This window comes from Biomphalaria glabrata, chromosome 9, assembly GCF_947242115.1.
Source record: "Biomphalaria glabrata chromosome 9, xgBioGlab47.1, whole genome shotgun sequence".
NCBI lineage: Eukaryota > Metazoa > Mollusca > Gastropoda > Planorbidae > Biomphalaria > Biomphalaria glabrata.
This window is the reverse complement of record NC_074719.1, coordinates 34,789,889-34,934,067: the sequence shown is the minus strand read 5'-3', so window position 1 is coordinate 34,934,067 and position 144,179 is coordinate 34,789,889. Positions and strand designations below refer to the sequence as shown.

The 144,179-nt window shown below is 36.5% G+C and overlaps 1 protein-coding gene and 2 long non-coding RNA genes across 3 annotated transcripts; 2 read left to right on the top strand and 1 right to left on the bottom strand.

Moving 5' to 3' along the window:
* Positions 1 to 23,441: 23,441 nt before the first annotated feature.
* LOC106057751 (uncharacterized) lies at positions 23,442 to 31,144 on the top strand. The gene is made up of 2 exons (XR_001215877.2): positions 23,442 to 23,520; positions 31,053 to 31,144. It is a non-coding gene; the product is annotated as an uncharacterized LOC106057751 (long non-coding RNA).
* Positions 31,145 to 34,045: 2,901 nt separating this feature from the next.
* On the top strand, positions 34,046 to 48,346 carry LOC129928279 (uncharacterized). The gene is made up of 3 exons (XR_008779862.1): positions 34,046 to 34,134; positions 41,306 to 41,334; positions 48,215 to 48,346. It is a non-coding gene; the product is annotated as an uncharacterized LOC129928279 (long non-coding RNA).
* A 4,611-nt stretch (positions 48,347 to 52,957) lies between these two features.
* Positions 52,958 to 101,860, bottom strand: LOC106076219 (adipokinetic hormone/corazonin-related peptide receptor variant I-like). The gene is made up of 8 exons (XM_056042935.1): positions 101,088 to 101,860; positions 91,697 to 91,871; positions 87,707 to 87,883; positions 77,649 to 77,715; positions 72,044 to 72,172; positions 64,389 to 64,452; positions 58,413 to 58,501; positions 52,958 to 55,792 (listed from the first exon to the last, which is right to left on the bottom strand). The coding sequence occupies exons 1-8, from the start codon at positions 101,540 to 101,542 to the stop codon at positions 55,698 to 55,700; spliced, it is 1,251 nt and encodes a 416-aa protein (XP_055898910.1). The 5' UTR covers positions 101,543 to 101,860; the 3' UTR covers positions 52,958 to 55,697.
* Between the last annotated feature and the right edge of the window lie 42,319 nt (positions 101,861 to 144,179).

Below are 144,179 nucleotides of genomic sequence, written 5' to 3'. Positions count from 1 at the left end.
TTTAGACAATATTTAGAACTGAATCATCTAGTCAAATCTAGTGGCATTCTAGCTGATATTTCATTTATTTATTTTTAAATTCAAGATTTCAAATAGGTCTATGTTTGAGAAGTTCAAAAACTTCTAAAGAAATTGCGACAAACTGTTTACACTTCTTTAACTTCAGATGAAAATTGTTTTTGTCAATTTTGCTATGAGCACCATCGACATTAATTTAAATCTGAGGATTTTAATAGTTGGGATAGCAACAAATTTCATATTCACCTACCACATCATGATCATATTGGGTGATTATTTCTTGAACTATCACGTCCAAGGAAGAATAAATCTCAATCCGTAGCTCGTTCTTATGTGTTTATCCAGAATGTTCACATTTTTGGCTTGACTTCTTTTTAGTGTGGCCAATACGTCTTTGATATTCTGCACTAATCCTCAGATCAGAGCACATACTTTCGCTGAAGGTAATAATGGCTTCAATGTTGGCCTTCCGACTAGTAATTAATGATGTTTTTAATGTTTTCCATTAAAGTGCGCAGTCTCGAATTGACGATCATAGTTTTTGAAGGTAGACTTACCCGTCGTTTATTTCAGTTAATTCAGGGATCAAGAATCTAAAATAGGGGAGAAAATTAAGACTGCATGGCAACTAACAATCCGCCTACTTAAGAGATTTTGTCTTTACAATTCTTCTTCAACTCGTTCGATTCTGCTTTTAGAGAAAAGGAGTGATATCCAAGATTCATTTCATTAGCAGATTTTACCTTTAGGACTCTTTGGTCACTGCCGTCAACCATTTTAACCATAGAAGAAAATTTCTCCATCTAAGCTAGCACTATCAATCTTGAGCATCGCCCATACTATTAACAGAGTGGAAAAGTAATTTTTTAAAAAATCAAATACATTAGTTTATGTTTGTTCATGTATGTACAATGTGTGAGGTTTTTACTGAGAAATTTTGTGCTCAGTTTGATGCCCCTCATCACTTGATGCCCCGTGCGGCTCGCACCACCCGCACATGGCTAGCTACGCCATATATATATATATATATATATATATATATATATATATATATATATATATAGATAGATAGATAGATAGATAGATAGATAACGGTAACATAGTTATAGACTAAGCCTAGCAGCCACTGTAAGAATGAAACGATACGATTGGTTAGATCTAGTTTCCCTTTTAGTATTTTTGAGGGAAATGACGTATGCCTAACTTTAAAACAAAATCTCAAAGAATCATTTTTTGTTAGATTCAAGATTTTACTGTTTAAATTATTAAAAGTAAATTTTTCTAAGTATTTAAGTAAAAAAAATGGTAAATTGTTTACTATTACAGCTTTTAAGCAGAATTTAAATATATCAATAACTCAAATTTGAAAAGCCATCGGAGTTTCCCTTAAAGAATAATGTGCAAGCCTTTAATGGTGGCAGGGATAATATTCATGACATACTGAACCGGTTTAGATCAAGATTCTTTGATAAAATTAAACTTGCATGAGTGTATTCTGGGTAGGACACTATGAAACACACAGGTAGTCAGCCCAAAGCAGGACACCTTCATTTACAATAGTAGTAAGGTTCTAAACAAATGAGTTTCTCACTACTGAAGAAATTACTGGAAAACATGTCTAAAATACTCCTTCCACATAAATACATACTAGCTGAACACAGAACCAGATCTACCTTAGTCAACACTAAACTTAAAAAAGAAACAACAGTCATAATCAATCATCACACTTTAGATCAAAGCAACTTAAAAAATAACCTAACATACACATCCATAACACTAAAGAAGATTACCCATCACAAATGGAAGTTCTCAATCAGACACAGCAGAAATAAATACCTATCACTGTTAATATTAATAGCAGGAGATGTAGAGTCAAATCCAGGGCCTAGATCTAAAGATAGATGCAACATCTGCAAAAAAGTATGCACCATGAAACAGAAAGCCATTCAATGTGACACCTGCGATGAATGGTACCATGCATCATGTCTCCATATGAATACACCTGTGTATTATGCCTTAGGCAACAAAGATGCATCATGGCACTGTGTACCGTGTGGGTTACCTCAGTTTACATCAGGACTGTTTGATTCCTTTGATGCAGACACTTCTAACCCATACAACATCCTAAACACCATCCCAAATCAAACTCACCAACCACTAGCCAGATCCACTCCTGTTAAACCTAAATCTACTAAAATTAATACAACAGCCTCACTAAACAAACCTACTAAAGAAGTAACACCAAAATACCTTAAAACCTTAGTAATAAATTTTCAAAGCATTAGGAACAAAACAGCAGACTTAGAAATTTTATTAGAATGTGAGAAACTAGACATAATTGCAGGCACAGAAACTTGGCTACATCCTGAAATTTATAATGCAGAAATTTTCAATAGTAATTATGAAATTTTTAGAAAAGATAGGGCTGATAATCATGGAGGAGTTCTTTTAGCAATAAAAAACACTCTTATAGCAGAAGAAATTACCTTACCTAACTCAAAAAATATAGAATCAACATTTTGTAAAATTAATACCACCTCAACATCCCTAATAATAGGCAGCATTTACAGACCACCAAATTCTAGTTTAGAATACATGCAGGAACTATGTAATCAGATTACGACACTTAAAGAGACAAATAAAAATGCAGTTTTTTGGATTATGGGTGATTTCAACCTACCTGATATAAATTGGAAAACACTAACCATAGATAAACACCAAAACCTTAAGGACATAAATGAGCTTTTCATAGAAACTTTACACAACCTAAGTTTAGATCAAATCATTAAAAAGCCAACTAGATTAAACAACACATTAGATCTCTTCTTAACCAACAGACCTGGATTAGTAGTTGATTATGATATTATCCCTGGTCTATCAGACCATGAGATCATAAAAATACACAGTCAGATAAAAGCAGTAGCCAATATAAAACCCAAAAGAAAAATCTTACTCTGGAATAAATGTAACCTAACACAACTACACCAAGCTGCATTAAACTTTCAACAAACATTCTTATTAGAAAAAGACATTAACCAACCAGTCGATGACCTCTGGAATTTCATTAAAAACCATCTTAAAAGCATTATAGAAAATCAAATACCAACTAAATACACATCAAACAAAATAAATAAATGCTGGTTTAATAATAGACTAAAGAAGCTTTGTAAACAGAAGGAAAACCTATATAGAAAATTTAAAGAAACTAATGCAGAAAGAGTTTACAAAAAGTATATAAAAATTAAACACTTAACCCAAAAAGTAAGCAGACAGCTGCAGAGTGAATACATAAACAATGTAATATCTAAAGACAACAACAAAAACCTATGGTCATACATTAAGTCTAAGAAAATGGAAACAACAGGCGTAGCGCCATTAAAAGATGAACATAACATAATACATAATGATAATGAAACTAAAGCAAACATTCTAAACAAATACTTTGCATCAGCATTCTCAGCCCCAGGAGACAAAGACATATTACTGAATTTGAACCAAGTAGACAACATAGAAGATATAGTAGTACAAGAAAATGGAATTCAAAAACTATTAGCCAACACCAAACCAAATAAAGCTTCTGGACCTGATGGTATTCCAGCTAGATTACTCAAAGAACTAAGTAATGAGCTAGCCCCAGTGTTCAAAATACTCTTTCAGGCTTCACTTAACCAGGGCAGAGTACCAAAGGACTGGAAAGAAGCTAATGTCACCCCCCTATTTAAAAAAGGAGAAAAATCTGACCCAGGAAACTACAGACCAGTATCACTTACCAGCATCACATGTAAAATCCTAGAACACATAATATGTAGCAACATCATAAACCACTTAGACAAACATAATGTCTTCACACCATACCAACATGGCTTTAGGAAATATAGATCATGTGAAACACAACTAATAGGACTAATTGATGATTTTTCAAAAGGTTTAGATAATAGCGAACAAATAGATGCTATCTTACTAGATTTTTCTAAGGCTTTTGACAAAGTTCACCACCATAGTTTGCTTAAAAAATTAAAATATTTCGGCATTAATGGTCCACTGCATCAGTGGATTAAAGACTTTCTGATAGGGAGAGAACAAACTGTAATAATAAATGGCTCTAAATCAACACCGATAACAGTAAACTCAGGTGTACCTCAAGGAACAGTCTTGGGTCCACTACTATTTTTAATTTACATAAATGATTTACCAAATTGCATTACTTCAGGAACAAAAGTCAGATTATTTGCAGACGATTGCATAATATATAGAACAATAAAAACAACACAAGACACAGATATTTTACAAAGAGAATTAGATGAATTACAGAAATGGGAATCAAATTGGAGCATGTCTTTCCACCCAGAAAAATGTCAGTTGTTAAGAGTAACAAAAAAACTAAAACAAATTAATTCCACTTATCTTATCCATGGCAAACCAGTAACACAGACTAAAAACGCAAAATACCTAGGTGTTTTAATAAATGAAAAACTGTCATGGAATCCACATATTGATGAAACTACAAAAAAATCAAACAAAGCATTAGGATTTATTAAAAGAAATTTCTATAAATCAAATAAGAACATAAAACTAAAATGTTATTTAACCTTGGTTAGGCCAATAATAGAATATGCATCCTCTGTTTGGGACCCTTCAACTCAAGAAAACATTAAGAAACTAGAACAGACACAAAATAGAGCAGTGCGATTCATAACAAACGAATATTCACATTTGACTAGAGTAACACCTTTAGTAAAATCACTAAATTTAGAAAGCCTTCAGGACAGAAGGATCAAAAGTAAAGTAGCAATAATACATAAAACACTGAACCATAATCTTCAAATACAAAAACAAAATTTAATAAAATACTCTGAAAGACACAAAGATAAAGGCACATTCCTCGTCCCATATGCTAGGACAAATTTGTACAAATACTCCTTCTTCCCTAGTGCTATTAGAGCATGGAATGGGTTGCCTGAGCTAGCCAGGAAAACCAGTGACTTGGCAGAATTTAAGTCATTGGTTAATATGCATGACTAAATGCATGACGCGTAGGACGTAATCATCTTCTTTTTTGAAGTAACGTCTGTATTATATAAGATAAGATAAATAAAAACAAATAAATATTTTAACTAGCCTTTAGGGTGAGATGGGTACTTTATACTTCGGGTTAGAAGATAATTTCATTAACAAATGAGACCGACATAGCAGCCATATATTAAAGATGGAAACTTAAAGGTTCTAGATGACATAACATACCTCTTTGTGTTTGTAGGGCACCTATGTTAATTTTTTACAGAAAGATATTAAAGTCTTGAATTTGTAGGTTTCTTTCGAGTAAATGATGACATGCATAAATACGTTTCATATTAGAATTGTAAAGAAACATAAGTTAATACTGATTCCAGGGTTTGTAAACGGTACTAAAGATTACAGGATGCTATACAGGAAGATGTTACACGTTACTGAGACATCTTATCTTATCTTATATAATACAGACGTTACTTCAAAAAAGAAGATGATTACGTCCTACGCGTCATGCATTTAGTTATGCATATTAACCAATGACTTAAATTCTGCCAAGTCACTGGTTTTCCTGGCTAGCTCAGGCAACCTATTCCATGCTCTAATAGCACTAGGGAAGAAGAAGTATTTGTACAAATTTGTCCTAGCATATGGGACGAGGAATGTGACACAAATTTTAATAGTTCGTTGAGAGATAATGAAAGAGAGAAAGAGAGAGAGCAAAACAGAGAGAGAAAGAGATATACAGAGACAGAAAGAGAGAGAGAGACGGAGGGAGAGAGTGAGAGAGACAAACTTACTGAATGTCATAATGATAACAATGTTAACAAATGTTACATATTTTACCCCAGGACCCTCCGCATTTTTCAATAGGTGATTTTTATTTTCTCTAAATTGACATTTAGCTGTAATCCTTTATAAGCAGTCTTTTGTTTTCTGGATTTTTTTTCGTGTATAGAAACAACACACGCCTCATTTTTTATTGAGTAAAGTATCAGTCTTAAAATTCTATATATATATATATTCCTTTTGCTGCATGTTAGCACTTTCATTAGTTTGACACACTCTTTGACAAGTCTTCAGAGCTAGTGTTCTCTTTCGTGGCCTTAAGCCTTTAATTCTCTCTATTTGTAATGAGTCCTCAATGTGGTTACAAAATGTGAGTTTTATCTAGTGTACTTAAGCATATATATGTTAAGCATGTATATGTTCCCCGTAGATTTCTTGTGTTTTCCGGTCTCTTATGTTGAAAACATTTCTTTTGTACATTTCAATCTTCTGTTTAATGAACCTCTAACCAACTGCAGATGTTTTGTTTTTGAAATGTTTATCAGTTTGAGGTGTATGGTATGGAACACCACCAACACTTCTCTGTCAATAGTTTGAGCTTGTCTACTCGTCTTCGTCACTCCTTGGGTCTATTCGCAGCACAGTACAATAGTTTAGTTCCCATTTGTTTGAAGACGGCCCATTCCTGACACTATTTCTTCGACTTTATTTAAGGTAGAGGGATGATTCTTGATTTATCACAATTGCGATCTATGCAGTATCCCTTTCCATTAGAGAACTTTCAAAAAGCAGCCACAAAGTTATCTTATCATTATTGTTTTAAATCACAAACATAGAGTCAGAAGACATTTAATTTTTTATTGAAACAAGATGAATACAATAAGACTGACACAATTAGCGCAGATGTATATATTTATTTGAGCAAAAATTGTGTGCATGTAAATACATAATTAAATTTAAAAAAAATTGGACATTGATTCATCTCATCTCTGCTTGTGGTTCATTAAGAAGCATCAGCTACCAACAAAGTTTCCCCTTAGGTTTTGGGCAACTTTTCAACAGTTCCCACGTTGTGCTCACTTGCTTGGCACTTAACTCTTTCTCTCCTAATCAACGATACCATCGTTGATTTTGACATCATTAAATTAAATTAATGTTCAAGTTTTTAAACTTGACTTTGAATTATATAAAAAGAGCATGCATTTCCCTTTAATTCTAGACCAAATACAACATTTTCTGATAACAAACAACAAAGCTATTGAAGCCTAATCATAACAGGGGTAGTGAAATAGTAATGAGTAAAATGAAGAATTCCTTCGAGACGTGGAAAAATAAATACGGAGAGAAAGAGTTAATTACCTCTTCTTGTGAACTCCTATAGAGGCATAAGGAGGCAAATACACTTCTCTGCTAAACTCAGTTTTGAGCAGTTTCATTCAGTTACTCTCATGTCGTTCCAGTAGCTTAAATTCGAAATTCGCTTCGAAATTTCGTCTCCAAGTAATCCTGTCTGTCCAGCGGGTTAAAAATATTGTGCTCTGGCAGATATTAATTAATACCAGGATAATTTTCATAAGTAATGTACATTCTAGTGCATATCTTTGGGGCCTAACCAAAGGCACTGACACTTTAACATATTGGCCATTGACCAGCCCCATTGGAATAATTTTAATACAGTGGACGATTTGTTGTCAAAGTTATCTTTGGCAATACCAAACAATCCGGGTCCACAATATGACGAATATCAGTTTTTAATGTTCTCATATCTTGTTAGAACTTAAATTTATTGATGCGTTAGAATCTGAAAGCATGCATCTATAGTTTACTCTCTTTCGCTTATTATTTTAAGCATATCGTTTTATTAAAAAGATAGATACCTATTTGTTTTAGTCTAACTGTATTCAGGTTTTGAGAAAGTTACCATGATACATATGAGCGTTGTTGATATGATGAATGATATCTCGGGCAGAGGACAGGTGTGATGATTGGCTTGAACATGTAATAATAATTATTAATAATAATTTATTGCTTTTATATAGCGCAACTTTTTTGCTTATAGCATGCTTAGAGCGCTAAGGTCCAATCTCATTTGTAGACCAGTTGGTATATGGGAGGTTTTCCGTGCTGCCTTAAGGCACTCAGGCGGGGGCAGTTGCTGAGCTCGCGCATCACTGATCAGCTACCGCCCGCCTCAACCTGGGCAGCCCCCAGTCAGTTACGTGCTGATCCGCCACAGCCTGCCTGCTCTAATGGGTGCTTAGTGCTTAGTTTAAAACGACAAGTAGGCTGGAAACTTGCACCAAGCAACAAAAGAAGAAAAATTAAACTGAAAAAGAAAATCCCTGTCATGCGACTGGCCACTTGGAATGTCAGGACAATGTGTCCTGGTCTCACTGATGATCTAAGGCAGATCGACGATGCAAGGAAGACGGCAGTTATAAACAACGAGCTAAAAAGGATACATATTGACATTGCAGCACTGCAAGAAACCCGACTGGCCGAAAACGGCATGGTCCGCGAGACTGACTACACTTTCTTTTGGAAAGTGAAAGCACAGGATGAGACTCGAATACATGGTGTGGGCTTTGCTGTCAAGAACAGTCTTCTTCCCATGATAGTCCCTCCAGTTGGTGGCTCGGAACGGCTACTAAGCATAAGTATGATGACAGCATCTGGAAAAGTCACTCTAATTAGTGCCTATGCGCCCACACTAAGCTCGCTTCAGGAGGACAAAGACAAGTTCTATGAAGACCTCAAAGAAGCCATTGCAAACATTCCTCAAAAAGAACATATGATCCTTCTAGGTGACTTCAATGCCAGAGTAGGATCAGATCACACTACCTGGCCAGACTGTCTTGGGCTTTTTGGAATCGGAAAGATGAATGAGAACGGACAAAGACTGCTTGAATTCTGCACATACCATAAGCTCTGCATTACCAACACATACTTCAGAAAAAAAACACAGCACTGTGTCTCATGGAGGCACCCTAGGTCTGGGCACTGGCACCAGCTGGATATGATACTGACACGAAAAAAGGACATTGGAAATATACTGCTGACACGTAGCTACCAAAGCGCGGATTGTGATACTGATCATACTTTAGTGTCCTGCCGGACAAGACTGCTGCCAACTAAGATCCACACATCACAGGGAAAAAGAAAATCACGCCTGAATACTACTAGCACAAAAAATCCAGATCTTTGCACCGAATTTGAGAACAAATTAGAGGAAGCTTTTAAAAACTTCTCTGTGACTGAGGTAGAAAAAAGCTGGACGTTTATGCATGATACAATCTACCAAACATCATCACTGGTCTTTGGAAACAAAACCAAGAAAAGCGTAGACTGGTTTGAAGCTAGTCTACCAGAAATGGAAACTGCCACTACGAACAAGAGAGCAGCCATGCTAATCTACAAGAAGGATCCCACCCCAAGCAACTTAAAAAGGCTCAGAGCTGCACGTAACAATGCCCAAAGAGTAGCGAGACAATGTGCTAACAAATACTGGCAGGAGCTATGCGAAGATATTCAATCTTGTGCCGACTGTGGTAACATTAGAGGACTATATGAGGGCATGAGAAAAGCCTTTGGACCTCACACCAGCAAGTGTGCTCCGCTCAGGTCAAAAGATGGCTCAATTATCAGCGATCGTGCGCTGCAAATGGAACGATGGGTAGAACACTATGCAGAACTCTACCAGATTGAAACGTCATCTCACAAAATGCTGTTTCCAACTTCCTATCACTTCCAGTTTTGACGGAATTAGACGAAACGCCCTCAGTAAAGGAGCTGAGCATTGTCATTGACATGCTTGCACATGGGAAAACAACCAGAGGAGATGACATTCCTTCTTAAGTCATTCAGGCTGGAAAACATGCCCTTATTAAACCACTCCATGAACTGCTAAGCTTGTGCTGGGAACAAGGAGTGGTCCCCCAGGAATTGAAATACTCCAAAATAGTTACAATTTATAAAAATAAAAGCGACCGCTCTGATTGTAACAATTACAGAGGAATCTCACTGCTTAGCATAGTCGGAAAGGCTTTTGCTAGAGTATTACTAAAGCGATTACAGATCCTGGCAGATCGTGTTTATCCAGAGTCGCAGTGTGGCTTTAGGGCAGGTAGATCTACAACAGATATGATTTTCTCTCTGCGGCAGCTACAGGAGAAGAGCAGAGAACAAAAGCAGCCCCTCTTCATAGCATTTATTGATTTGACCAAGGCCTTTGACCTTGTTAGCAGAAGAGGTCTGTTTGCTGTACTAGAGAGAAACGGCTGCCCAAATAAGTTAAGAAAACTAGTGTCAGCTTTTCACGAAAATATGCAGGGCACTGTTCAGTTTGAAAGTTCTTCCTCCAGGCCATTCTCCATTAAGAGCGGCGTAAACAAGGATGTGTACTGGCCCCTACAATATTTGGCATCTTCTTATCAGTCGTACTAACCAGTGCTTTTAAATCCATGGAAGACGGAATATATATCCATAGCAGATCCGATGGAAGGCTCTTTAACCTGGCACGTCTTAAAGCCAAAACGAAAAGGCGTCGTATCTTCATAAGGGAGCTGCTGTTTACGATGACGCGGCACTCGTATCTCACTCACAAGGAGGTCTACAGAAGCTAGTGAACGCCTTAGCAGCTGGTTGTCAAGAGTTTAGCCTTACTATAAGTCTCTCCAAGACCGAAATCCTGGCACAAGACGTCGCAGAAATACCTATAATACAAATTGGCAACCACACCCTTTCAGTGGTGCAGGAATTTACCTACTTGGGTTCAACAATTGTCAGTAACCTCGACTTAGACATCGAGCTGACAAAAAGGATAGGAAAAGCTACCACAGCATTTACAAAACTCTCCAAGCGCGTCTGGGAAAATGGTAAATTGACCACAGCGACCAAAATCCTAGTCTACAACGCCTGTGTTGTGAGCACTCTCCTTTATGGCAGTGAAAGCTGGTCAACATACATGTACCAAGAGCACAGATTGAATAGTTTCCACTTGCGCTGCCTGAGACGCATAATGGGCATCTCTTGGAGGGACCATGTCTCCAATCAGGAAGTTTTAAGATTGGCCTGGGAAAACCCTAGCTGAGAACAAAAGAATTGAAGCGGCTTTAATCAAGAGGGATAAAAGGAAAGCTGCCCTGTCTGCTAGCCCTGAATCAGAGGCATACACATGTACGAATTGTGGCAAAGTCTGCCGTTCTAGAATTGGCTTGATTAGCCACACCAGATTCTGCCCCGTCTCAAGATTAAGCCAAAACCAGTGACTCATTTGGGCGCATCCATTGCCTTTCGAGACAAAAGGAGCCATATATATATATCGTTTTATTAAAAAGATAGATACCTATTTGTTTTAGTCTAATTGTATTCAGGTTTTGAGAAAGTTACCATGATACATATGAGCGTTGTTGATATGATGAATGATATCTCGGGCAGAGGATAGGTGTGATGATTGGCTTGAACATGTAAAAATAATTATTAATAATAATTTATTGCTTTTATATTGCGCAACTTTTTTGCTTATAGCATGCTTAGAGCGCCATGGTCCAATCTCATTTGTAGACCAGTTGGTATATGGGAGGTTTTCCGTGCTGCCTTAAGGCACTCAGTCGGGGGGCGGTTGCTGAGTGGTCAAGCGCTTGGCTTCCGAACCAGGGGTCCAGGGTTCGAATCTTGGTGAAGACTGGGATTTTGAATTTCTAGGGCACCCCTTATTCAACCCTGCTCTAAAAGGTACCTGAATTTATTAAGGAAAATCTGAGGCGGTAGGTCGTTGTGCTAGACATATGTCACCTTGCTCGTTAACCGTTGGCCACAGAAACATATGACCATAACATCATCTGTCCTAAAGATGGCAAGGTCTAAAAGGGGAACTTAAGGCGCTCAGTAAGCACAACTCTGCTCGAGTCGGGTGTCAAACCTTGAGCCCCCTTGATAGGTAGCCAAGCAAAGTTCAAGCGTACTTTGCCTTTAGACAACACGTCCAATGTATAGAGAGGTGGAGTTAAAACTTTTTTTTTAAATGAGAGGGTTTAGTTTTCTTACTGCTGTCTGTCATCAATGAAACTTTAGACCCGCCAGCAGTATGAAAGCAGCTGATACAGAGGCGGACTATATGAAAACATTTTGTTTACACATAAAGTGAGTGTAAGCTAATAGTAGGAAATCGGACATTTAAATAGACAACTATTTATAAATGACACGTTTAGTTTCAAATTCAGTAACATCAATGTGATGATGGTATATGTGTCATAAAAACATTACGTGTGTTAAATCTGTGTGTCATCTAAGTCAGTGTTTCCCAAACATTTGACTAAAGTTTACCCTTCTATAATTGTTGTAACACTGAGTACGCCTCGCCTGGCACTTATAAGAAAAATGAACATGATAAATGAATATTTAAAGAATATCAGCGTGGTTAATAAGGCGCAGCGCATACAAAATCTTACCGTATCCCTGCGTTACGCGTACCTCACTTTGAGAATCACTGATCTAAGTCAAATGCGTAAGGTTGAACTCAAATCAGAGTGTCCTGTTGGAGACGCTGTTTCTTTTTTCGCTTTGGGGGGGGGGGGGGGGGTCACGTCTGCAGCCTAATATTTGTCTTGATTTAGCGACGTGGCGATTTGTTATCAGAGGCAAATAAAAAGATTTCTATTGAAACTTTTAAAAATGTATTTGCATGTTATAAATCTCTTTTCTTTTTGCGTCTTCTGTCGACTTATGGTAAATCATGAATGAAATAGAGTAGAATCTAATTGTTCTAATTAATTTCACCTCCCTCTACGATTTTTTTTCCCAGAGCTCTGAATTATAGTTCTGTAACAAAACGAAGTTACTCAAAGGTTTATTGAACAAAATATGCCATGTATACATGAACTTCTTCTTTTTCTAATATATTGTTACGAATCTCCCTATCCAGGCTCTCTGCAAACTGCACCAAACGACACCACCAACTTAAAGAACTTGACAACTCTGGGCTTCATAATAACGTTATAGTTTAATGTCAATAAATAACAGCCAAAACTGTACAATTGGCAGCACGTAACACAAGACTGTACAAATATCTCTCCGCCGTATCAACTCTTGCACTGGTCTCTCTGTCTCGTCTCGGACTTGTACTGAGACGTTGTAACGAAGTGTAGATCGGGAAGTTGTGACTCACTCGTCTCTGATACCTTTGCTCTTTATATAGGGTCCCTGATGGCCTTCTCGAACCGGACAGAACGTCGCTCGACCATTCTGGGTGGTCAGATGACTACATCCCTAGTGACACTTCTGAGCTCTGTTCACGACGTCGATTCTTTCCGAACCATCATGTTCACGCACGTCTCGGCCGATCGTCGTAACTCTTCACGGTTGGCCGCTCGTCTAGCGCTGGCCTGGGGCGATTAGCGTCGGCTGACTACACTCACACACCACTACCCCCATCTGTGCCACCACCAGGTTTATAACAATATTATCAAAGAATGAAAAAGACAAACGCTTGGTGAACTCCCCCCCCCCCAAAAAAAAAACCACCTTGAGGTCAAAAGAGAAGGACGCTAACGCAACTCTTTTTTTGTTTTACCGAAAATTGAGAAATACTACTCTAGTTGTGAGTTTGAGTTTGAGTTTTGAGTTTTTGGCACATCGGCACAATTTAGGCCATGTCGTGCCAGTAATCTTTCAAGGATTACTCTACTTTACAAGAGCTAAACTCCATATAGTTAAATTATTAAAAACAAAGTCTATCTAAAGTTAAAATAGCAAAGGTAGTAAAAATTTAATAATTATCAAAAATCTTATGTAAATATTATAGGGTCACAATTTCACAAATCATATTTTCGTAGACAACCTCACCTCCCGGACAAAGCCCAGTATCTTTCCTGGGTTGACATTGTAGAATAGTGTTTTTAAGTTGTGCGCTCTAAAAAAAAATGTTCCCTAATATCCTGGTATCTGGGGCAATCAATGAGGACATGATACACCGTGAGGTGAGACCCACAGTACTCACAAATTGGGGGCTCTTCTTTCTTCAGCACAAAGGAGTGCGTGATGTAGGTGTGTCTAATCCTAAGTCTGGACATGGTCGTACTACCACGCCTTGTCAGACACTTAAATGTGGGCCGCCATATATATATATATTCTCGACTTATCTTTGCAATGTAGCCTGCAACTGCGACGTTGGCGGCTTTTCCCTATGATGATACTTCAATTAATGAAGTACTTTTGTTCAATAATCGATGTCAATAGCTATTCTTTGAATGAGATTTTGAGATTACAAAAGTAATTTATGTTGATTATACTACACTTTTTGTTTCTCTTGTCATACTAGTCATACTTTTGATTTTCTAATAATATATACTAAATGATTAATACAAAAAAATACAAAAACAAAAAAAAAATATTAGCTAGTTGACATTGCGAGGATTAAGTATGAGATACTAATATTTTATTCCTTTCTTTCCAAGAAAATATTTATTTTTTTTCATAAGGAAATCTTTTTTTTTAATCTTCTTTAGTTGACTACTGAAAAAAAAAGTACTCAAAATTAATTTATTGAAGCTTACTGCAAAAGGTTTCTTTTGTATTTCATAATTTCAGAATATAGATGTAGGAAATGATATTCAATATGTGACAGCAGAAACATTCGGAAGAAAGACTTATAGACTTACAAGTAGAAAATCTTATAGAGATGAATAGAAATAATGACCATGAAAATGGTGATGAATCATTAAAAAAAATTACAATTTAAAATTATATGAAAACGTGACCTTATTTATAAAATGTGTCAATATAGTTTATAAACGAATGTACTTATAAAAACAAAGTGGTTTAATATCGCAGTCTTGTCCTTGAATCTATTGTAGGCTAGAAGAAAAAGAGGTTAGCCAATAGAAAAAAACTTGTGTAGACACATCTCTGCAAACGTCACCGATACTTGTAGAGGTCAGAACTACCTACATATTGAGTTTACTCGGCTATTGAAAGCAAATATTAAACTTCATAACTTTCTTGAGTTCATAAGAATTGCGATTTCTTCCAACTTTTGCCTCGACTGAGGCGTTCGTCTTATTTAGGTCACGATGCTTGAAGTTCCCCAGTTCAAACATAAAACATTAGGATGGAGAAACTAAATTTGTGATCAACTGGAGGGGAAAAAAACTAGACTGACAAAATATAAAAATATCCTTACTTCATCTTTGTGAAACTTAATTAGACCAAGAGTCAGGTCACGACCATCTTAGACTACGTGCTGAAAACTTCTGAATTTTGTCTGACTGAACTTAATCAGCTAACACCTTTTGTTTGATAAGTGTTTTGTTTTGCTTCCATTCAGTTCAAAACCTCAGCATTATTATTTCAAACTCAGGACACGGTCACCGTGAACACCTTGTTGAATATGTCACTTTGATCTTGGTAGGTCAACTGCTAATTGTCTCCACAAAAGAACGCAAGGGCTTCACACCATTGTTCAACAAGATTAGACTTGCTCTACAAAAGGCGATTTTTTTTTGTTTCTCTACAAAGCTGTGTTTAAAGACTTAACAGAAACTAATCTCTAAGATACTAATTAGAACCAAACATAGATCAATAGTTCTAATTGACGTAAGTTAACCTTAGGTTCTGTGTATCATTTGACATAGACCACTGGTGACGGCCTAAGCTTTTGGTAAATTTTTATTCCAGAAGTAAAGCAAAATGAAAATCAGTCCAAAAGCTTTGTTGTTTTTTTTTTGTTCCGCTTAATAATGTTCATATTACTTAATAAGCTATATTCTACCTAATTTATGAGACTTCCGAAATTCAGACGCGATTCTAGATCAATATTCGTGATTGTACCTTAGAAAATGAATTAAAGACACCTGTCTGAACCAATGACATTAAATGACTCTTGGGCATTGAAGCGAAACGATGGCGATAACGCAATGTTATGTGGTGACTGGAACGGAACATAGTAGAAACCAATTATTTTGTTATCCACTCCACTCTTTGTCAACTAAACCAAATAAACTATATATATATATATATATATATATATATATATATATATATATATATATATATATATATATATATATATATATTTATAGCTTCTATATAGCGCTACTTTCATGCTTATAGCATGCTCAGAGCGCTTTGGTCCAATCTCATTTGCGGACCATTGGGGAGAGGGTATCTAGGAGTTGTTTTTCCGTGCTGCCTTTAGGCGCTAAGTAAACACAACTCGAACCTCGAGCCCCCTTCATAGGTACCCAAGCCAAGCCAAGTTCAAGCGCACTTATCCTCTCGACCACGCTTCCCACTGTCCTTACGTACACTAAAACACTATTGAAAACCTCCAAAAAACTGTAATAATTGTGAAATGTAATAAAGCATAATTTAAATGTTGCGGGCATTGCGCGTAAATCAATTTCAACTGTTTGTTTCGGGAGGCAAATGCGAAGCCTTCAAAAAAAGTGTGCCATGCCTCTTAGACTCGATTAATACCGTAAATAACAAACATAAAGGATTCACTTTCAAAAACTAAAACTTATCACTGCATCTCGTTGTCTTATCAAGCACGCTAAAAGCCTAATGGGCTATGTTGCTGCAAGTAAAAATTTCTGTGTCAGTAGTAAGTAGCCCGATTTTTTTGATTAATAAAGCAGTCTTAGTCTTAGTATTAAAACACATACCTATATATTTACTATAATATATTTAGGTATTTGATTTTTATAGAAAATGTGTTTGTGTTGGTGCTATTTTTATAATTAAACACCAGTATCAAAACCTAGGAAAAAAAAACAGTTTCAAGTCTATGATCTAAATTCTGGTCTAAATTGAAATGACAAACTGTGCAAGAAAGGCAACATTGAAAAAATACATAAAATTAGATCTACTCTACGCTAACACAATAAAAATAACTTTGAAATGTATATTTATACAATACTACAGATATAGGTCTAGCCTTTGTGAAATGCATTCGTGTTTCTTGTTTCTATAACGCGCGAAATGTATATACTATATAGCTACAAATCTATGACAGACAACTCAATGACAATGAGAAATCAATGATACAGATTTAGTATACGGTTAAACACACAAACCAATTCGACACTCCAGTTTTGTAATATACAGCTTATTTTCATACTAGCATAAGTAAAGTAAAGTCACGTGGGTGAAGGAAGTACATGATAGAGCATTATGGCGTCGCACTGTAAAAACTGGCGCAACAGAGGACAAGAAAACAGCGCTGGCAGAAGAAAAGGCCCTGAGTAAAAAAAAAGTTCAAGGCAAACGATACGAGTTTAAGCTAGAATAACCTTCCCAACGTGCAACAGTCACTCTGGGTCTCACAAAGGTCTCACAAAGGTCTCACCAGCCAAAATCCCCTAACCGTTTGGGTGGCAAAAGTCGTATGAAACTGGCATATTTCAACACCGTTGGTCACATGACACCCTCATTAATGTTCACAAAAGTAAAATGATGACTTTAATATCATCTGCTCTATAGATTGTTAGGTAGAAAGGGGGTACTTCATTATTATTATTTTTTTTACATATTTCGCTTTTAAAGCATTTATGGGATATAAGAGATTCTATTGTTAAATTGTTTTCATCTTCGTTGACAAACATTGTAATAAATTACAATGATTGAACTGATAGTGGGTTTATTGTGCAGCAGAGAAATAGCGAATCTGTGATGAATACTAAGGATGGCAGAAACAAGTATAATATAATAGTATGACATCATTTATTTCTAACTGTAGTAAACTAAGATTCAGGTCACGCCTACCTTGGTCTACGTGCTGAAATAGGCAGTATATGTCAGGGTGAACTTAGTCGGTCATCTCTTTTGTTTGGTAATTAGTATTTTGTTTTCAGCCCTGAAAGCCTCAACTCATTGTTTAAGATAAATAGACTAACAAAGCAGGGTTGGAAGATTCATTTGACTCCAATTATAACCTAACCAAAAGGGCACTAATTAAATCATTATACAAAAATCAATAATTCTAACTTTGGTTGGTTGAGGTCTTTCTGCACGGTATCACGTAATGGTATACAATTGATCTCCAAAGAGATAGGTCTCCAATGGCATTAGACTTCGCTTCAACAGCTTTTCATGCACTCGGGTAGAATTTGTGCCTTTTAAAAGCAAAGTTGAAAATTCGCATTGCAAACTGCATCAATGTTTTAAAAAATAATTATATTAGTTTGTATGAAATAGGAATATATTTTTAAATAGTTCAAATATTGTTATAACTGAAGGGAGGCAACTCGACGTGACATAGATGTTTATTTACATGGAGACATGACAAACACATAGGACATATGCCTTGAGCACAGCATCTTCATCTCGGTTCTAGACTTGGGCTAAATCTTTCTCTTCTCCCTAATGTCAACATCCTTCCTAGTCTAGTCCCTAATAGTGTGCACCCTCTGCACTAGCCTGGATAGTGGTGTGCATATATATATTTATTGGCTCCTTTTGTCTCAAAAGGCAATGGATGCGCCCAAATGAGTCACTGGTTTTGGATTAATCTTGAGACGGGGCAGAATCTGGTGTGGCTAATCAAGTCAATTCTAGAACGGCAGACTTTGTCACAATTCGCACATGTGTATGGCTCTGATTCAGGGCTAGCGGACAGGGCAGCTTTCTTTTTTTCCCTCTTGATTAAGGCTGCTTCAATTCTTTTGTTCTCAGCTAGGGTTTTCCCAGCACGCACAGTCTGTCTCCATGCACTCTGGTCTTTGGCTATGTTTTCCCACATACTTTCGCTGATGACTGTTGCTCTCATGTCTCGCTTGCAGACATCTCTATATGTTAGTCTTGGGCGGCCCTTGGGTCTGACTCCTTCCACAAGCTCAACATATAAGATATCTTTCGGGATTCTACCATCTGGCATGCTGGTGACATGTCCGAGCCAGCATAATCTTCTTTGTGTTAGGAGAGCATACATGCTGTTCATATTGGCCAATCTCAAAACTTCCTGATTGGAGACATGGTCCCTCCAAGAGATGCCCATTATGCGTCTCAGGCAGCACAACACAGGCGTTGTAGACTAGGATTTTGGTCGCTGTGGTCAATTTACCATTTTCCCAGACGCGCTTGGAGAGTTTTGTAAATGCTGTGGTAGCTTTTCCTATCCTTTTTGTCAGCTCGATGTCTAAGTCGAGGTTACTGACAATTGTTGAACCCAAGTAGGTAAATTCCTGCACCACTGAAAGGGTGTGGTTGCCAATTTGTATTATAGGTATTTCTGCGACGTCTTGTGCCAGGATTTCGGTCTTGGAGAGACTTATAGTAAGGCTAAACTCTTGACAACCAGCTGCTAAGGCGTTCACTAGCTTCTGTAGACCTCCTTGTGAGTGAGATACGAGTGCCGCGTCATCGTAAACAGCAGCTCCCTTATGAAGATACGACGCCTTTTCGTTTTGGCTTTAAGACGTGCCAGGTTAAAGAGCCTTCCATCGGATCTGCTATGGATATATATTCCGTCTTCCATGGATTTAAAAGCACTGGTTAGTACGACTGATAAGAAGATGCCAAATATTGTAGGGGCCAGTACACATCCTTGTTTACGCCGCTCTTAATGGAGAATGGCCTGGAGGAAGAACTTTCAAACTGAACAGTGCCCTGCATATTTTCGTGAAAAGCTGACACTAGTTTTCTTAACTTATTTGGGCAGCCGTTTCTCTCTAGTACAGCAAACAGACCTCTTCTGCTAACAAGGTCAAAGGCCTTGGTCAAATCAATAAATGCTATGAAGAGGGGCTGCTTTTGTTCTCTGCTCTTCTCCTGTAGCTGCCGCAGAGAGAAAATCATATCTGTTGTAGATCTACCTGCCCTAAAGCCACACTGCGACTCTGGATAAACACGATCTGCCAGGATCTGTAATCGCTTTAGTAATACTCTAGCAAAAGCCTTTCCGACTATGCTAAGCAGTGAGATTCCTCTGTAATTGTTACAATCAGAGCGGTCGCTTTTATTTTTATAAATTGTAACTATTTTGGAGTATTTCAATTCCTGGGGGACCACTCCTTGTTCCCAGCACAAGCTTAGCAGTTCATGGAGTGGTTTAATAAGGGCATGTTTTCCAGCCTGAATGACTTAAGAAGGAATGTCATCTCCTCTGGTTGTTTTCCCATGTGCAAGCATGTCAATGACAATGCTCAGCTCCTTTACTGAGGGCGTTTCGTCTAATTCCGTCAAAACTGGAAGTGATAGGAAGTTGGAAACAGCATTTTGTGAGATGACGTTTCAATCTGGTAGAGTTCTGCATAGTGTTCTACCCATCGTTCCATTTGCAGCGCACGATCGCTGATGATTGAGCCATCTTTTGACTTGAGCGGAGCACACTTGCTGGTGTGAGGTCCAAAGGCTTTTCTCATGCCCTCATATAGTCCTCTTATGTTACCACAGTTTGCACAAGATTGAATATCTTCGCATAGCTCCTGACAGTATTTGTTAGCACATTGTCTCGCTACTCTTTGGGCATTGTTACGTGCAGCTCTGAGCCTTTTTAAGTTGCTTGGGGTGGGATCCTTCTTGTAGATTAGCATGGCTGCTCTCTTGTTCATAGTGGCAGTTTCCATTTTTGTTAGACTAGCTTCAAACCAGTCTACGCTTTTCTTGGTTTTGTTTCCAAAGACCAGTGATGATGTTTGGTAGATTGTATCACGCATAAACGTCCAGCTTTTTTCTACCTCAGTCACAGAGAAGTTTTTAAAAGCTTCCTCTAATTCGTTCTCAAATTTGGTGCAAAGATCAGAATTTTTTGTGCTTGATTTTTTTTTTCATTGTGATGTGTGGATCTTATTTGGCAGCAGTCTTGTCCGGCAGGACACTAAAGTATGATCAGTATCACAATCCGCTCTTTTGTAGCACGTGTCAGCAGTATATTTTCAATGTCCTTTTTTCGTGTCAGTATCATATCCAGCTGGTGCCAGTGCCCAGACCTAGGGTGCCTCTATGAGACACAGTGCTGTGGTTTAGTTCTGAAGTATATGTTGGTAATGCAGAGCTTATGGTATGTGCAGAATTCAAGCAGTAATTGTCCGTTCTCATTCATCTTTCCGATTCCAAAAAGCCCAAGGCAGTCTGGCCAAGTAGTGTGATCTGATCCTACTCTGACATTGAAGTCCCCTAGAAGGATCATATGTTCTTTTTGAGGAATGTTTGCAATGGCGTCTTTGAGGTCTCCATAGGACTTGTCTTTGTCCTCCTGATGCGAGCATAGTGTGGGGACATAGGCACTAATTAGTGTGACTTTTCCAGATGCTGTCATCATACTTATGCTTAGTAGCCGTTCCGAGCCACCAACTGGAGGGACTATCATGGGAAGAAGACTGTTTTTGACAGCAAAGCCCACACCATGTATTCGAGTCTCATCCTGTGCTTTCCCTTTCCAAAAGAAAGTGTAGTCAGGCTCGCGGAGCATGCCGTTTTCGGCCAGTCGGGTTTCTTGCAGGGCTGCAATGTCAATATGTATCCTTTTTAGCTCGTTGTTTATAACTGCCGTCTTCCTTGCATCGTCGATCTGCCTAAGATCATCAGTGAGACCAGGACCTTGGATAAAGGCATCATGGGTGGCCCATGCGTCATGATCCCTCTCTCGACCTTGCTGATGTGATCCAAAGAAACGCATCGCATTACATTTGGCACCAACTCAGTTGCAGAAGCTGCCGGATTGAATTTTATAGCTGATACTCCCAACGCCTAAGGGGCTTCACTCCTGATTTCTCCTCGAGGTTGTCTCATGAAGTCTCAGTACCGCAAGGCAGCGGTTGTTTGAAGTCAGAGTACCCCTCTCCTAGATGAACTGCCTTACTAGGCTGACGAGCTCCATCTCCCGAAGCTCCCGGTTTTGTGGCGCCAGGTATCCGCCTTCACCCCTTCACTTGTTAGTAAGAGCAGTTTCGCCGGGCTTAATATCTAAGCTACACGAGCAGACCAGGTGCTGGACTTAGTTGTCAGAGGCTATTTGAGACGCATGTCATTAGGAGTATTTTATAGACAATGGGAGCTTAACCCCATTGAGACCCCTGGCCATGACAACATTTGAAACAATACTATTAAATCATTTAATAAAGCTTTCACTAAAGCTTGTATTACTGAGCCACTACACTAAAGATTTAGGATTTCCTGATGTAAAGAAAAAAGACGAAGAGGCAGACAGAGAAAGCGATGGAAGGACAACATAAAAGAATAGACGGGCCTGCCATTGATAGAGGTTTTAAACAAGGCAAAAGACAGGGAGGAATGGAGAAAGACGGTCGAATTATCTTGCTTGGTGCCCCAACGGTCCAACGGACTAAGGGATAGGTAAAGGTAAAAGGATGTAATGAGAACGTGCTGAAACAATAAATAAACCTAGAACAACATCAAGTGGAACAGTCGTAGCTCCACAAAAGTTTCTAATTAACATACATAACGTCACTAGCTGTATAAGCGGAAGATCAAATTTAGATTATATTTTATACAACAATAAAAAATGACACAGTATATTTTAGGTGTACAAAAAGATTTTGATGAATTCATGGACTAACCCAAAAAAATGTATTTATTCACGAAAAATACAGGTACAAAACTTTACAATCTTTCTATGTTTTAAACACAGATGTAAAAAACAAAACAAAACAACAACAACAACAAAAAAAAAAAAAAAAACAGCCGTCGAGGGTTGGGGCAGTCAAGTGTCCAACCAGTTAAATCAGGCCAGCATATTTCCAACAATCAACCTATGAAAGAACGAATGGTGACTTTACAGGAACATATTGTATGATACATCCACGTGTAAATCCCTCGTGGTGCAATCACGTGATCTTCTAGAAAGAGCTGAAAACTCATCGGTGGCGTTTCAACTACTTTTAGACTACAGTATATACATTTATGGAGGTGCGGTGGTAAGCGCTTGGCTTCTGAACCAGGGTCCCGGGTTCGATTCCTGGTAAAGACTAGGATTTTTAATTTCGGGATCTTTGGGCGCCTCTGAGTCCATTCAGTTCTAATGGGTACCTGACATTAGTTGGGGAAGAGTAAAGGCGGTTGGTTCTTGTCCTAGCCACATGACACCCTCGTTAACCGTAGGCCACAGAAAAGGATGATCTTTACATCATCTGTCTTATAGATCACAAGGTCTGAAAGGGGAACTTTACTTATAGATATACAACAAAAAGACAAACAAAATACTGAAGCTTTTCCAAGAATGAATTGGATAAATTTTAAGAATAGAATCAAATTGACCTCAGTCTTTCAATCCAGAAAAATACTATGGAGAAAAACAAAAATACTTTTATTCATAGAAAAAAAAAAATAAAAAAAACTAGTTGTTGTAATAAAAGTTCAATTATCATAGAACTTCCGTATCGAAGAAATGATTAGAAATTCAAAGCTGTAATAATTATTAATGTTCTTTTTTTTTAAATGACACATGAAAATCAAGTGTTATTAATCTTTGATTAGACCAATATAAAAATAAACGTCGTCTGGAACTCTTAACTTTAAAAAAACTTATAGAAACAAGAACAGACGCAAACATCATTAAAAAATAGTTTTGATAGGCATCGCCTTGTTTAGTTATGGATACGCCTCTGATAACAAATCGCCACGTCAGTTAATCCTCGGATCTCATTAATCAAGTAAATTAAATGCAGGGCCAAAACAAATATAAGACTGCATGGTGACACTCAAAGTGCAAAGGAACCACAGCATCTCCAACAAGACAGTCTAATTTAGTGGGTGAGTTGAAACTTATACTTTGACTTAGTTAAAACACATTAAATTATCATTCCTTAAATTATCATCACTTTTCTGTTTCTAAATGTTTTAAAAAATCGGCTAATTTATAATAGTCCGTGTTCCTGATTTAAATTCTTTATTTCCTACTCTCTTTATGTGTAAGAAAAAAATGTGGAAGTTTGTCGGAAAACAAACTAATCATGAAATTTAAAGATAGAATTTCGCACATGTCACAAAACCCCTGAACATGTTTAATTTAGACACCGCATTCTGAAAACTAAAACCTCTCTCTTTCATACCCCACCTCAATTTCTGTTCAAAAAATAAATTTCTGCTCAAACCATTTATAACCACTGTTCTCAAACTAAAAACGTCTGGAACAAGATATCACAACCAGAGACGCTGATTATGCTGATTAGTGCAGATAACCCTACAAGGTCCATAGACAGAGATGAGATGATGTTGATGAATCAATGACCATATTTTTGTTTTTATTATCAATATATATTAAATAACATGTACACAATATGCACACTTGCATTTTCTGAAATAAAAATACATTTTTACTGTGAATTTTGTCAGTTTTTGATTGTTCGTCTCATTGTGCTAATAAAGTTGAGTCGTATTTAAAACTTATGTGTTTGTGATTTAAAACATTAGTGGAAAACGATACCTTGCGTAGAGAAATGTTCTATTTTTTCTAAACTAGACTCCACCTTCTTTAAATGTGAAGAAAGAATGTAAGGAACGCGAGCTCTTCAAAAAAATGTGACCTAACAATCTAGGAAATGCAAAGGGCGATGAAAAAGAGTATACCAAACCATTCTTGTTACAAACTATGTGCATTTCAAGAGCAGTTTATTGAACTGAAAGAATAAAGCATATACAAGATTTATTTTTTGACTCAAGAGAGCGAAGACTATATGAAACTTAATATATGACTTCATCTTTCTGAAAGAAATGATTTGCGCCCCATTGAATCACTGATTATAGTTTCCTCGTTAGACCGGTCAGAATCTGATGTGACTAATCAAGATATGGATAAACTGAAAGGGCAAACTTCGATTTCTTTGTCTTTAATAGGGTCCTTCGTTTTCTTTGCTCTCGCCAGCTTCGTACCAGCAGGTACAATCCGTCTCCCCACTATATCGAGCTATAAGGCAGTATGGCCCGTAGTTCTCATGTCTCGTTTGCATTCATCTCAGTAAGCAAATCTTTGATTGCGTGGTCAATCTGCCATTTTCCTAGACACATTTGGAGAGTTTTACAATATCTAAAGAAGCGCACACTATTTAAAACTATTTAGTAGTGCAAGGAAAAGAACTCCTGTATGACAGCAGGAAAATTGGAAAGTATGTGTCCAAGCTGTATTGTCCATCATCGGTGACCTTCGCCAAGTATTGTTCCAAGGTGCGGTTGCGGGCGTAGTGGGGTAGAGCGAGTTTTATCTATACCAATCACCCTGCACATTTCTTGGAACTCCCTAGACTCAAAGTTCCTGCCCTGGTCGGAGTGTAGCTCCATAGGGACACCAAATCGACTGATCCAGTTCTCTACAAGCGTTTCTGCTACCGTCGTTGCACATAGTTTCGGCATCGCATACGCCTCCTGTCATATACTGAAGTAATCCATAGCTACCAATATGTACTTTTCGCTTCGTCTAGTTTTTGGAAATGGCCCTGCCACATCGATGTCAATTCTTTCAAACGGAAGTCCAACTATGTATTGTTGCATATGTCCCCTTGTTTTGCGTTGAGAGCCCTTTGCAGCCGTACAGACGTTGCAAACCCGGCACCATTCCTCCACATCCTCTCTGTATCTGAACCAGTAGAATCGTTGTCGAACCTTATCTAGAGTGTAATTGACACCGAAATGAGATCCACTGGTACCATTTTGAATTTTCTGCAGCACCTCAGACATTCTGATTTTAGATAGTAAAAGCTGAAGACGCATGATTTGCCGTCAACGGATTCCCAGACAATTTTAATAACACCATTTATGATGGTTATTGAGCCCAGTACGCCTTTATAGCAGCCCCCTTCTCAGAGATGTGCTGCCAATAGGGCCGTTGTCCATTATTCTCCTTCCATAGCAAAATGGGGGCCAGATTAGCATCTTCTAACTGCTCCTCTTGAATCTTGTCATCAGACCAGGACCCGGTAACATCTACTTCCTGACGACTACGGTGAATTTCTTTTTCCTCTTTTTTCTACAGTGCCTGCACTCCGTTTTGCGTTGTCTCCGAGACAATGCATTGACTTTCTGGTGAATCAGTCCCTTCCTGTGTTCAGTCTCAAATTCATAACTCAGCAACCTTTCAAGCCATCTCGCCACATGTCCCATAGGATTCTTGAAAGATAGTAACCATTTCAAAGCTGCGTGGTCAGTTCACAGTTTAAACCTTTGTCCATAGAGATATTTATGAAAATGTTTAATTGAATCAACCACAGCGAATACTTCTCGTCTCGTAACACAATAATTCATTTCAGACTTCAACAACCTTCTACCTTTCCATCAATTTTCTGCGATAATTCAGCACCGATCCCGTACCGCTTGCGTCTGTATCTATAATGAATGGTGTACCCAACATTGGGTATGCTAACATCGGCGACGAAACAAGAGCCTCTTTTTATTTTTCATACGCCTCTTGGCTTTCTATTGTCCATATGAATCGTTTTTTTTTTCTATTCTGTCAGTTGGTGAATAACTCCTGCAATCCCAGAGAAGCCTGGAACAAAGCGTCGGTAATAAGTACAAAGGCCAAGAAAACTTTTCAGTTTCTGTACACTTTCAGTGGCGGGATATTACCTAATCCCTTCACTTTTGTCTGGATCCGTGCTTATACATTCGCTTGATACGTCATGGCCCAAATATTTTACTTCCTTCTTGAATAGGTCACACTTCTTGGGGTTGATCTTCATGCCTGCACTTCGAATCCTCTGAAACACTTCTCTCAAATTATTCAAATGTTCATCTGATGTCTTCCAAGTACGATAATGTCATCAAGATATACCAGACAAGTATTCCAGTTAAGACCGCTTAAAACTTGCTCCATCAATCTCTCAAAAGTGGCTGGTGCATTGCATAGGCCAAATGGCATCACCTTAAATTGCCACAGGCCGCTTCCAGCTGAAAACGCCGTCTTTTTTTCTTTGTCCTTGGAATGCATCTCTACCTGTCAATATCCGCTCTTGAGGTCTAGAGTCGAAAAGGTTCTTGATCCGGCGAGTGTGTCCAGTGTGTCATCGATGAGGGAAAGAGGATAACTCTGTCTTTCTGTGTGACATTATTCAATGCCCGGTAATCTACACAAAACCGCAAAGTCCCATTTTTCTTTTTAACCAACACAACTGGTGAACAACACGGGCTGTTGGATGGCTCGATGACCCATTGTTGTTTGATACGTTCCAGCATATCGAGGGCTTCTTGCTGTTTTGCCAGCGGTGGACGGGGCGGTGGTTGTCGAACTGGACAAGCACAAAGTGGGGTGCCAAAGCTGACATGCTACGCACATTGTATCTAGGGGCAGTCAGATCACAAATTGAATACAGCTATACAGTTCAAGTATACGCTAGTAAAACTGCCCTCAAATCACTCGACCGGGTACAAGCACAGGCTGTACGGTTCATTTGTGGCACCTTTAGGACAAGCCCAACAAACGCTGCTGAAATCTTTACTAACTGGCACCCTTACATCTTAGGAGTGAGAGGGCAGTACTTACGGCCTACGAGCGCTACAAAAGGGGCGACTCTAGGCTACCCACCTCAATTTTAGTGCGACAGTGGAGAGAGAGGAACCGCATTAAAATGCGATCGTTCCTACATATAGCGGCCAATTTGTCAAATTCAGCTGGACTCTCCACTGATAGAATCCCTATTAGAAGAATCAGTACGTGCCCTCCGTGGAGGAGATTGCCGGCCCCACAAATAAACCTGTCTCTGTTAGGGCAAGAGGGAGCCACCAAGAGGCGATTGACACCTGCCATTCTCCAAAATTTGGCATCCATAACCATAAAATCCTACCCATCAGATGCCATATTCTGTTATACCGATGGGTCGGTAATGAGGGACCCCGACAGATCGGGTATGGGGGCCTTATTGTCTACCCCGACCGGACTGAACCAGATAGGCTCTCTGGTCCATGCGGCTACGCTGCATGCTCCATGGATGCCGAACTTACAGGGATAACTAGGGCGTTCGAGGCCATTAGGGTCCGAATGCTCCAACGCGAGACTAGCGCCACTACGGTGGTGTTGGTCACTGACTCTCGCTCCAGTCTCCTAGTTATGGGTGGCGGAGGGGGAGGGTCGCCCGTAATAGAAGAGGCAATCGGCGCCGCAGATAACATCCGCCGAGCTATTGGAGCTGTCGTTTTTATGCAGTGGGCGCCTTCACATTGCGGCGTGAGGGGCAATGAAACGGCAGACGCCCTCGCAAGGGAGGGTGCAATGGCAGCCACACACCTCGAAGCACCAAGCACGTACTTACAAGCAACGGCACAAATCCGAGCACTCATTCATGAGAAGTGGTTAAAGTCCTGGGAGGAATCCGACAGAGCACGTGGTGTCTGGCAGCGCATGCGTCACCCAGATCGCGACGATCCATGGTGGCGACTGAGGAGGTCAGAGCAGTCAATAGTTGCACAGTGCAGGACGGAACACTGTCCTATTGGGGCATACTTTGCCCGGTTCCACACTAACTTTGACTCCCGATGCCGTCACTGTGGAGAGAGCGTCGAAACAGTGTCGCATGTCTTGTACGAGTGTCCCCAGCTCCGCGAGCTAAGGGGGGACTTGCATGTGCAGTCACTCGACTTGTATGGTAGCTACGAGGCACTACGCCGGACGGCTAAGTTTCTTGCCAGAGCACTACGGGAGGACTAGTCCTTCCTGCTCGGATTTTTCAATAGGAGTTCATCTCAGGTGTTGCCAATGAATGAGCCATACGGGAAAGACGCTTAATGTCTGCCGCTAATTCCGGTAGTGTTTCTCCACTCTTCTGCTGTCGGCTTTTTTGTATTCTAAACACTTCCTGTAATTGTTCGGCGCCGTATCGCAGTTCCGTTGTTTTGGCCATGGCATTAAAGTCCGTCTGGTCCTTCATTGTCTGTAACAATTCGGAGCCTTGCTTCTGAGTGCCAACACCAGACTATTTGCTTTCTCTGCCTTAGTATTCCATCTGTTGATTTTGGCCGCCGCTTTAAACTGTAATCGGTATACCGCCCAAGAAACAGAAACGTTAAACACCGGCGGTTTAGTCTTCCCAATCATTTCGTTCAAAGTGTCCCCCGCATATTGTTTCTTTTCCAGCTATGCCTTCATTTCACTAAGTAGTAGTTAAACTTTTGAATCGAAATCCCCTACCATTTGGGACTTTAGCTCAGTTACCTCATTTCTTCTTGTTTGGAATCGTCTGTATACTTCTTTAAATCAGACACAAATGATTTTATAGAGCTCAGTTCATTACCTATTTCTTTTTTTAAGTTCATCCATTAATGATTTCATGTTTCCCTTCATTGAGTTTCCTATGTCAGTATTTGTCTTGCTTTGTTCTTGTATCATCCAGTATCAAAACGTTGATCAACTAAAACTAAAACTTATGTTGATTTACCCGAAAATGGGATCGTTCAATTTCTTGTACATAGACCTTTCTCTCCCCTTTCGTTGAGGATCCCACCTCTGACACGAATTGCTGTAACTTAGCCAAATAACCTCAACGAAATGATTACAAAATAGAACATTTAATCAACAATAAGAAACTAGATCTAGAGCCAAACTAATCACATCACAAGCGTCCTTGTTTTCATCTCTTCTCTAATCATCGGCCATCTTTGACTTCCTCTATCCTTTCGTGTGTTTCATGGTGCACAGTCTCGCACCCAATGTGGAGTCATAACAATATATTAAGAATTTAACGACAGATTCTTCACTATCGGAGGCGCGGGTGATGAGAGGTAAAACGCTAGACAAGTGTTTCAACTTACATTTGGGTCTTGTGTCTTTACGTCTTTAATGTCATTAGGTCTCTTTGTTATTAGTCATTCACAAAAAATGTGGTTTTAATAGTGTGCGTAAAGTTTGTATAGCCTTAAAAAGATCATATAAATTGCACAAATATTTCTTTATGAAAGATTATTGTGTAGGATGGTAGCACATTTATATCTTTTGGAAAGATCCAAAAATATATTGTAACGGCTCTCTATCTAAAAATCAATTATAACAACACACAACAAACAAAAAGAACTTGACATCTCGGGATCGAAATAACCTGATTCTTTAATGTTCACCTGATCCATAGTCAACTTTGCGTAATTGGGAACACTGCATAAATGCTTCATAGTGGATAACCATTCTATCTAATTAATTTCGTACTGCTGTATCAGACTCTACAGGTCGTTTTAAACACGTACTGGATTCTACTGTTCTGGACCTACTCTACTGGAATGAATCTGAATCTCTCTTGACTCTTAAACCTTCGCTTTGTATTAAGGGTCCCCGAAGGCCTTTTCGTATTCGATAAAACACATTCAGTTCCTTCTGGATGATCACATGACCATATCAGAAATAAATAACATGAGAGAAAACAACAAATACAGTAGGAGTAAGTGGGAATGTACAAGAGTGGATAAATTTGTCATCACAAATACATATCACATCCCTATTAAATATTTGCAGTTTAAATCTATTACTTCTATATTTTTATAGAGATCTTTGTTGTAATGTGTGTTTTTTTAAATTCGCATTAATGATTCCGAGTATTCTTAACTAGCATACATGGTAGTTTCTTTAGTTATTTTTTCTGACCTCCTATAAAACTTACATTTTTTTGCATTTAACCATTCTAATTTTGAACATACTAAATCAAGACTTTATTGGGTTTTTTTTCCGGGTAACGGACTCTATATGCCCTAGACAGCTCTAGTCAGTTCAGTTTAGTCATGATATGTCAAGGACTTCAATCTACCTGATATAAATTGAGAACAGTCAATATCGGTGGTAAATGCCCAACTAAACAAAACGGTATGAGACCAGAATAACCGAAAAAAAGGCATAAAATCCACACAAAAAAAGAGGCGTAAGCAAAAAAAAAAATCAATTCTCAGTTATGTCATTACGTATAATATTTTTCTTAAAGAAACAATTGTATATTGTAGTTATACCTAAACGACTTGTTTTAGATAATAATCTTAATCAATAATCTTAACATTTTATCCCGAAGAAGTATTTTCAAGATTCTTTTCAATAATTTCTGTAGCATTCAGAATTTCATTTGCTCAGAACCCGATGATTCGTGCAGACTGTCGGTGCTTGTCCATAATGAAGCCGTCAATATTTATCACCATCCATTCATCGTCGAGTAATTGAATGTGTACAAATTGGTCTAAAACCATTTCTGCATGTCAGTTATATTATATCATCATTAAAGACTGCACATTTTTCTTCGACCTAATGGATTGTTCTAGCTATGTCTATATTTTAGCCAATTTATTATTATTATTATAATTTTATGTTTAGTAATTTTTTTTCACTTCAGTACTTCATCAAATAGAACATGTCAGTGTTAGCTATTCTAACAATATGTCTCCTTCTGGAGATTGTGCCACAAACAACCTGCGAAAAGCAAGTTATTTATCCTTTTTATACTACTTTAAATCAATTAATTTATTCAGTTTGTCAGATTTTTAATTGGACATATATTTTCGATATCTTAATTATTAACATACCCTTCTAAAATATGTTAAATTTATTAAAATTAACTATGTTGCAACAAAGTTATTGTTTGAATTTATTAACAAAATTTTAAATAAAAAGTAAAGAATTTCATATTTGTTACTAGCGGTACCAACCTACTACCCCTATTGATTTGGTCTCAGGCTATAAATTGTTGTATTTTTTTTGCCATGGTGCCCATCCCTTTTAAAACTTGGACCTGCCCTTCAATTCGAGTATCACTTTTCACTTTCCCACCCCCAACTCTCCGGATAGTCTTCTTTACACTATGTGACTATTTTTCTGCCTTGTAGTTATTTTGAAACAGTTGATAGGCTCTTTTGTATTTTAATTGCGGGGTTTTTTTTTTGTTACTTTTTACATAATGCTCAGCCCCTCCCTTCCTTCAAAACTTGAATGTTATAATGTTACCTCGCCCCTCCCTTCCTTCAAAACTTGAATGTTATAATATTACCTCTAATTGGCACGACTTAAGTATTTTAAAATATTTCACACTGTGCCTGGAACGTGTACATAAGTTTTTGACCGGAACAGCGTAGCTGGAAAGAGTTTAGCTTTTTTGTGTGGCGGGAATATAAGATCCAGGACTTTGATGCATACAGGAGTGACGGGAGAACTACAGCACAGTAGACTTTCAGTTTTCTGGAGTCATCTCCGTTGCCATACTTGTTCTTAAAGTCTGCCAAAAGCTGCACTGGCACGAGCAACACGGAAGTCAACCTCATCATCTAGGTTGGCGTTTGCTGATATGGTGCTTCCCAGATAGACAAACTTTTTGACGTTTGCTAATTTCTGGCCATCTTTGAGAATGTCTGGCTCTGTGACAGATTTATTTGGGGGAGGTTGAAGAAGCACTTCAGTTTTTTTTTTTTTTTTACATTAATGGTGAGGCCATAATTTTAGCAGGCGTTAGTGAAGAAGGACAGGCTCTTTTGAAGGTCTTCTTCGATTGGGGCATTTAGGGCATAGTCATTTGCGAATAGCAGGTCTCTGATGCAGTCATAGTTTACTTCATTTCTTGCCTTGAGTCTTTAAGCGTGTAATAAGCTTGCATCAATGCGAAAACGTATACCAACTCCTATGCTTTCTGCGGGAAAGGCATTTTTCAGCATGGCAGTGAACTTTATGCTGAAACGCAATGGAGCCAGCACAGAGCCCTGCTTCACGCCATTTGAGACAAGAAAATGCTTGGAGCAGTCTCCGTTGTCTTGGACTCTTGCTTGCATGTCATTATAGAATTGGCGCACCATTGTTATGAATTGATCCGGGCAGCCAAATTTGGACATGATTTGCCAAAGGCCTTTACTACTGACGTTATCAAAAGATTAAGACAAATCTATGAATGCAGTATAGAAATTTGAATTTTGATCTGTACATTTCTCTTGGAGTTGCAAAGATTATGTCAAACGTGCCTCTATACAGCCTAAAGCCGCATTGCCCCTTCTGGGAGTAGGCCAGTTTCTAGGTGATGCTGTAGTCTGTTTAATAGCACCCTAGCCAGAATCTTGCCAGCAATGCATAGGAGGATATGCCACGATGGTTATCACATAACTGCCTATTGTAGAGATGAATGATGGAGGCGTCTTTGAACTCTTGTGATAGTTTATTTTGTTCCCACATTATCTGGTAGATTTCTGTTAGTTTAGCTGTCAGCTCTAAACTGCCAAGGGAGTATATTTCAGCAGGGATGGAGTCTAGTCCCCGTGACTTGCCAGATGAGAGGTTGGATATTGCAGTCATTACCTCATTGATTCTTGGAGGGTCAGCGAGTGAATGGTTTATTGAGACTTGTTCCAGGCGTGCAATGGCTTCGGTGCTAATGCTTGATGGACATTTAAGGACGGTACTGAAGTGTTCAGCCCAGCGAACAAGTATGTCCTCCTTGTCTGTGAGAAGTTTGTTTCCATCAGCACTGAACATAGGGGAAGAGCCATATCGCTAAGGACCATAAAAAGCTTTGATTTAATTGAAAAACATTTTTGCATTATTACTGTCAGCAAAGGACTGAATTTTTTCCGCTTTTTTTGTTAAACCATGACTCCTTCATGGACCTCTCTTGTGGCATTTGTGTACGTTCTCTGCTTTGGGAGAAGGCTGGATTACACAGAAAGACCTTATAGCGCTAATGTTGCTTGTGTGCTAAGAGCAGTTCAATTTGCACATTGTTTTCGTCAATGCAATCTTGGTGCTTGCTTTTAGGCTGACCGAGGACGCTGCTAGCCAAAGTGTACACAGAATGTGGCTAGCGAGATGAAAATGTATTAAAGTGACTGGTTGACAAACTATCTGCTGCTTGCCAGATGTTCGGCTTAAAGCAAGACTAATAAACTAGTTCACAACACAAATACTGCTCATCGCTTAACCATTAGTGGCCAACCACTAGAAAATGTTGAACCTTTTTGCTATCTTGGCTTCATCATATCCAACGATGCTCTACTGGATAAAGATAGATAGATAGACAGATAGATAGACATATGTCACATATATATATATATATATATATATATATATATATATATATATATATATATATATATATATATATATATATATATATATATATATATATATATATATATATATATAGATAGATAGATAGATAGATAGATAGATAGATAGATAGATAGATAAGATATAGATAGATGGATGGATGGATGGATGGATGGATGGATGGATGGATGGATGGATGGAGTGATGGATAAATAGACTGACAGACAGATGATAAATAGATAGATAATAGATATATAAATATTATTGATCTGTCTAAACTTCCAATTTACTCTTGATTACATGCAGAGAAGTAAAAAGGGCCGTCGCAAGATCTTATGGCCAACCATCTCAGTCTCAAAATCTTAATACTGGTTATGGCAGAAAGCGAAATATGGGTAAGTCCCTATTGTAGTCCTAGTTTAATTGTTTTTTTATTGTTAGACTCTGATTGGTCACTATTATTTTTAATTGAGCCGACAACGCAAGGAGAAAGTAACAAAATCAAGTGTGTCAACTCTCTGTCAGTGTTGTTTTTAAGCCTTGACACATATGCCTGGGCTTTTAACTGGTCTTAATTAAAAGAATAAGTAAGATGAACAAAAAAACTACTAAATTATATATTGCTGAACAGCGAGCATTGCATAGACAAATGCACAAAGTGATATGCACAATGATCAATACTAAATAACATAGTTATAGTCATGGGCGTAGCCGGGATTTTTTTTCGGGGTGGGGGGGGGGGGTGGGGGGATTTCCCCCGCCCCCCCCCCCCCCCGCGAAAAAAAAAATATATGTGTGTGTGTGTGTACATAATTAATATTTATTATATTCTGACCCTTTCGGAAGACGTTTATTGTTTATTGTAGACTCCCCGCCCTTGATAGCAATGGGGTCTGGGGGAGCTCGTAGCGCTCCCCCAGTGCGGGGCGAAGCCCGGCCGCCGAGCACTATTTCTGGTATTGAAAGCCAACAAAATGCATATTCTTAGGTATCTACAGTGCATTATCTTGCTATTAAAAAGTTTTATTTCACAAACCTAATGTGCTATTACTATTGACTTAGACCCTCTGTCGCAGTTCGGCGCATTTTCCGGCAAGCTGTTTCCGCAACTCTAATTTTGCGTAATTTATTTTGTCGGAGAACATGTCCCTCAAAACCTCATGCGACGCTCTGTCACAACCTTACTAAGGATTCGACTCCCAGTTCGGCATATGATTTCTTTGATTTAGACCCGATCTCTATGACTGACTTCTAAAATCTGTCTTAGCCATCTTTGTTGAGCCACATTTAATGTTTTTCAATTTCGGCAGAAGAATATTCACACTTTATTAATGGACCCCAAGCCACTGGTAGAAAATTCTAACCTTTCTTGACTACGCTCTTGGAATTACATGCCTGTATTTTGCTTTAGATTTGATATCGAAAAGTAACTTTTTTTCGTCAAATCATCTGTTGAGGGGTTATAAACTAAAAAATCTCTGGTTTTTTTTTTTTTTTCATTTTAATTCAAAACACCATTTAGCTACGATCATAGAAATTGGTGACTGTAGTTTGCTTTAAAATAATATTGAAGAGAGAGGTTTTCAACTCTAAACGCTCTGTAGGGGAATTTTAAACTCAAAACCATCTGGAGGGGTTTTAAATTTAAAGAAAAAGCCATTTTGAGGAGGGGGATTTAAACTCAAAACCCCTTTGGCTAAGCTCATAGATTTTATAGTGTGTAATTTGCTTTTTTTTTATATTGAAGAGGTACTATTTAGCTTCAAACCCCAACTGGAGGGGGGGGGGGGTTAAACTCAAAACCCCTTTGGCTACGCTCATAGAATTTTGAGTGTGTAATTTGTTTTTTTTTTATATTGAAGAGGGGGTTTATCGTAAATTTTGGAGGGGGTTTTAAAATCAAAATCTTACTTAACTGTGCTGTTGGAATTTGGGGATTGTTGTTTGCATTTTTTTTTTCTTTTGTTTTATAGAAGAGGGTGATTTAACTGCAAAAACCTCTGGTAGGGGGTTTAAAATTCAAAACCCCCTGTAGGGGGTTTTAAACTCAAAGCCCCCTGGTAGAGGGATTTTTTTCAAATCTCAAAACCCCCTGGTAGAGGGTTTTTAACTCAAAACCCCCTCGGCTGTGCTGTAGTAAGTGATAATTTAGTATTAAAATCACTCCTAAAAAAACAAAATGAAAGCAAAATTCAGTCACTTAATTCCGTCCGCCCCCCGTTCGGGGGGGGGATTTCATTTCGGGGGGGTTTGAACCCCAAGAACCCCCCCCCGGCTACGCCCATGGTTATAGTACACTTTGAAATATAGATCTACTCATATTTCTTTTAAATATGCAAGATAGCATATACCCACTGTGTTACAAAGTTATGTACAACTTATTCCCAGTGGGCGTTCCCAATGCAGAGGCTCCTAAATGACATACCAACCATGAGAGCTTAACACAATGAAAATATAATCTCCACTCTAGTCCACAACAAAGACAAGAAAATGAGGCCTAACATTTATGTCGCTAGAGTGCTCAATAAACCCTGGTTACGATCATAAGGCTCCACAGCCTGTTGCCTAGCAACCATGATGCGAAGAGGTCTATTGCACTTGAGCCTTTGCGTATTACACTAAAGTGGAAGAGATATTTTCATTTTTTGTAAAAGCTGATTAAAATTAAAATACAATCTAACAAGTTCCCTCAAAAACATCCTAACCCTAAACCTAACTTTATATATCAATTAAAAAAACAACAACAACATTACTTTAGTATGCGATCGTGTGGTAGCGGTTTCGACTAGCCTACTTTAATTTAAGGAACTTATTAGGTTAATAGCATTGGTGGATAACCCTAAGCATAATTTTGTTGTCAAAATTGTTGCCAGATTGTCCCATTCATTTTTTCAAAGTATGTTAATAGAGCCATTGATTGTATTGCATAAATCTGAGTGTCAGTGGAATTGGGTTAGGAGAATATGGATGTGTTACGAAAATTTGGGTAATTTCATTAACGACAGCACTCAATACATAGTAAATCTATTTAAAATAGCATTATTATTCAAAATTACATTGAAAGTCATTTCTATGTTTTCATATTTATAAGCACCAGAAAACTGCGTAATCCGATGGACAAATACTCCAAGTAACAAGAAATCACCATTTATATTTTTTAAAAAAACTGTGAGGGCAAGACTTTGACGTTGCCTCCAATTTGAGGGGATAGTACAATGGCCTTTAGGCATTGCTTCGTCGAAAGCTGTCGCTTGCGCATTATTTTCGCTGTGCTGACCTTTACCTTTACCTATTCCTTAGTCTGTTGGACCGTTGGGGCACCAGGCAAGATTTGTAGACCGTCTTTCTCCATTCCTCCCTTTGTTTTACCTTGTTTAGAACCTCTCTCAATGGCAGGCCTGTCCATTCTTTAATGTTGTCCTCCCATCGCTTTTTCTGTCTGCCTCTTCTTCTTTTCCTGGCACTGTTCCCTGAAGGAAGGTCTTTGCGAGCCCCGTAGATCTTGTAATGTGGCCAAAGGTTTTAAGCTTTCGTCTTTTCACAATAGTTAGCAGGTCGTCATGGGCTCCGATCGCTACAGTAACCCTGTCTCTGATCTCTTGGTTTGTGATTCGGTCTTTGAATGTGATGCCTAGGATCCTTCTGTAGCATCTCAATTCCATTGCTAGGATCCTTCTGTAGCATCTCAATTCCATTGCTAGGATCCTTCTGTAGCATCTCAATTCCATTGCTAGGATCCTTCTGTAGCATCTCAATTCCATTGCTAGGATCCTTCTCTCAAGCTCTGCATTCAACGTCCACGACTTGCAAGCATATAAAAATGTGGCCATGACCAGAGAGCGCATCAGTCTGATTTTGGTGCCGAGGGCTAAGCCCTTATCTTTCCATATTATTTTAAGTTTTGACAGGGCTGCTGTGGACTGTGCTATTCGGGCCAATAATTCGGGTTTTGTTCCCTCATCTGAGACTATAGCTCCGAGGTATTTGAAGCTGTTAACACTAGTCAGTTTTTCACCTCCAATACTGATGTTCTTTTAAAGCCCTGTTGGCCTATTGGTCATAATTTGAGTTTTTTCGGCATTTATTTGCATGCCATATGCTGCGGAAGTCTTGTCAATGCGAATCACCAGGTCAGCTAGTTCTAGGTCGTCAATGTCATCTGCAAAGCGCAAGTTAGTAATTCTTCTTCCTCCAATGCTAACAGTACCTTCATAGCCCTCGAGGGCATCTTCCATTATCCTTTCAAGGAAGATATTGAAGAGTGTTGGTGACAGTAGGCAGCCTTGTCTTACTCCAACTGTGGTTTTGAACCAGTCCCCAATATTATTGTTGAAGTACACTGCATTGGTGGCATCCTTGTAGAGGTTCTGGATAACTTTGATTATGTTTTTATTAATGTTGTACTTTTCCATTGTGCTGACCACAAGACAAAAATTTGTTTTATATGATTGTGTCAACTTTATGCAAGAATATGTAGATATCTATGAATTGGTATATAAGGTGAATGTGATTTTTGCTCACCTATAGGGAAGATGGTGTAAAGCTCAACTGTTTTTGTGGCTAGCACAACGACCAACCGCCTTTACCTTCCTTAACTAATGTCAGGTACCCGTTAGAGCTGGGTAGATTCAGTAGGGTCCTAAAATTATGACACTTGAATTCGCAATCCCCACCGAGATTCGTACCCGGTGTGACAAGTATTGTGCTTTAGCGTCATTTTGACCGTTTTATGAAGCCCAAATTTTGGGCGGATATAGAGATGTCCAACTTCATAGACTGTGTGTACAGACAATTGCAAAGATTAATTCCCAAAAAACGTGAAGCGGTTGGTAGAGGTAGTGCATTCTTATTGGTTTTAAAACAAAATTCAACGTTTCCTGTCCACATTTAGTTGCTTATCAGAAAGCACAAATAACTTTCATACTCAATGCTTACCGTTTGTTCACGTTTTACAACTATGCTGAATAACTGTTACGAAATAAAGACAACAAGTAAATTTTCTGTTTTAATATAACCTCCCTTTTATTTATTTATTGTTTTAAAAAAGGTGTCATTATAAATCGCTATTTAGAAAACAAACAGTAGCCGTTGCACCATTGGTTAGTTTCCATGCGCTAAGGCTCCGTGCTGAGACGACTCCCTTATAGCAATGTTTCCCGAAGTTGGGTACGCGTACTCCCAGGTTTAGGGGAAAAGTTTGAAGGGGGTTCGCGTTGCAACTCATTAACTATGCTTCTTCCTTGCACTGATAACATTGATTTATATTTTTATGAACATTTTGATTTTTCGTTTATTATTTCCATTAATTATTTTTTCATGGGCGAGGGGTAAATAGAGTTACGAAAATAATTTGTTGAAAGTTTCGGAAACACTGCCTTAAAGCACTGCCCAGGAGACTATCTTTGAACACCATACAGTCGTTGAGAATGTGTTATAATGTCTTGTTTGCCGTGTGACAGTGACGACACCTGGGATCGTGGTTCTCTCGGATCCTAGCAAAGTAGGCTCCTATCGGACAGTGTCCAGTGCGAAAACGTGCAAAATATTGCTTGATCGTTTCTGTCTAGTCACCACTATTCATCCTTTCTGCTTGGGCGTTTGAGAACCTTCCAGACTTCCCGCCCCGTGCTACAATGTTCCTAGCTATCGTACCACTTTGATTTGATCCACTCAGAAATTCTGACTTTTGCACTCTCGGCTTCTCTTGTGGGTTTCTTCGGATAAGAACCGTAAGCTCAACAGAGCAATGAGTAGACCAGACAAAAGAGATGCGTGGTGGCAACTTAATCGTCCAAGCCCAGTTCCGAGTCGGGCAATGTCCAATTGGTGTTTATTTCGAACGGTGAAAGGAGAATTACGACACACGGTGCCGCCACTGCATGGAGGACGACGAAGCAATAGAACACATTCTTTACGAATGCAGAGTTCTGCACGAAAGACGATTGAGACAAGGATTAGATAGAGAGATAACTGGTACATGTCCGACATAGAGGCTGTCCTTACACGGGGACAAGGCGACCTTTAATCTCACTGCTCGCTTCCTCTCACGTGCTCTACGGGAGTAATTCCCAGCATGGTTCGTTACTAATGGGGTTTCTGATTCGGTGGTTCTAAAAGTGTTTTCCTAGCTTCACCAAACTGTCTTCTTTCTCATTTTCTTTCATTCCACACTTAGATGGAATCCATAGCAACAGCATACGTATCTTAAGTTTATTTAAAGGCGCTCCACACACGCAATTGTTTTTTGCTAGTGAGATATTCCAAGACGCTGAGGCCTTAATAGCTTTCAATCAGGAAAGTGAGACTGTAAAGAGGATCGAGTAGAGGTATGCCACGTCTCTTAACTGGCAATAGTCTCTAGGCAAGAAAGGGAGTCTGTAAAAAAGGATCACATTGGTGTATGCCACGTCTCAAAGCTGTCAAGAGCTTGTAGGCAGGAAAGTGAGTCTGTATAGAGGATCAAGTAGAGGTATGTCACGTCTCAAAGCTGTCAAGAGCTTGTAGGCAGGAAAGTGAGTCTGTAAGGAGGATCACATTGGTGTATGCAACGTCTCAAAGCTGTCAAGAGCTTGTAGGCAGGACAGTGAGACTGTAAGGAGGATCACATCGGTCGGTTCCTTCCTCAATACGTTCCTCTATGTGCTCTAGAGCGTTTATTATTCCTTCCACTACTGCAACATATTTGCTTCCGCCTGCGCACGGACCTGCCAGTTCGTCGTTTCACCAGAATTGTGCAAGCTTTTAACCACTTTTTGAACTTTCGAGATTGATGTGTGACAGTCGGATGGACGAGCGACAAACATACTAACGGACAAAAGTTATAGCATCTTTTCCTCTGTCGTTGGCCGCAAGAATACTTTAACCAAATACGACACTTTGTACTACCTTAACGAATAAAACTTTGCTATCCTTTAATCGGCCTCAACTCAGTATTAACATAACAAATGGAAACAACCATAATTTTTTATATACTAAATTTCAATCTTTCTGCCTTCGTATAATGCCAATATACTAGAGGTCCTTTTGAAATAACAAATCTTTTTTTTTAACCATACATGCAACAATTAAAAATCACGACTCACAAGACACATTTTTCTTGGTAAATAAAATAGCATATGCCAAACGTCATTGAAATTTGAAAGTCATTTCAGAATGACAAACCACATTTACTTTTTCCCAAATAATGTCTGGTACCCATTACAGCTGGGTAAACTCAGATCCCGATACCAATAATCACAGTCTTCAACATGATTCGAACCCTAAACCTAAACGGTAAACCTCGACCACCGGTTCGATAGCCAAGCGCTTTACCACTCAGCCACCGCGCTTATTATATTACTTATAAACAAGTTCATCTTTTAAAATTGTCTTTAGAGAGCCTTCTGCTATTAGACACGTGTATGTCATAGTGCAGATGTATGAGCTCCTTATCTCGTTACTTTTACATTGAGCATCTCCGCTTCATTTCTGGTCTGCGCTTAAATCCCTAAAATATAATTTTTTGCTATATTATTTTATTATATTTTCTCAAGTCTTTAAAATTTTATGTAATCTTTTTTTTTTCAGACCAGCAAGATGCTGATGATCAATCCCAGGTTTGTTTTTAATTATTTTTTTCGGAACACACCCTGATCTTTGGATTTAGTATATAGTATATTATTGTGTTTCAACATTTAATTATTATTTTAGTATTAGAATTAGACGAATGTCTGTTGTCTTTGAATACTATTTGTACCATAAAATTTGTAAAAAAAAAATGATTATGAGGTCGTCGCTCTCACAAAACGCACAATCCCAATTATTGAGATAATAATGCAGTGATATAATGCAAATGTCATGACACAGATCATGGGATCGTCTAGAAAGAACTGAAGACTCGTAGAAGACGTTTCAACCACTTTTAGACTACAAAATACAACATCTATTGTGGCGTAAACTTCGATTTCACAAATTAAGAACGGGTGCAGTGTTTCAAATGACTACGCAAGCCCAGTTGCAATCTACATATTTTTCAGCCTCTCGTGCAGACAAAGCCATTGTCCGCTGGATGTTTTTTTAAGTTTTCTCTTCACCTGTCTTTAATAATGATTTTACTTTGGGTCTCAAACGATTGTCCACAGCCTTTGAGCTTTCCAACTATCTTTTTCAGAGGACATCTGCTGCTAGCTACTTTTCTCTAAGCTTGTTGATCTTTATTGTGCTTATGGAGAGCACCTCTCTTGCGCAGTCCTTCCTCAAGCTCGCCGAAGAAGATTGCATACGGGATATCGAGCACAGCTGTCCTATGGAAATTAGAGCTTCTTTACTATCCACACCGGCATCCAGCAGAACATAGTTATTTGTACTGTAGTCTTGCCAATGCAATCCTATCATAAAGCGAAGTCATCTTTGATGCCTTTGAGAGAGTTTAGAAACAATATTTTTGAAAATTTATATAAAACAATTTAATTATCAATATGTCTTCCAACATGCACCCGGACAAAATTTCTGATTCTCAACGTGGCGCTCGGAGACTATAAAGCTAATAAGGAAGCAAAACAGAAACTCCGTTGAGGTGCCTAAGGTCCGAGTCTATTAAAGCATCAGCTAAAAGGTTACTGACCACACAATATTCATCTATAGGCCCTGTTTTTATGACAGACACTTGCACCTGTAAGGTACAGAGAAAAAGTTGTCGGCAGTATCCCCGGTGTGCTCTACCTTCGAGCTTACCTTTAACATGAGTCCTAGGATGCGAGAAATGTGTAATACTTAGTGATAGGGATGTACAAAGTCTACTTCCTTTAAATGTTTCCCACATATAACAATTGGTGGAGACTTGCAGATAAGGCTACTTTATAAAGCTGAGAGTAGTCATTCTTTCATTCTACAGAGCTCTTTAAATGCTGCCTAAATGCTTGACCAATGAACTTTGCACGATCATGAAATACTCTAGTATTTTATATTGGCAAATTGGCACATTTTAAAATATTCTTGAGAATACGAGAAAGTGCGCAAAATGTTCATAAAATATTTTTTCACCCTTTTTTTCAAATTCAAAGGCTCGTTGAAAGCTATGATTCCCTCTGATGCAGTGTTTTTATTAAAATAAATAAAAATAAGCAAATTTAATTTTAAGAGAATTATTTAGAGACAACAAAAAAAGACTGTTAACCCAATGTTTATAATAAGTGTGCAATTATTAGTTGTTGTTTTTTTACCTATATGATAGTCATAAATTGTGTTATTTCTAGGAAGATTGTTAGTACCATTTTCATACACCCTACAATTTCCTCATTTTCTTTAACGCATGAAAAATGCGTATCTATTATTAAGAAAATTGCTCAAAATATAAACACTGATTTAGCAACACAAAGTACATTTATATGCGCAGAACATCGATCTAACTACTTTATTTTTAAAAAATCAAGGCTGAAATGATTGTTTTCATAATTTGTACTTTCTCTTAAAAATAGTACAACTAAATATTTACCAAAAATAATGAATAATATTGCCATGGTAAGCAACAGTGGCGTCACTAGGGTGTCCCCCCCCCCAATCACATCAAGTTTCTACAAACATTTCCCAATAAACACTACCATCATTTTGTTCTTTATGTTGAACCAGTACGGTGAGCTGATTACCGGTACTTAACTTCATTGATTGTTGGCAAATGTAAAAGGAGCGTCAATTATATCATAAAATCCTATTGTTTATGACATGCATTCAATAGTTATTGCATATTTTACAAAGCAAGTTTATTAAAATTAGAAACAGACTTAAAATCACCTTCACCGATCTCTCTGTCAGCAGGCCCCCGTCGACTAAGTGATCATTTATTCACATCCGTCTTGGCAGGTTGCACGTTCTTTCGAACCCCTGCATTAATTCCTCCTTTTATGTGTGGCCGGAATCTCAAGCCCCACGTGGGGGCCATCCTTATGCTGTCTCATCGTACCCGAGAGGGGACCATTACCACACGTACGAAGAGGCATTAAAATGTTTTCTTTAGATAGAACCATTTGATTCGATCTTGTTGCTAAGAAAGATTTTACTTAGAAGATGACGTCGCTTTTAATTTATAATTAAATGTCTTACAATGTGATGCTAATGTCGTTTTCACCCGATTTATACTAAAGTATAAGATAACTACAACGCAAATACAAGCGACTTTTAAAAAGAAAGAATTAATTTCGCATTCTTCTTGTAAGCACATACGGTTTCGTTTTTGACAATAGTACCAATAACAAAAATACAATAAGGTTTAAAATAAAATATATACATCAAGATGACTACAGTGGATGTGCCAAGGCATGTTTTCAACATCATTATTTAACTTATAGAGCAAATGTACAGTGATTTATTTCGTCACTTGCTTTGAACGACTTTTATATTGAATGGATTTTACTTTTACTCGCATATTTTGTTTCATTGGAAATTGGATCATCTCGATCATGGGCAGATAACTTTTCTCAAGCCCAAAGCCAGTATGGTACCAGTTCTATTATATATCTATATCTAAAGTGTAATAAATTTAGAATCTAGATCTAAAGTAATGTTGTAGAATTAATAGATTGTGAAGTCAAAGATCTAGATCTACACAGTGAAGCAAACACAATCCAGCTAATACTACACATGGAATGTTTATGACCATCAGAGATAACATTTTACTAAGATTCTCTCAGCTATTCCAAAACTGAAACATTGTTCAAATGTATTCAAAAACATTCCAAGCCCAAAATCTGAAGAAAAGTGATGGATTTTAAAAATACCTTTAGATCTACATAACAGTACCATGAATAAAATGAAAGTATGAGCAAGCTTCATTGAAAAGATATGAATTCTGGACTTCAATTATTTATGACAATTTTGGTACTCACCTATAGTGCAATTTAAACTTTTGAACAAAGTCTCTAAATCATGATGTATCTTATAATGCTTTTTAATCTTATTACAAATGTTAATTGTAATTAAATAAAATGAATTTGTGTGTTCTTAACTAATACTGTCTGTACTTTTGTGTGGTTGTAATTTAAAATTAGGAGCTCTACAGTCCGATGGTCTCAAAAATGTTAACATTTGAAATTTAGTTCTAAAAAAATACTCTATTTTTTTCACTTATAAAATCTATCTAGATAGCGTCTCAATCATAATGTAATTTACAATACATTTTTTATGCACATATTTTATATGATTTACTCTTTCGGTGTTGGTTCAAACAGTTTCATCTATTTTACTTGCGATTTTAATGACCTTAAGCTTACTTACAAACAAATATCAATATTAAATGTTGTTATTGATTTCAGTTGTACTAAAATAAAGATTATTGTAAATAATAAATCTTTATTTTTTAGTAAGACATAACAATTTCATGTGCATATAAGTTTGAAAGTTGTATGACTGCTGTTTCCAATATCTGAAATATTTTGTAATTGTTCTTTTGTTTATATAAGTCATACATCTGTATCGCAGTGGTGAAAGTTTGGTCTGTTACTATAAAATGCTTATTTTGTGCTGTTTTAAAACATTTCTTGTTTTATGAAGTTGAACTTGATTCTTCAATTTATATGTTATAAGTGATTTTAGAATTCTAATTTACATTTAATTTTTCACTTAAAAAAAAAATAAGTGATAGAGCTTTTTCAAAACAATTAGATTAATTATAAGACATCAGTTAGGCCAGGAGAGGCGCGGTGGCGATTGACTACCGAACCGGGGGTCCCGGGTTCAAATCCTGGTGAAGACTGGGATTTTCAACTTTGGAATCTTTGGGCGCCTCTAAGTCCACTCAGCTCTAATGGGTACCTGACATTATTAGGGGAAAAGTAACGGCGGTTGGTCGTTGTGCTGGCTACATGACACCCTCGTTAACCGTAGGCCACAAAAACAGATGAACTTTACATCATCTGCCCCATAGACCACAAGGTCTGAAAGGGGAACTAGTTAGGCCAGGTTCACATCTAACTTTCACCTATCCTTTGAATTGCGGGACTGTTGGGGCACTACACAAGATCTGTTAACCTTTTTTCTCCATGCTTATCTCTTATTTGTCTTTGATATACTTTCATTCGGATGTTCTTTCTGAAAATATTGAAGCCTGCATGGGTGGACCACTTCGGGGGCCGATTTTGAGTTTGTGTTTCCACACCAACTGTCTTTTGTAACCTAATCTAATAATATTGAACAAGATAGAGACCTTAACAAAAATGCTGCCCAGGACCTTCACTTACTATAATCCGGTACTTTTATACACATCCGTATCGCATCGTCGCTGAATGAACTCTTTATGTTGTGTCTGTTGTATTTATGTGTATGTTTCTGTTGTGTTGTCTTTATATGAGAAACGAGTCCTTGTAATCACAACAAATTTCCGTAAGGATCAATAAAGCAGTCTTAGTCTTAGTCTTAGTCTTATAGAAGTCCACGCTACTTTGTCTTGCACTATTTTGTTGGGACATTTCGCACTATTTTGTCGGCGCTATTTTTTGTAGGCGCTATTTTGTAGGCTTTCTTTTGTCCGCGTTACTTTGTCGGGTCACCATATACATAAACATTCATATATACATATACACCTGGGCGTAGCCAGGATTTTTTTTCGGGGGGGGGGGGTTAGGGGGGATTTTTTTCTCCCCCCCCCCCACTTCGCGAAAACAAAATACTTGTATACATGTGTGTATGTACATAATCTTTATTACATTCTGACCCTTCATTCTTTCTGAACACGTTTATTGTGCCCTAGAATAGGCTCTTTTTGTAGTTAGTGGAAAAATTGTTGAGTCCCCGCCATTACCAGCAAGGGGATCTGGGGAGCGCTAGGAGCTCCCCCAGCGCGTGGCAGAGCCTCGCCGCCAAGCACTATTTCTGGTAATGAATGCCAACAAAATGCATATTCTGAGGTATCTACAGTGCATTTTCCTGCTATTAAAAAGTCTTACTAACTTAGACCCTCCCGCACTGTTCGGCGCATTTGCCGTCAAGCTGTTTCCACAAAAATCTGTCACTGATAATGTCTGAAGCCTCTTCCCACCTTTTCCGAGGACCTCCATGAATGTGTGGCGCCAAGTTGTACTAGGATATTTTCGAAACTATTCTAATGCGTAGTTCACTTTGTCGGAGAACATGTCCCGCAAACATCATGCGACGCTCTGTCACAATCTTACTAAGGGGTCGACTCCCAGTTCGTCATAGGATTTCCTTGATTTAGACCCGATCTAAATAACTGACTCCTAAAATCTGTCTTTGTTGAGCCACATTTAGTGTTTTTCAATTTCGACAGATGACTATTCACTGCACTTTATTAATGAACTCCAGCCACTGGTAGAAATGTGTAAACTCTAATGAATACGCTCTTGAAATTAGGTGACTGTAGATTTAGATTTATATATCGGAAAGGGAAGTTTTATCGTCAAAATCATCTGTTGGGGGTTTTAAACTAAAAAATCTCAGGACTTTGTTGTTTGTTTGTTTTTTAAATTCAAAACCCCATTTAGCTACGATCATAGAATTTGGTAACAGTAGTTTGCTTTAGAATAATATTGAAGATAGAGGTTTTCCAACTCAAAACGCTCTGTAGGGGAATTTAAACTCAAAACCATATGGAGGAAAGGAGTATCAACTCAAAACCCCCAAATGGCTTGGCTACGCTCAAATAATTTTAGTGTGTAATTTGCTTTTTTTTTATATTGAATAGGTATTTTTTTAGCATCAAATCCTTCTGAAGGGGGGATTTAAACTCAAAACCCCTTTTGGAAACGCTCATAGCATTTTGAGTGCGTAATTTGCTTTTTTTTACATTGAAGATGTATTTTTTAGGTTCAAACTCCACTGGAGGGGAGTTTTACTTTACTACTGAGTCGAAACCCATTTAGCTATGCTCATAACATTTTGAGTGCATAATTTGCTTTTTTTCATATTGAAGAGGGGGTTTATCGTAAAATTTTGGAGGGGGTTTATCGTAAAATTTTGGAGGGGGTTTTGAAATCAAAATCTTCCTGAACTGTGCTGTTGGATTTTGGATATCGACGTTTGCATTTTTGTTTGTTTTGTTCTATAGAAGAGGGGGAGTTAACTGCAAAAATCACTGGTAAGGGGTTTCAAACTCAAAACCTCCTGGTAGGGATTTTTAAACTCAAACCCTCCTGGTAGGGGGTTTTAAAATCAAAACCCTATGGTAGGGTTTTTAAACTTAAAACTCCCTTAGCTGCGCTGGGGCAAGTGATGGTTTAGTATTAAAATCTCACTTAAAATAAACAAAATCAAAGTAATAAATCAGTCACATTTCATTTCGGGGCTACGCCCATGTATATATATATATATCATTGATGTGTCTGCTTTTTGCCAAAATATTTTTCTCTGAGGTGTCACCCCCATAGGGGTGTCACCAGGTTCTGACCGCCTTCCCTCCCCCACCCTCTTAGTGATGCCACTGGTAAGCAGTGTACATTCTTACAAAGGTAAATATATCTTTTTTTTTTTTTCCATGTACAAATGTAAAAGATCTCAAATAGTGAACCTAATGGAGGGATGTCTTAGCCCTGAAATCAGACAAGAAGCGAAGCAGAATACAAATGAAAAGTTTGAATTCTTGTTGAGCCTGCATGAATAAAAGAATGCATTGAAAATAATAAATTGTTTGTTGCTTTATTTAATAGTTTATAGAGTGTTGTCAATGGAATACTTTTTTTTTAAATCTTATGCTACATTTCCGTTTCTTTTTGTTTTTTTTAGGAAGTATTACTTAAGTATTAAATGAGTTATTACAATAAATTAACAGTTGGACCCTATGACCTGTCCTATTGGGTTTTTGGGTTATGAAACTAAAATATATTACGTTATGCATGAGCAACCATCATATCCTTTGAGATGTGTATATATTAAACCATATAAGCTCTAAGCATATCACTTATGGATCACATTTTCTCACTAATGGGTATGATCTTTTTTATATGTACATGTTAAACGCTGAGCGCTAACCGATGTATCTAGTGTCAGGGTTCACGTTCTTGTTTTGACTTGGGTTGTTGTGTGTTTCACCAGGGGTCTCACAAATACGAACACTTATTACTTGATACACTTTAACTCAAGATATCCCCTCAATTAGAATTACTTATTATTAATAAATTTCAACTCCATGAATAACAATAATACTTTCCATAAAATAACAATCTATATATATATATATATATATATATATATATATATATATATATATATATATATATATATATATATAATTCTCTTCTTCGCTCAACAGTTTAGACGAGAAGAACAAGTAAAGGAAAGATCACTCTCTTATTTCTGCGGATAGTCCACGAGAAAACAGGAGGTAGGAGAGAACACGTGGGTATTCACACGTCGCTACGGATGGCTGCGCGCTGGACTGTCAAACCCTGCCCGCTCCCATCCCCCTTCGTCTTGCGGGAAATTTGGAATAAAAAGTAATCTATCTTCAACTCTGAAGGAACATCCGAAACATGTAAAACATTTACAAATAAAAAAAATTTAAAAACACTAAATAACAGGACAGCATTGTTGGGCTCTATTTGAAACGGATTTCGCGGGGCCAAGTTTGGGTAGGGAAGCGGACAATAACAAAATTTAAGAGTTTGAATTAGAAAATAAATTCGTCTATGCATTTATTCATTCAGAATTACTTTACGAGCCTTGCGTGTAGCAAAGTCATACAGTATATCATAAAAATTATGTTTCCTACATAGATCCCGCTCAATAGCAAGAATTATCAAATGTTTTTATCTATCTTTTAGAATTGTAGACCTCCAGTAAATCTTTATTAGTTTGAGGCGCGAGAAGCTTCTTTCATCTTATTACACAATTACGGCTAATGCATAATGCCTCTTTTATTTATCGCGCGTAGGATTGGCGTTTTCAATATTGGATGACACACCCAAAATGACATTTTTAAAAAAATATATTTCCGTATATTTTAAGGACTTTTTCTTATATTTTGCATTTTCGGGAGAGTTCTATGAGCTCCTGGTAAATCGACAGTAGAGCGCGGGAAATCTGTTTTAAGTTATCACCTTGAATTCGTGCGGGTCCTATGAAAGTGCGGATCCTTTGAAAGTGGGGGCGTACTGCGGTCGCATAGGTTGCAGTGGCCTAAGAACCAGCCATGCAAAATAGCGGCGTATGCTACGCTGCCGGTCGACTAGTGATACTTTAATACTTCAATAATATCCAATAGAGCACAAACAGTGAATCAATTTCAATAAATATTTAATACACAAAACACCAGTCCAGGAAGTAAACCGGAAGCAAGACCTCACTAACTTAACGCAATCTCTCTTACATTCAACGAAGACTTAACCATTCAGTTTACAGCACGTGCAAGACTGTTCACATTCACAACCTGGGAATACAAATACAAGGGGATATAACTATCATACCAAAATATCAATTTAACATTCATTCTCGCCATACCTCCCCCTGACATCTAGCAAGAACAACAGCTAAAAGTAATTTTAATTGATAAGAATAAACGATACATGTCACAACTTATTTGCCCTGGGGACTAACGCTGAAGACCAAGGCCATAGAAAGGGATAAAGTAAAATAAAGTTCCCCTATCAGACATTTTGATCTACAAGGCACATAATGTAAAGGTTATCAGAGGGGCGGTGGCTGAGCGGTAAAGTGCTTGGCTTCTAAATCGGGGTCCCGTGTTCGAATCCTGATAGAGACTAGGCATTTTAATTTCGGGATCCTTGGGCACCACTGAGTCTTATCAGCTCTAATGAGTTCCAACAGTAGTTGTGGAAAAGCAAAGATAGTTGGTCGTTGTGCTAACCACATGACACTCTCGTTAACCGTAGTCCACATAAACAGATGACAAAGGGTTGAAGGTTACGAAAATTAATTCTGAGATACTCTCAAAACTTTCGTGTACGCAACAAAAAAAAAAAAGAAATATTCTGCCCACAACATGCAAAGAGGCCAAACTAAAACTAAAATCGACTTCAAGGGGACACTACTTGGAAGTTAAAAACATGGAAGTGGTCTGCCTCACTATGCGAGACTAAAAGAAATTGAAAGTGTGTCAGTTGACAGATCAAGTGAGGTGCCGTATTGTCATCCAACAGACTATAAGATGGGTGAAGGTGGTGAGTGTGGCTCAAGATGAGTGTAGGTGGTGAGTTTTCCTCTGCGTACGCACGTGATCTTTCATAATTTCTTACAAACTTATTTCAATTTACTCTGACTGTCAGTCTGGTTAAAATACATTTTGTACACTTTATTGCTCATGACATACACCAATTCTAGAATGAAGTTGATATAAATATTAAAAAAACAAAAATATATAATCCGGAATCATAGGTGCAGGAAACTGATGAATATAAATTTAATTATTATGTTTGATATCAAAAAAGGGATAGTAATCTCACATATAATTTAAATTTTGTAGAGTTGGAAAGTAAATAATTGGCCATTGAGTTTTCTGAAGATGACTACTTCATTCATTTTTCTGTAAAAGAAGCTCAGCCAAATTAAAGAAATGATTACAATGTGCCGGTCGAATGTTATACTTGAATATTGTTGGGGATTATGTTTCTTGGATGGTGCCGAGAATGGTTCTATTGCTTCCTAATGGTAACGATTTAGTTAATTAATAATAAAAAAAAGAAAAACTTTATTCTTTGGTTTTCGACTATTTTCAACTAATTGTATTGAAATAAAACAAAATGTATGTGTGCTTTCTATTTCAAACTATTTTTAGATTATTTCACCCCCCCCCCCCACCTATAGTAGATTGGCCGACTTGGTGGGGTCGGGAGGGGGCGATAGCAACAATCCGCCCCCCCCCCAACCATAAAACTTTTTAGTAGGGGGGGCGGTCCAATTTATTTGTAGAAATCACAGCTTGTTAACAGAATCAATTGAATATCTATATGATTAAAATTTGTTATTGGTATTTTAAGCGATCTTTATATTATGTAGTTCCACTGTTGTCCGATTGGTCTGGGGGAGGGGGCGAATACCTCTACTTCCCTTCCCACCTAAACCCTTTGAGTGGGGGGGCGGTCCTACTTTTATGAAGAAATCATAGTTTGTGAACAAGATTAGTTGAATCGATATATAAATTTGATATTATGTCCCCTTCTGGTATCTTGGCTGATTCGGTGGTGTTAAAGGGGGGGGGGGGGTGGCGATTGCATGTACTGCCCTCCCTGCTCTAGCCCTCTGAGTGGGGGAGTGATCCTATTTTTATGGAGGAATCATAGTTTGTGAACAAAAATAGTTGAATATCGATATAATTGATATGTGAACCAATTTCTTTTTGTATTATAGTTAAGAAATTACAAAAATGAAACAAAAATCTGTCACTAATACAATTTATAGATGCTATAAATTAAATTCTTATATCGCCCCACCCCTATTCTTTAATGCCAAGTGCAATCATTAGCAGAAATTATAAAAAGGAGAGAGGATAAATCGTTTCCATTCTACCGCCCCTTCCCTTTCCAGACACAGATTATGTAATTTTGAATGAATTTATCATAATTATTTTAAGAAAGACTTTGCTTTGGAAAAGAATTCAAACAAAATTTTCTGTATAAGAATCATGATTGAGATAAGTCATTTTTTTCCAACATTTACAAATCTAATATTTTTCTAGCTAAATTTGGGACAAAAACTCACAATTTATGCTTAAATTTAATGAATATTATTTAGCGAATTTTTTTTTTCGGCTGCGATCCTCAAAGCCTTTATTAATCTAAATATGTGGGGTATCTGACCTTTTCAAGGAACAAATCGGTTTTATTTGCAATGTATTAAGGGCCTATAAATTCATATTAGAATATTTTCAAGTACAACATTATTCAAAAAGTCCTTTTTTTAATAGGATGAAAAATGAGCTTTAGGTAAGGAGAATGCGTTTCTTCAGTGAAGAATGCAAGAAAACGCTTTTAGCGTCGGGGCTTTGCCCTGAAACTCACTGTTGAATAGTGAGCTGTAGATGTCAGGAGCAGGTGTTTCTGCAGTGAAAAATGCAAGAAAACGCTTTTGGAGTCGGGGCTTCTCCCCGAACTCCACTGATGGATAAAAAGCTGTATGTGTCAGGAGAATGCGTTTCTATAGTGAAAAATGAAAGAAAATACTGAGAAATACTGCTTATTTATATATATATATATATATATATATATATATATATATATATATATATATATATATATATATATATATATATATATATATATACATATATATGCTGTACGCACGTTTATGCATAGGGTTAGGGTTTACAGGGCGTTAGGGTTAGGGTTTGGAAAAAAATCGTCCCCCCCAATGCAAAGTTCTGGTTCCGCTAGTGGCTACAACGAAGGACTATTTTTTTTTTATTTTTACCCCTAACACTTTAACTTCTACGTCAGGTGACAACATCGTCGTGATTAAGAAGTGTCCGCTTGTAATTGTAGCATGCTCGGAGTATGCGAGAATAGGTGAACCTTAGGATTTACGCAATGCGTCAATATAGTGCCTTTCTCCACAAACGTAAAATATGCATGCTATTTTTTTTAATATTACCTACATTATTACTTTATTTTTTCATCTAAAATATAGCATGCTTTTAGATATAAGTCTTTTATGCATTAGTGCATCTTTAATAAAGCTCTCGTTTGTAGGGGTCTCCATAAGTCTTCCCCCCGGGCCGCCGTTTTTACCCGTTGACCCAGATGTATTCAAATACTCATGATTTTTTTTTACTTAGTTTTGTATTATTTAATTTAGCGAATAAGCTTCCACTAAGATGTAGATTTAAATGTCAATATGCATGTTTTCTTGATGCGAGTGTAAAATGAAAGCCACATCGACTTAAATTTAAAAAAAAAGTGAAGACTATATTATTCGTCAATGAACACATCTGTGAAGCATGTATTTGACTCCTTGAACGATAAAGTTAGGCCTAAAGGTTGGCAACCACTAAAACAGAAAACAATAAGAAAGTAAACAGATAGATTCCACAACAAGGTCAGGATCTTGCCGCTGACATAGATCACATGAGCACATTCCGAGGGTTGCAATAAATTGAAGGTTGTCACTTAGAAAGTGACATCAATGGTGGTAAACGCTGTGAGGGGTAAAGAGACGGGACATTTTGGTGACGAAAATAGAAACTTAAAACCAGATGATTGCCTTGCTTGGTAACTCTGTCCTAATTAGATGCTTTTTATAGAGATAGTTATAAAATAACCCCTGAAAACTGAATGATCTTATAAATGTCGATAAAGAAATACAAAATAATATCAAGTGACAAATTAATTCATTTTATGCTTTTGTACATCTACAAATAACATTTTCAAGGCCACAAACAATAAGCTTTACATATAAATAACGAGAATTATGCTTTTTTTTTTAGTAAGTTGCCTGCTAAGTGTTAAAAAACCGCTATATATTTCGTGTCAAGAAAATAACCGCTAATTACTGACATTTATCTGAAAAGTATATGGTTTAGTTCTTTTTCTGTTACAAGAGTACAGTTAATTAATTAGTGGCATATCATTAACTTATAGATTAGCATTTTGATTTTATTCGGGTATCAGCATAAACGACTATAAATAATTATGCAAAGTTTTCACTTGATTCGTGATGGATAGTAGGAGAATTAAACGTATTAAAACGTACTAAAGGAATAAATCCATACACACATCTCCAATGAAGTGTTTATTCCACTCATTTGGAACTAAAAAAATAATCTCCAAAAATTAATTAACTTATTGGTTGATATAGTTTGATTGGTTCCATTCTTCTCATATTCAGTGAATAATTGTGCAAAATTAAATTTGATCGGTGAAAGTAAAATGGGAGATCAAACATGTTCACATTTGTTTCTTTAAAGTCAGATAGACTGACTAAGTGTGTTGATACACGCTTTGTAAATAGCAAAAAGATTGTCTATCCCATTTTATATTTGATATATGCAAAGATATGGATCAAAGAACGATTATGTTAATCTTCTAGAAGTGAACATGATTTTAAATTAAGTATAAAATCCCTTTAGTTATTCATAAAAGTACTAAAAATCTTTTGAAATATGTAAAGGAAGGGGCATTTTCCCACCTAGAATTTTATATATCTATATCATGGAAAAGAGAGTTCTATTTTGTAAGGAATGATAAATCGACCACTTCCATCATTGGAATAGTTATACCAGCTTCACACTGAATCATATTGTTATAACTCCGCCATGCGCACAGGCTCGCACCGCCATCTAAGCTAGAAGGTGCGCACTGTGATAAACTAGACTGAGAAAGATGTCAACATTAGGAAGAGACGGGAGAACGATTTCCGCCCAAGTAAAGAGCCAATATGGAGAGATTGTGCCTAAGATAGATGTTGTTTTAAAGATGCCATTGTGATCGAATCCTACCTCTTCTCGTTGAGTCGCCTATAATCCCACTTCTGACCCCAATGTAAGTGAGGCAGCTCAACGAGGCATATCGATGTTTATTTACAAGACATCACAGGTACACAAAACAACATCTATCTTAGGCACAATCTCTCCATATTGGCTCTTTACTTGGGCGGTTTAGTTAATATTCTGGCGATACGCTGAGCGCTATAGTTCAGTCAATATGCTGGCAATATATTGGCTAGACTTAAACGCATTTGATACATTCATTTGACGAACTTGCGATTAAGTGCGATTGCTAAATTATGATAAGTGAATCGTTTAAAGTGAAAATGTACCATTTTACATAAGAGTTATTTGTTTAGATAAAAAACACCAAGTTAGAAAGAATAAGTGTATAATTAAATTTACAATGAATGTGCAAAACTGTTAAACACAGAATAAAAGCCAAAATAGTTTTCATTTAGAATAGCTGCCAGAAAAAAAAATGATCTGGTACTATATGGTGCTGATTTTTAGGCGGCCATTTGAAGACAGTTAAAAAATATAAAAAAACAGCAGTATCTAAACATTTTATGTAGGTACTATGTAGCCATTAACTGATTCAGTCTAGAAGGTGCTGGAAGTTCTTGTTCTATAGAGCTTGAGATGGACGTAATCTTTCCAGCTGCTATATTTGTTTCTTAATGTCGTTGTAAACATTCCTGAAATATTCAAACAGATGGTTCTAGAATTGAGATAGCATTACTAGATAAAAGTAGAACATCTTATATATTGTTACGATCTCTCTTCCTATTCATCAGGCCTTCCGTAAACACTGCTAAACACAACACAACACATCAACACATCAAGAACTTGACAACAAGAGCTCCACAATATCGGGTACTTTAATAATGAGTGAATAAGTAGATAACAGCCAATACTAGACAATTGGCATCAAACACATCAACAACAGAAATGTCACTCTGTACATCACCGTACAAAACTCTACTGTCTCTCTTTCTGGACTTGTACATCAACACATGAGGATTCGACCAGGACCGACTTCATATCCGACTAACAGTCCCGGTCTCGACGCTCTCCGGTCTTGAACTCCGCTTTCCTACACACTGTGTCCTCGTACACGCAGGCTTTCGATCACATGACCATAACATTGGTCATATTTGCGTGTAATCGTGTAATCGTAGTACTGTCCCTTGTCCATGGCCCCGCTGACCTGAGTGATTCACGTGTGTGTCAGCTGGGCCTATAGTCAACCCTTTTGCGCCGCCAATAAGGTCATAACACTATATATATATATATATATATATATATATATACATATATATATATATATATATATATATATATATATATTATCCGCGGCCTGCGGGCCTTAGTTTGTGTATTGCTGATGTAGTCACTGATATAGTGCATTAGTAACGATTAAAGACGATAATATTGTTATAAGTAAAGTGAATGCATGAATTCATGAATGAAAAAATATTATGAATGGAGCTAAAAATAGCTAATTGACATGAATCCATTTTTTTAATGAAAACATTGGTTTGTGTATAGATCTATATTTAGAAACACGCGATATCAAGAATAGAGTTGCATTAATGACGAATGAATGTATGTAAAAATGCTTTCGATAAAAATTGAATGCTAATTTGATTAAAAAATGAAATGAATGAACTGCAATTAGTTTGTTGATGTGTTTAATTATAAAACTATCTTTGCTAAGATAATAAATGAAAGTTTAACCTTTCGGGTAATGTCTAATGAAAGAATGTGCGTCAGGAATTCTAAATTCGCAGATATAAATAACGAATTTATGTAGAAATGCTTTTGAAACACAAATTTGAAGGTTAATTTTATTAAATAATGAAATCAATAGGCTATATTTTGTATGTTCATGTGTCAAAGTAAAAAACTATATGTTCAAAGTGTAGTTCTTAAAATTAGATCTAGATCAAAATCCTTTCGATCTTTTCTAATATCAACATTGTAAACAAAGCCTAGATCCATAAAATACTATAGCTTTAAAAGAGTCGGTTAATTTGTTTTTAGGGTCTAAAGTTTATTTAAGGGCTACAATCCTTACACTTCGGTCTAAGTTAGCACCCAAGGAACATTTCTGCCAAGATTGGTCAATCGGTTTTGATTTCTATTCGTAACATACATACGCCTCACATTCTATTTTATAATACAGATTATGTCATGATTTTTACTTTCAATTAATATCAGTTATTTTTTTCTTTTTAGCGGCCCCGAAAGGGGAATAGACGGTATTAGTTTTGTGTGCTCTGTCTGTCTGTCCGTCTATCCGTCAGTCTAGTTTAGATCTCAGAAACTAGAAGAGAAAATGAAAATTGTACATCATATTGTTAATCATTCAAAGTTATAATGTAACGGCTACTTTTTTTTCTTTTCCGAAAATAAACTATTTAAATTTTTAATATTGTTTTTTTTTTTTTTTTGCAAACAATAAACCACTTTTAAATGAAAAACTTCAGGGCAGGTATGTTTTACAAAAAAAGTCAACGACTTCATCATTAATAACTCAATCTACATTCATAGATTTGCGCATTGGTTAAAAACATTAGCTTCTAAATTCACAGTGGAGAAAGTATTAATAGATCGTTATACAATATATTAATTAATTAACTCATGAAATGAAATACTGATTAAAATATTGTTTCCCTTTAGTTGTTTTTTATAGCGCCCAGTTTTGACATATCCTCATTATACACTTTGTCTTTAAATATAACACTAAATAGAGCCCATACATGTGTGTGTATGTGTATTAATAATTTGAACGAAATTTGAATTATCAACGCAATAGCTTATCTTCCCACAGCTTAAGGGTGTAGATTTATTACTTATGTAAACAGTACTGTTACATTACAAAGTGAATCGGATGCGAAATGCAAGGTACACAATTCCCCGGTACCAAACGCCTACTAATCTTTATCATCGAATTGGCCTAGGTCTAATAATTTTAAGATTAAACGTGCACAATTCATTACGACTTCTACATCGAGATTCTAAATTATTTTCATGTGAGTAAAAGCCTTAAATGTTATACAGGTAAAATACAGCCTAGCTATCAATTATTTTGTATGGTATTATTTTTCTTTGTAACTGATTGTCATTAGTACTTCATGAAATGATTAAGATCATTTGCAGTAGCGTTGTCTATGACATTGACCTCAATCTACATAAATACACACGTTTCGATTTCATCACTGTTTTTAGAGTGTGTGTAAGGGTAGCAATAACAATACTACTGAAAACTAAAAGCTGCTAAATACATTGTTAATTAACTTTTCAAAAGCTTACCATAGATTAAAGGATCCAAACAGGAATTGGAAACAGCGAAAATAAATAGAAGTCGCTGAACTTTATTGTCCAATTGTTTGGAGGAATCTCTGTGAGGAAAAAAAAAACGATGATAACGAGCATGGATTTTAAAACAATATTAGATCTATGTGTCTTTTATAAATCATATCGTGCAAAGGAACAATTCAAATACAAATTCTATTCTACGGAGAAAGTGCATTGTACCTATTCAGATGACAAGATATAAATATTAAAATGTGTAAGACAGCGGCTCTATGAACGTTTCCACAACCTGTACATTAGTGTTTAAAAATAATACATTTTTTAGTGGCAATTGAAAGAGAAAGAAACGCTATTAGTTTTGTGTGGTTTGTTTGTCCGTTCTTCCGCCCATCCCGCATAGATTTCGTAAACTAGAAAAAATATGGAAAATTCAACATCATGATATTTTAGACCTTTCAAAGTTCTTATGTAATGGCTACTCTTTTCTTTGCTAAAAGCGAAAAATTTAATTTTAAAACTATGCAAGTTTTTTTTTTAATAAATATACACACTATTACAACTATTCATTAATGATAAAAAAACAAACACGAGCGACTATTTAGTAGAAGAAATATTTATTATTTTCTTTCTAACACATTTACACAAACGGTTTTAGATTTTTTTACAAAAACTTTTAATAATATTTACAAAATATGTACTTATATTTTAGAGAAAATTTTGGTATTGATATATATATATGTATATATATATATATATATATAGATATATATATGTATATATATATATATATAGATATATATATGTATATATATATATATATATATATATATATAGATATATATATGTATATATATATATATATATAGATATATATATGTATATATATATATATATATATAGATATATATATGTATATATATATATATATATATATATATAGATATATATATGTATATATATATATATATATATAGATATATATATGTATATATATATATATATATATATATATATATATATATATATATATATATATATATATATATATATATTGTTAGTTATTGTTTGTGTGTCACGGGTTGCTTCAGAGAGGTGTATTCGGCTTTGGAGCTCTTTGGGCTATGTATGTCTTTAATCATTATTGTATTTTAAGCGGCCCCCGAAAGGGGAAAAGACCCTATTGGTTTTGTGCGAAATGTCTGTCCGTCTGTCCGTCCGTCCCGTTTAGATCTCGTAAACTAGAAAAGATATTGAAAATCGGACATAACAATATTTTAGACCATTCAAAGTTCTGATGCAACGGCTACTTTTTTTTTTCTGAAAGCGAACAATCTAATTTTTAAAATCATTTATGCAAGCAGTTTTTTTTAAGAGAAATAGCTAATTAGTATGCATTACAATTAGACCTAATTTAAAAAGAATAGTAATCTTGTAAACTTCATTTTTGTAAACTTTTATTTATTGCGGAATTATTTTTTTTTTTTTTTTGAGGATTCGAATAAGAGATTGAGCCTTTTCAAAACAATTAGATAAATTATAACATATCAGTTAGGCCAGGGGAGGCGCGGTGGCTGAGCGGTAAAGCGCTTGGCTTCCGAACCGAGGGTCCAGGGTTCGAATCCTGGTAAAGACTGGGATTTTAAACTTTGAAATCTTTGGGCGCCTATGAGTCCACTCAGCTCTAATGGGTACCTGACATTAGTTGGGGAAGAGTAACGGCGGTTGGTCGTTGTGCTGGCTACATGACACCCTCGTTAACCGTAGGCCACAAAAACAGATGAACTTTACATCATGTGCCCTATAGACCACAAGGTCTGAAAGGGGAAGTAGTTAGGCCAGGATCACATTTAACATTACATTCACTTTCACCTATAATTTTATCTGCTGGACCATTGGGGCACTACACAAGATCTGTCAACCCTCTTTCTTCATTCTTATCTCTCATTTGTCTTTGATATATTTTCATTCGGATGTTCTTTCTGAAAATATTAAAGCCTGCCTGGGTGGACCACTTCGGGGGCCGATTTTGAGTTTGTGTTTCCACACAAACTGTCTTTTGTAACCTTGTTATATTTTTTTATTTCTTCGAAGATAAAACCTCAAATGATTTTCAGGCAATGTATTTTAATTCTGATTTTTTGCATCCTGAGTTTCTCCCATATATGACTTATTATCTAGCCTTGGAGCTCTTCTGGTGGATTCAAATTTGTTTTGAACATTCAGTAAAGCTTTTTCTGAAAGGATGACTATAAGTGGTTCCCCTTGACGCTTAAAGGTTTCCCTGAACCTTACAGTTTATCAAGTGGTTGTGATGAAGCCAGTGACCCTAGAGTGACCACAAGTTGTCATGCTTGAGGCCTGTTACCTTGGAAGTTTTTTTACACAATGATGTGTGATTTTCCGAATGATCTGATAGATTGCCCTATGACTTATGCTATGTAATTATTTGTAATATATAATATTTGTGGTGTGTCATACTAGTTTGGAAGGTGTGGTCGTTTATTTTGGTTATTGTGGCATGTGAGTTTACTGCCAGTTATTTACACATTTATTTTAATCTTCATGTAAATAAACTAAGTCTTAATTTGCATACCTTAGTGTATTAGAGGTTATACTTATTAACCTAGAAAATATGAGTAAACAGAATTATATACTGTATCGGTTGTCGTTCTTAAGTTTACATATTCTTGTATCTTGTCCATAAGAATGTGTTCACGAAATGTTAGAGATGTGTATGGAGAATTAAGTGTTAAAGCAATACTATGCGGACCTGGGTTTTGTCTGTTTAGCGGCACGCGTAAGGGGAAAAGCCACTATTAGGCTTGTGCAAAATATGCGTCTGTCCGTCTGTCAATCTCAGATCTCGAAAACTAGAAGAGAAACGAAAAAGATTTTTTCACTATTCGATGCAGCTTGAAAAGTGTAGGTGCAACGGCTACTTTTGGTTTTCTAAAAGCGAACCTTTAGTTTATAAAATTATATATGCAAGCACTTTTTTTTCCTTTGACGTCTTCTCTATATATAAATCTCTTCTTCCCTCAAGAGTTTGGACGAGAAGTAAGAAGTAAAGAAAAAAAACTCTTTTATTTCTTATGAGTCACCCCACGAAATAAAAAAAGGGGGGGGAGAACACATGGGTATTCACAAGTCGCTACGGATGGCTTCGCGCTGGACTGTCAAACCCTGCCCGCTCCCATCCCCCTTCGTCTAGCGGAAGGTTTGGACTAAAAAGCAAATTATCTTCAACTCTGAAGGAACATCCGAAACATGTAAAACATTTTACAAACAAACATTTTACAAAACTAAATAACAGGGCCGGACTTAAGCATTGTGGGGCCCTATTCGAAACCGATTTTATTTTATTCATTCATTCTTTACTACGTACAGAATTACTTTACGAGCCATGCGTGTAGCAAAATCATACAGTATATCATAATAATTATATTTCCTACATATATTCCGTTCAATAGCAAGAATTACCAAATTTTTCAATCTACCATTGAGAATTGTTGACCTCAAGTAATTCTTCATTAGTTTGAGGCGCGAGAAGCTTCTTTCACCTGATTACACAATTACGGTGTGATGGCATGACGCGTAGAAGTTTGGGTTCATTGGGTTTTTCCGTACTGAAGTGACGAGAAATTAAAAAGTAAGAACGGAAATAGTGTCGCAACGGACAGGAAGGACACAACCAAGATAGCAACGACAGAGGACTGTGCCCTTTTCTTATATATTAAAATTGGTTAAAGTTTATCAGTAGTGCTTTATTTATTTTATCCTCATTGTTTTATCTGTTGTTGAGTCTTTAACAAACTCATATACAACATCAATATTTATACGCACAGACCATCAACAACGGATAATGCATAATGCCGTTTTTATTTAGCGCGTGTAGGATTGGCGTTTTTCATTTTGAATGACACCCCAAAATGACATTTTTTTTTCTTTATATTTTTGTATATTTTAAGGGTTTTTTCCTATATTTTGTAATTTCTGGAGATTTCCAGGAGCTCCTGGTAAATTGACAGGAGGGCGAGGGAAATATGTTTTAAGTTACAAAATGGTTTAATTTAATAAGTTATACACATTGAATTAGCGCGGGTCTTATGAAATGCGGGTCCTATGAAAGTGCGGGGCCCACTGCGGTCGGGAATGTTGCAGAGACCTACGGACGGCCCTTCAAAATAGTGGCGTATGTTACGACGCCGGTCGATTAGTATAGAATTAATTCTTGAAATGAAATGCTAAAGGAACTCATTCGGTGCACCAATGTCTATGAACACTCGATAACTGGCTCTTATTGATGAAGGCGTTTTTTAGTCTAACTTGGCCGTGTGATGTAGTATTTTTTTTCATTTGACGTCATATGGAATAAATTCTTCAAATGAAATGCTAAAACAACTCGGTATAGTAATTTTTATTTATTAAGCCTCGTAATATGACTCATGTTTTAAAAAAGACATAATAGCTAGATTTAGATCTAGATCTTTATTTTTTTACACTAGAGCTAGATTTTTTCAAACTAGATAAAGATTTATATTCTAAATAAAATCATTGTAGAATCTAGATCTAGAATTTCTTTCTCTAGTTTAGAATGTTTGTTGTTTTACATGTTTCTGATATTCTTTTAGAGTTGTAGTCCAAACCTCCCGCAGGAAGACGAGGGATGGGAGCAGGCAGGGTTTCAACCTGGAGTCATTAATAAATCCAACGACAGTCCAGCGCGCAAACCGCACGACCAGACAGCCATCATTTAGACTATATCAAGATCCATCATTTCAATTTCTAGACTTAAAGTGTAGATTTTTATTTTCAAATGTCTAGATCAATTTTGCAATGTTATAAAGTACTAAAACTTATCTACTATTTTTAAATGCATTATCACATTCAGTCTAAAATAGATTATCTTGGCTTTTTTTAAACATAAATCTAATTTCAATTACCTCTGCATTATTCCACATTTATAATTTAGATCTAGTAGATATAGATCTTAAGAGTGCTAAATCAGAAGTTTAATTAAGGTAGATCTACATCCTCATTCTAGTTCCATTTGAAAATGCCAATAGCTCTGTTGGTAACTATGCTGGGACATCTTTGCCTTGTTCTTTTCTTTTTTTTTTTTTGAGGAACAAATCAATACATATTGTACATATCTGGTAGTTGTTATGGCGTAATGTGTAATGTATCTCTGCATCAATAATAGGCTATTAGTTTGTTATTAAGTTAGCAGCACTTCATTGTGAATATGCGGATCCGACAGGGATTCGACTAAGACGGGAGCCGCCTCTGAGTTTGTGTAACAACACAAATTCTCTTTGTAATCTTGTTTATTATTATGCTCGTAACAATACCACTGCACGAATTCGCCTGCACATCAGAAACACCGATGGCTTGATTTTGATCACCTAATTCTATCTATAGATCACATGAAAACACGTTATTCACAAAATGTCACATGGCACATCTCATTGAATCTTTTTAGGTATCCCCCTTCTAGGTAACATGAAGAGCTCAAATGTGTTAGGTAAGTTGAGCTGCCTCTATCTGTATGTAAGACACACACTTTTGAGAGCAAACTAAATGTCGCTGCCGACCACAGACATAGACGGCGTAAGGAAAATGTAAATTTAAATTCAGCATGGCTATACCTGCACTGGCTGCACTTGATGTGGTAAAGTATGCAAATGACAGCTGGGCTGGTCACTGGTTTATACTTCGGACTCAAACACTAACCTTATTATATGTGTATATCCTTATCTTTTAGAGACGTTATGATTAATTTCAATAGTGAAACCATTCTAGGTTATATTTTTAAAAAAATCTATGTCAAATAGATCAGGTAGATAACATTTATTTATTTATGCTTTAAATTTCAACAATATTTGTACATTTAATTATAACTAAGAAAATAGTTCAAATGACATTGTATAATCTATACTTATTTTTTTTTTTAAATAAAACCTATTGACTTACTTTGTTATCCAGTGATAAAGAAACACAGAGAAATATGGCGTCCAACAGATAATGAAAATACCAACTGTAAGAAATGAGCATGAAATAAAAAAAAAATTAACATGTTTACAATAGATATAGACATTAAAAATATTTATTAACATAATAAAGCGAGTGTTTCTAAACTCGTAACAGTTTAATTAATTAATCGTCAGATATTATTGTTCCAGAAGTCACCCTATAAAACCTACTCAATCCCAAAGATCACCGTAGATCGACAGCCCCTTAACTTGGTAGACCACTTAACGTATCTAGGCAGTATATCATGAAATGACGCCTCGCTTTCAAGGAAAATTGATAACCGTCTGGCCAGAGCCAGTATTACTTTTGACGAGAGAGTTTGACGGAATAAATCGCTCTGTCTGCCTACAAAAATCAATCTATTGAAAGCGGTTATTTTCTCAATCCTTCTATATGGATCAGAGACATGGACATCATACAGAAAGTAAAAAAGACTACTTGAGCGCTTTCACCAAAGATGCTTGCGCACCATGATGGGCATACGGTAGCAAGATTGCAATCAAAACAGCGCTGACCTTGCGAACGCCGGTATGAACAGTATAGAGGGAATTCTTATGGTCCGACAATTATGTTGGGCAGGGCACATATCCCGAAAGGAAGACGATTGTATGCCAAAGGCAGTCTTTTTTGGTGAGCTAAAAGGTGGTCGACGTAACAGAGGTGCCCCATTGAAATGCTTTATAGACCAGCTTAAGCGCCAACTCGCCTTAGCTTTTATAGAAGAGAGCACCTGTCTGCATTAGGCCCCGGAACCAGAAAGCTAGAGGTCACATACAAAGGCCGCGGGATACACATTTGAGACCATTAGAAAATCCGCTGCTGTGGACAGACGCAGACGCCGATAAGAAAATCTTAATCTACCACCGGCGGACAATAGTAATGCAGCCCTGAAAGTGGCAACATATGTATGTCTCAGCTAGGGTTACGTAGCAACGGGAAATACTGCATTTCTCTTTCATCTTCGGACTCGAAGACAAGCCTTTTATAACAGAGATAAACGTATCAGAGCATTTCTAAGTATAGTACCCAAATGTTGGAGGAGGTCCATGCTTCAACATCTTTCAATACTCTCCAAATAAATAGTAGAATATTAATAACTGTGTTTTTAAACCTGTTTGACAGATGCACTCCTCCTAACTAAACAATTTATATTTGTGATCAACTAGCGTTCATGGCTTATATCACCACCAGCGGGAGGGGGTGAAAAAAAGGAGATTATTATATAGATTCTATCAACTTACTCTGTCTGTCCGTTTGTCTGTCTGTGTGTATGTTTACACTTATTTCTCCCACACCCAAGCTTAATGTTTGCAGAATTATTCTTCGACATGTATCAATAAAAAAAAAGTAACCTATTTGAAAATTATTTCTGGTAATTTCGTTTCATAGCCACAATGGAAACTAATAATTCAATTTTCACAGATATTTCTAAATTTGTTGATTTTAGCCACTTGAATAATTGTTAACGCTTTTTCTTCCTCAAGAATTTACCGATTAAGTTAGCTACTTGTGACAATCATATAATGACCCTAGTTATCAACATAGGAGATAGAGAAGTACAACAAAAAATTCCACAAACTATTAGCAAACATTAAAATGCATAAGTCATATGGATATAATGATATTCCGGCGAGATTACTCAAATAACTAAGCGACGAGCTAGCACCAGTGTTCAAAATACTTTTTCAGGCATCTCTTAACCAGGGTAGAGTACCAAAGAGACTGAATTTACGGATAATAAAGATTATATTATTATTATTATTATTATTATAAAAGTAGCTAATGTCACTCTTCTATTTACAAAAAAATGAAATATCTGACCCAGTAAACTACAGATCAGTATCACTAACCAGCATTACATGAAAAATCATTAAACACATAATATGTAGGAACATTATAAACCACTTAGACAAGCATAATGTTTTTACCAACATGGATTTATGAAATAAATGAATCACGTACAGTACAACATAGCTAAAAGTACTTGCCCTGATAATCCTAATCATTATCGCTCTTTCTAATCAAAGATCTAGAATAAAATATTGTTGTAACTCCAGTGGACTTATAGAGTTAATGTGTGTACGACCCACTGACACATGTAACTCAGGCAAATCGCACAGGTCAACACGATGGACTAGGGACATTAATGCTAGTACACCCAAATATGACCCCTGTTATAGTCATGTAATCAAAAGTCTTCACCGACAAGGGACAGTGTGCTAAAAAGACAGTGGAGTCTAGAACAGCAGGACAGTAAGGACGGTGCGGTACAAAGTGAGTCTTTGAAAAGGCAGCTGTACGAGTCTAGAAGTAGACAAAGAAAGACTTGTAGTATTTAGAAGGCACTTCTGTTAAGTGCAAGTAAGCATTTGAAGTTAGTGAAACCAATTGTGTTTTATTGGCTGTTGATGAGTTTGTCATTAAACCGCCACATTGTTATTTGAAACTCTTGTTGTGAAGTTCTTGCGTTAGATGTGCTGTGTTAAGCAGTAGTTACAGAAGGCCTAATAGGGAAGATCGTAACAATATACATACTGTTGAGTCTTTCAACCTTTCTTAAAACGGTTACAAAGCAAATAAAAAAAACATAAGTAAAAATCTTTATTCAAAACGAACAGACCAAGCAGATTTCGAAATGTTTTCTATAGCCGCTGACAAGTCTTCTGACACACCTGATGCCGCTCAAAATCTTGATATGTATTTGGCGGTACAATAAGTTAAATTTATAATTATTGTAAATAGACATCTGAAAGTAAGTATGTATATATTTTATTGTGCATCATTTCATCTATCATTGGTAAAAGTTAGGTCTATGGAGAAAGGGGTAGTGGAAAATGGACGAAATCGCGTCAAAGGGTGCCAAAAAGAAGTTATTAAATGTGGAAACGAGTTTTGTAATCCATTTTATAATGTTGTTTGTTGTCATATTACTGCCAGTGGAAGAATCTTGTCGAGGGAACCATACAAAAAACTTTTGTCATGAACCGAGGGCCTACAGAGTGCCACATTGCCACATAGTACTATGAGGAACTGTAATTGTTGTAATGACCTATGAGAGACACTGTTGAGGTTTTTGTAACTGTCAGACATTTTTGTCGTAAAGTGAACTCTAGAGACGATCACGGGAACCAAGGAACTGTCAAGATGTCAACCAAGAAGTGGCTGTTTGTTTTGTCTTTCCCCAATTGATGAAATGCCCTTGTAAAGATTTGACAGTAGCTTAGTACAGTAGAGACAGTAATAGAAAAAAATATTGACATATTTTTCCAAAGTGGGGGGGGGGAGAATCTTTTAGACACTTACTCAGTATTATTAGTTTATATAGAGACGCACCATAATTGACGGATTCAGAACGTTACCAGTGACGTAATGACTTAGTGAGTTAGAGGCTACCTAGAGACAGAAAATCAATTGGTGATAGGATTTCATTGGGATAAGACGTATTTATTGACTGTGGCCTTTTGCTGTATTAAAACCACCATTGGAATTGTTTAACAGTTTTGGACTTGGCTTCTTCACTTGTTAACTTTGTGTGAGTCTTTTTTACCGTCTTACTGGTTAGTCGCATTGAATACACCCGCACAAGAAACGAAGACATCTCCAGAGTAATATGTCCAAGCCAGACAGGCAACAATTAACATGGAGGTTAAAATAGAAAGTCTCTTAAAGGGAAACTCCGATGATTTTGACAATTTTTTTAAATATAATATTTGTTTTGATTTACAGATAATAAATGTATTATTCTATTTTTTTTTAAATTTGGAATAATAGCTAAGTAATTGATATTTTTTGGTGTAATTTTTCTGCGCATCCAAAACGTTCAGATTTCCACCGGGTTTCTATGTGACGTCAAACTAACCTATTAATTTAATCTATTGACTTATTGTATAACGGGAGACCATACAGCAATGTTTACATTTTTGTAAAAAAATAATAAAGATCTATATTCGTCTATGCAGTTAGATCTAGATCTTGTAAGCAAAGAAAAAAATGCGTGTTAAAGTAAAATTTACATGCTTGACTAACCACGGCATTGCGTGTTTTCTCGCCAGACCACTCAACACACAACAAACACTATCGCTTGGTTGTCTTGTCATGACCGACTACACGTAGTCTCGACTAGCCTTACACTGACCAGTTTGTTCGAATCAGTTAGACACACAATCTATTTACTTCTTGGAACAGGAAGGGCTTATATGAGTTAGTTATCCTAAGGCTTTTAGATCTCTCTCTATATATATACTTATACATATATATATATATATATATATATATATATATATATATATATATATATATATAAAATATATATATAACTGTACCCTATATCTGGACTAGGCCGTCACTAACAGCCCAACAGCTACTGTTAGAATGAAGCGATACGATTGGTTAAATGTGGTTTCTCTTTCAGTATTGTTGAGGGAAGTGACGTATGCCTAAACAAAACAAAAAATTCACGAAGAACCCCGGTTTTCTTTTTTTAGATGTCAAGAATTTACTGTCTAATTTATTAAATATAAATGTTTCTAAGCATTTAAATAAAAAATGGTATAATGTTTACTATTACAAATGTTTACGCAGAGTTTAAATATGTGAATAACACAAATTAAAAAAAAACCATCGGAGTATCTATTTAAGTTTCCATACAGAACACGCTTACGACATAATCAGTTGTTTTGTTATAACGTCTGTATTTCATAAGATAAGATATAGTCGAGACGTTAGCATTGCAACTTTAGCCTAAAAATATTGGGCTATTATTGGCTTGAAAAAAAAAGTTTTAAATGGTTACGTTCAGAAATTAATATCATAATTAGTATACTTATATCTTTACTGCAAAACATGGACTTTTATTTCTTTTAACAAAATAAAACGGCAGAAACACTTTAAAACATTGCGTTAGTATTCTAAAAAGGATTCAACAAAAACAAAAAAAGTCGAATCAGTTAACGAATGCGCATACACTGCCGCTTCTTTTTTTAAATCTATAAATAATAATAATAATATTAATAAACAAGGTTACCAACACAGTTTGTGAGGAGACACTCAATATTGGCCCCCGAAGTGGTCCACACAGGCAGGTTAAAAGGCAGGTTTAAATATTTTCAGAAAGAACACCAGAATGAAATTCTATCAATGACAAATGACAGAAAAGAATGGAGAAAGAAAGTTGACAGATCTTGTGTGGTACCCCAGCGGTCCACAGACCAAAGGATAGTGTCACCACCTCAAAGTTGGTGCCATAGAGTAGAAACCCTAATTCTGTATTGTGTATGTTAATTCCATATTGTGAATCTTATTCACAACCCATGTTGCACTAAGGTGAACACTTTTGACCTTAGGTGAACCAGAGAGTTAAAGGCAGTCAGTCCACATAGAGATCTTGTAGCAAGCACTTGTATTGAGTGACTTAAGATATAAGCAGTTGAGTTAGATGTTTAAAGTAGTTGGTTATAGAATAAGTACTAAGTTGTGATATTCGTATATTACTGTTGGATTAATACTGACCATTCCTGGGTTGAGTTGTATGGTGTATTCACTATGTGGTGTTATATTAAACTTATTGTGTCTGCTACACCCAGCGTCATTTCATTATTCTGTGATTTGTAACAAGAACCCAATGTCACCACCACGCCTACATTGATAACCACAGCCACATTCATACTATCTAAAACAACACAGTGACAGATAGGTGAAAGTAAAAGTGAAGTTAGATGTGAACCTGGCCTAACAAATGTCTTATAATAAATGTACAATTGCTCTAATAGTTTTGTAAAGGGACAAACTCTTATTCCTCAAGAAAATAAACATTTCCAAAAATAAATAAAAATCCTTTAGTTCAATGTTTAATGGGGTTCGAATGACATTGCAGTTTAAGGTATACTATGAAAAACTATTCTTATTACTTGTTGTTTTAAATTATGCCCAACTTATATGCATACTGAATAGATTTAACAAAAAAGGAAATATTAGATTGTGTAAATGTAGTAGTTAGTATGACGTACTTTAACTTAGCAATACAAATGTCAACCAAACAAAAATTGAAAACAAAAATCTAAAACCGTTTGCATTCATGTGTTATAATTATGGTAGCGTGTCCGTTCCCTTACTAAGGAACCTCTCGTTTTTGTTACTATTAATAGTGAATAGTTGTAAAAGTGGTATTTTGTATGAAAAAAAAACTGCTTGCGTAAGTGATTTAAAAAAATTAGATTTTTCGCTTTCAGAAAAAAGAAAAGGAGCATTTGCATCTGAACTTTGAATGGTCTAAAATATTACGATATCGGATTTTCACTATCTTTTCTAGTTTACGAGTTGTAAACGTGACGAACGGACAGACATTACACACAAAACTAATAGCGTCTTTTCCCCCTTTCGGAGGCCGCTAAAAATCATAAGTCATGTTCTACAATTCAACAATAAAACCTACTCAGTCCTAAAGATCACCTTAATAATTAGAGATACCCTTAACGTAGAAAACAAATTTAAATATCTAGGAAGCATCGTTTTTAAGAGAAGTTGATAACCGTTTGGCCAGGGCAAGTTGTGCTTTTGGATGCCTCCAGAAAGAGAGTTGGCGGAATGAATTGATCCGCCTGTATAAAAAAATAAGTATCCAACAAGCAGTCGTTCTCTCAACCGTTATGTATGGATCTGAGATATGAGTACTATACAGAAGGCAACTAAGATGTTTTCCATTCAATATGGGCATTCGGTGGCAAGACCACACAATAAACAGCGATGTTCTATCGACCGTCGGTTCTGTACAGTATACAGGACTTCTCACGATCCGATAGATATGCCGGAGAAAGAACTATCCGTATGGGATGACAAACGTTTGCAAAAGTCTTTTTGTGAGACAGAGATGTTCCACAGAAACGCTTCAAAAAAAAGCTTAGACACCGACTTGCTTTATCTGACATAGAAGAGGGCATCTGACTGCATGCGGTTTCAAAACAAGATAGTTCGAGATTTTGTATAAAGGCTGAGGGATACACAAAAGATATTTTATTGCCAAGGACAGACGTAAACTTAAAAAAAAGAATCCTAAACCACCACCAACATATACTATTAATGCTTGCGTTGGATGTGCCAAACTATCTGGGTTGTAGCTGTTGCTAGGTAGCCACTTAAAATACTGCACTCCTCCTTAATTTTCAAACTCAACGACAAGATTTGTATAAAGGCATCAATGAAACCTGCGTCCAGATACCCCCTTCCCCCATCGTAAAATTATATCAATTGGACAATAGCGCTCTGAACGATAAAGTTGCACTATAAAATGTATTCAATTTTTACAATTTAATTCATAAAATTTTATCGCTTTTAATTTTGCATTTTAATAATCCACAGACTAAATTAACATTTAAAAAGAGATCGCACAGATACCTTGTTTATGAATCCAATCTCGTTTATAATCGAGCAATTTGATTGAATGCTTTGAGATCACTACGGTCACTACGATCCAATCTGTTAAAGGGGGTGGGGGTGGGGGGCTCGTAGCTCTTGTTTTATTACATCTCATTTAACCTCATTCATACTTCATTCTCTTTTGTTTGATTTTCTTAAAACCCACAACAGATTTTTCTAACTACCTATACATGATGTCATTTTGAAAGTCCTGAGTTTGGCCCTGGATATATTGTTGGTTGCAGTGCATCTCATCCCGTGATCGAGACTTACTGATCTCTGAGACAACTTGTGCTGTTTTCGTGTAGACCTACCTGGAGATACAAGTACAGAACGTAAGCTATGAATGATGTAAATTAACATGAAAAAGATCTAACAATGACACTAGACGGAAGGATGAACGAACAGACAGACATTGCGTTTTGAATTATTTCAAAAGCACGAAACAGAGTGCTGCCACTAATCCCCTCACTGCTATACAACATAGGGGTCCCACTGATTTCCCCACTGCTATACAAAACAAAGGTACCATTGATTTCCTCAAGGCTATACAAAATAGAGGTACCACTGATTCCATCACTGCTATACAACCTTGGGGTCACACTGATTTCCTCACTGCTATACAAAACAGAGGTACCACTGATTCCCTCACTGTTATACAACCTAGGGGCCCCACTGATTTCCTCACTGCTATACAAAACAGAGGTACCACTGATTTCCTCAAGGCTATACAAAATAGAGGTACCACTGATTCCATCACTGCTATACAACCTTGGGGTCACACTGATTTCCTCACTGCTATACAAAACAGAGGTACCACTGATTCCCTCACTGTTATACAACCTAGGGGTCCCACTGATTTCCTCACTGCTATACAAAACAGAGGTACCACTGATTTCCTCAAGGCTATACAAAATAGAGGTACCACTGATTCCATCACTGCTTTACAACCTTGGGGTCACACTGATTTCCTCAAGGCTATACAAAATAGAGGTACCACTGATTCCATCACTGCTATACAACCTTGGTGTCACACTGATTTCCTCAAGGCTATACAAAACAGAGGTACCACTGTTATACATCAAGACAATGCCAAGAATACACTCTGCAGATTGAAAACAAACTTATTTGCATGTCAGCCAACCTCCACAGAATCCACTATCCACACATTTTAGAATGAGTGACTAACACTTAATCCATTTTCCAATTTATCTTTGCCAGACATCACGGCCCCGTCCAATTTATCGCGCTTTTACTACCGTTCAGCTCATTTTGTCAACTGTTTTACATGTTCCGGATGTTCCTTCAGAGTTAAAGATAATTTACTTCCTAGTCCAAACCTCCTGCGGACAACGGGTGATGGGAGCGGATAGGGTTTAACCTAGGACCTAGAACGATTGTCCAGCACGCAAAGCGAAAGACCAGGCTGCAATTCATTTTTTGTTCTGTCTAGATAGAGAATAACATCAGATAGATAAGTTTGCACTATTGTGTTGTTTGTCGTTGTGTTCGGCTTACGAAACCAAACATCTTTTGTGTTACCTCTTGTAGTTTTGTTTTCAGTCACGAATACAGTCGTGGATTTTCCTTAAAAATAAATATATTAAATTACACAAGGAAAAGCAATTTTGTCCAACGGATATGTGTATTTGACAATAGAATCACTTTCTTTTAGTTCTAAGCTATAAGTAAATTTTGCCCGTAAGTTATGTAAAATGTGAAAATATTTTTTTTTCTTTTCTTTTATCAATTGTATAGCTTCCATTCTTCAAACGTGCGCTCTTATTTAGGGTTGTCAGCTCTTTAAGCCTTACATTTTTAAAGGCCTGTTACAATAGCAAAGAGACATAGATTGTAAATTGTAAAGTGTGGGGCACTGCCAGGCGCAGGGCAGAACTTGGAGGCATTGAAATAAGGCAGGCCATACTCTCATTTATTTTTTATATTTTGAACGTTGAAAAGAGAGGGATTTCATGCAAGGAACCAGAAAACATATCTAAATAAATCTCAATTTTCAAGCGCCTAGTCAGACACGAACGATTAGTTACCAGCAAGGTTTAGGTCCCATGCCACATGGGATAACACTATAGAGTGAAAATTAGGAATTAGAAAAATGTGAAATCTGATAAACAAAAGAAAGATTATTGTAAAGAAAAAAGCCCCACAAAAGCTATGACAAGTGATTTGTAAGACCAAGCTCAAAGTTATTCAAAACTGTTGACTATCTTAGGATAACAGAATCAAAGTCTTTACGTGGTTGATTCTTATATAATAAAGCGATAAGTCCACGAAACAATGATAGTTTATAAGAACAATGGTATCCCAGAGATCCTTGTAAGTCTAGTACTAAAAATGCGCACTAGACGTTACTTGTTCTGCTATTAAACAAATATGGCTACTCTGATGGGAAGCATGAAAAATCAATAAAACAAAAACTAAAGTTTCCTACAACAGCATAGAGGTCATTAAGTTTTATTTTCGGTCAACCATAGCCGTGTCTTTTTAGCTGCAAAAATCAACTGCGCCTAAACCTATAAAAGTAACTCAACAGACGAATGGGTATCCCAGAATACTTACAAACAAAACATAGAAATAATATATACAAATGTTTGGCTTGAAATAGTGTTATTAAGTACACGCACGCAAGACGTTTTGCATTTCATTTATAAGGTCAGGTCTGAAAAATGTAAATTTAAATAAAATGCTACGATGTGTGTTTATTTTTTTTTTCATATCAATCAGAATAATTGATAGACAGGCACAGTTCTAGAATTCTAAGAATGGAGATTACTTAAAACCTAAGAATATATAGATTTAAAATGCTGCTTCAAGATCAATGAGATCAACACAAAGTGTGGTGACTATGGTACTCTACCGACTTAAAGAGCAACATACATTTTTTCTTCGTAGACAAATTCTACGATGCCTTGATCTAAATTTCGTATTTTATCGAGGTCTTTATTAGCAGCCATCGTAGTACGAAAAGCCGCTTTTAGGTTTGTGCAAAGTGTTCGTCAGTCAATCTGTCAGATTCAGATCTCTAAAACTAGAAAAGAAATTAAAGTATTATTTCACCATGCTATGCGGCTTACAGAGTTTAGGCGCAGCCACTACTTTTTGTTATCTAAATGCCAACCTTTTAGTTTATAAAATTAATTATGCAAACGATTTTTTCATAAAAATTATCCAATCCTAAAACCCTACATAAATATAAAGGAGAAAATGATATAATATGTTACCAAAGAAAGATATTTTTTTGGGTGTATTTTCAGTATCACTAAGTCGAATTTATTTATAAAATGTGCATAAAATGTTCACGCAAATTGAAATAGGCCTTTTAGTTTTTTCTAGTCAACTAGCTGCTAAAATAAAAAAATAAAAAAAACATTTATATTTTTATGAAGGCTATGGATGCATGTTATTTGTAAATATCACGCACACTTTTAATGAACTTTTTATGCAGCGAATTTCGTTCAGTAGCGTGACAAGCAGCGGTAATACATGATACTTAAATAGTTCCCTCAAAATTTTTAAATAATCAGATTGTATTTAATTTTTAATTAGTGCCCTCATCAGCATAAAAGCAACTTATTTCTGTCCTTCACGTTTAGATAAGAAATAAACAAGACTAATAGCTATTGAAAATCAGATTTTACTTTAATGTTCCTTTCGAAAAAAATCTTTCTTCTCTAGCGCTATTAGAGCATGGTATGGGTTGCCTGAGCTAGCCAGGAAAACCAGTGACTTGGCAGAATTTAGGTCATTGCAATGGACCATCAAAATATTTTTTTAAGCAAACTATGGTGGTGAACCTTGTCAAAAGCCTTAGTAAAATCTAGTAAGATAGTATCTATTTGCTCACTGTTATCTAAACCTTTTGAAAAATCATCAATTAGTCCTATTAGTTGTGTATCACATGATCTATATTTACTAAAGCTATGTTGGTATGGAGTAAGGACATTAAGTTTGTCTAAGTGGTTTATGATGTTGCTACATATTATGTGTTCTAGGATTTTACATGTGATGCTGGTAAGTGATACTGGTCTGTAGTTTCTTGGGTCAGATTTTTATCCTTTTTTAAATAGGGGGTAAAAAAGTAAGGTAAAGTAAAGTTCCCCTTTAAGACCTTGCGATCTATAGGGCAGATGATGTTAAGGTCATCTGTTTCTTTGGCCAACGGTCAACGAGCAGGATGTCATGTGGCCAGCACAACGACCAACCGCCTTTACTTTCTCCAACAAAAGTCAGTTACCCAATAGAGTTGGGTGGACTCATGGGGCCCTAAAAATCCCGAAATTCAAAATCCGTCTTCACCGAGATTCGAACCCAGGACCACAGGTTCGGAAGCCAAGCGCTTAACCACTCAGCCACCTCGCCCCAAAATAGGGGGTGGCATTAGCTTTTTTTCCAGTCCTTTGGTACTCTGCTCCGGTTAAGAGATGCCTGAAAAAGTATTTTGAACACTGGTGCTAGCTTGATGCTTAGTTCTTTGAGTAATCTAGCTGGAATACCATCAGGCCCAGATGCTGTCAACAGTACCTAGTAAAGCCTGAGGCCGCTAGAACCATTAAGTTGCAATCTAGGAAGTTTAACTTGTAACTTTTTATTTTTATTTTAAAATACATTCAAAAAGGTAATATTCACCTGGATTTTTCAAGATAAAACCATTCGTTCTCTCGCAACCCCATTCCCAACTGGCTTAGAAAAGTTTTAGATTTATTACGTATAAAAAAGTGCTATACAAAATATTTGGTAAAACTAATTCTAATCGCACAGATTTATTATTGTTGGTCTACATCTAATACACATTCAATAACATGAGATTATATAAAAAAAAGTATAAGCTTTTTTGAAAGTAATTTTTAAATTTTTTTTTGTTTAATGTTAAAACTCGATCTGTTAAAATCGTAATTCTATCTAAAGCATTGTCACACGGGTAAGAAGTAGGAAATAATCTTCAGCTTAAAATGTAACTTTTAAATTTGTCATTTATTTTTTTAAAAATCGGAACATATATCAATGTATTTTCTATATTTCCTTATAGCATCTGGCCGATATCAACAATGTTGATTATATTGCCGTTGAAAGAAAGAGGTATAATTGTCCGCCCAATCAACGATCAACGCCTTTCAACCCCAACGTGGCTTCCGGTGGAAAAACTGTCCTTAGAGTAGACGACTAGGCCCATAGGAAAGCAAGACAAGACCACTGTAGGATTGGCTTACAACTTTATAAATGCCATTTTTTATCAACATTCCGTTCCTTAGTGTGACGTTTTATGGAGGGACTCCATACAACTGCTTGGTTCAAAGAATAAGTATGGTTTAATTACCCAGTGGACTAGACCTTCGGCTTTGCCTTTATCCCAGTAAGTATTGAAATACTAGCCATAATAATAGGGTGGTAGTATATTTACATATGCTATGATTTCTACTAAACAAAACAATAGTTAAAACAGGCTAGTAGAGGGGAGCCTCCGTTGGTTTAGTTTCATGAGTCTTATATTGAACCTTTACGAAAATTACAAATTTGAAAAGCACTGATAAGTTTGTGACAGTTCCTTAAAGTCTGAGAGTTGTAAGTGGTGGAGAAGTGTCTCTTCAAAGATGTGTCAGAGCTGATAAACTGACTCATTAGTGTGTGACCTATTTCTGTAACTCAAAAATGTCTTTGTGTATGTAACTGATGCATGAGTCTTTTGTTTGTGATCTGTTTTCTTTAAAGTCACAAATAAAAACATAAACAATATGATTTAAATACCAATTCTAAAAACACTAAAAGAAAATTTACTGGATTCTCCAGACGACCTCTCCGAAAATGACGTCATCACTTCATGCTTGGTTTGTTGTCTTGACAACTAGGAAAAGAAAGAAACAAAAATGTCCCCAGTCAAGTTGAATGTATAGTACACGTTTCTTACGATTAATGGGAAAACTAATATTTGATCAAAAATAATTAAGAATGAAAAGTACTAATACTTTTAAAAAGTATTTAAGTATTTATTAAATATTTTGTTATTTTCTCATGTACCAAATTTAAAATTGTTCAGACTTTAACGTGGTTTTTTATTCTTTTAATGGCTGTCGCAAGAGCATGTATCTAAATATAATATTTATATATTTTATATTCATTAATGCAAAACTGTTTTTTTTATGTTTTATTTCATGTGCATTCATTTAAAAATAAAATAGAAAGTTGTAAGAGCCAAATATGCAAATCAAAACATTTCCCGTATACTTTTTATTTTATAGATGTTTCAGGAGAGAGTGATATTTTGTAGGCACATCAGGGAGTTATCATTTGAAATTTAAATCTTTTCAGCTAGACTGACAAGAGTAGCAGACGGCAGTTGAATGTAGCACCAAACGGCTGGTTCATGGGAGTGGTTAGGGGGGAGGGTTGGTGTGTATCAATTTTACGACGGATTATTTGCTTTAATTTTGCTTATTTTAGCGATTTTAACGCTTGCCCTAACGCACTAGAGCGGGGTTTTAAGTTTGAATTTCCCACTAGGGGTTTTTGAGGTTAAAACTTTTTTCTATAACACAAAAATAATAAAAACGACTGTCACCTAATTCCATAAGCGAAGCCAAGCAAGATTTCGACATTGAAACCCCCTAGAATTTTATTTCCATGACAAATTGCCTATCTTTTCATCATTATTAGACTAATGCATACAGCATTTACCAGGCAATATGAAGATAGCCAAAATGGGTTTCGTATTACAAACCAGCCTCCAGATGGCTTTAAGTTAATCCTCTTCCACAGGGTTTTAAACCCCTTTCAGCGGGGTTTGTAGCTAAAAACCACATCTTCAATCTAAAATTAAAGCAAACTATACAAACAAAATTGTATGAGCACAAGCCAAGAGTTTAACCCCACATTCAGAGAGAGCTTTAAGTTTAAAACCTCCTCCTGATGGATTTGAGTGTAAAACCCGCCCTACAGATAGCACTTAGTTTAAAAACATATTCTTCAATATAATATTATTCTAAAGCAGTTTACAGTCACCAATTTATATGAGCGTAGCTAAGGTGGTTTTGGGATTTAAAGAAATAAAGCTATAGATTTTTAGTTTAACCCCCATCCCCTTCCTAAACAGATGGTTACCTTTTCGATATAAAATCTAAAACAAACTACAGTCAACTAATTCCATGAGCGCAGCCAAGAGCGGTTAGAAATTTCTACTAATCGCTCCATTATTAAACTGTAGTCAATAGCGAAATATGCTTTTTTCATACCGGAAATAGAGCTTAGCAGCAAAATTGCACCACAGACACTGCTGGGGGAGCTCAGAGCACTCGCCCGGAACCCCTGACTGACACAAGGCAGAGTGTCTACAGTTTTTGCACTAACTTATGGAACAACCTTTTCTAGGGTACAATAAGCGTCTTCCCAAAGAATTAAGGGTTAGATTTTAAAAAATACGTACACATTCACACACATATTATATTATATTATTATATAATATAGACATACACATTTTGTGTCTGTGTGTTTGGGGGGGAATCCCCCGAAATCAAATCCTTGCTACGCCCATTTGCTGGTAGACTACTCAACCCACTGGCGGATCCAGGGGGGGGGCGGTAGGGGCGATCGCCCCCCCCACTCGGCCGACCCCCCCCCCGAAGGGGGGGCGGACGAATTTTAGTATAGAAGTCACACAATTTGTATACGAATTTATTACTTATGTTAATAATATATACTAATTATTTATATTTCAAACTATTTTTAGATTATTTCGCCCCCCCTCTAGTATGTTGGCCGATTAGGTGGGGTCGGGAGGGGGTGATAGCATCAATCCGCCCCCCCCCCCCCAACCATAAGCTTTTGAGTTGGGGGGGGCGGTCCAATTTATTTGTAGAAATCACAGCTTGCGAAAAGAATCAATTAAATATCTATATGATTAAAACTTGTTATTGATATTTTAACCGATCTTTATATTATGTCGTTCCCCTGTTGTCCGATTGGTGTGTGTGTGTGGGGGGGCGAAACCTCTACTGCCCTTCCCACCTAAACCCTTTGAGTGGGGGGGCGGTCCTACTTTTATGGAGAAATCATAGTTTGTGAGCAAGATTAGTTGCATTGATATATAAATTTGATATTATGTCGCTCTCCTTCAGGTATCTTGGCCGATTCGGTGGGGTAAGGGGGGGGGGCGATTGCATGTACTGCCCTCCCCGCTCTAGCCCTCTGAGTGGGGGGGGGGGGCGGTCATATTTTTATGGAGGAATCATAGTTTGTGAACAAAAATAGTTGAATTTCTATACAATTGATATGTGATACCATTTGTATATTATGTCGCACCACACTCTAATCTCAAATTTTATGATTAGTAAATATAAAAGGAAAAAGGTGGCAGGGGCGATACATGCCATCTCCTTTCCCTTATCGGACAAAGCAATAATTTTTCTTTTTGTATTATAGTTAAGAAATTACAAAATGTAAAAAAAAATCAGCCACTAATATAATTTATTCTTTAATGCCAAATGCAATCATTAGCAGAAATTATAAAAAGGAGCGAGGATAAATCGTTTTCATTCTACCGCCCCTCCCATTTCCAGACAGAGTTTATGTAATTTCACATGAATTTATCATAATTATTTTAAGAAAGACTTTGCTTTGGAAAAGTTAGAATTCAAACAAAAATTTTCAGTATAAGAGTCACGATTGAGATGAGTAGCCTTTTTTCCAACCTCTACTCAATCTAATATTTTTCTAGTTAAATTTGGGACTATAACTCACAATTTATGCTTGAATTTTATTGAATATTATTTATTGCATTTTTTTTCGGCGGCGATCCTCAAAGCCTTAATCTAAATATGTGGGGTATCTGATCTTTTCAAGGAACAAATCGGTTTTATTTGCAATGTATTAAGGGCGTATACATTCAAATTAGAATATTTTTCAAGTACAATATTATTCAAAAGGTCCTTTTTTTAATAGGATGAATAATGAGCTTTAGGTAAGGAGAATGTGTTTCTTCAGCGAAGAATGCAAGAAAACGCTTTTAGCGTCGGGGCTTCGCCCCGAAAATCACTGATGAATAGTGAGCTGTAGATGTCAAGAGCAGGCGTTTCTGCAGTGAAAAATGCAAGAAAACGCTTTTTGGAGTCGGGGCTTCGCCCCGAACTCCACTGATTAATAATAAGCTGTAGATGTCAGGAGAATGCGTTTCTTCAGTGAAGAATGCATGAAAACGCTTTATGCGTCGGGGCTACGCCCCGAAACTCACTGATGAATAGTGAGCTGTAGATGTCAGGAGCAGGCGTTTCTGCAGTGAAAAATGCAAGAAAACGCTTTTTGGCGTCGGGGCTTCGCCCCGAACTCTACTGATGGATAAAGAGCTGTAGATGTCAGGAGAATGCGTTTCTGCAGTGAAGAATGCATGAAAATACTGAGAAATACTGCTTATTTATTCTTATATATATATATATATATATATATATATATATATATATATATATATATATATGTGTGTGCTGTACGCACGTTTATGTATAGGGTTAGGGTTTACTGGGCGTTAGGGTTAGGGTTTGAAAAAAAATCGCCCCCCCACTCCAAAGTTCTGGATCCGCTAGTGACTCAACCATGAGGAATTGTACGTCTTGAAAGTCGATCTTTTCCCTTTCAAACTACTTGTATGACTAAAGAGGCTAATCCATAAAACAAAGCAGCCATCACAGGTTAGTCATCAGGTACCGATGCATTTTTACCCTTCTTTCTACTACTGTTGTGTATAGCATTTACAATCTCGCTCTCCACCTGGATCTATCGAGTGCCACTTTTCCGCAGTGTCGATTCTGAAGAGCTTCATGTTGCGTTTGCATACATCCGTATACCGTAAAAGGTGGCGACCAGCGGCTCACCTGCATTCTGTTAGATCACCATACATAGTGTCCATTTGAAATCGACCTTCTGGCATTCTATAAACGTGGCTAAGCTAATATATATATATACAAGAATAGCTCGCTTAAAGGTATAAGATAAATTTTCATGTCTGCTATTAGGACTTTCTGTTTCTTCATGTATGTTTTTTTTATAGTCTAGACACTGCCCAAACCATGATTTACATTTGTGTCACTTATGTTAATGATCCAGTTAGAATAATATATGTTATAGTCAACTGGTGCGGTAAATTCTAGGTGTTACCCCTTTCCATTACAAAAATTTTAAAATATATTTTGTTTCTTTTTGTTGATTAAAAATTGTATGCTAAGTTTATTGATGTTAACACAAAAAAATAATTTTGGATTCTGATATTAAAGTTAGTTTTTTTTTTTTATTTGTTAAAGGTAGTTATTATTTAGATTAATAAAGTATTATTATTAAAAAACATTTATAGAGATGTTTAAGAAAGCTATGCATAATTAGCTCCGGGTTGAGGTTAGCAAAGCCCCCCCTGTTAACATTGGTCATACAGATCTTAAACAAACTGAAAGTTACATATTTTTTGCAGCATTTTTGCAAGCGATGGAGATGTATATGACAATATCTCATGTCGGATTGGAAAGCTAGAGACGTGTTTCAAAATGTACGGTCTTTCAGAACAAACAAATGTATTAGCCTGGGGATGAAAATCCACCACCTCAATACAGTCATTTTCCCAAGGGTCACATACGCATTAAGACGAACAAGTTAAAATTAGGCTAAACGTGGCTTAGCAGCGATGGCTGAGAAGGATCCCGTGAATTAAGTACCGAGACAATGTTACCAATTGAGAGATAATTTCCCGAAGGCATTAGCCATTGAAGGGAAGTGGCAGCTAAACGTCCTTTTAGTTTTGTGAGACATATGATTACACAAAATGGAACAGGTCAGATAAAATATTTTGTGAAGCGCCTTAAGCTAAATTAAGAGTTGTACGGGGGAAAGCCTCTGTCGCCAAGCGTTTTCTACAATTATAAGCTTCAGAAACTCTTCCCCTCTGGCATAGTCAACGCACCATTTTATCATTGTAAAAAAATATTACAAGTCAAAAAACTAAGAAGAGTTTGATAAAATACAAAGTAAATTGTGAGAAACACTCGAGATAGTAATTTATATTTGTAAAAATTGCATTTTGGAAAATTGCATTTCCGTGCCAGCATTTGGCGGGTGTTACTCGTTGCGCATTCAATGTGCTAAAGATTAATTAATAGCTACAAAATCTGCTACTGCTAAGTTTTTAACTTATTATTAGGTACTTTAAAATGATGCTAAGTATTTAACTATTTAATGGGCAGTGTTGCGCCTATGCGTTTCGTTTCTTGAGTTAAAAACTATAATTAGTAATTTTGGCCGGAAGTACCTTTTTCCTTAAAGATCCTTTGCATTTCTAAGTTCTTATTATAAATTTAACTAACATTATTAGGCTTTAAATTTAAGTGTACCTGATAGAAAGAAAATTATCCGCAAAAAAAACAACGTGTATATGGGATCAAACATGATGGAGTCTATAAAAGAAAAAACCTGAAACAAGCGTGTGAAAGTACACATTTACAGTACTTTATATGATGAGTCTTTTACCCAAGATCTCTTTTTTTTTAAAAAACTAGCTTACTTTAAGTACCCGGCATTTTTCGATATACAATTTTACACAGAAATTATTGTAGAAATAAAAATTATTGTAGTTTAAAAATATTTATTCATTTTTATACGATGTTTTTAAAAATGTGTTACTGTAATAAATTGTCAATATTTGTTCGTTATGAATCTAAATGTCTATTTTGTGTCTGTTTTAATTTCTTATAGTTTTTTTGAGTTAAATTGTCGTATTTTCTCCTGATGTTTATACAAGATTTCTCTAATCAGCCGTTGTGAGACATTGGTGCAAAACATGTTAAGCTTATACATATAAAAAATCGCTAGTGAATTTATGAATGAGCTTGATTTAGTTGATGATATCCATCAATTATAGTTGCTTTAAAAGGTTATTCTCGAACATGCCATGGGCCTTGCCATAATAGTTATAAATATAAATATAGTATTAATATTATAAATATAGTAGAAATAGAATATAAAATAATCAGAACTTACTCTAGACTGTAACTCTAGGCAATCGAAATCTAGAATCTTAGACTAAGTCTTGATTTTAGACTAAATTTAAGTCTAGTATACTATATATATATATATATATATATATATATATATATATATATATATATATATATATATATAGTCTAGTATACTATATATATATATATATATACAATGCCTTCGTGGACCTTACCAAGGCTTTCTACACGGTAAATGGTTTATAGAGGATTTTAGCCAGGCTCAGATGCCCAAATACGCTCCTATCCATTCTCAAGCAGTTTCATGTGGGACAATTAGGTAAGATTTGACAAAATATTGACCTATCGATCATTTCCCAATCATCACCATCATCAACAAACTCCATTTGAGTGAGGGCTTTAGAGGCTCAAATCCTCTCTTGCATAAGCCCTTGTCAGAAACCCTGCTGTCTTACGTAGTGTATACATGTCACCATAAAGGTCGATAATTTTTAATTTCCCAGACCTGTCGAGACGGAGATAAGCAAGTCTGGGGCTGTCAGATAGAATATATGAAACTTTTTTCTTTTTTTTCATCGCAGCGGGGGCGCCGTAAATCAAAATTTGGCCATAGCCGTGAGAAGTATGAGCAAACAGGACAGTGGTCAGTCCTGCACTGTGCTATAATAGCCTGCTCAGGCCTAGACAAGCTCCACCACGGGGAAGTGCGGTCTTAGACTCCACGGGCTTTTTGGGACTTGTCTCGGCACTCAAACTACTTTTACATTTCTGTTTTTTTTTAATTATAGCCATAGCATGATAAAGACTTGCAACCATTTTAGTGGGTTGGGTTCGCCCTCCCTGGTTGGCCAAGGAGTCTTCAGTAGTGTTGCCAGTCACACATATGTGACTCGGTACCCACTGCATAGTTACAGGGTTGTCATAGCGTTGCTTTATGTTTTGTGAGGCCATAATGACAGTGTCGATATTTGGGGGTCATGGTTTAGTATTATGCAAAGCCTGTAGTACTGTAGAACAAGTTTTAAATCAATGACCACAACAATCTGTGTTGCCCTCAAATGCCCCTTGCTGAGTTGAGTGTCACTGACTTTTAAAACTTCACAGACTGCCATGGCTACGGCATAAAAACTGCAAACACTTCCTCATTGTCCTAAGATTTTATTTAATTCAAAGCCAAGAAACTCGATGTATGCTCCATAGCTTGCTCTTCCAGAATCTATTAATGACTACCAATCAGTGAATGCAAATATAGCACTGGGCTTGAAAGCATTAATCATATCCACGGAATTAAAGTCGTTAGATGAATGACTTAGCTTAGTGGCATTAGGGTCTACTAGTTTCAAGCTTATGTCCAGGTTGTTGGGCGACACCAAGGGGGAAGGTGATGAAAACGTTGAATCATTTGTCGGTTGGTGGAGAGGCCAGCTTTATACTGGCTTGATGCATGAAAGACTGAATCTTAATACGCCTTCTACATCGCCTCATATCCACTAGTTTTCTCTTTCAACACCAAACAATGCAATGGGAAATCTCTCTCCTTTCCTTGGACGCTCCCACATGAGTTTTCTGTTGCTATTTATTTAGCCTAACCACTTCCTCTAGCGATCGTTTCCACCCGAGTGCCACGTTGATGCAGAATAGCGTACCCGGGGTCAAGTAGACCTAGATGTAGACTATTGACAACCTAGTCTTAAAATAGAATCTAGATTTGTAAAAAATGTTTTACATGTTTCGGATGTTCCTTCAGAGTTGAAGATAATTACTTCCTAGTCCAAACCTCCCGCAGGACGACGGGGGATGGGAGCGGGCAGGGTTTGAACCCTGGACCATCGATAAATCTGAACGACAGTCCAGCGCGCAAACCGCACGACTAGATTCGATTTTAAATGTAGATCTAGATCTAGATATAATTTATTTAGGTCATTGGTTAATATACATGACTAAATGCACGACGCGTAGAACGTAATCATCTTTATTTTTTTGAAGTAACGTCTGTATCAAATAAAATGATAAGATACTTAATAACAATGTTATTGATTCCGAAGATTAATAATAAGCGCAGTGTTTACTATTTATTTGAATGTTTCACGAATATTATCTATGTGTGATATGACTACGCCAACGGTATATACAGAACAGTGAATGACGAGAATTGTATACGCAATACCTTTTACGAATTGACGGCTTTTGTAAGTTTGTCTGCTTTGCAGTACGAGATACCAAAATAATATTTAGATTCTGAAATTCTAGAACAATAAATCTATTTCACTTAATTTATTAACATAAATCTACTAATTTTATGTATAATATGTAGCTCTTGATGTACTTATTTATTTAGAATGCTAGTTTTAATTTCATTATCATTATGTGTTAAGTTTTCTTCTCCTTTCAATGGCGCTTAGCATGTTGTTTCCATTTTCTTAGACTTAATTTATTACCCTAGGTTTTTGTTGTTATCTTTAGATATTACATTGTTTATGTATTCACTCTGCAGCTGTCTGCTTACTTTTTGGATTAGGTGTTTAATTTTTATATACTTTTTATAAACTATTTTATCATTAGTTTCTTTTATTTTTCTACATAGGTTTTCCTTCTGTTTAAAAATGATCCCTAGAGAAGATTGTAATTATATTTATATTTAATTGAAGCTGACTGAAAAATATATGGCTAAGTGATAAAGCACTTAATTTACGTTCTAGGTGCATAAAAAAAGGGCTTTTGAATTTCTAGACCCTTGAGACAGACATGGGAAAACATAGCTCTTAGGGATAATTGAGAGGTCATTGAGTCTCCATAACTCTAATGAGTATTTTAGCAGAAGTTAAATCCCAGTGGTCTTTGCGCTAGCCACAAAGTAGCCTTGATAACCCTGGGTTATAAAAACATCATAGATGGTAAGGTCTAAAAAGAAGACCTTTATATAAAAAGAACATAAATAAAAGTTTTTTTTTTATTGTTTGAGAAGAAAAAAAAAGACTGACGCAGATTTATATTTCATTACCAAGGTTGTTCCAAATATTGTTTTATAAAAAAATAATTACGTCAAATGATTGTTTGAAATCGCATAATTGACTAACATTACACTTATATTCGTGGACATACGTCGCTTTAGTTTAACTATTGATATCAGCAAATGATAGATACTTGTATAATAGAGTAAAATGTGACCGAGCCTCGCTTGGATGAATAAATTGTTAAGGATATATACCCGGTCATTTTGGGAATATATTAGTAATTACCAAATTGAACGATCTGGTAATGACTATCAATCTGAAGAGTTGCTTTTTCATTCTGTTAGTTCTCAATGTAATTGAGCGATTAGAAGAGAAAGTCTAAGTCCTCCAAAGGTATAGAAAACCACAGCTCACGTCGTAAAGTTTTACATTGCATCTTGTGCGTAGAACTATTGGGCTATTATTGGCTTGGGAGAAAGTGTTTGCAGTGTAGCTTCTAAACTGGTTACGTTCTAACATTTAATATTACAATTAGTTGATTCATTATGGCTTTAGTTCGAAGCATCAAGTGATGCAAAATCTCTACTTTATAGGGTAAAACATGCACCTTGTAACAAAGTAAAATAGCGCATTTTTTCCTAAGAGACTTAAAAACATCGCGTTAGTATTATAAAGAAGCATTATTGTGGGGCATCTCTGTTATGCTGGCCACCTTTCAGTTGACAAAAAAAAAAGATTGCCTTTTTGTCCAGCGTGACTGTCGGACTATAAGAAATTTATACCATTCCGCAAGAATATATATACTTACGTGATAGAAAGGAGCTTGGCTAGCGCAATAATCAATGTAATCATCAGTATACAAAAAAGGACAATGATAAATATAAATGGTACTACTAACCTTGATTAAAATGAGTGTGTAGGCCACGACAATAATGACTAGAGGATACAGGTAAACAGCCACGCAGCTGAAGATGTCATAAGCCAACTCCTGACTCGGACTTGGAAAAAAGTTGAACGTGACGCATTGAAAGAACCACGGAAATAAAGGGTGGGGTTCGACGTGGAATATGATACTCTGAAAATAAAGTGACAGGTGACAAGTCAGAAAGAAATAACAAGTCATAGAGCAATAAACAAGTCAGATAGCGAGCAACAAGTCAGAAAGCAAGTAACAAGTCAGAGAGAAGTAACAAGGCAGAGAGAAAACAACAAGTCAAAGACAAATAAAAAGTTAGAGAGAAGTAAAAATTCAGAGAGAAGCAACATGTCAGAGAAAAGTAACAAGTCAGAGAAAAGTAACAAGTTAGAGAAAAGTCAAAGACTAATAAAAGTAAGAGAGAAGTAACAAGTCAGAGAGAAGCAACAAGTCAGAGAAAAGTAACAAGTCAGAGACAAGTAACAAGTCAGAGACAAGTAACAAGTCAGAGAGAAAACAAAAATTTAAAGACAAATAAAAAATAAGAGAGAAGTAACAAGTCAGAGAGTAAGTAACAAGTCAGCGATTAAAGCATAAATGAGAGAGAAGTAACAAGTCAGAGACAAGTAACAAGTCAGAGAGAAGCAACAAGTCAGAGAAAAGTAACAAGTCAGAGACAAGTAACAAGTCAGAGAGTAAGTAACAAGTCAGAGAGTAAGTAACAAGTCAGCGATTAAAGCATAAATGAGAGAGAAGTAACATGTCAGACATTTATAAACAAGTCAGGGAAGTAACAGGTCAGAGAAAAGTCACAATTCATAGAGCCATTAACAAGTCAGAGAGAAGTTAAAAGTCAGAGACTAAGAAACAAGTCAGAGAAGTAACAAGTCAGAGAGCAAGCAACAAAACAGAGCAAAAGTAACAAGTCAGAGAGCAAGTAGCAAGTCAGAAAGAACTGTTAAGTTTGAGTGAAATTAACAAGTCAGAATAAAGCAACAAGTCAGAGAGATAGTAACAGGCCAGAGAAAAGGAAGAAGTCAAAGGGAAGTAACTTGTCAGAGGAAAGTAAAAAGTCTGAGGAAAGAAACCTTTTCAGAGAAAAAGCAACAAGTTGAGAGAAAGTTCCAAGTCACAGAGCAATTAAAAAGTCATTAATAATTAAAAAGTCAGAGGTAAGTATTGTTACGTATCTCTCCTACTATCCAGGCTCTCTTCCAACTGCACCACACGACACAACGAACTTAAAGAACCTCACAACTCAGGGCTCCAAAGTATCAGTCAATTTAATTGCAAATACATTACAAACACTGTATAATTGGCAACAACATTACAATAACTGTCCAAAACATAGCCTTGCTCCGCCTGACTTCACACACCGTCTGTCTCTAACTTCGCCTCGTCTGGTCACATTGCGAGGTAACGTGAAGTCCAGTCTTTCTAACACACTCGCTCTAATATAGAGTCTCTACTTGCCTTCTAGAATGGGATGGAACGTTCTTGACCACTCAGAATGATCACAATCGTCATGACTTGCGTGTGTAATATTTACACACAGGTCGTTGCCGGACTGGCGTGTACTGTCACAGGTCACAGTTGACCGCTCGTCCTGCGCTGGACTGTGGCGATTTGAGTAGGCTAAAAACACACAGCACTACCCCCATCTGTGTCTCCACCAGGTTTACAACAGTATTGTCACAGATATGTGTGTGCGTTAGCAATGTTAATTATTTTGGAAGGTGTTTTCACGTCTCACCGACATAATTGACAGAGTACAGACAAATGTAGGAATAATGTGACACTTAGATGTAGAGTGTTCTGATACCCGTAGAACGGCACAGACACAGAAGATTTAGTAGCGTTAGTTTAGGCGTGGGGTTGGGTCTCAGCCTATATAGAGTAGAGTTTTGGGGCAGTTGAGACACAGCGCCATGTTTTGTTAGCAGGAGCGTGTGACGTGTGCTAGACGTTTTCTGGTGAACGACACATACAGACATTGGGAGCAAGTCGTCAAGGCTGGCTCGCGATCTTGGCATTAAAGAATAGGGGTTGGGCGACTTGATTAAAGAATTTAAGTTAAAGCATATATAAATTATATTAGTAACAATTTTTTATTTATCTTGTAATATGTTAATTAACTAAAATACAAGGAAATATTATTGTTTTTTGTCCGATATGGATGCTTGCCTTGAAGTGCTGCTGTATCATGATATAGTCGATCTAGTTGGGAAGTTATCCATCGGGACTGTGCAATGTGGCTATACTCAATTTTTTAGGGGTTTTATGTGGTAACTATTAAGAGACTGTTGTATTTTGCTAATTCTAATAGTTTCTAACCTTGTTCACTAGTTGAGAGGTTTCTAATTTCCACAAGTGTCTTTCCAGGTTTGGTAAGAGTCTCTTCCTACTTTGGCATTCCAGTCTCCTTGTACAACAAGGATGTCATTTTTAGGGACATTATTGATCACTTCCTGTAAATGCTCATAAAACCTTTCTACTGCTATGTCTTCATTTGTTGATGTAAAAGCGTAGGCTTGAATGATGGTGATGCTGAAGGGTGATACTTGTAAACATATGGTGATGAGTTGATAGGATATAGAGTATGAGTTCGCAACACAGTTTATGTAGTTCCTGTAAGCAAGAAACATGAGCCCTTGTTTGTGAATATCTTGTAGTATACTGTAGTACAGTTTAAGGTCCTAATCTGTTGTTGTTTCTTTTATATTTTTCCAGTGCAATTTAGATATTCCTAAGAGGTTAGAACGGAGTCGGTTAGGTCATGCGTGAGATACTCAACTTTTCCTTTGTCTCTTAATGATCTCACATTCCATGTTCCTATGGTGAATTTATTTCTGGCATTTCTTTTTAAGGCATGGACCAGTAATATCCTTTTCACCTCAGCTCTGGTCTGTGACGGTAGTTGAGTCCTTGGTATATTTTGAGCCCGCCGAGCTGGTTTTGATTTATTTGCCTTCATGATCTTATTTGGTGTACGGAGGGCTAAATACTTGCATGGTGGCGCCCATCCCTCTCCTTGTCTGACATCAGCCGAGTACCTCCAATTAGGTGGTTCGCCTTGGTTTTAAACACGTGGCCGTTGTAATCCATCCTGGGACATTTCCTTCCTGGCCGGTGACCTTAGTCAAGAAGGTCTTTCGCTCAGTGGTGCCGCGATATTACAAACATCTTACATGGTTTAGTCCGCCAGCTGAAGCGGTTTTCCAGGTCATGGCACTAGGAGCCACATTTAAGAGATTTAGGGGTTGGAAGATGTAGCATCTAAACATGTGCTGGTAACACGAATGTCTACTTGTGAATATATTAGGGCCTCTTCTGGCTTTACTAGGATAATCTCTGTGCTGCTGTTGAATTACCTTGCCTTTGTCAAACTTGTTGTGGTGTAGGGCTACTAAGGCTGCTAAGTAATTTGATTACGACACAAGTATAAAGAAGTAATACTTTCTCAACAGATAAATATTTAATAATCATTTAAAATGGTACATAATAACTTAACAAATCCAGCCATCAGGAGACGTACATTGTGTCAAATATAAATCTGAATACATCTTGGAAGTACAACTATCATAACAAATCTCTAAACCATTCTGCATTATATGATATCACACAAAGAGAAAATTATCTCGCTCCTTACTCCACTGGAGCTCTGAATCAACTGAGGTGTTCACCCAGTGGTCAGTTACAGACCAAAAATACTTCGTGCTAATACATGGAATAGTCAAGAGACCATCAACTCACTTAGTGTCACAGTGGTTCTAAAACTAGTATGTGACAGAAGAAGACCATTGAGGCCTTCTACCTAAAGGTGCTGCATGCCAACCATCATAGGTACTTCCCCTTTCCAGTAAACCTTATGTCATCCCTCCAACACACAAAAATACATCAAAATAATCAACAAACAAAAATCTTCAAAGAAGACAATAAAGCATTTGTAAATAAAGTTGCAAAAATTCTTACCTGTGGAAAGCTAAAAGCGAAACTGACAATATAAGCTGTAAATAACATCATTTTACAGCGCTTTGAAGAGTAAATTTTTAATGGATGCACAATGGATATGTAACGATCAAGAGCAATGACCACTGTGATATAGGAAGACAAATAGAACCCAAAGGCTCTCAGCAACATGCAGATCCTGGAGGTAAAAACAATACAGGTTATGAAATTTATTTAAGTTATCTTAGATCTTATTTGTTGAGAAACTCAATGTTTTAAGATACCTTGATCCTGACAACTCAATATAAAAAAACATATACATTATATATAGTTCCCGGTCATTAATCCCGGTCTTTCATCCCCTGGTCATTTCATGTTTTTGGTCATTTCATACTCTTGTCACTTCTTACGCTGATAAGGATTATTGTAAAAAAAAGTAGGAAATATACAGAATTTCATTTTTTTTATTTACAAGACAAGAATGTAACACATATAATAAAAACAGAATATAGCCTAATGTCATTAAAAATATAAAAATGTTTATAGATATAGATCTTACTTAATAACTGTTTTTGCAAGTTAATTGAAATTAATAAATTAAACTATTGATAGTAGATACAAAGACGATTTATTCATTCGTACTCTTGAACATTCTTTGTAATAACTTGGCCAGTGTTTCTTGAAGTCAGTGTTTGTAAGAGTAAATATTTATAACGTCATATTAGGATTTGAAATGACAAGCTTATATTCAAGAAAGAATGATTGACAAATAAAGTGGAAGTGGAAGATGACCGTCAGGAGATAACTTATTTGCTGCTTGATTATAAATATTCTAATTATTGTCAGCCTAGAGCGGCATGATCATTATTATTCTAATCGTACTTCTATCTCTCAAAACATTTGACCTACTTCCACCAAACCTTGGACTTTATTACATCACGCAATATGCGCAGGATAATATTGGCATCTTCTATATCAAACAGAAACAATATAACTAAATATAAACCCGGCATTACAATGTATCTACTTATTGACATATATTCCTTCATTTCTCAAACAAGTACAAACAAATTATGGGAAACACTATAAACACTATAATAGCATGTGAAAAATATCAAATTGTATTCTAAATAAACATATTTATACATTAGATAACATGAAGGCTTAAAGACAAAGCCCTAACAACAGAATTACACAATAACAAAGACAAAATATTTAATTGGGGATGACCGGGGATGATATGTCGGGTTGAAATGACCGGCCACCATATATATGTATAATATAGATAGCAGAAATTAAGGCCTATATTTTTACAGATGTAAGTCATGTAAAAAAAAATAAAACAATCAGATTAATCAAGATTAAACTTGGCATTAAAAGTCCTTACATCATAACTAGACTGTAGAATATGTTTAAAGCCCTTCCCATAACCGTAGGGCCCTAAAAGTAGACAAAAAGTACCTAATTATATTTATGCTATGAGCTTAACTTGTTAACACATCGATAACCTTGTTATGACACTAATTTATTTTAAATATAAATATGCCGTCTGAACTGGTAAACACATTTTCACACTCTTCTTTCATTTTTATGGCAAAATTAAAAAAACAAAATGTGAAAGGAACATTCTTCATGTTTGAGATAAACTTAAAATCAACCAAGTAGATCGGAAATAACCCATCTTAGATCAGCAGGTTATATCCGGCTAGTATATATTTGACACAAAAAAGAATGTCATTTTTTAATAGGCGTATATTCTCACGTAGGAATCGAAAAGAAGACTGAGGTTTTATAAGCACGAGTTGGGGAAAAAGAGAGAGAGAGAGAGTAGACATACACATCCATAACATAAAAGAAGATTACCAATCACAAATACAAGTTCACAATTAAACAAGATTACAAAGAGAGTTTGTGTTACACAAACTCAGAGGCGGCCCCCGTCGAAGTCGGATCCCTGTCCGATCTGCATATTCGCAAATAATATTCAAGAGGTGATTTAATTTTGATGGTCAAAAGTAATAATGTTTCAAAGATTCATTTGCTGTAAACTTAAATTTAAATTAAATAAAAATTTTAGATTAGTTTTAGTATATTAAAACATTGCAATATTGATCAAACGTTTGGAAATGAAAACCTACACTTTTTTTTTTACACTTTAAGTTTAGAAATTGAAATTCTACATCTTAATCTAGTCTATTTTAGTCTAAACTAGATCTAGAAATTCTAGATCTAGACTCTAAAATAATTTTAATTAGAATATAAATCCAGATCTAGATATTCTGTAATAAAAATCTAGATCTAGTTTAAAAAATCTAGATTAGATCTAAATCAAGATATTCCTTTTTTAAACGCGAGTTACATAACGAGGCTTAATAAACATTACTATACCGAGTTCTTTTTTCATTTCATTTGAAGAATTAATTCCATATGACGTCAAAGGAAAAAAAACACTACGTCACACGGCCTAGTTAGACTAAAAATCGCATTCATCATTACGAGCCATTTATCGAGTGTTCATAGACTTTGGTGCACTGAGTGCGTTTTTTAAGCATTTCTTTTAAAGAATTCATTCCATATGACGTCAAAGAAAAAAAAAACACTACGTCACACGGCCTAGCTAGAATAAAAATCGCCTTCATCATTACGAGCCATTTATCGAGTGATCATAGATATTGGTGCACCGAGTGCGTTCTTTTAGCATTTCTTTTAATTAAAGAACTCATTCCATATCACGTCAAAGGAAAAAAAACACTACGTCACACGGCCTAGCTAGACTAAAAATCACCTTCATCATTACGAGCCATTTATCGAGTGTTCATAGACATTGGTGCACCGAGTGCGTTCTTTTAACATTACATTTAAAGAGTTCATTCATATGACGTCAAAGAAAAAAAAAATTCCATTTCCTCACAATAGGCTAGTACCGGTACCCTAAAAATGTCTTTATTTACACGAGATATTTGACGAGGGTTCATATACATTGGTGCACTGAGTTCTAATAGAATTTATTTAAAGAGGATCAAAGCCGCATTGTTTTTGAGTTTTTTCTGTCCGTCATCTTGATATAAAAAAAAAAACAACTAAAAGTTATTAGAATTGATTAACCTTTATTCTACGTTTCAAAACATCGCAATAATTTTTAGGTATGAATACAATTGAAAAGTTTATATAATAGATTGTTCCGGATGTTTGTATAAATAGTAAAAGAAAAAGAGAATTTCAGATAAATGTAATACCGTTAATTAAATTTTTTGGATGGTCTCGTATAAAAATTAGATGTACTACAGCCATGTGGAGAGATTTTCATACCTTACTTTGGTGTTTGGATTCTGTTTTCCTTAAAAATCGGAACATAATATTAACGATAATTAGATTTTTTAATGTTTTAGGTAGAAAGTTAAATGTACTGTAAGAGAGTAGTGAATTAAAATATTTTTCAGAAAAATCCGAAAAAACATTATTTCGTAAATGAGAAGATTATTTGTTTATAATTTAGAAGAGAGGAGTTCAAACAATTATTTGGCGTTAGTAGATTTTTAAATCAATTCGGAAATTTCTGGCGACGATTTGTAAGAAACAAAATCCGGAACATTCTTTATCGATTACGAAACTTCTATGTTATGTTTCAGCAAGAAAATTAAATGTCTAAAAAGTAATTTTCAGTAATCAATTCTAGTAAATTACTTTTTTTTAAAGCCCTGAACAACCTATTGTCGATATTTTTAAAATTTGTTTAAAGATGAAAATACGGAACAATTTGATATTGATAACCAAATTATAGTGACGTATTGTCAAATAATATAAGTGTAATATTAGTAAATTATGCGATTTCAAACAATCATTAGGCATAATTCATGTTTTATAAAACAATATCCGGAACATTTTTACACTTAATGAAATATAAGTCAGTATAGAGATTTTGATTTAGCATTTATATGCTATTTACATAAAAAACGGAACAACATATTATTGATAATGTGTTTTTGCAACGTTTAAGAATGGAAATTGAATGTAATATAAATTAGAAGAGCAAACACACATTTGTGGGGGTTGATTAGTTTTGCAAAAAAAAAAAAAAAAATCCGGAACAATCAATTTTTAGATAATTAAAACTATTGAGATGATATGGGAGGAACATTAAAGGTTAAATCAGATTTACAATAGCTTTTAGAGTTCTAGTTTTTTTAATCTAATCGTGACGGACAGACCGACCAACAGACAAAACGCACAAAAATAATCTTCTTTTATTCGGATGGGGGCACTAAACAAAAAATAAATAAAATCTGATTTTTTTTTTTAAAGTTTAAGGAATTGGTTTAGCACCTAAGCATGTTGCGACGTTACGCTACTGCACGAAAATCGCTGCATAAAAAGTCCATTTAAAAAAATGTGCGTGATATTTACATACAAAGTGCATTATTAGCCTTTATAAACAAACAGAAATGTTTTCTTTTAATTTTAGCAGCTAGTTGACCAGAAAAAAACATCTTTAACTATTATTTATATTTGTTGTAAACATTTCCTGTACATTTTAAAAATATATTTGACTTTGTGATACTGAAAATACACAAAAATTGTCCATCTTTGTTAGCATATTGTGACATTGCCTCCCTTACATTTACGTAATTGTTTTAGAATTGGTGTATTTTTATGAAAAAATCGCTTGCATAATTAATTTTATAAATTAAACGGTTTTCTTTTAGAAAACCAAAAGTAGCCGTTGCACCTAAAATTTTCAAGCCGCATTTAATGATGAAATAATATTTTTCATATCTCTTCTAGTTTTCGAGATCTGAGTGTGACAGACGGACAGACGGACAGACGGACAGACGGACATTTTGCACAAACCTAATAGCGGCTTTTTCCCCTTACGGGAGCCGCTAAAAAAGACCAAATAGATAGTACTTTTAAAATTAGCAGCAAGAGATGTAGAACCAAAGCCAGGACCTAACCCTAACCCTCACTTACCGGCATCACATGTAAAATCCTAGAACACATAATATGTAGCAACATCACAAACCACTTAGACAAACATAATGTGCTTACTCCATACCAACATGACTTTAGTAAATATAGATCATGTGAAACACAACTAATAGGATTATTTGATGATTTTTCAAAAGGTTTAGATGATAGTGAGCAAATAGACGCTATCTTACTAGATTTTTCCAAGACTTTTGACAAAATTCACCACCATAGTTTGTTTAAAAAATTAAAATATGTTGGCATTGATGGTTCATGGCATCAGTGGATTAAACATTTTCTGATAGGGGAGAGAACAAATGGTAATAATAAATGGCTCTAAATCAACACCAATAACAGCAAACTCAGGTGTACCTCAAGGAACAGTTTTGAGATGGGATGGATTTTAAGTAGAAATTATAATGCTCTACAAATTTAGTTAAATATCGTAATATTATACGCTAATTTTTTTTTATATTTGAACCCCTTTGTTTATTATGTTACACCACGCGTTAATCTCAAATTAAATAATTAGTAAATAAAAAATGAAAAAAGATTGTACAAACTGGTAGGGGCGACAGATACAATCGCTTTCACTGAACCGCACCCGATGAGCAAAAACAATCGACAATCGACCTCATAAAATTACGCATAATTGTTTTGCACATCAAGCGAAGTAAAAAGATGTGCATCTAGACTATTTTCTCACTATTTTCTGTCGCCTTTGTTTTAACACAAATGTCTAACTACATTTGCGTCTCACCAGTTTTCCCATCTGAACCAGCCTCCCAGAGGAAAAGCGGCGTGGCACCTCCGTAAAATGTCCGCTATGCGAAGCCGAAAAGCTAAGTACGAGGGCAAACATGGCTCCCAGTGAGCTACCACAGTTCTGCTCTAGCGAGTGTACTTACACGTGGTGGGGATGTGAGAAAGGCTTGCTACACTTTCCGACACCCAATTAACCGTTTCCAGCTATGGTCATACAAGCGGTTTTGACCACTCCCACATGGGAATCAATAGAACATAATAGGCATATGTAGGTCTGCCTCCGTGAGCTCGGCCACTGGGCTCGCATGTGAGGCGGTACTCATGTCGTTGGCTTACCAGACGGGTGTGAATAAATGATCACCTTATCGCAGGGGGACTCCAGACAGAAGGTTCGATAAAGAGCGAACACCTCATCCTGGCCACGGTATAAAATCCTTTCCCGGGTCACAAGGTTCATAAAAGAGGTGCGAGAATCTCGAACCATATGTGGACATCGCAACGGACCAGCCTCCAGTACTCTATTCTAGTGTCATGACTCTTTAACTTGTTGACTGTATTACTAGCAAGATACTGTCTGAGTTGCTTTCGTCTTGCGCTGCAGCCAGACAGCCTCCGCCTCTAGACCTTGAACGCATATCACGCTTGACCCGCTTGACCTCTAGCCAGGTGTTCTTTTGGCAAATATTTGGCAAGCGCTATTCTTAACCGGATGTCACATTGTCTATCTTGACCTATTTCATGATTTTTCACATGCCTACCTGCCCAATCCTTATTTATGGTTAAATGGCATCTAAGTCTCTAACATCTTAAATCACGAGATTCGCTCCATTTTATTTAGAATGTTAAATGACGTTCACTTCAGATTTCATTGATAATAATAATAATAATAATAATAATAATAATAATAATCTGTACTGTCCGTAAGGAAAATCAAGGATTGTGCTCCTTGATTCTTATTATATTCAATTGGATCTCGTACTTTTTTTTTTTTTACATTGCTGGAGCTTGGTAAATTTGATTCTCCTTTTTCGTCCCTATTAAATGTGTGCGTTAAATGTATTTCTTACAGCGGTAAGTAAGAAACAAATTTAATTTATAAGTAAATATTTATTTATTGCATTAATTTAAATCCACCATAAGTTGACATTGTTTTGTTTTTTTCTAAATTTATTGATTGATCGTTGAACTAACCGTGTATAAATTTGTACATTTTGATTTATTTCTTTTATCTCGGCTGATCGCCTTGATGATAAATTTTACGCATTGGCACTGCGCTTAGAGGATATTAGTAAATTATCTCCCCTTGTCCATTTTACCTAGGTAAGAGTTGTGCCCTTGAACTAGAACTTTCTACTCAATTGTTCATTGCCGAAGGCCGCATGTAATCAATGGCGTCATGATCGCTGACCACAATCCAATGTGTTTGTTTTTGTTTACACTTTATATTATGATCATTCCTCTTGTTTGACCAGATCTAATTGACCTGCATTGTTTGTGTTAATTGAACTTACAGTAATTCTCTGATGGACGACTAAGGACTCTGGAGAAAAAGATGCTCTAGTAGTATATAATGCATGTACTTAGCTCGGTATCTTGTTTCAGCCTGACTGCCACTAGATACACCGACTGGTTCTTGTTTTATTAAATTTTCTGCCTGTTTTTCGGATCCGAATAATCGATTCTTACAAATGAGAATTCCCATTAGACTCCTGGCTAAGAACAACGACTTCCAGAACTGCCGTTCCTGCTGTTACTTTTGAGCCCCCCTTAAACTCAGTGGCTGGAGAAAGGAACCTTGGCATCAGGGAACAGTGAATTCAAAGATCTAAATCTGAATACAATTCTCTGCACCCACAACCTGCCTACTCATCGTTGATTTGCCCCACCCCATGTGTCGCTCCCACTTTGAGGACACACAACAGCGGCAGGGCTTTCCTTATTCATAATCAATATTTTTGGCTGGAGCTGGCATTTTCCAAGCTGATGCTTATGCAAGATAACTATAACAGTCTATAGCACCAAGCAGAGAGATAAGCTTCTGTGTCAACGAACAATGCGTCAATGCCAATAACTTATGAGATAAGTAATATAGGAAATTACAATTTCTAAGATCAGCAGTCAATTAGATGATAAAATCTTTACTAATAGATATGTTTATTTCTATGATCAGCAGTCAATTAGATGATAAAATCTTTACTAATAGATATGTTTATTTCTATGATCAGCAGTCAATTAGATCATAAAATCTTTACTAAAAGATATGTTTATTTCTAAGATCAGCAGTCCATATGAGATATGATCTTTACTAATAGATTTGTTCATTTAGGATATATTTACGTCTGGTAAATGGTTTGTTACCAATAGTAAGCCAACATATTCTTTTATAAAGAAATAATTTATGAATAAAAATAGTTTATAAAGAATATAACGTTAAACAGCTTTGTCAAATTAAAGATACACATAAACAAGGCGGCATTCTTAGTTTGAGACGAGATTGTTTGATTAGACGTGGAGTGGAGGATTGGAGAGAATATTTACCTAAAGGAGAAGAAAAACAGTTTTAAAATAAATCTGAGAAGTAGCAGCTATTTGGAGCATACATGGGATCACCAGTGGCAAAACGATGACTAAAAAAGTTTAAACAAATAAACTTTATGTCTTGAAGAAATTTATGGGAGTGACTACTGATGATGCCACAAGTATGGTTGACAGCAAGAGCTATTAGAAGTAACATGGAACCGAGCCTCTGTGTTGTTTTTTATTTAACCGCTTGCCTAATAAGGTTGAACAATACTGTTAGATAAAATTACATGACTGTTTCAAAATAATTAATACAATTACACTTAATTAAACCTTTTGTTTAAAAGAGACTAAATTCTACTTATAATGTTTGATTTAGTTAAATTACTTTATTAGACTCTGTGTGACAATTAAATCATTAATATTATTACCATTAAGTCATTAATATGTGTAGCATTTAAGTCGTTACTCTGTGTGACATTCAAGTCATTTTTATTAGCGGTCCCCGTAAGGGGAAAAAGTCGCTATTAGGTTTGTGCAAAATGTCCGTCTGTCCGTCTGTCACACTCAGATCTCGAAAACTAGAAGAGATATGAAAAATATTATTTCATCATTAAATGCGGCTTGAGAAGTTTAGGTGCAACGGCTACTTTTGGTTTTCTAAAAGAAAACCGTTTAATTTATAAAATTAATTAAGCAAGCGCTTTTTTCATAAAAATACACCAATTCTAAAACAGATACGTAAATGTAAGGGAGACAATGTTACAATATGCTAACAAAGATGGACGATTTCTGTGTATTTTTAGTATCACTGAGTCAAATATAAAGAAAAGAAAACTTTTGTGTTTGTTTATAAAGGCTAATAATGGCCTTTGTATGTAAATACCACGCACATTTTTTAAAACGGACTTTTTATGCAGCGACTTTTGTGCAGTAGCGTAACGTCGCAACATGCTATGGTGCTAAACCAATTCCTTAATTTTTTTTTAAAAAATCAGATTTAATTTATTTTTTGTTTAGTGCCCCCATCAGAATAAAAAATTTTTTTTTGTGTTTTGTCTGTTGGTCGGTCTGTCCGTCACGATTAGATTAACAAATAACACTAAAGGCTATTGTAAATCTGATTTAACCTTTAATTTTTCATTCAGTTTCAATAATGACTCACCTGCAGGCTAAATCTCCAGCTCTCCAGGACACAGTGATATGCCACGTGGTCTCTAATGGTAAGAAAACACAGGCCACAAACAGATCCGCCACTGACAGATGAAGTATGCACAAGTTTATCCTGGAGCGCCTGCTGCCCCACAGTGAGGTGAACACCATTGCGTTGCCCACGAATGAGACCAGGAACATGCAGATGTAGGCCAGCACAGAGATCATGGTATCCTCTGTAAACCTCATGTCTCTGGGCAGTTCAAGCTGCTGGGTGCTACAGGTAACGTTGGGACCAAACATGTCTTCATAGTTGAACTCCCAGTCAGGCCGCGCGGTGGAATCTCTTGGAACTAATCCTGATGTATTGATGGTTAACGACGAAAGGTCAAAACTTTCTACCTGGGTGATACTTATATAGAGAGTAGATCCATTTTCTGCCAAACATTCTTTCTTAAGGTATTCCATTATATTTCACATTTTCAGTGCTACAATAACCTTTGTTTCAACTTTATTATAGAGATCAGATTTAAAAAAAAACTGACTCGAAGCAAATATAATTCAACAAGTCTCTTTTTTATATATATATTTACAATTCCTTCTTCTAGTTTTCAAACTCTTTATGATTGATAGAAACTAACTGCTTTTATTTAAAATTTGATTTTTTAAAATAACATTTGTAAAAAAAGACTCCCTGCAAAACAAAGCATTACAAAAAAAAAAGGAGAAATTAACTGACCACATTAAGCTTCATAAAGCAGGGATTGATTACAAACCAATCCTTGATACAAACATGACACAGCTTTTTTTTTGTAAAACTTTTAATCATGTCTCACTTTTAAATTGGGCGAGATATAAAACTTTCTACACGTTTCTCAAAAACGGCTCAAACGATTTAAAAAAATGTATATTGCTGCAAAAAAGAGGTATTAGTTCAAGTGAAAACTCCAGTTTGACCATTACCGTTACATACAAAAATGATTGGGGACTAGAAAATACTTATCTTGAATAGACTCTGTTTCTTCGTGTATTTTGACATGTAGGTCCTCCACATTAAATTAATATTTCGCAACAAAGTTGCGCCATTTATTATTCAGCGGAAATGTGTCTTTACAAATATTACAACTATAGGAAACATGGGCGTAGCTAGGATTTTTTTTCGGGGGAGGGGGTTGGGGAAAAAATATTTATATGTATTTATGTGTGTGTGTGTACATAATTTTTATTACATTTTGGCCCTTCAAGCTTTCGGAAGACGTTTATTGTGCCCTAGATTTGTTTCTTCCTGGAGTTAGTGAAAAAATTGTAGACTCCCCGCCATTGCCAGCAAGGGGGTCTGGGGGAGCGCTAGGAGCTTCTCCAGCGCGGGGCGGAGCCCAGCCTCCAAGCATTATTTCTGGTATTGAAAGCCAACAAAATACATATTCTGAAGTATCTACAGTGCATTTTCCTGCTACTAAAAAGTTTTATTTCAAAAACCTAATGTGCTTTTCTTACTGGCTTAAACCCTCCCGCGCCGTTTCCACAAAAATCTGTTACTGGTAATGTCTGAAGCCTCTTCCCACCTGCTCTGAGGACCTCAATGAATGTGTGGCGCCAAGTTGTACTAGGATGTTATCGCAACTCTTATTATGCGTAATTCATTTTGTCGGAGAACATGTCGCGCAAACCTCAGCGGGGCTCTATCACAATCTTACTAAGGTGTCGACTCTCAGTTCGGCATAGGATTTCCTTGATTTAGACCCGAGCTCTATAACTGACTCCTAAAATCCGTCTTAGCCATTTTTGTAGAGCCACATTTAGTTCTTTTCAATTTCATTGCACTTTATTAAAGGAGCCAAGCCACTGGAAGACATGTGTAACTTCTCTTGACTACGATCTTGGAATTAGATGTTATATCGAAATGGGAAGTTTTATCGTCAAAATCATCTGTTGGGGGGTTTTAAACTAAAATATATCTGGAGTTGTTTTGTTTTTAATTCATTTAGCTACGGTCATAGAATTTGACTGTAGTTTGCTTTAGAAATAATATTGAAGAGAGAGGCTTTTAACCTTAAAATTCTCTTTAGGGGGATTTTAAACTTAAAACTATCTTGAAGGGTTTTAAACTTTTAAAAAAGCAATCTGGATGAGTGGGGTTGAAACTCACCCCCCACCCCACATTGGCTTGGCTACGCTAGAAGAATTTTAGTGTGTAATTTGCTTTTTTTTTCTTTATATTCAAGATGTATTTTTTTAGCATCAAACCCCTCTAAAGGGAAATTCAAACTCAAAACACCCAATAGGCCATAGCATTTTGATTGCGAAATGTTTTTATTTTTTTTATTTTTAAGATTTATTTTTTAGCTTCAAACCCCGCTGGCGGGGCGTTTAAACTAATTTCCCTTTGGCTACACTCATATAATTTTGAGTGTGTAATTTGCTTTTTTATATTGAAGAGGAGATTATCGTAAATTTTGGAGAGGGGTATAAAATCAAAATCTTCCTTAGATGTGCTCTTGAAATTTGGGGATTGTCGTTTGCATTTTTTTTGTTTTATAGAAGAGGGGAATTTAAATGCAAAACCCCCTGGTAGGGGTTTTCAAACTCAAAACCCCTGGTTGGAGGTAAACTCAAAACCCTTAGGTAGGGGATTTCAAACTCAGAACCCCTGGTAGGGGGTTTTAAACTCAAAACCCCTAGGTAGGGGGTTTCAAACTCAAAACCCCAGGTAGGGGGTTTTAAACTAAAAACCCCTAGGTAGTGGCTTTTAAACTCAAAACCCCCGAAAGGGGTTTTAAACTAAAAACCCCTGGTAGGGGGTTTTAAACTGAAAACCCTTTGGCTGTGCTAGGGCAGGTGATTAGTATTAAAATTTATCCTAAAATAAACAAAATTAAAGCAAAAGATCAGTCACTAAACTCTGGGGATTTCATTTCGGGGTGGGGGTGGGGGTGTTGAACCCCAACGCCCATGATAGGAAACGTTTACACCAGATTTATTGTTTACGACACATGTTAAATAAAGTCTTCTTGAGTGTTTCTACTATAGAGAGTCTATTTTGGGTGAAACATACCTACTTAAAGGATGCCTATATATATATATATATATATATATATATATATATATATATATATATATAAATATATTCCTTGAGCGTATCATATATCATACAAAATCTTGCGAAGTTAGTTGTTTAGTATAAAAGCGATTTCTTTCATTAGACCAAATATAACAACAATATATGGATGTTAACACAGCTTACCGATAGAAAGAATCAAATTTCCTTATATTTCATTCATGTTTTTCCATGAAATAAAAAAAAACAAAAACAAACTAGCAAGCAATAAAAACACGGTCAACATAATGCTTCTACACCGACTGTTCTTTTAAAAAAGCTCTTTAAAAAAAAAAAAGAAATAAATCCACGCGACCAAAATAAAATACAAAACATAAAAAAAACAGTAGCCTTGGCCTTCAAAGAGAAAGTCATGTCACTGGTTGCTAGCGGTGAAAGTGTTTTTGTCGCACACTGTTTCTCACGAGCATCACTATTGTCAGACATCGTGAGCACACAAAGACTAGACTTGACAAAAGAAAGGGGAGTGGCAATTTAGACGAATACATCATTTATGACTACAAGCTGAAACTGGTACTAACCATTGTTATAATAAGAAAAAGGCAATTAGGACATTAATAATGAATGTTATGTTCAGTTCATGTTTTATTTCCTTTAGTAATATTATCAGTAGGGCCTATTTTTAGTAAGTTTTTTTATATGACAGTGTGTTCATTTACAAGACTCGCCTAAATTTCATATTTTTGATAATATGCTTGTTGTGCCATTAAAATTGTTTTATGGATCGCCAATAACTATAATATAATAACTACAATATAACGTGTTTGGAATATAGAAATCTACTTTCATCTATATCATATTTTGGGATATTGATTTCTTACCTTTTAAAAATGTAAAATATTATGTTTAATAAGTAAAGAGAGGGAGAACTGTTTCAGCCACTGGTGGATCTGGTGGGGTGGGGGCGGTAGGGGCTAACGTAGGACGAGTCGTACGAATATTAGTAGAGAAATCACACTGTTTATATACGAATTCTTTACCTATGTTAATAATACTAATTAATTATAATACTAATTATTTATATTTTAAACTTTTTCTTGGATTATATTGCCCCACCCTCTAGTTGGCCGAATGGCTACGTTTGGTGGGGGGGGGCAATAGCATCGGTTTTAACCCTTACCCCACCCATAACTTTTGTTATTATTTGCTAAAATAATTAGTTACGTATTTATCTGACAAAAGTTTCTTAATAATATTTTTGTTGCTCCGCTTCTGTTATGTTGGCGAATTTGGTGGACTCGAGGTGGAAGGGCGAGAGCATCAATCCCGCCGTCGCCCCGACCCTTAACTTTTCAGTAGGGAGGTGGTCCAATTTTTTGGGGGCAGAAATCAGACTTTTTAATCATATTTAGTTACATATCTACATGATAAAATCGTATTTTTGTTACACGATTGTTAACCAATCTTTAGAATATGTCGTTTTCCTTCTAGTATCTTGGCCTTTTTTGTGGATGGGGGGTGGAGGGGGAGGGGTGCATCTACTTCTCTTTCTACTCTAGACTCTAGTTGGGAGAACAAATTTTAAAGCAGATATCATAGTGTGTGAACAAAATTATATTATTAGCTAGTTATTTATATTTAAACCTATTTGTATATGATGTAACACCACACTTTTTTTTCAAATTAAATCATTAGTAAATATAAAATGAAAGAGGGTTGTACCAGATGGTAGGGGTGATAAATATTATACACCCCTCCCATCGTGCTGACCAATATTTTTTCTTTTGTGTTATAGTTAAGAAATCACAAAAAAAAAATAACAAAAGAGAAATAAAAACTTAATGTGTCACTAATATAAGTATATTCTATAAATAATTCTTATATCTAGTTTTTATAAATTTAGAAATCATAAGACATTATTTAGTATAACAATTAAAATGCGTCTTTTTCCAGTCGTATTTTTACAACCTAAACGTAATCTGATTTTTTAAAATTTTGTATAAATAGATCTTGGAATTAAACTTTCTGTTTCTATTTAAATCCTAAAAATAAAAAAAAATATATAAAAATAATAATAGTCTTATTCATCCACTTGATTTCTTCCCCTCTATCTATTTGTTTAAATTCAGAAATTAGTACTCTAATTCTGTTGGCTCATATTTCTCACGGTTATGGCCAAATGCGGGGAATCCGTGAGGAATCCATATCATATTTTTTTGGACTGCCCCAGACTTGCTGATCTCCGCCTCGACAGGTCTGGAAAACTAAAATTCTCGACCGGTATGGTAACATGTATACACTACGTAAGACAGCAGGGTTTCTGACCAGGGTTTTGCAAGAGAGGATTTGAACCTTTCAAGCACTCACTCAAATGGAGTTTGATGAGCTCTGTAACAATAAGAAGTTACAAACAGGCGTATTGAACAAATTTGATAACTTATGCTCTTATTAAAGAAATTCAGTCTTGCCCCGGAATCGTCTAAACAACTATCGCCCGGTATCAAATCTTTCCTTCATATCAAAGCTTATGGAGCATATCGTGTTAGTGCAAATGTTTTCTCATCTTGAACAGTAATCTCTCTTGGAAGAATTTCAATCTGTGCATAGGAAGTGCCGTAGCACAGAGACAGCAGTGGTCAGGGTACTAAACGACTTACTTCACAATTCCGACAAAGGCCACATATCAATTCTTTCCATGCTGGACTTGTCCGCAGCCTTTAACACGCTAGACCCTGAAATTATGATGGCCAGATTCTCTGCAACTTTTGGTTTAGCAGGAGTCGTCCTAAAGTGGCTTGGATTCTACCTGACTGAACGCACCCAAAGTGTCGTTGTTAACGGGGCAGAAGCAACAAGCTTACTCTTGAAGTACGGAGTACCCCAAGGATCAGTTCTAGGCCCAGTACTGTTCACTATGTACACATATCCACTAAGTGGTTTCATACGGCCAACCAGCGTCTTATACCATTTCTTTGCCGATGACTCACAGTTATACGATTCCTCAGTACCGTCAGAGGTGTCGCATCTGGCAGAGAAAATCAGTGGTACGTTTCAAGGGTGAGCAATTGGATGGTTGAGAATAAGCTTAAGATAACGAAGATAAGACAGAAATAATTAAGATTGGCACTCGGAACAACGTCTCAAAAGTCGAGAGCACAGATTTTCTTTTTGTCACGAACTGCCAGGTTCCTTTTGTCGTAGTAGAATCTTGGTGGTTTCTCCGACCATATTTCACAACGGAGTCAACAAGAAAGCTAGCCATTGCATTCATATTCTCCCTCCTTGACAACTGCAACGCGCTGCTAGCAGGTATACCCGATGACAAAATAGCCAAGCTGCAACGTATTCAAAACAACGCCGCACGTATAGTCCTTAGGAAAACAAGACGAGATTCTGCTACTACGCTCTTGCGCACGCTCCATTGGCTTCCCGTGAAAGCGAGAATCGATTACAAGGTGACCAGTATATATATATATATATATATTAACTTGGCGAACTAATCACTCCATATGTCCCTCAGAGAGCCCTGCGCTCAATGGACTCATTGCTTCTAGTGGTGCCACGTTTCTCCCTCAAAAGCTACGGTCTGTGGGCCTTTTTCAGTGCACTGAGAAAAGGTTTGTAACTAATTCCGTATTTATCTTAGACAGACAATATGCTACAATACTTACATTAAGACCTACCTGTATAATTTTTTTTTTTTTTGTAATTTTAGCTCTCGTGTTTGTGTTTTTAATTACAGCGCCTTAAGCCTAAATTTTGTTTGTTAACAGCGCTTTATAAATACAATTATTATAATCATAATAATAATAATTATTATTATTATTATTATTATTGTTTTTATTATTATTGTTATTATTATTATTATTATTATATGACTTTTTTTAAAGATTTAATTTTCGATATGGTATATCTTTTCCTTTCCAGGATCACATCAGTTGCATTTACAATATAATTAGAGCCTATAAATTTACATTTTAATATTTTAAAGTAAAAATATTCATCAAAATGTCGTTAAGAATAATACGTAAAAACAAACTCATTTCTAGATTATCACTAACACTTCAGTATAGCCAGTTGCCACCATGTTACTTATTTTTACTAAACTTAACCTGCATTTTTATTTGTAGGATGAATAATGCGCTGTAGATGTCAGGATAATGCGTTTCTGACAGTGAAGAATGCAGAAGATGGTTCAAGTGACCTCTTGGCATCGGGGCTCAGCATCGAAACCCTCTCGGCAAAATTAGATATATGGTTACGGGATCAGCATGGTGTGATTGGTAACGTACGTGGCAGACAAGGCTGAGATAGCAACGTTGATGGAAGAGGGAGACTGTTGGATCTTGAAAGATCAAAACTGTTCAGCATATTATTTCCAAGATTGAGAACCAATCTCTATAAGTGACTCCTAAAATCCGTTTAAGCCATTTTTGTTGAACCACATTTAGTCTTTTTCAATTTCGGCAGATGGCTATTCACTAAACTTTATTAATGTAGCCCAGCCATTGGTAGAAATGTGGAACCTCTCTTGGCTAAGCTTTTGGAATAAGGTGACTGTAGTTTGTTTTAGATTTTATATCGAAAAGGGAAGTTTTGTCGTCAAAATCATCTGTTGGGGGTTTTAAACCAAAAATCTTTGGAGTTTTTTTTTAAACAAAATTCAAAACCCCATTTAGCTATGGTCATAGAATTTGGTGACTGTAGTTTGCTTTAGAATAACATTGAAGAGTGAGGTTTTCAACCTCAAAACTCTCTGTAGTGGGATTTTAAACTAAAAACCATCTGGAGTTGTTTTAAACCCATCTTGACTTGGACACGCTCATAGAATTTTCGGTTTGTAATTTACTTTTTTATTTAATATTGAAGAGGTATTTTTTATCTTCAAACCTCACTGAAAGGGGGGGGGGGTTCAACTCAAAACCATTTTAGCTAAGCCCATAACCCAATGGTTGCGGTTATAGAAATTTAAGTGTGTAATTTGCTTTCTTTGTATTGAAGACGTGGTTTTTATCTGCAAACCCCACTAGAGAGGGGTTTTAACTCAAAACTCCTCTTGGCTACGCTCATAGAATCTGGTGATTGATGAATGGATAGTCATATATTGAAGAAGGGGTTTTATCGTTAATTTCGGAGGGGGGGGGTAAATTAAAATCTTCCTTAGCTATGCTTTTGGAATATAGGGATAGTTGTTTGCATTATTTTTTGTTTGTTTTGTTTTATAGAAGAGGGGGATTTTAAAAAAAACCTCGGAAAATGGGTTTTATATTCAAAACCCCCATTGCTGCTCTGGGCAAGTGATGGTTTAGTACTAAAATCTCACCTAAAATAAACAAAATCAAAGCAAAAAAATCAGTCACTAAACTCCGCCCCCCCCCCACCCCGCAAGGGGGAGATTTCATATTTGGGGGAGGGTTGAACTCCAACCCCCCTGGCTACACCCATGATATATATTCATATGTATTGTTGCAAATCAAAAGTGACAGGAACAGGAAGAGGACACTTCAAGTGCCCCCTGGGAGATAACACAGCAGCGAGTGTTCTCAGAAACCTCCGTGTGTAAACGAAGTTAGGTTGTGACGTGATCTCACGTGATGTTCCAGAAGGTACTCGCATCTTTTTTTTTGTTCTTGTAATATCGGAGAAGCGATTAGGGACTCTACATAAACCAGAGAGTTAATGTGAAAATTCAGTCGTCGGTAGAGTCTATTGTCGGTGATCTTCTACTGTCCCAGACATTAAAAGAGAGATGTTTACGACTCGCTGCAAGTTAACTGGAGTGGACTAGAGTCCTTAAAGTGTATACAGCATAATACAGTAGACCTGAGCCGTTACAGTCGATGTAAGACTTGTACGGCTCTAATTCGGTAGTGTGGAATAGAGAGAAATACTGCTCGATTCAATTTTAGAAGAGATGAATTGAAGTAACGTGAAGTGTAAACTTCCAGATAGTGTACAGTCTTCTACGCTACTTTTACAGTGACGAATTGGTAGAGAATAGTCAATACTGTTACATGAAGCGGAAAGCTCAGTTGTAAAGTTTCTTGTTTTTTAGCGGCCCCCGAAACGGGGAAAAGACGCTATTAGTTTTGTGTAAAATGTCTGTCCGTCTGTCTGTTTAGACGTTGTCTGTCTGACATTAGTTGGGGGGAAAAAGGCGGTTGGTCGTTGTGCTGGCTACATGACACCCTCGTTAACCGTAGGTCACAAAAACAGATAAACACTACATCATCTGCCCTATAGACCACAAGGTCTGAAAAGGGAACTAGTTAGGCCAGGTTCGCATCTAACTTTGCATTCACTTGCACATATCCTTTGATCTGCTGTACCGTTGGCGCACTACACAAGATCTGTCAACCTTCTTCATTCTTATCCCTCATTTGTTTTTGATATAATTTTATTCGGATGTTCTTTCTGAAAATATTGACGCCTGCCTGGGTGGACCACTTCGGGGGCCGATTTTGAGTTTGTGTTTCCACACAAACTGTCTTTGTAATCTTGTTTTTATTTGAATGCCTACAAGTACATTTAGCCAGAAGGAGATACGTAACGATATATATAAATATATATATAATTCCTAAAACGACTCTAACGATACTCTTTACAAATTAAACGTATGTGTATATAAATAAGAAAAAAAATCTCAATTCATTGGTCACATCGGGAAAACTCAAGGTCGACCGTTATATCGGTTTGAAAATGTCTTATTATCGAAAACTTAATGCTGACTAGAATGTTTTATGAATGAAAATTCTACATATGACGTAAAAGAACAAAAAATACAACATCTTTGACCTTGGCTGACCTCACTGGCTTATTGCAGTGCACTACAACATTTCTTTGAAAACATAAACAACTTTTAATGAATCGATAGACCTAATTAAACATGTGCGCACCATCTTAGTGTAGAATATATTATACTTGTTAACAAAGTGAAACTTTCAAACACGGCTTATAGCCATCAAAGCAAACTATGAACAATTCCACATTTGAATAGCTTAGAATAATTAACATAGACCTATTATGCAGGTTAATATTTTATTTTGCAGGTGAAATTTTACAATATGTTTTATCTTGGAATCGTACTTACAATACTGTAGCAACGGAAACACAGCCTCTTCATGCCTTACTTGCGCACACTGAACATGTTCTCTAGGTTGGGGTCAATGAATTTGCGTACGCTGCGCCTCTTTAGTTTAATTATAAACTTTGGAAAAACGGAAGTCATGTTCCGGAATTCACCCTATAAAATCTATTCAGCCCAAAAGATCATTGTGAATTGACAAACCTGAACGCACATGTTAGACAAATTCACATTCGTTGGAAGCATAGTATCAAATGACGCATTGCTTATAAATGAGGTTGATAAGAGTCTGCTCAGGACCAATAGTGCTTTTAAACGCTTTAAAGAGATAGTGTGCCGAAACAAATCACTCCGCCTGCCTACAAAAATTAGGACTTACGAAGCTGTGGTTCTCTCAAATCCCCTCAATGTGGATCTGAGACTTGGGTAATTTACAAAAGCAACTGAGACTTCTTGAATGCTTTCATCAAAGATGTTTGCACAAAATCATGGACATACATCGAATGCACTGGAAACAGCGATGTTCTTGTGAATGTCGGTACAAACTTCTTATAGTACGACAGTTGCGCAAGGCCGGGCACGTATTGCGGATAGCTATTGTCTAAGGCAATCTTTTTCAGTAAGCTGAAAGGTGGTCTGCGTAACAGAGATGCCCCACATAAACGCTTCTTTAGAATACAAACGCAATGTTTTTAAGTCTTAATTTAAAAAAATGCGCCATTTTATTATCTTATATAATACAGACTTTACTTCAAAAAAGAAGATGATTACGTCCTACTCGGCATGCATTCAGTCATGCATATTAACCAATGACTTAAATTTTGCCAAGTCACTGCAAAGTGAATGTTTTATCTATAACGTAGAGATTCTGCATCATTTGATGTTTCGTACTAAAGCCATAATGAATAATATACTAATTGCAATAGTAAACGTCTGCACTTAACCATTCAAGAAGTTAGACAAGTTACACTGCAAAGACTTTTTTTTCAAGCCAATAATTGGCCACTAGTCAAACGCAAAAGATGCAATGTAGAAAGACAGGACGTTAGCTCTGTTTTTTTTTTTTGTTTTTTTTTGGGGGGGGGGATATTTAGGAAGCATTAAACAATCAACACTTATACAGAACAAAGAGGATGGGGGGATAAACTTAAACTTAAAGATATTAGAACACAAATACAAGAACTTAGATTAAACTATATGGGACAAGAAGCCAAGAACCCAAACAATTTTCCAATTAGCAATATATTATTACGGGTACTTGTGGGCTAATTACTGTATTGTCTCCAGCCTGCGCAGAGTATTTTTAAAGTGATAATTAGCTCGCGCAGACCAATACCACTCACTCTTTAAACTCAATGCTGTTCACAGTAGCACAGAAGTCTGAGACAGCTGTGAACAACAGATAGTCGTAGGTGTTATATCAGAGTTTCCGTCTCCTAGACTGGCTGCCGACATCATGGACATACGGTGGCAAGACCACACTACAAACAGCGATGTGCTTGCGAACGCCAGTATGGACAGTATAGAGCAGGGGTTCTCAACATGTGGGTCGCAACCCTTTGGGGGTCGATTGACGATTTACCAGGGGTCGCGTAAGACCATCGAAACTATGGATTGTTTTTGTCTATTCTTCTATTGCTGTATGCTTGTGTAAGTGTGTGTGTGTGGGGGGGGGGGGGTCGCGGCAGAGTGGCGACTTGTAAAAAGGGGTCGCCGAGCATAAAAGGTTGAGAACCGCTGGTATAGAGGGACTTCTTATGATCCGGCAGTTACGCTGGGTAGGGAACGTATCACATATGGGAGACGAACGTATGCCAAACGCAGTCTTTTTTGGAGAGCTAAAAGGTGGTCGACGTAAATTGTTACGCTGTGCAAAAAACTCAAAAATTAAAAAGTCAATCTGTAAGGGGGAAAAAATGGTTGCAAATAAAAAGAAAGACTTTACAATTTCAAATCATTCCCATCCATCATGTCTCCCTGACCTCTATCAGGTCAAAACATTGGCACGTACTGTTTTAAAACATTTTTATCTCACATATGTGTATATCGCCTGTTAGGACTATTACACAACAATGTTTGACTATGTGGTGAGTCGAATAGAAGGGCACTGTTGAAAGGGGACATAATCTCAGACAATTGTAATTCTGTACTAAAAGAAAGTTAATCAGGAGGCGGCATTGGAATATGGATCGTTAATATAGAATTGTTTACTTTTCAACATTTTAAAACTTGTTTTCCTTTAATGAATTATCTATTTAAATAGTTAAATTGTATATTTTGTAAATGTATTAAGCTGGTAATAAAATATATAAAAGGAGGCAAAGAGCCTAAAAAGAGGCAAAGAAAGCCCACAAGAGAGGCTAAGAAAGCCCACAAGAGAGGCCAAGAAAGCCCACAAGAGAGGCTAAGAAAGCCCACAAGAGAGGCTAATGAAAAGAGACAAAAGCCAAGATATTCTTAAAAACTAAGGTGTCCTAAAAAAAAATAAACGGTAGATCATCACTGAAACCTTAAGGATACAAATGGGATTTTCCTAAAAACTACTTGTCTCATTGTCAAGATCAGCACTATTTGAGTGCTTGATGTAAACACTTTTTTTATTTAATGATATCTTGATATTATTATAATAATGTGTTGAGCAGAATATGCGTTTTTAAAGTAACCATTTAATGTAGATGTTTGTATCAGACGATTACTGAACATTCAAGTAAGATTCAAATACAATCATTTAATTAAACAATAAATACTGTTATAAACCTGGTGGTGGCACAAATGGGGGTAGTGGTGTGAGTGTACTCAGCCGACGCAAATCGCCCCAGGCCAGGGTTAGACGAGCCGTCAACCGTGACGAGTTACGACGGTCAGCCGAGTCGAGTGTCAACAGGACGGTTCGGGAAGGATCGCCGTCGTGAACAGAGCTCAGGAGCGTCACGAGAGTTGTAGTCATCTGACCACCTAGAAACGTCGAGCGGCGTTCTGTCCGGTTCAAGAAGGCCAGTAGGGACCCGATATAAGAGAGGAGGTGTCGCAGTCAAGACGGTCGAGAAAAAGGGCTCAATACAGCAAGGTTCAGAGCCCGGTTCACTACAGTCCGGTCGACTACAGCACAGTTCAGCGGTGTGGTTCTGTAAGGAGCATTACGACGGTTCAGTGCGGAGTACTGTCAAGTACAGTTGAGACGACTGGCGTCTTGATCTTGGTCTGCGATCGAGTCCGACACAACGAGCCTAATGTGTGAAGTCAGTCCTGAACTGTTGAACCCAGTGCAAGTCCGGAACGAGACGGAGAGGCCAGTGCAAGAGTTGATACGGCGGAACGGTGTTATTGGAGAGATATTTGTACAGTATACGTGTTGCCAATTGTACAGTATTGGCTGTTATTTATTCAACTATTAAAGTGTTGCGTTACTTTGGAGCCCTGAGTTGTCAAGTTCTTTAAGTTGGTGGTGTAAGGTGCAGTTTGCTGAGAGCCTGGATGTAGCTTTTATTCTTGAACTAGGATTCACTTGAAAAATTATACAATCTACAAGAAAATTAGTTCTTACTTCAAACTCATGATTAAATGCTATGTTCGTTCTATAACTGAAAAAACAACAACAAAAAACAACTTTAATCCAGATATTTTCTCTCTAACTAACCTCTCTGTGTCTTTCCTTCCACATCTGCAAATATGCCGCGCGCCTATCACACCACTACGTCATTGTCTCTCAATTAAATGGTCGTTAATTTTAATCCTTTCCGCGAAATATTTCTAGCTGCCGGAACTCGTTGCTATGGAGATGGCCGAAGAAAGGTAAACATAAACATATCTAGTGTACGTTGCGTGACACACAATTTAGGTTTAGATTCAAGAATTAAAAAAAGAAATGGAATAAACAGTCCATTAGACCCATTGGATCTCATCTTTCCCATCAGACCTTAATGATAGTAGATCGTGATATTATCACTGGATTATCGGACAATGATATCGTTTAAAGTCAGATAAAAGCAGTAGTCAATATAAATCCCAAAAGAATAACATTACTCTGGAACAAAGGCAACCTAACATAACTACACCAAGCTGCATAAAACGTTAAACGAAAATTCTTATCAGAGAAATACATTAACCAACCAATTTTTCATTTTTGGAGGCCGGCGGTTGAGCGGTAAAGCGCTTGGCTTCCGAACCGGGGGTCCCGGGTAAAAATCCTGGTGACGACTGGGATATTTAATTCGGGATCTTTGGACGCATCTGAGTCCACCTAGCTTTAATGGGTAACAGACATTAATTGGGGAAATGATAAATGATAAAATGTCTAAACTAATTCATTTTATTTTGTTAGTTGATTATGAATTTTGAGGCAGTATATGGAACGTGTGTCATAGCTTTGTTTGTGTGTGTGTGAGCTAGGCTAATTATTTTGTAAAGTGTATTCACGGCTCACCGACAGACTTGACAAGAGTACAGACAAAGGGTAGGAATAGTGTGACACTTAGGTGTATAGCAGGGCGACTCGATATCCGTAGGTCAGGACAGACAGATAATTTAGTAGCGTTAGTTTAGGCGTGGGTTTGGGTCTCCGCCTATATAGAGTAGAGTTTTGGGGCAGTTGGGACACAGCGCCATGTGGTGTTAGCAGGAGCGTGTGTCGTGTGCTAGACGTTTTCTGGTGAACGACACATACAGACTATAAGAGCGAGTTGCTGACGCTGGCTCGGATGGATATTTTAATGGATTTGAGACTTTCTACAAGAGCGTACAATAAGAACAAGGATGTACGGAGAAGTCTCAGGGGAAATGACCCTCGAGCACGGCCTCTTCCAGGGCTCTGTCCTGTCATGCGTCCTTTTCATGGCCTTCATAAATGACCTACCGGCTCAGCTAAAATGCCAAAAGCTGCTATATGCTAATGATATTGTCGCCTCTTGTCTTATGTTATCTGTTACAATATTAACAAGCCATGTTTGCAGTTATAAATTATTCATCAATTACTACATTTATTTCATGATTTAAAAGTCACCATCGATGCTCTATTTTGAATATTAAAAATTAATTAAAATTAGAGGGTTTGACTTTACGCGTATTCTTAATGTTGTCATTGATGTGGTGACACTGTTGTCATTAGCTTAATTTAAAAGCATTTTAAGTACTCTAATAATTATGCAGAAAGAGTCCCAAGAGTGAGAATCATTTCTAGACGAAAAGAGTCATTATAATTTTACTGGTACATATATTGATATATGTATTAAAGAGAAATAAAATAAGGTAGAGGCAAGTGAGGGCGGAAAGACGGGTCGTGACTTGCGCCTGAGATTATAAAAGAAACAAAAAATAATGGATCATTTTTTAATTGGTTTAGATACACTAGGTAAAATGCGGTCATTTTTATAGTTAAGTGCAATCTGTGTTAGAAAAATCTCTTTTAGCTAAATTTTAGGTCCTTAACATTTTCTAGAATAGCGACTAAATGACTATGAATAAAATGACTTGATAACTTATTAATGTTAGGGTTGTGTTTAAGCATTAGGTCGATAGCCCGGGCCCCTGACATTCAACAGGCACCTAAAAGAAATAATTGACTAGATGATAACAATACAATGTTTAATGAGATGAAAGTAATTTACATTGAACAAACTGATACATTTTTATGTAAGTAAATTTAAGAAATATTAAAATATAGCTGTTTTGTTAATTTAAAAAAAACATTCTACAACTTGCTGTCTCATCGTATAAAAATTGTATTGACTTCAAAAAAAAGTATTTATCATATCATTCGTTTAATTAAACTATATAACTTAAGACTTAAAGCATAAAAGTATTCTTCATGATAGCATCCGTTTCGACGCCACCAATTAAATCTTTTTGGCATTTTTTTCCTTTTCCAAACTTTCTTATTCGTGTTATCTTAAATTAACAAACACAGACGCTACTTCAAACAAGAGTAAATGATATCGTAGAAGCGTGCTCCTAGGTCAGTCTAGTCTTGCTTTTGAAGCCCTACTAAGTTATTGGTTATGATGGCTGTTTCAGGCAACCCATTTTATGCTCTAATGGCACTAATAAGAATAAGTATTTTATAATCAATATAATGTTACATTTAGCGTCCTTAACATTGTACAGTTTAGCGTTAAAATCTAAAATAATATTTACTTTATCAATAGGTGACGCGGTGGCTGAGCGGTAAAGCGCTTGTCTTCCAAACCGGTTGTCACAGGTTCGATTCATGGCAAAGTCTGTGATTTTTTTTTCCATTTCGGGATCTTTGAGCGCCTCTGACTCCACCCAGCTTTGAAGTTAGTTGGGGAAAAGTAATGGCGGTTGGTCGTTGTGCTAGTCACATGACACCCTCTTAAACCTAAGGCCACAGAAACATATGACCTTTACGTCATTTGCCCTATAGACCACAAGCAGGGCCGGTCCTAAGCCTCTGAAACCTATGCGGCCGAAGTGGGCCCCGCACTTTCATAGGCCCCGCGCGAAATCTAAGTGTAAATTATTAAATTAAACCATATTAAATTATTATTAAAGAGTTCCTAGAATTCTCATGAAATTGCAAAATATACGATAAAGTCATAAAAATCTCCTAAAATTATTAAAATCTTCTGAAAACTCATGCAAATCTTCTGAAAAACAGAACAAAACTGTCATTTCTGGGTGTCATTCAATATGGAAAACGCCAATCCTACTGGCGATAAAAAAAACGGCATTGTCAGCTTTCATTTTATAAAAAAATTAATAATAGGAGAATTTTAATCAAAACAAGAAGTTCAAATCGATCTCGACCTCTTAAAAAAACAATATTTTGCTAGTTGATAGTAAATCTAAAAAGAAGATCGGAATGTTTATCTGTTTTTGTGGGAAAACTACTATCTATTGTAGATGGTTCGTAAAGTTAATTTCACAGTGATTTTGTGCTAACTATGAATAAAATGCAAAGACAAATATATTTTCTAATACAAAATATTCATTTTCACTTATTATCCTTATCCCTACCCAGAGTAGGCCCCGCGCAATCCGTTTCGCATAGGGCCCCGCTATCTGCCCTGACCACAAGGTCTGAATAGGGGAACTTTACTTTACATATCCTGTACACATTATTCACCAAAATATTTTTTTTTTAATTACATAGTTTTTGTTTTTCTGATCTCTTCTCCACCAAGAGGAGACTTGAAGATAAAATAGTTTGCACTTAGTCCTTTATTTCAGTCTAAAAGTTCCAGTCATAGCTTTTTGTGTGTACACTTTGATTTGTCTTCTTATCTTATGGAATATAAATGTAAGATGACTACGTCCTACGCTTGTTCCTATGTAAATATAGTCAAGCATGTTAATCAATGACCTGTAGAGAAGTCATTGGTTAACCTGGAGCCTGGGAAAAAACAAGGATTTTTTTTTTTACAATTCTGTCCAAACATTTGAAACAAGGAATGTGCTTCTTGTTTGTGTCTCTCTGAGTATTTTATTAGGTTTTGTTTTTAATTTGAAGATTATGGTTCACTGACTTATGTTTAATTTGCTACTTTACTTTTAAGTCTTCTATCCTGAAGGGTCTCTAAATTGAATTATTTTTTTTTAAAGGTGTTACTCTTATCCGATGGTCTTCAACGGGGTGCTAGTGCCACATGGGGGGGAAGGTAATCCTATTGGTAGCCAGAAGGGCGGTAGAGGGTGCTGGTAAAAATAGGGGGCGGGAAGGGGGCGCTGGGCATAAAGGGAAAAATAGAGATGAAAGAAGAACTAAAAATGCCTTGAAACAAAACTACACAATGTATTCAAATTCAAAGCTGGCAAACTTAATATAGACAATTTATAGTTAGCTTGCTTCTAATTTAAGAACAGAAAACAACGTTAGAATCTGAGTTCAAAAATCCTATTTTCAATTTAAAAAATTCTTACTCTGTTGCTGTAATCGGACGGTATCTATTGTCCTTAAATCTTTTCGCGCGTAAACGTTTTTGATTTGATAAGCAAACTATGTAAAATACCTTTTAGATTACAGTCTATTGTATCTACTAATATTAATTTATTCATATTTAAATGTTAATTTTTTTTTTTTTAAGTTTAAAATAAAACATTCAAATAAACGAAAAAAAGAAAGGCGCCAGGCCCAGATGGTATACCAGTAAAGGCACTAAAGGCAGACCCAAAATATCAGCTTAAATGCTACATCCACTGCTATGCAAGATATGGGATTATGAACAGGTACCTAAAATCTGGAAACTGGGTTATCTAATAAAATTACCCCAAAAAAGGTGACCTTACTGAATGCAACGACTGGTGAGGAATCATGTTACTGTCAACCCTTAGCAAGGTCTTAACTAGGATAATATTTGAACGCCTAAAAGATGCCCTAGAAAAAAGACTAAGACCAGAACAGGCTGGATTCCGTAAAGAGAAATCATGCACTGACCACATTGCTACACTACGTATTATCATAGAACAATCTATCGAGTGGCAATCTTCTCTGTACATGACCTTTGTTGATTTTGAGAAAGCCTTCGACAGTATTGACAGAGACATAATCTGGAGACTGATGAATCACTGCGGAATTCCAACAAAAGTCACCAATATCATTAAACAGTTATATGATGACTCATCATGTCAAGTAATACACAATGGTAAGCTGACCAACACTTTTCAAGTAAAAACAGGAGTAAGACAGGGATGTATGCTTTCGCCCTTGATATTTTTGCTGGTTATTGATTGGGTCATGAGACAGTCTTAGATAATACAAGCGGCATACAATGGACACTAACACAACATTTAGAGGACCTGGATTTCAACGATGACATCTGCCTCCTCTCCCATACACAACAAAATGCTCAGACCAAACTGACCAGACTCTCAGAAATAGCGAAAAAGACTGGACCTGTAATCAACAAAAAAAAAACAGAAGTTTATTTAATTCTGGTTAATTCTTCGTATATTAGTTGTTGATTAAACAGAATAATCACACGCGGAGATTGTATTAATACATTGATAATTCAATGAAGAAATATCTGTATTCTCTCAAAACTACATTAATAAACTTCTTCAACTTTCACATATAAGTAAATTCTCAATTCAATAACAACTTGACTTAATTCTTGATAAAATAAAATTTAAATATACAAGATAACTTCAACTAATATAACTTCAACTAATATAACTTCAACTAATATATAACTTCAACTAATGGACCCGCAAATATTTAAACTCATACTAACATATTATCGTTACTAAACAAAGACTGTTACTGTTCGATGACCTATTACTCTACAAAACCGTTACTATGCGAGGACCATCGCTCCACAAGAACCGTTACAATGCGAGGTCCCCAACTAACTCACTTTCCCCTAATTTCTACTTTTCTCAACCGTACTTTCCAGAATCCTAGAAACTTCTCCCCTAATTATATTGTTAAGTGTAACCTTCCAGAAGCCGACGTATGCTATTTTTTCCCTTAACCTCTTTCTTGGAATGGATGACTAAAATTAACTTGTTTAAACTGGTTAGCACTGACTTGACCTGGGGCTTCTAGAAACTGGACGAAATAGGTCACAGTCTCGACTCGTGGCAAATATTCATTAACAATGTTAAAAATCCACCATTCAATCAATATAAAAAAACAAAAAAAAAACGGCATAGCAGGTCTTATGATATTATTGAAAGATTAATTAAACCTAAAATTATATTTTTTCAAACATATATGTGACACAGAAAGACTCTTTGTTAGTGACGAAATATTGTTTCCAAATTGTTTAGTTCTAAAGCTTATGACGAAATATAAGGAACCATCAGTAGATGGACCCTACAATGTTTTCATAAGTAATATAAAATAAAGAACAGATGTATCCGCTATTCAATATGTGAGCTGAGATGGGAAGTCAACATCTTGTTACAATGTTAAAAAGTTTCATTTCTATTTGAATCTAATTATAAAAAGTGTGAATAAAATACAAATCCTTGCCGAAAATAAGCTCGTCATTCAAGAGTTTTTTGAAACAAATAATGAGCAATATATTGTTGTGAACAGAAGTTTTCTAAATTTCGAAAGGGTTTAATATTGCTTGTTTTGTTAAGCTCTTAAATACAATTTTGGATATTCTTTTTTTAAGAATTAGGAAGATTCCTCGGTTTGCAATGACTTAAAGCAGGCTAAAAAAAAATTTGACATGGTAGGCATCTAACGTAAATGCATGAAACAACCTTCGACTGCAAAAAAAACTTTTATTTATTATATCATTTTCTCTTTTATCGAGAAATTAAATCTATTTTAAAGAGTTTTACAATCTCACATAACTTGTTGGTTGAGAAATGAATTACTGCCTAAGAACATCGCTATCAATGCAATTCACCAAACAATACTCTATGAAGAAATGACGATTCGCTTCTTGGATGTAAAACATAAAAAATAACAATTATTAAACATCTGTTACTGATGTTGAAATTAAGTTGCAGGATAAACCTTTTTACACAATTGTATGTCTTCAGTAAAAAGAATGTTAACACAGGAGGCACAACAGAGATATGACTATATTTAAATGTTTCAGTAAAATTCCAAACTGTGGTCGAAAATGGAATTATTTTTAGCTTTTTCATCAACACATATGGGTAACCTAGTTGTAGTGGGTAACAAACTTAATGAATAAGCAAAGATATAGACTGGATCTAGCGACTAGAGGAGACCTTCGCATTAAATTGACTAATTTAAATTTTAAATTTCTAATAGGCCTGCAGGAGTGACAATATTCCCATTAATATCATTTTGTAGCGAATTAGGCAATAATAATTTTTATATTAAAAATAAATCTAAATTTACAATTAAACCTAAAATCAGTAGGTCCTAATATTCAATAATTTAAAAAGGGACTATTCTTAGGATTTGAAAGAAAGTCACTATAATGAGATTTATTTTATGTGTAATCACAGCTAATTATTTGAGAATTTTTTTTAAATAATAATAATGGAAATGTCTTCGACTCCGAAGATTAAGGTTGAGTGCAGTGTTTCATATAATTACACAAAACCAGTTGCGACCTGCATATTTTCCCGAATTTGTTACAGACAAAGCCGTTGTCCACTGGCGGTCTATTTAAGTTTTCCTTCCGTCTTTTGCACCTGTCTTCAATAATGGCTTTTCTTTGAGTCTCAAATGTTTGTCCCGCAGCTATTATGAGAGGTCTCCAATTTTCTCTCTCAGAGGCCATCTGTTGTCAGGTACTTTCCTCTATGCCAGTGAGGGCAAAATGGCGCCTGAGTGGATCTTTTTAGCGCTTACGTAATGCCGTCCTTCTCTAAGCTCGCAAAAGAAGATATGCAATCTTCTCCCATGCGCATAGGTGTTGTTGATAGCACACAATTTAATAAGCAAATGACATTTTGTTCAAATTTGCTTTTTCACGCTTCTTTATAAGTGTTTTTCTTGGAGTGAGGCGCTAGCAGATTTTTTTACAAGAAAAAATACGAAAAGGGGGAGGTAGGCCACTCCTCTAATCAAATGCGAATATTTGTTTGTTAAAAATGCACATATTTGTTTTGTGTCTGTTCCAGTTCCTAAATGTTTAATTGAGTTAAATGGTCGTTGTTCCTAGCAGGCTTTATAAAACATTAATTATAAATTATGCTTAACGTTATGTACTTAAATATATTTATATATATATATATATATATATATATATATATATATATATATATATATATATATATATATTTACTCGTCTGCATTATGACATTGTGATGGACGTAACGTGTTAAGTAATTATATCATTTACATTACTAAGTAACATAAGATAAATACTTGTAAAAATATGCTTAATTTTTATTATTTCTGTAAGACAAATTCAATGACTACTCTTTGTTTATAGTAGGCCTAGCGCTATTCTAGAAAGGAGTAGTAAATAGAACTATACAGAGCAAGGTTACAATGTTGAGGTACATAGAGAATAGAAACTAGAACCAACTCGAACCTCACTTTTAGTATTGCTACGATCTTCTCTATCAGGACTTTAGTACAAACTCTTTAACACGCAATACATCTAACACAAGAACTTGACAACAAGAGTTTTAAACAATAGTCATTACAACACAATAGACTACACTAACTTAAATGCGTACTTGTACAGAACTGCCTACTATAAACTCATTGTTTCTTCTGGAATCTTTCAGCTACATTCTCGAAGACTCACATTGTACCGCGCCGTCCTTACTGACTTGCTGTCCTAGACTGAGCTCCCCTTCCTTTCACTGTCTCTGGTGCGTGAAGGCTCTCGATCACATGACCATAGCACGTAGCATATTTGCGTCTAGTAGTAATACTGTCCCTTGGTCATTGACAGCCGTTTACCCTATGTGATTTTCGCAAGTCGTGTCAGTAGGTAGCACACACTTTGATTCTATCAGTCCAACACTATATAGATTTATTTAGAGAGTAGATGTATTAATAAACTTAAGGCAGATGGATCAAGATCTTGTCTCAAGATAGATTTCTAAATGAAATTTGACAGGTAGATACATCTTTTGACAACATCATCGACTTCCAAGATTAAGAACAAGCGTATTGTATTCTAACTTTTTAATGTAAAATATAAGATAAGATAATCATATGTGACATGACTACAGCAAAATCATTCATCTCCTATATTCAGTGCTTATGGAAATAACGTATCATCGAAAAAGAAATAAATACTTGTATGCTGGGCTGAACACTTCAGTACCACTCTTAACTGCCCAGGAAGCATTAGCGTCGAAGCCATTGCATGCATAGAACAAGTGTCCAAGAAACCATTCTCTCGCTGACCCCCCCCCCCCGGCTCAATGAAGTAATGACTTCTCAACAACTTCTCAAATGGTAAGGCACTAGGTCTAGACTTAAACAATGTAAAATATACTCACATTTAGAGCCGACATTTAAGAAATCTATTATTCAGTATACGCCTTAAGCCACAACTTTGTCTAAAACTTGACAATTATCAAAACAACGCTAACATCGGCAATCTAAAACAAAAAAACAGAAAAAAAAACAACACGAAACAGAAACAGTAACTGCGACCTCACAGACATTATATTATAGAGATGTAGCAAGCCAAAGATCTCACCCTAAACGCTTTCCAAATCAATCCTTAACAAATAGTTAGTCCAAGAAAATAAAACTACCACTAGTTTCTACAAACTAAGAATCTTATACGGACCAAATACACGCAACCAACTTCATTAGGGGAACTGCCTCATGACCGAAAAATAACTACTAAATATCCCCTGACTTCTTGACGTAGGAAAGTAATGGAAACAAGAAATACAATGCGCTCCCCCCCCCCCCATCACAAGGTTTACGAGTACACAAAAGAAAGAGGAGGGAGAAAAAGAAATGCACGCCCAAACTACTCGTACACAAATGTCAGGGTGTCCGAACTGACTTTAAATGCTCAAAAAAAAAAACACGGCAAAACTTAAGTTTAACCTCAATGGGCTATTGTGCTGCAAGTTATCAGTATATATTAGTCAATCGTTAATAGCAGAATGTTTATGTAAAAGAAACTAAGAAAGTATTTTTTTATTTTAAAAGTTACAAAAAATATCTAATGGAAAAACCACACACACACAGAAAGAGAGAGAGAAAAAAAAGAGATAGATGCATAGATAGAGAGATAGATTTTAATATAAAATGTATGTATGTAGGAGTTGTTTTAAAATACACATTATGTATCGCAAATTTGAAATTAGAGTTAAAGTCCGAATCTAGACAGGAGTCACATAACGAGCCTTAGTAAACATTACTATACCGAGTTGTTTTAGTATTTCGTTTGAAAAATAGAATTCCAGATAAATGTAATACCATTAATTAATTTTTTGGGATGGTCTCTTATGAAAATTAGATGAACCAATTCTTTTCGGAGAGATTTTCAAACCATTCTTTGGTGTTGGGAAATTGTTTTCCTTAAAAATCAGAACATAATATTAACGCCAATGAGATTTTCTAACGTTTAAGTTAGATTTAAATTTACGGTATTTCATAAATCTGGAATTCTTATTTTTTTCTCATTATAAATAAATAAACATCCGGAACAATCTATTATAGAAACTTAAAACTATTGCGATGTTTCGGAAAGGAAATTTAATTTTAATCTGATTTTCAATATCTTTTAGTTTGTTTTTTTCGATATTAACATGACGGACAGACAGACAGACAAAAAAACAAAAAATGCGTCCTTAATTCTTATATATATATATATATATATATATATATATATATATATATATATATATATATATATATATATATATATATATACTTTAGTCTAACAAGCCCATTGTAACATAATGGATTTTTTCCTTTGACGTAATATGTAGTTTATTTTTTAAATGAAATACTAAAATAACTCAGTGCACCAATGTCTATGGATTTTTGTTCCTTTGACAACGTATGCAGTTAATTATTTAAATGAAATTCTAAAAGAACTCACTCGGTGCACCAATGTGTATGAACCCTGGAGAAGCTGCTCGTATTGATGATATTTTTTAGTCTAACTAGGCCGTGTGACGTAGTGAATTTTTCCTATGACGTCACACGGAATAAATTCTTCAAATGAAATGCTAAAACAACTCGGTATAGTAATGTTTATTAAACCTCGTAATCTGACTGGTATTTTAAAAAGACATAATAGCTAGAATTATATCTAATCTAGATTTTTTACACTATATCTAGATTTAAAAAAAAAAACAGAGCTAGATTTTGTACACTTGATCTAGATATTTTTACACTATGGCTAGATTTTTAAAACTAGACTTAGATTTATATTTTAATTAAAATCATTGTAGATTCTACATCTAGAATTTCTTAGTCTAGTTTAGAATGCTTGTTTTTTTTACATGTTTCGGATGTTCCTGTAGAGTTGAAGTCCAAACCTCGCCCAGGAAGACGGGTGATGGAAGCGGGCAATGTTTGAACCTAGGACTATCGATAAATCCAAACGACAGTCCAGCGCGCAAACCAGGCAGCCATGATTTAAACAAGATCAAGATCTATAATTTTAATTTCTAGACTTAAAGTGTAGATTTTTATTTCCAAATGTCTAGATCAATATTGCAATGTAATAAAATACTAAAACGTATATCCTTTTTTTTAAATTTAAAATTGCATTCAGTCTATTAATAGATTATCTTGTTGTTTTGTTTACATAAATCTTATGTAAATTACATCTAAATTATTCCAAATATATGTCTTAGATCTAGATCCAGTCGGTATATATCTTAAAAGTGCTAAATCTGAAGTTTAATTTAGGTAGATCTACATCCTCATTCTAGTTCCATTTAATGAAAATGCCAATAGCTCTGTTGGTTACTGTACTGGGACATCGAGTAGACGTAGCCAAAGTACAAATTAAAAATCTAAAATCACTCGTCTGACATATTGTACATATTCGGTAAATGTCATTCCGTAATGTGTAATATATCTTTTTATCAATAATAACCTCATTTACCAATCGTAAACAAACAACAATTAGCCAAGTGATAATATTGATAAAACAATGAAATGTGTGTATTATGTAATTTGTATAGAAGAGATAGAGAACCACGTGGCTAAATGTTGTTTGCTTACGATTGGTGAATGAGGTCCATTAAACGATTTCAAGATTAATTCAAGGAAAGGTAAAATAAAAATGACCTTTCAGACCTTGCAATCTTTAGGGCAGATGATGTAAAATTCAAAAGTCTCTATGTCAGCCGGTTAACGAGGATGTCATATGGCCAGCATGGAGATAAGCCGCTCATCGTTTTTAACTAAAATTATGTAACCCATAAAAGCTGGGCGCCCTTAAAATCCAGAAATTCAAAATCCCAGTCCTCACCAAGATTGAAGCCGTAGATTCTTGGTTCGGATGCAAAGTTATTTAGTACTTTGTCACAATGTTCCCAATATGTCCGTGGAGTTTACATATGAACATAAGGAAATGTAGGGGTGAGGAAAATATCGTAATAAATAAGGTAAAGAGATTGCAGACTACGGAGACCTACGTACTTCTTTACGACTTCAATGTTTATGTTTTAATACAAAGTTAAAAGCTTTGCTTTTGTTTAAAAAAAAAGTAGAAAACAGGTTTGCACCTAAGGTGAGCAACTTACAAAATATGGTGACATTTTAAACCCTTTTTAGATCTAAAGTTTGAAAAAAACAACAGAACAACAGTAAAAGCGGTGCATACAGTCACGGTAACAATATTGCTTATGTCTGGGAAAGAAAAAGGATTAAAAAAATTAGTACGTAGCCACTAGGTGAAAACATACATTTTAGGACAGCTAATATATGTATTACTATACGAATAGTGTTGATAATGTCACCATAAAAAAATCTTGTTATATTTTTAAATAATTTTCTCCTTTGAAACAGCTTACTTTTTTTTTAACATATTTGAAACAATAAGACCTTTCAACAACGAAAGAAATCAATAATTAATTGTTATAAAATGCGAATGGACAACTGTTTTAATATGTTTGAGCCATCCATCTAGCAATCGAATCTGAGGTGATTGATATTATACCGGGTGGGGTCGTTAGTCCCAAACCAAACCGTTCAAACGGGGTGAGATGTTTGCTTGTTAATTTTTTGTAAAATGTTTATAAAATGTTTGACATGTTTCGGATGTTCCTTCAGAGTTGAAGATCATTTACGTTCTATTCTAAACCTCTCACAGGACGACGGGGGATGGGAGCGGGCAGGGTTGTAGCCCGAGACCATTGATAAGTTTGAACGACAGTCCAGCGTGCAAACCGCACGACCAGGCAGCCCATCCTATAGTTATCGGGTCTCAAATATAGAAATCCTTCGCTAAACCGGTCTCGACGACATAATGGGGCTGTCACCGAGCGTCGCTCGAGGGTTGCAGGTCATTTCGTTCTACAAAATGAACTTAACATACTAAGAGTTACAATGTTATAAGAGGAAATGGCAAAAAGGGACTTGCACGAATAGCTTGGCTCCACAGTTTCAATTAAGACTTCAGAGTAATGGACACCAGGTGGGAAGAAGTTTTAGCCATTTCCATTAAGCTATCTTCATGGACACAGCTTACCGCCTGGTGCGTTAAACGACGGGGAACGATCTAAATCTAAGTCACGAAATGAGATCTAGCCCAATGTAAAGCACGTTCTTATTGGGCCCTTGATCTGTCTATATTAATGGCATGATGTAATATTTTAATAACCTAACATCTAGATTACTTTTCTGAATTTATTAATGTTCTATAAAACTCCCATACAAAGAGATATCACAGCAAACAAAACAAATACTCAAATAAACAAGATTACAAAGAGAGTTTGTGTTGAAACACAAACTCAGAGGCGGCCCCCGTGGGAAACGGATCCCTGTCGGATCCGCATATTCACAAGGAATACCCAAGACGTGATTTTGTTTTGATTGTTAAAAGTAATAATGTTTCAAAGATTCATTTGACGTTGTAAAAAAATTTTTTAGTCTAAATCATGGCTGTCGGGTAGTGCGGTTTGCGCGCTGGACTGTCGTTTGGATTCATCGATGGTCCCAGATTCAAACCCTACCCGCTCCCATCCCCCGTCGTCCTGGGGGAGGTTTGGACTACAACTCTGAAGGAACATCCGAAACATGTAAAACAACAAACATTCTAAACTAGACCAAGAAATTCTAGATCTAGATTCTACAATGATTTTAATTAGAACTTAAATCTAAATCTAGTTTTAAAAAATCTAGCTCTAGTGTAAAAAAAAAATCTAGATCTAGTGTAAAAAATATAGTTCTAGTGTTAAAAAAAAATCTAGATCTAGTATAAAAAATCTAGATTAGATCTAAATCTAGCTATTGTATTTTTAAAATGCGAGTCACATTATGAGGTTCAATAAACATTACTATACCGAGTTGTTTTAGCATTTCATTTAAAGAATTTATTCCATATGACGTCAGAGGAAAAAAACCCAATACGTCACACGTCCTAGTTAGACTAAAAAATATTATATATACGAGCAGCTTGTTGAGGGTTCATAGACGTTGGTGAACCGAGTGATTTCTTTTAGCATTTCATTTAAAGAATTAACTCCATATGACGTCAAAGGAAAAAAATCCATTACGTCACACGTCCTAGTTAGACTAAAAAATGTCATCTATACGAGCAGCTTCTCGAGGTTTCATAGACATTGGTGCACCGAGTGAGTTCTTTTAGCATTTCATTTGATGATAGTTAGACTAAATATGTATATAACATTTATATATATAGGGATTAAAGACGCTTTTTTTTTGTTTTGTCTGTCAGTCTGTCTGTCCGTCATGTTAATAGCGAGAAAAAAAAAGACTAAAAGTTATTGAAAAATCCGATTAAAATTTAATTTCCCTTCTGAAACATTGCATTAGTTTTAAGTTTCTATAATAGATTGTTCCGGATGTTTATGTATTTATAGTGAGATACCGTTAATAAAATTTGTGGGATGGTCGGTTATGAAAATTAGATGTTCCATAGCCTTATGGAGAGACTTTCAAACCATACTTTGGTGTTAGGAAGTTGTTTTCCTTAAAAATCGGAACATAATATTAATGATTATAAGATTTTCTAACGTTTTAGCTAGAAAGTTAAATGTAGTGTAAGAGAGAAGTGCGATTTTACATAAATAGAGTCAAAATATTTTTCATAAAAAATCCGGAACAACCAATTTTCGTAAAAGAGAAATTTCTTTCTTTATTTATTAGAAGAGGGATTTCAAACATTTCGAAACAAAATCCGGAACATTCTTTACCGATTAAACAACTTTTATTATGTTTCGGCAAGAAAATTAACTGTAAAATAAAATAAAAAGTGATTTTAAATAATCGTTTCTAGTAAATTACTTCTTATTTTAAAATCCTGAAAAACCTATTGTCGATATTTTTGAAAAAAATAAAATTATTTGACATACATTTGTTTTAAGTTAAAAATTCGGAACAATTGATATTGATAAATAAACTATAGTGACGTAGTGTCAAAGAATATAAGTGTAATATTAGTCAATTATGCGATTTCAAACAATCATTTGACATAATTTATTTTTTATAAAACAAGATCCGGAACAACTTTATAGTTAATGAAATATAAATAAGTATAGATATTTTTATTTAGCATTTATATGCTATTTACATTAAAAAACCGGAACGATATATTAAAGATCATGTGTTTCTTGCAACTTTTAAGCATGGAAATAAAATATAATATAAGTTAGAAGAGCAAACAAATATTCATTGGCATTGATTTGTTTTTCACAAAACATCCGGAACAATCTATTATAGATACTTAAAACTATTGCAATATTTCTGAATAAAAAAGTAAAGGTTAAATTAGATTTACAATAGCCTCTAGTTTCATCTGTTAATCTAATCGTGCCGGACAGACCGACCAACAGACAAAACGCACACAAATAATCTTCTTTTATTCGGATGGGGGCACTAAACAAAAAATTAATAAAATCTGGAATTAAGGAATTGGTTTAGCACTTGGTCATGTTGCGACGTTACGCTACTGCACGAAAATCGCTGCATAAAAAGTCCATTTAAAAAATGTGCATGATATTTACATACAAAGTGCATTATTAGCCTTTATAAACAAACATAAATGTTTTCTTTTAATTTTAGCAGCTAGTTGACCAGAAAAAAACATCTTTAACTATTATGTATATTTGTTGTAAACATTTCCTGTACATTTTTAAAATATATTTGACTTAGTGATACTGAAAATACACCAATAATGTACACCTCTGTTAGCATATTGTAACATTGCCTCCATTACATTTACGTAATTGTTATAGAATTGGTGTATTCTTATGAAAAAATTGCTTGCATAATTAATTTTATAAATTAAACGGTTTGCTTTTAGAAAACCAAAAGTAGCCGTTGCACCTAAACTTTTCAAGCCGCATTTAATGATGAAATAATATTTTTCATATATCTTCTAGTTTTCGAGATCTGAGTGTGACAGACGGACAGACGAACAGACGGACAGACAGACAGACGGACAGACGGACAGAAGGACATTTTGCACAAACCTAATAGCGGCTTTTTCCCCTTACGGGGGCCGCTAAAAAAATTAAGGTCTAGTTTCCAAATAAACTTATTTAAATATTTTAAGAACAAACAAGAAAATATTTTGTGTTCGCTCAAGCCGGGAATGAAACTCGTACTTTAGCACAGTCAGCTCTATGTTCCAACGAATTTATCCACAGCTACAAATGACTAGATGTATAATTATTTATTGGTACTTTCATTACAAAGAACTATATCTAGACCTTCATCAACTCAAATTGTCGTATTTAAAACTCTAAAAATCTAGTCTACATGTAGATCTACTTCTGGATATAGAATATACATGTATGCTTGTTTAGATTTACGTAAAATTATAAGCACTATTATAAATTAGTACCAGGTGAATGAGCCTCGCTCGGATGAATAAGGGACATATACCTGTAGTCATTTGTGAATATATTTGTAAATACGAAAATGAACGATCGGATAAAAACTATCAATCTGAAGAGTTGATTTTTTTTGTTCTGTTAGTTCTTAATGTAATTATACATGGCGATTAGAATAGAAAGTCTTTTAAGTCCCTCTACAGTCTAGACTCTGGACAAACCACAACTCACGTCGTGTCGTTTTACAGTTCATCTTTTGCATAAAACTATTTGGGTTATTATTGGCTTGGAAGAAAGTCTTTGCAGTGTAACTTCTCAAATGGTTACGTTCAGACATTTAATATTGCAATTACTATATTCATTATGACTTAAGTTCGAAGCATCAAGTGATACAAAATGTTTACGTTATAGGATAAAACGTGCACCTAGTAACAAAGTAAAATAGCACTTTTTTTTTCCTATGAGACTTTAAAACATTGCGTTAGTATTCTAAAAAAGCGTTATTGCGGGGCATTTCTGTTACGTAGACAACCTTTCAGCTCACTAAAAAAAGATTGACCCATCCGGGATAAGTGCTCTGTGTCGCGTAGTTTAGACAAGTGTCTTTTGCTTTCTCTCAACTCTGTTAATTTTTTTCCAATTCTTGTAATCCTTGTACGAGGCGAGAGTGCCTTGTTTTGAATTGTTTGCTTCGTCACAAAGTTCGTTGACATTTATTGGTCACTCTTTGTCACGAGGCAGTTCACATTCTGAATTTGGTTGAAACGGACGGTGTGTTGGGCCGTAAAAAGATAATTAGTCTGTGTAAACAAATACTAGTTCCTCGGACTTATTATTCTGTAGGATTTTTGGACCCCTGTTTAGGGAGAGTTACTTCGTTTGTGATATCTCTTATTATAGATTGTATGAGGTGGTCACTATTTCTAGTTTTAGAGTAGAAGTTGAGTTTAGTGTTTATTTCGTTTATAACAGGCATGTCAAACTCGTTAAGGTGTATGGGCCGCATAAAAAAAACTTACTATATCCTAAGGGGCCGCAGCCAAAAATCAGTTGAAAAAGAGGTTACTAGTTTTATGTAAATTAGAAACAATAAATTAGAATACAATAATTAATGGCATACTTGTCCCTTAGTTAGCTAAATTTGCAGTTTGATTTGATTTGTTGATTTGAGGCACATCGGCACAATTTAGGCCATGTCGTGCCTGCAGTCCCTTAAGGACTACTCTCTCTCTAAACAACAAGGGCCAGATTCTATACAGTCATATAATTAAAATTAAGGTCTATTCACAGTTAAAATAGTAAAGGTAGTAAAAATTTAAATATTTGGTAAAAATCTAATGTAAATAGTGCATGTTCACAAATTTAGAAGTCAGATCTTCGTAGATAGCCCCACTTCCCGAATAAAGCCCATTACCTTCCCAGGGTCGACATTATTAAATAGTGTTTTTAGATTAGTGGCTCTAAAATGTTTCGCCCTGACATCCTGGTATCTGGGGCAATCAACGAGGATATGTTCCACGGTGAGGCGAGAGTCACAGTACTCGCAAAGTGGGGGCTCCTCTCTCTTCAGTACAAAAGAGTGCGTGATGTAGGTGTGGCCAATCCTAAGTCTGGACATGGTTGTGCTACCACGCCTTGTCAGACCCTTAGATGTGGGCCGCCACCTGACATCCGCCACAATCTGCCTGAGTTTACTGTGAGTCTCAGCCTCCCATCGGTTCTGCCACTCTCGATAGGTGGCAGAGGCAATACTTTGTCTCAGGTCCGAGTAGGGAATTTGGATTCCTGACACCGCATGATTTAGGGCTCTCTTTGCTTCTCTGTCTGCGGCTTCGTTTCCCTCAATGCCAACATGGGAGGGGACCCAGATGAAGGTGACATCCCTACGGTCGGCTGTTATTAGGTCCAACAGCTTCAGGCTCTTATGTACCAATGGGATGTCAGTCTTCATCCGCCCCAAAGCTTGCAATGCAGATTTGGAGTCGGAGCAGATTATAAATTTACTCCTTTCTGATGCTTTTACGGCCATAAGTGCAAGCAATATTGCGTGCAATTCGGCCGTAAAGATGGAGCAGCCATCGGGGAGTCTACGGGAGATTGTTTTGTTCCGAAAGGAGCAGGCACACGCGACCTTTCCCTCCATTTTGGATCCGTCTGTGTAGATGGTGCCACAATCTCCGTAGCTCTCCTGCAGTTCCCTAAAGTGGACTTGTAGTATGCTTGGGTCTGTATTTTCTTTTTTGAAATTAAGGAGGGATAAATTTAATTTAGGTTTATTCATTAGCCAAGGAGGATTCTGAGGGGTTTCTATTTTAGAGATTTGGTCAATGAGTGGGGTTAAATTTTGGATGGGTTCTCTCATTCGAAGGCCCAACGGCTGTATGGCGTTAGGCCTTCGATTGTATAATTCTACCTCTGTGGGGTTAAATATGGAGTCAAAAGCAGGGTTCGTGGGGTTGGATTTTAGCTTGACTATATACTGCATTGCAAGCTTTTTCATTCTTATATCCATGGGGAGTTCTCCAGCCTCCACGTGGAGACTTGGGATAGGTGATGTACGAAACGCGCCGAGACAGAGACGCAGGGCAGCATTTTGTATTGGTTCCAGTATTTTTAGGTACGACTTCCTATCTCTGTCAGCTCCCCAGTTCGTATGGCTGAGTACTCTTAGTATGTTTAATGACTTTTGGCATTTCTTCTTAAGTTCCTTAATGTGGGGGAGAAAATTAAATTTGGAATCTAAGGTGAGGCCTAAAAATTTTGTAGTTTTCACGACAGGGATCTTCTTTTTGTGTATAAATAGTTCAGGGTCTGGGTGGAGTCCCCTTAGATTACAAAAATGCATACTAACTGTTTTGGAGTCTGAGAATTTAAAACCATTATAGTTTGCCCAACCCTGAATTTTGTTTCAACATAACTGTAATTTCCTTTCTAAGGTGTTCATGTTTTTCCCATAAGTAAGAATGACAAAGTCATCAACATACAAAGAGCACTCTATGCCAGGGGACAGCGCATTTATGATGCTATTTATTTTAATGTTGAACAGGGTGACTGACAGAATGCTGCCCTGGGGTACACCCATTTCCTGGTCATGAGTGTCAGAAGCGGAGTTGCCCACTCGGACCTGAAATTTTCGATCTTTCAGGAATTCTTCCACAAAACGGGGGAGGTGTCCCTTAAGCCCCACAAGCGCCAGGTCACGTAGAATGCCATGTTTCAAGGTTGTGTCATAGGCCTTTTCTATATCGAAGAATACAGCTACTAGATGTTCTCTTCTGAGTAATGCATTTCTAATATAAGCTTCCAGCCTTACCAGGTGGTCAGTTGTTGTCCGCCCCTGCCAGAATCCGCACCGGTAGTTTGAGATCACTTTATTCCTTTCCAGGTACCAGACCAGCCTACTGTTAATCATTCTTTCCATGGTTTTGCAGACGCAGCTTGTTAGTGCTATTGGTCGATAGTTAGCTGGGTCAGAGCCGTCTCTTCCCGGTTTAGGTATCGGTATAACTGTGGCTTTCCTCCAGCTGTTTGGGAAAGCGCCTGTTTGCCACACACAGTTATAGACCCCTAGTAGGACTGCCAATGAGGGTTCGGGAAGGTGCTTGAGGAACTGGTAATGGATTTCGTCTTCTCCAGGCGCTGTGTCATGTGACTTGTCCAGCGATTCCCTCAGTTCCTCAAGCGAGAACGGTTTGTTGTGGTCTTCATTGTTCTCTGACCTGAAATCAATGGGGTGTCTTTCCTCCCTGGTTTTGACTTTTTGGAACTCTGGCGTGTAGTGTGCAGTGGATGATTTTTCTGCTATTGAGGATGCAAGGCAGTTATCTATTTCTCTGGGAGACGTGACAGTTCGTCCTTGGTTTTTCAAATGCCCTATTGCATTTGATTCTTTCCCTTTGATTCGCCTTACTGCCTTCCAAACCGCTCTAGCAGAAGTTTTGGCATCCAGACTGCCGACAAAACTTCTCCAGGAATTCCTTTTGGCTGACCGTATGGTTTGTCTAGCCTTTGCTCTAGCTATCCTGAATAGCTTTAGGTTTTCCTGGGAAGGATTCTTTATAAATGCAGCCAGTCGTTTTTTCCTATCACCAATAGCACTTTTGCAAGCTGTATCAAACCATGGTTTGCTAGGCCGTTTTGGATTTGCAGAGGTTAGGGGTACAACTTTCCTGGCTATACTTAGTAGCTTGCTAGCAAAGGTATCAGCTGGGTTCTCTTCATGGAGGAAATTTTCTGTGATATCCTCAGAGCATCTTTTTTGGAATTGTTCCCAATCGGCCTTATTCAGTTTCCACCGCTGAGGTCGTCCCAATGAAGGGAGATTGTTAGTAATGATGATTGGGAAGTGATCACTTCCCCGTAGATCATTGCTAACTGACCATTTAAAATCGTCCAGAAGTCCGGGGACGCATACGGTGAGGTCAATGCATGTGAATGATCCAGTTCCTGGGTGCAAGTAGGTCGGTGATGCATCATTAAGTATGCATAAATCATGTTGGAGGAAGATATCCTCCAGCATACGACCTCTCGTGTCGGTATTGTTGGATCCCCATATGGTGTTATGGGCATTGAAATCCCCAAGGATTAAATAAGGCCGGGGGAGTTGTTTCAATAGGTCCTCCATGTCTGTTCGGTTTAATGGAGCGCCTGGTGGTAGATACAGGCTGCAGCAAGTGATAACCTTGTGAAGGGTTATCCTAGCTGCTACGGCCTGTAGTGTGGTCTGTAGTTCTACCCTCTCATGGGGGATGCTATCCTTCACAAGGATACAGACTCCACCTGATGCTTTCTCTGCATCCTCAACATTCTTGGTGTAAGCACGGTAGCTTCGGAAGCTGATGCAATCTTTTAGAAATGTTTCCTGTAAGCAGACAGCTACAGGAGTCTCAGAGTCCATCAGTAGCTGCATTTCCTCGTAATTGGCCTTGAGGCCTCTACAATTCCACTGTACAATTCTGGAATCCATGGCTTATTCTAGATGACCTACTTGGAGCTTTTTGGCCTTGGGAGGCCCCCGGAGGGGTTTCCCTTTATTCCAGTGACCTTGGTATTTTTATTCTTGGGTTTGGATGGAGAGGAGAACAACCCTCTTTTGGGGGAAGTCTTTCTCTCTGGAGAGGGGAGATCCCTCTGGTTAGAGCGGAGGTTATTTCCTCCTCTCTCACCTCGGGCATCCTCTCCGCTTTGATTTCTCCCCTTAGGGAGTTGGTCAACCTCTAACTCGGTAGAGGTTGGGGTGTCTGGCTGGGTTCTCTGAGGAGAACCTGTGTCAGACATGATGTCTCCGGGTTCTCCCGGAGTATTGGTTTTGACATGCTGCTCAGTCTAAATGCTCTCATCAGCGAGCACAGAGAACCTGTTCTTTAGCATGACAACAGGGCTTTCTTGTTTCTTCAGAGATGTGTTCTTTGGCGGTGTTTTCTTCTGAGTTGGGGGAGGAGGAGGGGGTGGTGGGGTCAATGTGTCCGTCTGTGTGGCTATGGATCTTCCTTTCTTAGCAACAGCCTGGGCGTAGGTCTTTGTCAAGCCGAATTGGCCCTTGGGTAGGGCCAGTACAGCCGATTTCGCCTGACTAAAGGTACATCCGTTTCTTGCCTTGTACTCCTGCACGGCAACCTCCTGTTTCCACACAGGGCAGTCCTTGGAGTAGGCTGAGTGGCCAGCTTGACAGTTTGGGCATTTGAACTGGGCTGTGCAGCCCTTGTCCTCATGACCCTCTCCAGCACATCTGGCACACACAGACTGCCGCGCCGTGTCCATAACCCTGGCACTTGAAGCACCTCATGGGGTTAGGTATGTAGGGCCTCACTGGAACTCGTAGGTATCCTGCTTTCACATACTCTGGCGGTGTCCTAGTTCCGAATGTGAGGATAATAGTGGCGGTTTTGACCTCCTCACCCTCCCTGCGCCTGGTAATGCGCCGGGCATGGGTGACTCCTTCAATGCCCTCCACTATTTCCTTCTCGGAACATTCCAGTAGGTCCCTAGAGCTGATTACACCTCTGCTGGTGTTCAGACTCTTGTGTGGCATGACTTCCACTTGGAGATCACAGAGTCTTCTGCATCTTAAAAGCCCATCAGAGTGTGTCTTGCTGTCTACTTCTACAAGGAGTTCCTTTGTTTTGTGTAGCTTAGACACACTCTTGGGCTCTCCCACTACTGACTTGAGTCCATTATAGATAATAAAAGGGCTCAACTTTGTCAGGCTTTTTCCCTCCTCTGTGCATCTTACCACCAGAAATGATGGCCAGGTGGCACAGCTTTTTGGGACCTCCTCTTTTTTATCGTCAATTCGTCGTTTCTTGCCCAGACATAGGTCTGGGGCAAGTAGTTTTGTGTGTGTTTTTTTCTCCATATATATTTTGGTTAATTCGGCACCTGTGCTCCCCACCCGCCATCGAGTCCAACAAGGGGACGGGCCATTCGGATGTCCAGAATGAGCCCGCCAGGGCTACACAGGTGCTATACTCAGTCAGCTGCTACATCGGGCATGTGTCCGATACAGCAGCTCCCTGATTGACCCTCCAGCCACCGCCCTCCAGCATAGGTCGACGACCTATGCTGGTAGCTCGGCATGACCAGCCGGTTGACCCAGAGCGGGCCATCTGGGTCTCAGGTCTAGGGGAACTTGGAGCCAAAGTATTGTGTTGTTGTGGTTTATCCTCAGATAGCCACCACTCAAACACCAGGATCTCTTTATCCCCCCTTACCCGTCGCAGTCCACGGCAAACGGACTGGTCTAGGACGTAGTGAGAATTTAAAGTTAAGGAGACAGTGTGATGATCAATGAAGGCAGACTTAGGAAAAGAGGAGGCAGACACAATGATAGAAAAGAAGTAGGGCACTTTTGAGCTCCAAAAGTGCTAAGGAAAGAGGAGCGCAGTTTAACGTCATGTCTCGGGACGATAAATTTGCAGTACAATTTCATATTTTAAAATTATTATTTCTGGGATACACGTTTATTAACATCGGCTGGAAGTTTGTTTGTCACTGACACTATCATCACTGACGACAAATTTTGATCAGATAATCTCGAACGGTGAGGTAATTTGTAGCTTTCATTATAGAAAAAAAAAAACTGCTCACAGAGATCAGTGCTTACAAAAATTGCTAGAATTCTGGCTGCAAATTTCCGCAATTGAACGTACAGTTTATGTAAATAACTAAATTTTGACGCAGCCACTTCTTTATTCTTCGCTTTCAACAAAGAATGTAACTGCAATTCTATCAGCTCTAGTTGCACATTTTCAGAAGCAAATGAAAATAGAAATAAAAACAACGAAAATTCTTGCTTGTATGAAACGAAGTCATGAAAACGGCCTAGTGGAAGCATCTATTAACGATTCCAGGTGAAAGACATATTTACCAAATTTTGTAGCCGTATTTAATCTTTTAAGTTCCTGACAAGTGAACAAGATTTTCTCTTCATATTTGATTTATCCACAGTCGTAACTTTGCTTGAAAGCACTTCACATGATCGCACGCAGTTGTGACAATTTAGTCTTTACTGTAAAGTAAACGCGAACGACGGTAAAGACAGTATAGAAGGACTTCTTATGGTCCGACAGCTGCGCTGGGCAGGGCACGTATCCCGTATGGGAGACGAACGTATGCCAAAGGCAGTCTTTTTTTGGTGAGCTAAAAGGTGGTCGACGTAACCGAGGTGCCCCACGGAAACGCTTCAAAGACCAGCTTAGGCGTCAACTTTCCTTGGCTGACATAGAAGAGAGCATCTGGCTGCATGCGGCTTCGGAACGAGACAGCTGGAGGTCACTCACGAAGGCCGCGGGATACACATTTGAGACCAAAAGAAAATCTGCTGCCGATGAGAAACGCAGACGATGTAAAGAAAATCAAAATTGACCACCTTAGGACAATGGTTATGCTTGCCCTGAATGTGGCAAAATATGTAGGTCACAGCTGGGGCTGCGCAGCCACTGTAAATACTGTATTCCTCACTAATCTTCGGACTCGAAGACAAGCCTTATTATTATTGAAGTTTCAAATTTAAGTCTTGCAGGTGACCAGTGAGATCAATTGCAAATGTCAAATCCTGAACCCATTCGTCAGTATAAGGTGCCATTGTTGGAGTTGTATTTACTGAACTCGATTCTTTGCCAGTGGTGGCGTCGCTTATCTTCTCGGAAGTAGCTATTACAGTCTATAGTGTCTTTGTCAATTTGGCGATTATTGACGGCGTTCAGTGTCAGTTGCCGTTACACAACAGTCTATGCCAGTCGTGGATCAGCTGAGGTCTAACTCTATCATAGCCGTTGTCTACAGTATTGGTCAGCGTCTGGTTTACTATGAAACTATGGTGACAATGTTGTAGCAGTAGCAAGGTGCTTATGTGTAATTTTTGACTATCTATCTATCTATCTATCTATCTATCTATCTATCTATCTATCTATCTATCTATCTATCTATCTATCTATCTATCTATCTATCTATCTATATATATATATATATATATATTATATATATATATATATATATATATTTATATATATATATATATATATATATATATATATATATATATATATTTATATATATATATATATATATATATATTACCTATTCATCATTCTATCATTCTAATTGTACATATACATATATCAGTATCATACAATTAAAGTCAATTTGTTTTATTATTTAAATTCATCCACATAGTTGGTTACTCTATGTATAACTGTGTGTAAATGATGTTCTTGTCAGGTTGAACCCCGGGACCTTAATTCAGTTCAGCTATTGAACAACCTAAATAACTCCTAATGACTCTCGGAGCAGCGTGACTGTCGGACTATAAGAAGTTTATACCATTTCGCAAGAATATCGCTAGTGCGGTCTTCTGGAACAAGACTTTCGTTTTAACGAGGTCTATAGTTAAACCAAAAGAGGCAGCAGCATAATGAAAATTCGTTGACCGCAAGCTGGGTATTGTCAAGGCCGGCCTTAGGCCACTGCAAACTATGCAACCGCAGTGGGCCCCGAACTTTCATAAGCCCTGCGCTAAGTTTAGGTGTAAATTGTTAAATTAAACCATTATAACTTATAATAGGGTTCCCGTGGTCTCCTTGTTTTACAAGGAGCTCCTGGAAATCTCCTGAAACTCATAAAAATGTCATTTCGGTGTGTCAATCAATATGGTAAACGCCAATCCTACGCGCAATAAAAATAGGCATCGTCAAACTTTCATTTAATAAAAGTGTAATGCAAAGACGATTTTTTTTTCTAATACATAATCTTAATTTTCACTTATCCTTATTCCTACCCTGATTGGGCCGCGCGCAATCCATTTTAAATAGGGCCCTGCAAATTTTAGGGCCGGCCCTGGTTATCATGTTCAGCGTGTGCAAGTAAGACATAGATAAGTTGTGTTATGACCAATTCCTATGTTTTGGTATGGGACAGTAGACTTCGAAACTGGAACACATTGCAGTAAATCACAAGCATAATAACAACAAAGTAAAAGCTACCTACAGGTCTACGCAATGAAAGTGTAAACAATTTATAAAGCCTTTAAAACACAATAACTAATTATACATAGACTTAGCTTCATAATATTCAATCTACAATAAGACGGTGCGCAAATGTTTTATTATGCCAATGGATTCATTCAAACTTGTTATTTTTTGCCTAGAAATGTCTTAGTGTACTGCTGTGAGCCTAGTGACGTGAGTGACGTGAGTGGTGTCAAGATTTTTTTTTCCGTTGACGTCATGGAAAATTTTTCATTCATTAAGCCACATAGCCAAAATTATTTTTTCGAAAATGAGACATTTTCAAACCGATATAACGGTCGACTTCAAGTTTTCCCGATGTGGCCAATGAGCTGAGTTTTTTTTTTCATTAATATACACATACCTTGAAATTTTAAAGAAAATCGTTAGAGCCGTTTTCGAAATAAAATGTATATATTGCTCGCTTAAGAGTATAGGATATTTAAAAAAAACAACAACAACAGAAAGCATATTACATTTAATAAGCATATCAGTTATCAGTACATTACCATGTCTATGCCATGTTTTTATAGCCAAATTATTTTTCTTTAAAAAATTATAACGTTCTAACAAGATGTTTCCAAGTTTGGCCAACGAGCTAGTAATTGTTTTTTCAGTGATATACATCAACAGCAACATTTCTAAGAAAAGCTTTAGAGCCGTTTTGAGATCCATTTCCAAGCTCCAGGTTAAGCCATAACGTTGTGACTAAAATAGAGGTATTATAAAAAAATATTTAAAGATACTATATTCTCTTAACATTATTAATATTTACTGTCGTATAAGGACTCTCGTTTTAAAACAAAACACACGAGTACAAAAGAAAGTTTGTGTTTTAAAGTTGTGTTTTACACCAATTTTGTACACGAATCAGAGTTTATTTTAAAAAAATATATTAAAAATGTTGAAAAGCGAGTCTGTCTTTTATTGTATTTATACTAGGACTTGACACAGATCTGTTTTGGTTGTAAATTATAATACATTTATTCTTAAATCTATTTAGATCTCTTGCTTAGAATGAAAATAATATTCCTGGATGACGGCATTTTGTTTGTGTTGTAAGCGCTCTTGTAAGAACCCTTCCTTACCATTCTCCAGAGGTTTGGGCTACGACGTAATAATCTAAATTATTTACCGTCACTTTTTGATTGATAAAAGAATATCGCAACGAAATGGTCAAAAATGATTGAAGATAGAGATCTAGTTTCTCAACTATATCTACTCCTATCTTCAAATACAACTTTAAAACATAACGAGGACTCTAATCAAAAATTCTATATCTAGATATTTAACTACAAACAGATCTAGAATAAATCTAATGTGCATCTAAAATTATAACAAAATCTAGATCCCAAATTTCAGACGCTTTTGTAAGACCAAATGTTTCTTTCGTAAGTCTAAATGAAGTCTTCCTTTGATTAACTATCGAAATATACCATTCAATCATAAATATAAAACTCTATATCTAAGTTTCTATTTTTAAAGCTATAAATCTAGTTCCAAAACAGTAAATTGATGTAGAATAATGTAGATCTATAGACCATAATTGTTATGAATGCTACCTATTTGAAAGTGATGAAAATACACTTTAAAGAGTCCAAGATTCCTTAAAAAAGAAAGAGCCTGTGATCCTGTGTTAGAGACAACGTAGTGAACCCCATACATACGTCAGGACCTAGGTGGTGTGACATAATAAGTCGTAGAATGACTATAATATATCTAGTAGAGCACTTTTTCATGTGACTTTAGATCCTTATTCTGGAGAGACATACCCGTAAACATTGAGTGCATCTAAAGGTGACATTTGCTTTTGTAGCATAGGAAACAGGCATTTTAGTTTTTGAGTAAAATGTAAAGTCAAAATTTATATATACTGGCTGAAAATGTTTAGGCTATATCTACTAATTAACCAAAATATACAAACTACAATAATGATAAATGATATACTTATCCAAAAGATCTCCACAACAGGACAAAACTCTCCCAACTGCCCCAATGAAACACCAAAACTAACAAAAAAATATATACAGCTCACAAGACACAACTAGGTCCAGTGGTCAAGAGTAACTCAGGAGCAAATGGCAACAAAACAAAAACTGTGAGTCCTTTGAAAACCGTCTCAAGGGAAATCAATACTGTCTTTACAATTACACAAAAATAGTTAACTCCCCATTATGTCAACAGTAAACCTAGTATGCTTGAGTAAGACTTTGGCGGCGACGCTGAAACCTGCAGGCCAGTTCTAGACAAACCTATAGCCAACATAGACATTTATGTTTGTGTAATCATGTCTCGACTATTGTCAAGAAATAAAACATCACTCATCTCTTCACACTTATCTTTTTTAAAGTGTTTGCCCGAGATTTCTTTCAATACAATTTTAATGTCTACTCCCACTAGAATAGACCGCTGTACATACGCTCTCTTTACACTTTGATTTATAAGATCCTGTTTTTAAGCAATAATAAGATTACAAAGAGAGTTTGTCTTGTTACACAAACTCAGTGGTGGCCCCCGTCCGAGTCGGATCCCTCTCGGATCCGCCTATTCGCAAGAAATATTCAAGAAGTGATTTGGTTTTTATTGTGAAAAGTAATACTATTTCAAAGATTCATTTGGCGTTGTAAAATGTTTTTTTTTCTTTAAAATGTTTTACATGTTTTTGATGTTCCTTCAAAGTTAAAGATAATTTACTTCCTTATCCTGGCGAGAGTCAGCAGTTGGCGAGAGTCAGCAGTTGGTAAGAGTCAGCAGTTGGAGAGAGTCAGCAGTTGGCGAGAGTCAGCAGTTGGCGAGAGTCAGCAGTTGGCACTGTCAGCAGTTGGGCGAAAATCAGCAGTTGGAGAGAGTCAGCAGTTGGCGAGAGTCAGCAGTTGGCGAGAGTCAGCAGTTGGCACTGTCAGCAGTTGGAGAGAGTCAGCAGTTGGCGAGAGTCAGCAGTTGGCGAGAGTCAGCAGTTGGCGAGAGTCAGCAGTTGGCGACTGTCAGCAGTTGGCGAGAGTCAGCAGTTGGAGAGAGTCAGCAGTTGGCGAGAGTCAGCAGTTGGCGAGAGTCAGCAGTTGGAGAGAGTCAGCAGTTGGCGAGAGTCAGCTGTTGGCGAGAGTC

Excerpts from the sequence above, each read along its gene's own strand:
- LOC106076219 (XM_056042935.1), bottom strand. The coding sequence starts at position 101,542 with ATGGAATACCTTAAGAAAGAATGTTTGGCAGAAAATGGATCTACTCTC. Across the intron at positions 64,453-72,043 it reads CAAAATGACATCATGTATAG|TTGGTATTTTCATTATCTGT; the intron begins GTAGTTAGAAAA and ends CATTTCTTACAG. Across the intron at positions 55,793-58,412 it reads TTTGGATCCTTTAATCTATG|GAATGTTTACAACGACATTA; the intron begins GTAAGCTTTTGA and ends TGAATATTTCAG.